The 144,179-nt window shown below is 34.1% G+C and overlaps 1 protein-coding gene across 1 annotated transcript; it reads right to left on the bottom strand.

Moving 5' to 3' along the window:
* Positions 1-51,689: 51,689 nt before the first annotated feature.
* Positions 51,690-140,659, bottom strand: LOC142317768 (pickpocket protein 28-like). The gene is made up of 11 exons (XM_075354318.1): positions 140,548-140,659; positions 107,914-108,042; positions 101,279-101,515; positions 98,575-98,674; positions 92,860-93,011; positions 74,372-74,570; positions 73,022-73,292; positions 67,540-67,599; positions 66,986-67,169; positions 59,371-59,462; positions 51,690-52,004 (listed from the first exon to the last, which is right to left on the bottom strand). Exons 1-11 carry the CDS (start codon positions 140,559-140,561, stop codon positions 51,850-51,852), a joined length of 1,593 nt encoding a protein of 530 aa, XP_075210433.1. The 5' UTR covers positions 140,562-140,659; the 3' UTR covers positions 51,690-51,849.
* Between the last annotated feature and the right edge of the window lie 3,520 nt (positions 140,660-144,179).

Below are 144,179 nucleotides of genomic sequence, written 5' to 3'. Positions count from 1 at the left end.
CAGAGACGAGCTGAAAAGGGACTCACAAGGAAATAAGATGCTGTTTGGTACCATTAGAAGTAAAAGAAAAGGGAGAGAAGACGCCAAGTTTCTTAAGAACAATCTAGGATATGTGATAGTAAGGAAGGAAGAAATACTCTATAGATGGAAAGAATATTTTAGTGAACTTCTAAACCCAAATTGATTGGGAGAAAACAGGAAGAAAGAGGACAGGATAATGGTGAGGGAAATGGGGACAGAAGAGGGATGTTATAGTAACCATCACGTAACAGCGAGCTTGATCAGCCCACACATCACTGCTATACTATTGTTCTCTAAAACTTTGGCACACCATGAATCTCTTAGTAGTATAAACATGTTACAACTGTTGTTTACGAAGCAATGTGTTTATAGGATCAAGAATGTGACATGTTTCAAACACAAAACAAGTATTTTGTTTTTCCATGTCAGTCCAACCAAATTACACTTACAGAAAAAAATTGTTACCTGGACTCTTATAAGTGGAAATGGTAAAGGGGATTATAATGAACGTAAAAAAAATATACGTGTGAGCGGAGGTGATTTCTTTCTTTTTTTTTTTTTTTTGTTTGGGGGCAAAAAAACGCCTGTGCGTTATCATTGACTGGAATTTTCTTTCATAAAAAGGTAAAATAACTCTAAAATAATAAAACTTATAAGGTTTAAAATGAATAAATGAATATAAATCATATAATAACAATTTACTAAAACAAAAGTCAAAAAAGTGAAATAAACCCAAAACTAATATCGCAGACAGAGTCTTTAAAATATAACAGCTAAAATAATAGAAAAAAAAAACTAAATAAAACTTACCTAATTCCGATAGGTTGTGCAAAAGGCTCCCTTCTCGGATAATAAAATTAAATACATAGAACCAAAATAATCAAAATTGAGTCAAAAAAGTCAAGGAAAAAATTATCAAAAACTCTTCTAGCATAAAAATATATATGATATAAATTTTTTGCAGTAACCTAGTACTACGCAAAAACAGAAACATCCAGTTCAAAATTTCATTATTATTGTACAAGATACCACGGATGTTTCTGGGTAGATTAAATTTACGAAGCAAAGCCGCATAACATATGCAGTCTATGAGAATGTGGTGCACAGTCAAGCGGCAGTTGCATCATGTGCATAGGGGTGGTGCATGTCCTCCTGACATTAGGTACTCGTGTGTGATCCTCATATGTCCTATCTGTGATTGGCAGAGAACTACTTCCTCACAACAAGTTTTTCTGCAAGAAGAGTCCCATGGCAACACTGAATCTTTAATCAGTCGGAGTTTATTATCGACGGTAGTCGCCCAGTCACTTTGCCACCTTGCTCTCAGTGATTGTTTTACACGATTAATAAAATCAAAGGTAGTAACTCAGATGGTGAAAGGAGGTTGCTTCTTTGGCAGCATAATCTGCTTGTTTATTACCTGGAATCCCTACGTGGCTAGGGACCCAGCAAAAATTTACTTCTGTGTTGCAATTATTCAACTTAGTGATTGTATTGTAAATTTCAATAACGACACAGGATGTTTGGAATAAAAGTTTTCTAACACCTGGAGAGCACTACACAAGTCACTGCGAATAAGAATGTTTCTATAATTAAGGTTAATGGTATTAAAAGCCTTATTTATAGTGAGTAGTTCAGCGCTGAACACACTCGTAATACCGGGTAGGCCAAACATCAAACATATAAGTTCTTTCATTGACAACAAAAGCACAACCAACGGTATCATCCTGTTACGATCCATCAGTGTATATCACCACGTCTGGGTTCATCTTGGTGAGAATGCACTGAAACATTTGCCAGAAAACAGTAGGTGGTGTTGATTGTTTATTGTATGTCATAAGGTCAAACGTAAAATTGACAAGGTTTATTTTCCGCGGAGGATATGGCACGGACATGATGGAAAGAACGACGGAGTGTCAACATTTATATACTGCAGCAGACGTCAGGTACGAACATCTACAGGTGCAGTACAGCGTGGACAGTCGAGCTGAGGTGATGGCAGGTTGATTTGGGGGGGTTGAAAATGGTATTACTGCGATTTCTGATGAACATTTATGTCAAAAAAAGTATCCAATACAACTTTTGTACAGGTCACTTTTTAACATAACCTTAAAATTTCTGAGAAAAACATTTTTTTTTGTTTTTTATTTTTCATTTCCACAAAAATAACTTATTTGATGAAACTTTGTGAAAGTTTACCTTTCTGTCTTAAATAAACACAAGTTTTTAAAAAAAAATAGTTTCAGGTCAAACAATGGAATACATTTTGTTTTGTATTTTTTCCGTATAATTGAATGGTGTAATCAGTTTTGAATTATTTAAAAAATTTAAACAAATTATCAAAAATTACTGAAAAATTCATTGTCGCAAGTATTTTTTTTTTTTGCATTTTTAAGCATGTTTTTGAATTGTGATTGTAGATTTTTTTTTATTTTGTCAAAAAGTATATGTAAAACAAAAAAAAATGAGCACTGGCAGTACTGTGTACATACGATGATTTTTCTAAGTAGAACTTTTTTTTAAAAGAAAGTGTTTCGATCAAGAAAAATTAATATCTCTGAAACTTCTTGATTTTTTTATCTCAAAAAACTTTTGGTTATTTAAGAATTTAAGACACAGAAAGGTATACTTTCAGCAACTGTTGTCAAAATTAAATTATTTTTGCGGAAATGAAAAGTAAAAAATGAAAAATAAACCACTTTACGCATTTTTCTCAGAAGTTTTGAGGTTATGTTAAAAACTGACTAAAAAAGTTGTAGATTTTTGCACGATCTACAACTTTTGTATTGGATACTTTTTTTGACATCAAATTTGGCCAGAAATCACAATAATACCATTTTTCAATCCCCCAAATCTACCCCGCTCATGCTTTTATTTTTTTTTACGTTTATTATAAGCCCCTTTACAATTTCCTCTTATAAAGGTCCAGGTAACAAATTTTTTCCTCCTCTACATGAGTTATTTCAAACTGTCGATGTATACAAAGTTCTGTCTCTCGGTGTGGTTTTTTGGCATGTGCCATGTGTTTTGTTAGACAGTCAATTAATGTACAATATAATATTTTGTAAAAGGTTTTTCTCGTGGTTTAGAGTACAAACTTTTTAAAGTAGTTGTTTATGTGCAAATAATTATGCCTGAATTTTATTTTTTTTTTGTGAAAGGTAAAAAACTTTGAAGACAAGCATGTGAAATTGTAAACAATGAGTATTATTTCATGAAGAAAGAATCTTTAGCTGTAGGAAAAAATGACAAGCATTTAAATTCTATACAGAAGTGCAAAGAGAGAACTGCAGCTGACTGTGATATTTCCAGGACTCAGATTCAAAGCCTAAGAAAAAAAAAATAAAACTTCTTCGATTTGAGGGGCCAGAACATTTATTCATCACCTCGAAAAAGAAATGTTCTAAACCACTTACCGGATTAGATGATTTCAATAAGCTGTGGTTAGGTGAACTGTGAATGAATTTCACTCAAAGATAGGGGAGGGAGCTGCCAAAAGTTAACAAACTCTGTAAAGAACTGAAAATTAACATTAATTTTAACGGCAGTGAAACTAGTTCAAGAAGAATTTTGAAAGAATTAGGTTTTAAGTGGCACAAAATAGAAAACTAAAGGAAAATTTTAGTTGAAAAATATGAATTAAGCAAAAAGCATATCATATTTGAAGGCAATCAATGATTTTAGAAAATGTAACTCCAGTTTTCTCTAACTTCATGATTGTTCTAAGAAATTGTATACTTAGATGAATCCTATGTTTTATCATCCCATTCAATGGCAAAATCATAGGCAAATGAAAGCAGTGCAGGATTTCATTTACCAATAAATAAAGGTGAACACTTAATTATAATTCATACCAGAGGTGAAATGGGCTTTATTCCAAATACAATTTTGACTTACACAGCCAAATCAAAAATGGTGATTACCATCATAGCATGAATATTAAAAATTAATTGAAATGGACGGAAGAAAAATTAGTTCCTAATCTTCCTCCTGAGTCTGTCGTAGTTTGTAGTTGACAATGCTCCATAGCATAATACCCTTTCTGAAAAACTTTCAGCGTCATAACGCCAGAAACAAAACATAACAACTGTTAGGCTGCAGAAACATATTCCATTTTTATCTCAAATGCTTAAACCACAATTGTATACTGTATTGTATTGTATTACCACAAATGTATATTGTATTGTAGTAACAGAATGTGATACCAATTTGATGAATTGTTGGGAAGAAGTGGGAATCAAGTTGTGAAGCTTCCACCTTACCATCATGATTAACATCCAGTTGAGATGGTAGTCAAAGGTAAAATGACATATTGTGAGCCACAACAAAATGTTCAAGATGTCAGAAGTGCAGAAACTGTGTGAAGATAAAATGAATTTGACATACTACAAACACTGGAAACCTTACTTTGAAAAGGTTAATAAAATCAAAGGTGAATATTGGAGCCAAGAATTGTTAATAGATTATCTGACAGAATCTTTCATTGACACTTTAGATGGTGAAGGCTGCAAGGATTTTTTGTTTACAGTACCTGTACACTGTTCAGAAGTACAAAGAAAATGAACGTGATTACAGAAAACTGGAAAAAGGAAATAATAATCCCCATATTTAAAAAATTGAACAAGGTGTTATTGAAGGTTAATTGAACAAGGGGTAGTAATTACAGATATGTGACTTCCACAGATGGCAAAGCTGTTTGAAAGGGTATAGAAAAACCACATCATAAGGATGACTAAGGGGGGGTTGGAAAAGGAACAGATTGTATTCAGAAATGGTAGATCCACTTTGGATGCAATACTTGCGCTGAGGCAAGTGAGACAGAAGTGGAATTGTAATAAGAAATTAGTAATGGCATTCCTGGACATAGTAAAGAAAAATGTACTGGACAAAGTAAAGGAAATTAGCGTAAAATAGGGAAATTGTGTGGCAGATGCTAGAAGAAAGAAATGTGGATAAAGTGGAGATCCAGATGGTTAAAGTTGTGTGTGAGGGGAGCAACAGTTGTGTCAGAAGGCTGAGAAGGTCGGATTAGTTTGAGACAGAGAACGTACTCAGACAAGAAAATGTGATATTTCCACTTTTGTTTATAATATCTATGGATGGAATCTTCAAGAGAGTTAAAAAGGAAATAGCAGAAAGAATGAGCAGCTTGTTATTTACAGATGACTGGTTATATGACAGGAGTCTGAAAGGGATGTAAAGTGTGCGATAATGTGTGTTGTAAAGAAATTTAGAAATGTGGTATGCGGTTTAGTGTTGAGAAGAGTAAAGTGATTGTGCAATAGTGAAAAAAGGAAAATTCAATGGATATAACTATGGACAATCTGAGGATGGGAGAATGGTGAAAGAAATAAGTACTAGAAAATAGAAAGAAAGTGGATTTTATCAGAGTGTAAGAAGTCTGATTTGGAACAAGGAGTTACACCTATGCAATGTAAGAGAGTTGTGTATAAAGCATACTTTGTGCCAACCTAAACAGCAGAAACCTGTACAGGTAGCAGAAGATGAAGAGTCAACTAAAAGCAGCAGAAATGAAATTAAAGAGAAGTATGCTAGGGTAAACAAAAAGGGTAGGGGGTAAGGAGCAGTATGATAAGAGAGGTTCGGTCCATAAAAAATTGGGAATCCTTGTCAAGTCAATTGGAAGATCAAAGCTCAAGTGGTTTGGACATATTGAAAGGATGGATGAGGAATGATTACCAAACAGGATGATGCATGCAGAGGAAACAGGTAGAAGACCAAGGGGTAGACCAAGAATGAAATGGATGAATACGGTGATGGAAGAAGTGTTCAAGAGAAGGAATATGGTGAGAGTAATGGAAGAGAGATGGTTCATGGATTGAGGCAGATGGAGAAATTTTGTTGAAGGCCCAACCTTGGATTAAAGGGAACTGAAAATGATGATGAATTTTGACAAAGTTTTACTGTTTATAAAATCCTATTTTAATTGGCTATACAATTTTATATCGATTAGTAGAAATAAGCTGTCCAATTACAATTAGTTATGAAAGAAAAATTTTGTTGAATATGAAAAATTCAAAGCTTAACAAGGATTCAAACCCAGAGCCTTCTGGATAAAAGATAAAAGCACTAATCCACCACAGAGGATAGTAGAGTAAGGATCTCTGTGGTTCATTCCAAATGAACATATAAATTAAATTAATAATGCAACAATATATTTATGTAGTATCAAAATAGAAATTTAAAAAAAGGTCCTTAGAAAAGCAAAAAAAAATGCTCATAGACAAAATATAATGAATAAAATAACAGGAAAACTACAAATATTAATAAATAAAATGTATTCCAAGTTTTAAAATGATATTTAAAAAAAAGGCAATTCGTATAAAAACTACAAAATATCGAAACATTTTTCAAAAAATAATACTATCCAAAAGAAAGTAATAAATAACCTATTGCCATTTTAAAATAATAATAATAATGTAGATACAATTAGAGAATCAGATATAAACATACTAAACAAAATTAAAACAAATTTCCTGCAGAAAAATGTCAAATAAAATGTTTTCATGAAAGTGAATCATGATGATTAAACAATCTGCTATAAAAAGATAATGGATAATTGGCTATTTGCAAGTAAGTATTCTTTGGCTTTCCAAAGAATGAGTTACAATTATACAATTTTGGCTTTTTCATGTATAAAATACTGCGTGAAGAATTTATAGCTGACAGTTTATTCCTTCTTAAACTTTCAATTGCTTTGCTCTTCTATAGTAAGGACTTACAAGTTCTCATAAGTCGAAGTTCAAATAGAATGTGTAACAGGATAATCAATATAAACCAGCCTTTTTTTTAACATTTATTGGCACAAAATAAAAATATAAGACATATTTATTGCTAGAGCCCTTGAGGTTCTACATATTTTTCCCAATTGTGGGGAACCCGTAAATTTCTTTTACACAAAAAATTAGAGGGTGTGTTAAAATTTGAGGGGTTATTGTCAATCAATGTCCTCCCAGTAGCTTTTTTAACAGTAAACCAATCAAAAAGAAATCGCAAGTGGATACATCTGAACTCTAAGGTTTCTCAATAAATTACATTCAGTTAATCCCACGTGCAAATGGCAGTGTGAGGCCTAGCCTTGTTGTGAAGGGGAATCATATTTCCTATAATTACATTTACCTATTGAGTTGTTTGAAGAATTGACATTACGTTGTAATAGGCATTTTTACAGACATTTTTGCAGATGTATGTCTGTTATTTACAGTCACTTGTTTGTTGCCTAATGAAAATTTAAGGTTTCATCTTCATTGATTCTATATTGATAAAAATTCCTTGAAAGGATTATCATTTTATATACAACCTGTAATCCTATGAACCGCGGTAAACATTCTTTTGAAGATTATTTTTTGTTCTGACAGTAATTATTTAATTATTTTATAGTATTTTCTGCTACAAATTTTGTGTTTAGCAGAGCAAAAAACTTTCTAACTAAAATTTTATGAATAAGTAAAAAAAAAAGTTTTAATAGCTGCATTAATGTCAGTAATAACAAATTATAAGCAATAGCTTTTTCACAAATATGTGAATATTATAAATTTTTTATATAATCTTTATTCAGTGTATTTCAACAGTTGGCAACACTGAAAATTTATTCCTATTGTACACTCATAACATTATATCCAGGGTATAATAACAATAATCATTATAATCAATCTACTACTACTATGATTTTATTTTTTTGTAAATTACTCTTGTGGTCTAATTTTATGTTTTTCCCAGATAAATTAATGGAAAAGTTATTACAAAATTCTACTGTCTACATAGGCAATTTGAAAGTTCTTTTTTTTCTTTTTGTCGCCACCAATGTCTGAATTTTTGATATTTAGGAATTTTCATGGAAAAATCAAGAAAATTAGTGTAAAAAAAATAACTGAAACTTTGTGTAAAAAATCTGATTCCTATATTTCATAAAATTTAAGCTGACTTTTGGAAGTCTCATTACACTTCTGTTTATTTTTCTCATTTTTACCGAACACAGGTTTTTCACCTTTGCAGTTCTTATGAACATTTTTTCACATGGGTAGCATTTTCAGTAGACCTACCCATGTTTAAAATAAAAAACTGAATTAAAAAAATAATGTAAAATAAAGTAAAAAAAATTAAATAAATCCCTAAAAATATTACATAAAAATGTTAACTTTTCAGTTCTGAAATTAGTGTGAAATATGGTTTAATCTTTCAGAAGTTGGCAATAGAATTACCATGTTTTGGTGGTGACAAATTTGTAAAAAAATGTACATAATAGTAGTCAGATGTTGAGTACCAGCAAAGATACTCTATAGTCAATAACAAACACATTTTTTCATATATTCAAGATTATTACTAAAACTCTGAGTGACATACTTACACTTAAAATCATGCAAGGAAACAAATAAATCATGTTTAAGAATCTTTACTAAATAAAGCATTGGTAACCACTTTCTCAATGTATACGACTTCACAAAATAAAATAAGTATTATAAAGTAAAATATATTCAACACCTTGGGCAAATGAAGATGGTTGAAAATATTAAGACAAACGATATGATGATTGATAGTAGATAATTGCTAATGCACTTACTGGAATGTGACTGTTAATAACTGTAACACATGACATTCTAACAGATCTAACTGAATTCACTAAGAGAGATCCATAATTACTACTAGTTTTCTTTCCAAAGTGGTTATTGAGCAGTAGAATTTGTTAATACAGACTCTACAGGTTGTACAAAAAAGAGTATTGGGGTATTTAATAACTCTTAAATAACCTATTTAATAACTCTTAACTTTCTTATCATAATTAATCACAAAATAAAATGAAACGTTAACTTTTTAATTTTTTCCCTGCAAGTGTTCAATGTGATCAACTCTCACTAGGCAGTAGATATCTAATCAATAGAGGAGACCTCAACCCATACTTTAATTAGCATGTCTGGAATAATGGTAGCGACATCTGCTTCAATAATGTGTCTCTTGGTCAGATAGATAAGTAGGTAACAGAGGCACATACACAAGATCTTTTATAAAAGCCCGAAGGAAAAAATTACATAGGGTCAGACTGGGTGACCATGGAGGTCACCGCAAGCAAGATGTATCAGGCCAATGTCGATTGATCCAGCAAACAGGAAAATATTATTTTGGCAATGCTATGCGAGTTATGCCATGATGAGGAACACCATCTTGTTGCCTAATAAAATTTTCTGGTCCATCTTGCAGTTGAGGAAAGAACCATGTACGCAGTATTGACTTCCAATGTTAATATTTCAACTTTGGTTTCTAGACTCATACACCTAAGATTCATCACTAGTTATCATTAAGGAAATTAGGATCATCATTCATACAGTGTAAAGTCAAAACAAATCACTTTCAAGTAAAAGCAGCTTTGGCACCAAATTTTGCAACAATTCTTTCCAAGCTGAAATCATCTGTACAGAACTATCTGATATCATTTGCAATACCCTGAATGGTCAACAATCAATTTCCCACAATCAAACTGTGCACATTGTTAATAACAATCGGATTTTAGCTTGTTGACAGCCTTTTGGTACATAGGTCACAACTAAAATCAACCATTTTAATAACAGTTATACTGCTCTTTAATTTGCATATTCCCAGAGCTTTGTTACAGAAGACTACTTGATATTATAAATTATCTCACTTTAGGTATCACCAGATTCTGACAAAACCTGATGCACTAATGATGTTGTTCAATGAGTTCTTTCATTACGCACAACATAAAAATGTAAAAAGATTTACACTAACATAGACAATGCTGCTGGACGAACAGCTTATGTTCTTCTATGAGGTCACAAAAAACACACATACACCCTAGTTACTACAGATCTGCTCTACCAATCTTTACTCCTCACATTCAAACAGTTTTCAAGTAAACCAATGCTATCAGATACATTTTGAGTACATTTTATATGTTTTTAAAATGAAAAATTCCCTCAGCAATCAGATTTTACAATATCAATTAAAATTATTCATTGGAAATCTAACCTGACATATCAAACTTTCAGTCAAGATGTGCAAAGTCTGCAGTTGTTGATTAAAAAATACAGAATATGATAAACTAATTACAGAAAAAATAACTCTTTCAGATAAATTAATATGTAACCTTCTTAAGTCACTGAATGGTGCATTATCAAAGACCAGAGAATAATCATGATCACCTAAAACAAACAAACAAACAAAATAAACTAGAGTCTACTGCAAAAAAATATATATATAATAATATTATTTTAACGGTTTATAAGGAAAAAATGACAGGTTTGAGATTTATATTTAATACAAAACGATATACATAATAAATAAATAATAATAAATTAACCTCAAAAAATGGATTAAAAAGTGATTTATACCCTAACTTTCAACAGTGATAATTTATTAAATGATTACGTTGCAATTCATAGATCATGATGTGACATGGCCGAGAAGAGAGTGGAGCACAGTTCTACTTCTTGGCCGCATTCACTAGAGTGTAATCTATTTTCCTCCCTCACTATTGTAATATTTTCTTTTCTGCCAGTTCTCTTGACAACAGGTCTGGTAGTTCATTTTCCCACCCAGGACAGTGCTCTTCTAATGTAAACTTGACCCTGAACCAATAAGGCTCAGTGAGCATATTTTGTTTTCTGCCTGGTAGCCTGCTTTAGCCATGTCAAAGCCTTGTTGTCTGTTCTGAGAATGAAAGTTCAGTCTTTGAGGTACAGTCGATAACATTTGATTGCCCAAACCAGGGTGAAACATTCAAGCTCACTGGAATTAAATTTCTTCACTGCCTCTGAGAGTTTCGTGCTGGCATATGAGATGACTCTTAGCTCCCTGATTTTAGAATGCTGGTAAAGCATGGTTCCCAGTCCTTGCTGGCCAGCATCAATTTACAAGACTGTAGGAAGCTCTGGATCTGGCCAAAATAACTTCAATGGTTGGTGAAGGCCTGTCAAACAGCTTCAAAGGCTTGCTTTGCAGTGTCTGTCCATTTCCAGCATTCCCACACAGGTCAGTCAACAGCACAGAACGTTCTGAGAATATTGTGATATATTATCGCTGCCAGTTGCAAGTGTCAAGGAATTTCTGCAGCTCTTTTCTTAACGCGGGAGTCTTGTGTTCAATGATAGCCCATACATGTTGCTGCTGCAAAATATTTCCTGTGGATGTGATTTCATAACACAAAAATGACACCTCATCTTGGCCAAACTGGCATTTCTCCTAAGAGCACGTTAAGTGGTGAAGTTGTAGGCATTCGAGCACCAAGTCTAGATGGCATAACTGTTCTTCCCAGCTGCTGTGTAAACAATGATGTTGTCCAGGTAGATCGGGCAGCACTGGCGAAGGAGATCAGTGAGTATGTCCTGAATTTAGATGCTGGAATATGCTAGATGAATTTTTCAAGCTGAATGGCATGACTCTGAACTGCTGTCAGTCACTATCTGGAACTGAAATAATTGTAAACCATTTGGCTGATTCCTCCAGGGGTATCTACCAACTGCCATTTTTACGGTTGATTGCCAAGAAGACACGGCCGTTTCCCAGGTCTTTCATAGATCAGTGGCAGCGGTCAATTCACATCTTCGTGATGTCACTCAGGTGCTGAAGTCCACTCAAAAACTAGGTGAAGAGTCTTTCTTTTTAACAATAACACTGAAGAGTTACAGGGTGATGTCAATGGCTTTATCACCTACTGCCTCAGCATCTCTTCCACTTCTTTTATAATCCATTACTTTTCTTCACTGTACCAGTACTCGGTAAGCAAATGGCGGCTTCCTTCCTGAAGTTATCTTATTTACTGCTGACCAAGTTTCTTGCAAGGGATGTTGGAAAATACTTCCTGGTGCCACTTCAACACAGTTTCCAATCTTGTCTTCACCTCAGGGGGTATTGTACTTTTCACTGCCGACCAGTCCAGTTTTGATGCTGCAAGTTCGGGTCGATCATACAAAAAAACAGTTTTGCATGTTTCCCTACCAAAATGTAGGCAGCCATGACTATAATCAAACACGGCTTTTTGCTCCTTCAGCCAGTTGTGTCTTACAATGATTTCTCCCCAAAGTCGCAGAACTAGCAGAAGTGTACTGGGTATTTTCGTGTCACTCCTGAGAAGCTCTGATTGCACCACTCCTGTGGTACAGCCAGAAGTAGAATTCAATGCCAAATCTATCTGGATGTCTGTGTTGGAGTTGGCTGGCCATAGTTACAGCTCAGCTGTTCCAAAGTGGAAGCAGAATCTATGACTGACTTCATCAATTTTACTACTTTGACGATAATTCTAGGGATATCCGAGCCTAGTTGATTGAGGGCCCCAGTTGGCTCTACAGTCAGGACCCTTATTCGTTTCTCTGCTGTGAATTCTTTATTGTGCAGTCCCTATGGAGTGGCGCTCCAGGCAGTAAAGACACCCTTGAACCAGCTGCTTCTATGTCAAATTGCCTTGTCATCTGTTCTAACCACGGAAGGATCTAGTTGAACTCACCTACTCTGTCTAGCGAGCTCCACCCAGAAATACCACAGCTAACATGAGTACTCTTCAATTTCATTGCTGCTTAGATCTCTTGCTCATCCACTTCAATTATGATGGCCCGATGCAGCATGTTGTCAATGTCATGATTGTTGCCGCTTGTAGAGAAAGTTGAATCTGGGATCTGAGTTGCTCCAGCATTATTGGTAAGAAGGCAACTTCACTTCAAAGACCTAGTTGGCAAGCAAGTTCCCTCTTCTGCAACAGGATAAGTTCTGCTGGTTTTGTTTCATTCGTCATAAAGTTGGGACCACAGCAGGCAGTAGTCTGTAGGTAATTATATTAATGTCGAATAACTCAGGCCAATTGAGTTGTGGGTCTTTATATTGCTTGGCCCAGGACGGAGTATCTCCTTTCAACTGCCCTTCGATATACTCAACCAAATACTCAACAGGCACTCTTCAACCTTGTAGCTGAGTTTATAGATGAGAGAGGAACAATTCTAGGTCCTCATGTGGCAGGCTGCTGAAGGTTGCTGTTATCACTGGCGGATATGCTGCATGAATGCCTGCAACCAGAAAGTCAATGTTGTAGGGCACCTTGTGTGTTAGTCTGTCTGCTAAGATGTGGTTAGCAGAAGCATGGCTGGGTCCAATCTTCTCATCCATACAATCTTCACCCATGTTGAGAGCCACTTGTCCCCCAACGATTTCAACAGCACATGGCACTTTAAAACCTTCTTGTTGCCCTGAAAAGAGCTGTTTAAGGTTTGTGAAGTGATGGCCCTGAAAAGGGCCATTTACGTTTTGTGAGGTAGTCCTGAGAAGGGCTGTTGCATCTGGAAACTGGTCTCTGGCAATGTCGGCTCTGCTGTAGTTGGGCAGTTGCAGCTTGTCTGTTGGAATCGAACTAAGCTTCCCCTCAGCGGCTGTTGGATCCCCACTACAGTGTGGCAGTGGTGGTCCCCAGAGCCCAGCAGTGTCGAGTCGGTGTCAGTAGTCTCCCATCGGCGCAGCAAAGGAGATTCTTCCCGAGCAATCCCATGCTAGGCTGGCGCTTGAAGCCCGGCAAGCTGGGGAAGAAGTTAGCATCCACACCCAACAGCTCCCTGGGCGAGCCGGCCAGGCCTGCTGCTCTGGCAGGGATGTTGACATCCCTGGGAGGTCCCATGTTGGGCCAGGGAGTGAGCCTCTTCTTTCTTCTTCCATCATCTTCTTCTTCTTCTTCTTCTTCTTCTTCTTCTTCTTCTCCAAGTGATGGTTGGCAACAAACTGAAAATTCATTCTGCTGTTCACTCTATTATGGGTACTGCGAGTGGTGGGGTCGCAGCACCGCTGTGGTGGGAGAGTTGCGCAGTCACCTAGCCTGGTGAAGAGTAGCGCTTGAGCAGGCACATAGGTATACGTACTCCTGTTGACATCTAAACGGCTAGGGTTGTGCTCACCAATATGAAGCTTGGCACATATGTGACAACAAAAGCAATAATGTTTGTGATGTTAAAATTATTTGCAACAGATAAGTAAAGAGCAAAAAACTTTGTCCTAAAAACCCCCTCAAATAATAGTTACAAGGCACTAAGTCTGGACTTCATGGTCAACACATCAAAGCCATCTGTTGCAAGGCCAATCCAGATCTTTTTAGGAATTCAACCATATAATTTTGAACCTTTGTGTGAAGCTCCATTTTATACAAGTTCTCAGTGTCTTCCTCAAGTTGAAGTATTAATTGTTTCACGTAAAATGTCATTATAAATTCCTCCATTTACTATGTGTGAATAAAATAAACAACCCATGTACATTTTCACAGAAAACAGCAAAAAACATGTTCACTTTAGCCAATCACCACATATATGTTGCACAATTTTATCGGAGTTTTGTGTTCTCTACATTCTTACATTGTATTCAATGACCTTATTACTAATGTGAAACATACTTGTCAGAAAAAAGTAAGTAATCAAAAATAATTAGGTAATGAAAGGTTACAATCTCTTTGTCATCAATCTTTGTCTATGTCTCACAGAAACCTTTATGTAAGACCTACCATCATCACTTAAACTTTGTACTAACTGTAGTTTGTAAAACGTCAATTTCAACTACTTCCATAAAATTTCCAAACATTCAGTTATGGAATTTGTAATTCTAAACTTGTTGATCTAGTTGATTTACTTGGAATATGTTAGTATATAGTGCAAATGCATCTTCTACAGATACTGAAGGTCTTCCAGAACTTTTCGTTTTACATAGACACCCCCTCTGTTTTTTAATTGCATTTTCAAGTCATAGATGAATTATTTTGTTCATAGACATTTATTACACTTGGATCTGAAATTTTTCCGCACAATAGTAACTAAGTTTGTTTTGGCTAATTCAAGTATACAAAAAGCTTTCCCCACAGGAGTAGAGGCCATCTTGGCAGACTGAATACATAACTCAGTAATCATTATTAACAACAGTTGATATCAACTGTTGTTTGATATTAATATTGATATCAAAATAATGTCAGTTTGATGTTAATATTAACATCAAACTGACATGTGCTATCAGATTTAGAGGGTCTAAAAGACAATCTCCAGTAAAGTCTATCAGGGCTAAGAATATGGGGGGGGGGGGTCTGGCAACCAGGATTATCACAAGGTGGGTGTCTTTCCCTACAGAGGTCAGGATCAACAACGGAAGTTGTAGCAATTTAAAATCATTGGCAGTAAAAACCATGTAAATGTCTTTACACATAAAAATACAATTTTTTATAAACCAAAAAAAGTGTCAATTTCATTTCTAATTAACCTGTATTTCAACTTGTTTAAATACATAAACATAGTGCCAAAAAGAAAAATTACTTCTAAAATAAGAATTATAAATAATTTTGAAGCTTTCTCATAACAAGCATTGTTCTTTTTTATGACGACACCTATTAGCCTTATTTACATTATTTCATTATTTTCAACTACAAAAAACACTCTCCTAATCAATTTAATAAAGCCAAGTTATTAAAAAATAATTCAGAATAAGAAACTTGTTCTTCAAGTAACACATTTGTTAATTAAGTCTTGCATTGCAACAATACTTTGTTCAGATTAGGTTTATGCAGAATAAGTTTTTATACATAGATATGCATAGAAAAATTACTTTTAATATACTAATACTGAAAATCTCAATCATATTTTCTAATGCAAAAAACATATATCATGGATTAATATATATCTCATACTGTGGAACACCGATTATCTGAACACTGATTTTCCAATGTCAAACTATCCAGACTGCTTTCATATGCAGTAAGATTAGAATATAAACTATTTTTTTTTTTTTTTTTTTTTAAATAATACACTATTTAAAAATGCTAAAATATTATTCAAATAAAGCTCTGCTTTAGCAGGGAATGTATTTTTATCAATTTTAATTTTTTTTAAAGGATTTTTTAATTGTTTTTTTTTTCAATTTGTGTAGCACAAGCATATGTAAATTTAGGTCTGTATTAAACTAATTGTAAAATTAGCTTTTGAAAAGATTGATGGAAATACTTTAATTGCTCAAGCATGAACTATGGAATTACGATTTAATGACAATTGTTTTTCTGATGACCAGAAACAGTAGGTCAAAATAATATCATAATCGTTGCCTTCTTTGCATAACTTTATGCAGGATAGATTGCCTAATTCTTATATGACACTATGATAAAATTACACAGCTTTATTCAATGTGATATTCTAAATACCATTAAACCTCTATAAATTCACTGATCTTAGGAGTCCCATACGGATAATTAAACTCTAGTTCAGCTATCATGCATACTGATATTGTTAGGATTCATTAACATCATGTCTGTATTAAAATAAAAACAAGTTGTTTTATCAATGAAAGAAAAAATAAAAACCTCTTTAAAACATTGAAAAATGATCCATTAAGTAAATTATTAGCTGATAAATATGGGGTAGGAACGCTGTATATATATGTATTAAAAACATCAACTATTTCAGACATTATGAAAAATGAAGATAACATTACGAATTGAGTCAGAATTTGAAAAAGAACAAACATTTTCTAGGAAGACAATGAAGAAAATATAAAACAAAAACATGGGTAAATTTTTTTTTTCTGATGGTTTGTTCAAAGTCAATTTTTGGATCAATTCTAGTACTGATAGCAGCTATTTTTAATGATGAACTAAATGGAAATGAAAATTTTAAAGAAAGTACAGGGTGGCTTCAAAATTCTAAATTGTATCACGGAATTCAGCAACATGAAATTCAAGGAAAATAACTCAGCAAATGAATTTATTCAATAATGAGATGATTTTTCTTTAAAGATTATGTTGAATACTCTGTTAATAATGTTAACAAAATGGGTTTTGAATGAAAAATTGCTTAAGCCTAATTAAGTTCTGTTTCTAGCTTCAAATGTTACATCCTTTTTACAATCCATGGATTGAGAGATTATCATTTGCCAAAATGCCTTTACTGCATTGACAAGAATTAACAAAAAAAATTCCTTTAGCTAATAATAAAGATGTAAATAGCATGTTTAAGTTGATCACAGACATTAATTTGAAAGATTGCTGTTATCTGGAGGCTGATGCATGGAATATGTCAAAACCATGACAAAATTTTAAACAATGAAATTGTACAGGCTGTAAGAGAAGATGATCAGCTAACAACTGAAAAATAGAGGATTGGCATCTCACAAAAAAAACAAATGAATTTTTGATATCAAAATAGATTGCATAGAATGACAAAAAGAATCTGATATTACACAATTCTCTGCTTAAACGATTACAAGATCTTCCACTTCATAAAAAAAGATCAACATTAAAGCAATTTTTTTTTTTTTCATTAAATGTAATTCCCAATGAATAGTCAAATACATAAATTAATTTTTTTTTTTTAATTTTCCAATTATTCTGACTTGGCCTTGCAAGGGCAATTTGTATAATCAGCATTCCATTGTACAAGTTTTACATTGAAATTAGTTTATGTTACACATCAAATAGGATAGCCTCAATGAAAACAATGGCATTATATTTTAATGATAACAGCTACATAAAAAAATAAAGTTAAATTTTATCTTATATATAGCATCCCCATCACGGCTTTGCCCACACTATAAGGTTTTCTTGCATTTCCTGTCACGGTCAGGAGATATTTAGCCAGTCATGGCTTGCTTGCTCATCTTTCACATATAGCAAGGAGGTTCTACCCCCTGGACTCACCTATGTTCATTAAACTCTTGTTTGTGACAATAATAATGATAAATAAAACTTTCAATTCATAAAAACTATCAATGTATTGTAATTTCTACAGAACAACAGTTTGGTCATCAGCACAGGACTCTTTAATTGGCTTTTAGATTTACCATCACGGCTTCGCTCACAAAATACATAATTGGAATTGCAAACATAATCATAATGTTACCAAATCTAATAAAAATTTATTTCAATAGCTGTAGCATAAAATGGCAAATATAAAAAATAGGCTTTTTTACCTCTTAAAAATATTAAAATTTAAAAACCAGAAAATAGTTTTTAGATTTATCTGAAGATTTGCAATCCCAACTTGAGTGAATGTCTCATTTAGTATAGTTGGAAATGGGGAAAATTTGCAATCATTGTTTGAAATTTGTTTATCTTTCTTCATCCCTTTCAAAGTTGAACTTCAAAAAATCTAGAAATTGGTTTTTAGATACTCACATAAAGATTATACACACCAAAAGTGATATCTTCATTTATCTTATCTTCATTTATCAGAGTAATTAAAAAATAGTAAATTCCATTGTAAATCCATTTTAACCCTTTAAACTTTAAGAATTTCAAAAAAATTCTTTCTTATATATTTACAAGAAAGTGTAAACAAATTTTCATCAATCTACCTTCACTAGTTTTTGCTCAGCACTGATTATCAGTCAGTCAGGACATTTGATATATGTATATGCACACATCAAATAAATAAATACTTCAAAATTCAATATTTGATTCAGACTCTTCATAAAGTATTAAAATTTACTTCATGAAGTTTTATTTCAATTGAATATCAAATTTTTGTAATGCAAAAAGTAATGTATAACTAGTTGAAGTAATCAATATTCGAGTAGGCAAAGAGAGGAAAAGTGTAACTTTCAATTGCCAATTGATTTGAAAAAAAAAATTAGGTAAATATGAATACTGAATTAGGTATTAATATTTTTCGATGTAAATATTAAATTAAAAAATGTTTCACCCTCCCCACAAAAATTGCCAGCCTTATCATCAACTGCACCACAAACTACTCTAGGATTTTTTTTTAAATATGTGAAAATGAAAATTTATGCCAATTTTTATTACTCCCTTACATTTATCCTTTTATTATAAAAATAAGTAAATTTGTAATTCTAAAGCAAAACTTTTACCTTAAGAAAAGTACCCCTCAGATGCAATTGTTTGAACCCGGGAGAGTGAGTGGATGGAAGAAAAGCTTTTATTAAAATAGATTGAAATAGAAGGTCAGGCTCTCTTAAAAAATAAACTTAGTTTCTGGCAGTTTCAAAGTACACTTGTTGACTGAATAAAAGAAAGGCTTAAATAAATAGCTATGATAGTGCTTCCTCGTAGTTTAACATCTGTAATTGAGTTCTAGATGTGTTTCTAAATAAATATATCATAGACACTTTTAGAAAACAGGATGCACAATAAATTTGCAATGATGAACAAAATACACATCATCTCAAAATCTGAAATAATCACCAGTTTCACTTGTATAAAACAGATTATAAATACCTAGAAATTAGTAAAATCTGAAGCAGTTACAAACACCTTCAAGAAATGTGGTATTTTAAATAACTTAAATGAACCAAATACTGAACACACTTTAGGATGACAGTACATCAAAGGAATCATAAGAGTGAAAAGGTATGATACTGTTTTCATCAGAAACAGGTTTAAGGATAAGAGTTAGCCAATTCACATGATTAAAAAAATACCTCAAATACTACATGAATAAGGAAAATTTACGTTGCTTTAAGTTATAGAATAAATATAATAGGTAGTTTTTGTGTTTCCAAATAATAGCATTTGTTTGGTAAAATATGCTTATTTCATTATAATTTTATAAAACATTTTTCTAAAAAATCTGCTAAATATTCACTCTATAAATTTTCCTACATTTATACAAAATTTTTTCAACTATTCCATATCAAAAGATACTTCTAATTTGTTCATTTTTTGCTATTAAATATTCAAAAAAAAAACTGACAACACAGTTGCAGGACTTCCCAGTCGCGCAGATTTTTTCTGATGCATGACTTACACACACAACTTAACTTAAAATATTTATAGTTTTATTTAAATAGAATCATTGAATGAAATAAAAAATATTGTAACTAAAGAGCGCGCATATACAGTATTTCATTCATGCAGGTGTGTTGGTACTAGCGGCCACTTTAAATAAAAATAAATTTTTACACTTTAAATATTATTCATTTATCTAATTATACCGAGTGGTATAATTCACCGAGTGGTCACAGTGGTATACCGAGTGGTCACAGGCGAGTACCTGAGACTTCACAACATAGCAGACAACTACAACAGTAGTCTGGCCACTAAGTGGGATGTGGGGACTGTAAGTGGAAGTGGCTGGGTTAAGACCCCACTTTGATGGGGAACAAATTTGTGGATCCGAGATGCTAATAAAAAAAACAACAAAAAAGACCCACTGTACTGACTTCTACAATGTTTCAAAATTATTACTACAAGGGTTATTTTTTTTCAAGGTCCGATCGGTCGTGAAATAAAAACCCGCGCAAAAATCGGATGAACCTTTGCGCAGCATCTCTCGTATGGCCTTCAATCATGCTGCGTCACTTCGTTTAGTTCTGAACATGCAGCTAGCACGTAAAAATGTCTACAACAATAGCATCCCGCCAAGTGTGAAGTGCGTGCGGTAATTCAATTTCTTCAGGCTGAGGGGTGTAATGCAGCTGAAATTCATCGACGAACAAGTAATGTGAACAGTGAAACTTCAATGAGTGACAGCAAAGTGCAGAAATGGTGCAGGAACTTTAAAGCAGGACGTACAGATGTTCATGATTCAGGCGGTCAAGGAAGGAAGCGAGCGTCAACCGATGATCTCGTTGAGCAAGATCACTGCAGCCTATGAGCCATCACTGCAGCCTCATACTGCGTGACTCTTCAACGTCTACGAAGGGCAATTCAGAATAAGCGGAGAGGAATGTTGTCATCAGGCATTGTCTTTCTCCATGACAATGCTTGGCTGCACACTGCAGCTGTAACAAAGAAGCTCCTGCAGCGTTTTCGTTGGGAACTATTTGATCACTCACCGTACAGCCTGGACTTGGCTCCATCCGATTTTCATCTCATTGCTCACATGAAACGCTGGCTAGGAGGACAACATTTTGGCGCAGACATCAAGCTGCAGATCAGCATAGAAACATGGCTGAAAACACAGGCAGTTCCGTTCTATGACGAGGGTATTTGAAAGTTGGTACCATGCTATGACAAATGTCTAAATCGGAATGGCGACTATGCAGAGAAATAGCGTAACTATGTAACTTGTTACAAATAAAAAAATTTTTTTTTTTTTTTTGAAGTAAGGATGCAATTTAGCAAAAATGTTTTTACACAAAAGATGTTTTTTTTAAATTGTTCACAAAAATATTTTAAAAAAAAACAATGAAAATCACCCCTTGAACTGACTTTTATAACAATTTAAAATTAAAACCATTTTTAACGGTGGGGATGAAATTTAGCAAAAAATATTTTTTACAAAAGTTGTTTATTAGTATTCAAAAAATTATTTAAAAAAAAATGTAGCTTTAATTATGCAAAATCTGCAGATGATTTCGTTTTCCTCCCTGTATCCTCCACCCTGGCCTTTTGAATTGAATTTAATAGCATCAATGCCCCTACTATAGAAATATTATAGCATAGATTAGTGAAAATCAGTCAAGTAGTTGTTCTGGAGATATAAGGCGATTTACACGCCAACATGCATGCATACATACATACCTACACACATACGCATATTTTGTCACAGAAATTTTGATGCCATTTTTCATTTTCTGGGGTCCTTAGGGGTCAATTTGTCAAGATTTGGTAAAACCGGATGTATGCCCAATTTTGACCAATCATCGTATTTTCCCTTCTATATAGCTAGCTTCACTACATAAATAGAAAATTAATACAGATATTCATCATACATGAATGCATATTACACATGAAAATAAAGTAAATAAATCTACATTGTAAACCTTTCAATATAATTCATATAGTTATATACACAACAAAATATTTAATTCATAACAGTGATTAATATTATATGAAGATGCATCTTCATATTTTTAATATTTTAACTACATTTTTAATTTAATTTCCATAAATGTTCTAACAAACAAAATTTGTGCATTCATATAAAATGGAGGAAAAATAAACAGAAAGTGGAAAAATTTATTTTTGTAAACACTCCTTATTTTTGTTTAATAAAATACCTTATTACAGCACCCCAAGATGGAAGGTATCACACTATTAAGTTTCAGAAATTGGAAACTTCGTGCACATGCCTGAATATAGTGGAATATAGTTATTTCTTATTATAAATCTGAGTGATTTGCAACTTTTTAAACAATATATAATATAATATAATATATATATATATATATATAATATATATACATACATATAATATAATATAATACAATATAATAATACATATAATACAATATAATAATATATATATATACATATCTATAATAATATATAATATATTATTATAGATATATTTTTTTTCTGTTAAAACCTTTCAAGAAACTTTTTTAGGATGAATTTATTGTTAAGTAATTTACTACTTAATTAATTAATTAACATTCTTTGTAATTTTTATTTTTGAACAGCGCTTCTACACACACCTCCATAATTATCCTATAGCAGTAATTAACTTTTGTATAAAGCATTTCATTTTTATTTTAAACTCTATTTATATTTCATTAATTAACTAACAAACAAATAATAATACATAAAGCAATAATAAAGATTATAACACCTAAAACTAATATCTTCTATAAAACATACTAGCCAGTAAGTGCTCGCTTGACTAACCCGACTAGACTATCAAGCCACCATGGATAGATCAGCAGAGGCAAGTCCAGGGCTAGCCCTGGGCTCCTAGAGCCAAGGGCTAACCTCAAAGCCACAGAGCTCACCTTGCTCTCACCATTAATCTGTCCAGGGGTCTCTGCTCCCTGGACCTCCCACAGGAGGATATAGAGTAAGGAATATAAAACATTATACTACTTATGCTTATTCCAATAAAAATATTATTTTCAATAGTTAAAACTATTTACAAAAATAGTAAGAAAAGTAAGTGAAATGAAGTTGTAAGTACGTACCAAAATGGTTTTTATTTTGCAAAACCCAAAGTAAGTTATTTGCAAAATTTATAATAATTTCTAAATCTTCATTATAGTTTTTCTGAGTAACAGGACAGCAAATGATGAATTGAAATAGGCTCATTATTACTTCACATGTTATTTTTGGATAAGGTGGTATGTAATCTTCTTCAACCTACAAAACATATATTTATTAATTAACAAAAGACTAGTGTTAAAATGTATTTAGAAAGAAAAATTTACAACCTTAATGTCAAGACTTATAATAATATTATTAATGATAAATGAAGACTGTTAAGCAGCCATCAGTGAAGTTGTCAGTATAACTACTGAGTATTCAATATATTCAAAATTTGAAATTGGAACAATAGTCATTCTATATAACATTTAAACAGCTCGATGAAATGAGAAAAATGATATAACTAAAACTAAATTATTATCACCTAATCCAAAATGGCAGTCAACAATATGTTTGTTTCAGATAGCTAGTACTACGATTGTATGGCTGCTCCCCTTTATTTTACTTGAGGTATCCGATTCTCTCTTTGGAAATCTTCTCCATTCAGAGGGGCTAACTCAGTAAGCCTTAAATAGAGTATTCAGATGTTTTAAAGATTTTTTGAAATAAGTAAAATGGTATAAAAAAATGCAATTCTGGCTATTTAAACAAAAATGGTGACTACAGATGTCATTGCATTAATTAAAAATTGAAAAAATAAATTAACTTTTCAAATACTTCTTTTAATTAAATGTATAGTATTGAATTTAAAAATAATTAATTTACTCATTTTTTAACTTTAAAGTTTTTCATAAAAAATTATTAGGAAAATAATTTGTATTTCATACACTGGCTAACAGCCAATCAATAATTAAACAGAGGTGAGTCACATTTTTCAAAATTTATATTCATTGTTAATTTTGTGATAAGTAGCTCACAGATGGAGTGTAACGATTAGTGTTATTTTTGGTTGAAGTTTTGTGTTTTTTTTTTATTAGTAAGCATAAAAAATTTTTAATTTCAAAGTTCAAAAAAGAATTAAAAAAATTAAAGAAATCAAAATTGTAAAAGAGCATAATTTTAATAAAAAAAAGAAGAAGTTTATCACAACTTAGAAACCTGATTTTGTTTTTTAACTTTACTAAAAACCAATAACCTACAAAAAATTCTTGGGTAAAATTTTTTTTTTCAATTCAAAAACGAGTAAAATAGTATTTTTATTTGGAGAATTAAAAACATACAAAGGAACAGCTAATGCACTTAATGCAAGACATCCTAATCACAATTTCCAGGATGGCAGTCACAAATTTAAATGAAAAATTTCAATGTACTGATAGCATTTTAGATAAAAAACCTGGTCGACCAAATACAGATGAAGTTATTGAAGAAATATTAGCAGAAATTTCTGTTAATAATAAAAAAATCAGCAAGAGCGATTGCATGAAATAATTTATCACGGTGGTCAGTGCATAAAGTATTAAAAATCAAATACATCCATTCAAGATTCAATTAGTACAAGAACTTAAATGAATATGATTTTGATAGGAGGGTTGAATTCAGTGAAATTTTAACTTAAAGATTAACAGCAAGAACTATTTCTTGCTTCAACATATTGTTCACTGACAAAGTCTCATTTACTTTATACGGGGTTGTTAATAACGTAACAGTAGGTAATGTCCCAAGAAAACCCTCATTGGTATAGTGAAAGTCATACCTAGCATCCAGAGCAGTTAAACGTATGATTGGTATAACAGGTGACATACTTCTTGGGCAAGCTGTAAATATATACTATGGGTAGCTGAGATGATAATATATACACTTTGCTAAACATGCAAATAACTCTACCTCTCAGCAATTTGATTGAGATAGCTAGTAGATCAAATGGACAACCTTTATTCATGACAGATGTTTTTTCAGTAAGATGGAGCTCCTCCACACTACGTTCACAACATGAGAAATGCATCAAACCAGCAGTTTCCAAATTATTGGATAGGTCAACATGGTACTATGGAGCCATGTTACCTGACCTGAATCTCCTTGATTTCTTTCTGCAGGGGGCATTTAAAATCAACTCACAGCTCAAATCAGTTTACAGCTCATAACCAACTTCTCTTCAAGAATTAAGGAAACACATTGAGACAAAATGTATGAGGATTTTACCAAAAACTTCTCACAATATGGTAAAAGCTTTCGTGCAGCATCTGTATTACTACATAGAGGAACAGCAAGGGCAGTTTGAACATTTCATATGAGATGACAAGCAACATTTTTTAACTGAAATAATAATTTTACTAGGCATTATTTTTAATTCATGAAATAGAAGTTTATTTCTTAAAGATAGAATTTATTATAAAGGAAAAGTAATTAAATTGCACACAGTTATTTACTTAAATTTTTCAAGACTGTAAGTTTAATTAAAAGAAGTATTTGAAAAATTTTAATAATTATTTTTTTCATTTTTAATTAACGTAATGACATTTGTGGTCAGCATTTTTATCTATATAAACAGAATTTAATTATCTTTGATGCTGTTTTCCTTATCTTGCAAAGACCTTCAAAACAAGGTGTCAGATTATCATATGTCCCATTTAAAATTTTTGAGCTACCCCTGCCTGCCACCACCTAAAGGCCAAATATTCTAAATTGGAGATGAATGAGTTAGCCTCTCTTATTAGAGAAGATATCTAAAGTGAAAATCAGGATATCTCAAATAACAAGAAAAAATTAAAGTAGAGCTCACAACTGCATTTCTAGCTATCTAAAACAAACACATTGTTGGCAACATTTTGGATTGGGCAATCAAAATTTAGTTTTAATTGTATCATTTATCTCATCTCTTTAAACTCTTTAAAATGACATATCAAAAGACCAATGATCCCTTTTCAAATTGTTGGTTGCCTCCTGTCCCCCTGCAGCCTAAAAATTAAAAAAAGTGAAATATACATTCACTGAAGTAGCCACTCCGTACAAGGAAGAATGCCACAAACTGCATCCAGTTATCTCAATTATAAAAAGTGTTATAAAAACATTAAGGGTGTAAGTTGCTTTTCAGCCACCCAGTGTATGTAAATATACGTACCTGGTGCTTCTAGTGACACAGAAGACATGATGATTGTGGAGACCATAGAACCTCAAGATGCAAGGTCACGAATCACTAAGAGAAAACCTTGAGTTTATCTCAGACAGCAGTGATGGCAACGTTACTGATGGATCCTACATGGATCACTTACAAGAGGAGTTGCACGTCCTGGAGAAGCTTATTCGGCAGAACATCAACACTAAGAAGGAAATTAAAGAGAGTGCTGCCAGGGCAATAGAGAAAGCCTTGAACTTAAGAGGCTGTAGTGACCTCTCTCTATGAGAAGTCCTTTTCACTGCTGGGCTCCTCTACAGAGGCATCTACGCAGACAGAAAGACCGTGGGAACATGGTATACGCAATGTTCTTGCAGAACCCATTTCGGATGAAGAGTTATGTAGTTGAGAAAAGATGGCCCACTGATATAATGCAGAAGGCTGAAACGTTGACATCCCTCCCAGCTGAAGGAGATTTATGTTACTATAAGGATGTTGCCGGTGCTTTAGATAGATCAGAGCAAATGGCTCGACGGCCGAGTGCTAGAGCTGAGAGATTTTAGTTGTCATATAAAATAAAAACTTTAATGAACATGTATAAATTTTTTTATTTATTTTTTAGCAGAAACTTACATATGATTTTTTTTAAAGATTTCATACAAGAAAATTAAACACCAAATTTAAAAAAATATTAATAGCTATATCTACATGGCAAATATTTACATATATTAAGCTAATATAGCTTAACTATTATCTCAAACTATGTAGGAACTTTTCTGAGAACCAGATGAAAGTACATTATTAAAATGAGTACTCATGCACCTCATACACTCAACAGAAATAAACATTTATATGCAAATTTTTATCTATTTAGCTTTTAGCAGCATACAAAAAATTAAAATCATAAATTATAATAAAGATTCAGCAAAATGAGTTAAATAAAAGAGAATAGAAATTAAACTTTCTCATTTTCGAACCAAAAAGCATTACAAAAGTGATTATTTCTGAAATACAACAAATATTAATGCTACTTCACAAAATGGTGAACTGGTGAAAATCTTGAAAATATGGACTCATATTTATGCAGTTTTGCAGTAAAATCTAATCAGATCAATACAATTTTTAACAATTAATGAATAAAGATATTTTTTAACTCTACAGTACAATGTGAATTACAGTATAAAGTGAGAAAAATCAGCTTACAAAGAGCTGATCAGCTCTTTGTAAGCTGATTTTTCTCATTATATCAAAAAGATTATTACAACAATGAAAAACTATTTTAATGAGCAAGGCAAATTACTTTAATCATAATCTGTTCCAAAGATATCTCCTCTGTGAGTAGGTAATATATATTCTATTTACATCGGTAGGATCTCATGAATTAAGTCCACCATCAATATGGCTTCATACTAGCACACTCCACAGAAATAGCAAATCCAATTCTAACACTGAATTAAATGTCGTCAACAAAAGTTATACAAATTTTACAACTGAAAAATGTTATTAGTTAATCAATACAAAGACTACATTCTATAGAAATACGGTTTACCATTTTCATTTGAAGTTTTTTGATATACTGAACAACTCTCTTCACTAAGAGACTTAGATCTTCAATGAGAAAACTGTTCAAACTGGCATTCTGATGATTACTGATCTGTTCACAAATTTTTCTCAAATCTTCTACTTTTATTTTTTTAAAGGCGTTTCCTGAAACAAATTCATACATGCACCTTTTTCTTTAATTATCAAAACAAAATAACTGCTTACCAATGATTTCAAATCTGAATTATGACAGAAAATTCAGAGCATTCCCAAAAGGATTTTCCTAATGTATAATTCTATTCGTTTACATTTAATTTACATTCCTTACATATGTTTTCCTTTATTTCCAATAATATTTTTAAAACTAAACTTTCATATTCTTATTCTCTGGAATACCTAGAACAATATTAATGCTCTAGTTTTTGAATTATTAATATAATTACTTACTTCATAATCTACTCTAATTTTACTAATCTAATGATTATCTTATCGAGCCTAGTTCTGTATTTTAAATTCTATACACATGTAGCATAGGATGTTGTAAAGCGTTGAATTAGCCTAATAGCATAACATTTTGAATTTAATTTTTCTTTTGACATTGATTTGTCTTCGTTTAATTGATTTATTCTAATTTAGAAAATATAGTGCTAATATCTTGAATATCAGCAAACCATTTCTTCAGTTTCTTAATGAATTTACTTTCAATAAGTATTTTTATTATTTTTTTTCTTTATTATTATTTATATACTTTAGGTCCTATGTAAACTAAGGATTTTTAAATAACTCTAAATACTGCCAGGATTTGCACATTTTCTGTTTCTATACTTCTTGTATTATATATTATTTACTTTGTGATTTTCACAACCACTGAAAAATAACCATAATACTTTATATATATAAATAAATATTTTATGGGTTGAATATTTCGTTTTTTAGATATTTCATGAGATGTGTCAAACTTACTTTTAAAATCTATGATTCTGAATAATCTTTTTTGCACTAATTCTACGCCTGTTAAGTAAGTTTTGCAATTACTAGCTCAACATATTATTCCATATCAAAGTCTAGATTTAATAAGTGCATTATACACTCATAACCATTTTTGATTACAATACTGTCCAGAATTTATGTATACAACATTAATTCTTTCCTTAATTTTCATATATGTGGTTTTAGCTTAATTCAGAATCGATAACTAAACTTAAATATTTGATAGAATCAATTACACAAACAATCCCTATTGCTCAAACTAGAGTGCGTATGATACTTTACAGTGGAAGTTGTTTCAGACTTAACCAAAAATGTCACAAAATTTGTTTTATTAGTCTACTATTCTAGAACCAGTTTCTAATGATAACTAGATCTTTTTAGATTTGCACACTATATCTCCCCAATCTCTGCGCTTTTTGTTTTAACTGAAGAAATTGTTTTAACTGAGAAAACTAACTAGTCTTTCCTTCTCAATTCGTTCTATTATTTTTGATAGTGTGGACCAATGATATTGGTCTGTAATTTTCGACCTTTCTCGCATCTCCTTTTTTTAAATAATGGAATTTAACATTAGCGGGAATTTACATGTTTTGAAGCTTTTATTAATTATAAAAACTCTAGCTATGTGTAAAATGTTTTCATAGTCTTTAATAGCAGTATCATCCACAAAGAAACATCTCCCTAAAGATATTTTGTTACAGACATCATTGATGAAATCAAGAACAGAATAACAAAAATAGGGTAGTACCTTGTGGAGTACCACACTTTATTTTAGTACAGTTGCTTAAGCAGTCTCGTATATTATTACAGTGTAGCGATTTGTCAAATAAGATTCAAACCAGCTCAGTGCGGTGTCCCTTAATCCTACTCTCTCTATCTTGCTCAAAGGAATGCCATACTGGACTGAATCAAATATTTTTTTTAAATCTAGGAATAAGATATTTCAGTCCTAAATTTATCTTACTGTATATTCTACTAAACAACTCATTTAACACCATTTTCGTACTTTTTGTTGTAAATCCAAATTAATTTTTACTAAAGAAATTGTTTTAACTGAGAAAACTAACTAGTCTTTCCTTCTCAATTCGTTCTATTATTTTTGATAGTGTGGACCAATGATATTGGTCTGTAATTTTCGACCTTTCTCGCATCTCCTTTTTTTAAATAATGGAATTTAACATTAGCGGGAATTTACATGTTTTGAAGCTTTTATTAATTATAAAAACTCTAGCTATGTGTAAAATGTTTTCAGTAAATTTTTTATAAAATTCAATAGTTATAAAGTCATGAACCCTAGATCTTTTATTTCGTAGAGGAAATAACTTTTTCAATCTCTTCCTTTTTACTCGAATACAAAAAAAAAATCTACGAACTGTTTTTACTTTATCACTAATCTTATATATTTTTACTTATGTTGCCATTAAGTTTCAATTATTAATTTTTCTGCTATTTCTGAAAAATGGTGACTAAAGTCACTGGCTATTTCAGCTGTTTGTAATTTCCTTTTTATCCTTATTTACGATACTTGTGTATTTGTTTTTTTTTTTTTTTTTTTTGAAGTAGAAATAAAATAATCAAAGATCACATCTATAAATATTATACATAATTGTATAATATTTATAATTAATATTATACATAAAACTGCAGTAAGATTCACTCAACTCCTTATTGACTATTATAATCTATATACTCTAGGTAGTTTTTTTTTGTCCATGTTATTAACAAAATTTGTTTTTTTTATATTTGTAGCACACAGACAGTGATCAGTAACATCAAAATAAAATACTCCCACTTTGTATAATCTTTCTTGATTTGTTTTGACAAATATGTTGTTTATATATGACCCTGACTCCTTAAATATTCTTGTATATTTATCAATAAAACTACAGAAACCCACGTTAGCTAATGATATTGGGTAATCATATGATTCATTGGTTGTTTCTAAGAAATCTATGTTTATATCCTCTAAAATAATAACATTGTTCTTATCTTTAAAATTTGTAGCAATATAGCTTATTAACTCGTTTTTAAATTCGCTTTTCCTGTGAAACATGTACATTCTCAACAGAAAGAATTAACATTTGTTATTTTAAATTTTATTAATATTACACCAACTACAGTAAAACTTACTACTTTCTCAGCATAGTCAAATAATATATCTTTTTTAAAATACATAATTAATTTACCAGACATTTGTTCATTATTAAACTTACTAAAACTATTATAGTCATCTAATGCTCACAAACCAGAATAAATTTCATCACTATACAACCATGTTTCACTTAACAGTATAATATCAGGTTTTATAGATAAAAGGTGTAGTGTACTTACAAACTTGTTGAAATTTTTTCTTAAGCTTCTAATATTTTGGTGAACGACAAAAAAACCAATTTTCATTTCAACCAAAAAATGTACACTTATAAAAAGTCATATATTCACACATTTGACCCATTTTTTACATTTTTTCCTACATGAGACCGACTTCCAATTTGTTTCTATATGCTTTATTATCATCATCCTTCCTGATGAAGATTTTTCAGTCTTGTCCAAACATATTTAAAGCAAATTGCTTTATTTTAACAAGTAGTTTCTTCAGATAGATAAATGGTCATTTATAACTACATCAGTCAGTAGTAGATTCATGTTAATATCATAAGCTTTGATTTTATGTCTCTTCAAAGCAGCTTCCATCGACTTTTTCAACTTTTTTTTTTATAAATTTTACAATTATTAGATTAATCCTTGTTTGGTTAAATGTTGATACTCTGAGGATATTATATTTCCTTGCTTACATTCAATTCAGATTATTTTTGATATGTCCACAATAATTTATCACAATTTTTCTCTTCTAGTTTCCATAATTACATTTATCTCAATGTTTTGTTCTCTAAAGTATTACACAAGATCATTTAATTGGTCTTTAATCATGGTCAATTCATTTCTAATTACAGAATTCTCAGTTTTTAATAACTCATTTACTTCTTAAGATTGCTTTAAAGATTCTATTACAGATACTTATTTGAGACTTCAATTCATTGATTATTTTGGAGAAGGAATCCACACCTGTTACAAAATCCTACAAATTTTTTTTGTTTTTCTTTATTATTTCATCTTTAAGCTTCTTCAAGGGACCTAATAGAAACTGTTTTATTAATTCTGAACTCACTGCTTAGAGTCATTGCAGTTTCACTTGGCTTATCTACCTGCTGAAAATTTTTTGAAGTTTTGTATCAATTTAATTCTTGAGCACTGCAAGTGGATATATTTTTTACCATTATTATGCTTTTATCTTCCTCATTTCTACATACAATGCATTTAACATTCCTTAGAACATAATATAATAAAAATCTGAAAATATTATATAACTTTCCTTTATTTAATTAAGCTATTATCACTTTACTCGGTTTGGTTGTACAAGTGTACGCATGTCAAGCATTGCTATGCAGCATGTCTACCTCAATCAACGATTCAGAATAGACTTTATTAATATTATTAATTAAAACTGAGCTATGACTTAAGCAACAATCATTCAATTTCCTTTATTGTTAATTAGAAGTGAGCTACAATTGAAATAATGATTCAAGTTCTGCATGTAATATCACTACGCAGTAACTTTTTCACAGCAGAAGACACATCATAGATGTAGAAGAGAAACTGACTCACAGTATTAAGCACAATTATTAGAGGAAACTACTGGATGATTCAAAAAAGACTTCACAAATATAAAAGCTTATAAAAATTTATCAAGATAACATAGAAATTCACTTGAGGCCTCATTTCATAGAAAAACACATCAAGTTTGTCAATCAACATTCACTTTGGTTTGATATGGCTTCCATTTATAATGCGACATATATCCCACCTGAAGTCGATTTCATTCCAGACAGTAATCAGCAAGTCACACATTACCTCTACAGCTGCAGCATTTATTCAAAGTCTTACCTCAACAAGACCAGCTGCCAAAAGTAGTAGTACATAAATCCGATCTTTAATGAATCCCTTTCATGACCAATACACCAACCTAGGAATCGAGAAAATTTTGGACTTCTAGGCAGTAGTGAGGTGGTGACCCGTCTTTCTGGTAGTAATAGCCTCCATCTTGGTCATCATTGTCTATCTGAGGAATTAAAAAATGTTGAATGTCCATATAAATGATACTATTTACAAACGCCTCCTGCAAGAAGAACAGACCACACAGTCTTTAGATTGCTTAGGGTACAAAAGAAATTGTCCTTAGGACTATCATAAATGTGCTTCAAAGTTTCATCAGGGTTTTTGCTATCCCATATTCGGCAGTTATGGCTGTTAACCTTGCGGCTGATGTGAAAAGCCGACTCATCATTAAAAATTACATTGTCTAAAAATGTATCACTGTCTGATACATACATAAGCGGCAGCCGAGCAACTTTATCATTATTTGTACAACATGGTTAGTTTATACAGTTTCAAGTGCAATTGTTTAAGTAATACACGCCAAACAGTTGTTTGTGGAAGTCAGTCTCACATGATGCACGTAGAGTTAATTTCTTCAGACTACATGCAAAGCTTTCTCTGAATTGTTCCACAGCAATTTCAAGAACACATGGGCATCCTGGTGTTTGTATGTTTAACAGAACAAGCTGTCTCAATAAAGGTTTGTGCCACGAGTAAATTGTACGCCTCCTAGGAGGCTTCCTATCATATTATCTACAAAAATACGTTGAAGTGCAGTTGATTACTGAAAATCAAGAAATCAAAACACACAGCAAGCACATTCTGCACCAGTAAATGTATACATTTTTAATAACACTGGTGGCTGAATTCGGTACTAATGAACTTCATGAGTCAAAACTTTATGTTTTGCTATGAGATGAGATCTCAACCAAATCTGTAAATTATCTAAATAAATTTCTATATGCTTTAAAAGTTGTGAAGCCTTTTTGAATCGCCCAATATTCCATAGATCTATGTATCATTTAAAATATATAAGTAACAAAAATTTTGCAGCTTGAGAGAACCTTCACTGTTAATGAATATGTTAAAAACATGGGTGAATGTATTTTTAAATCAGTGATTACTTACTTAATTACTGATACCAATCAGTTAAATATGAGTTCAAGTCAATAATATTTAAAAATAAATTACATCCTTCTACAATGAAATGCAAAAGTTACCAGAAAACATGGCAATTTTAAATCAGAATGACAACTTATAATGATTTCTGTAAAAAGGAGACAGAAATAAAATCTGAAAACATGACAATAAAGGCTTGAAATATAGTTACTAACACCTACTGTAAATAAGCCAATGAAACTTCAAAACAAATGTAAGAAATATAAAACTGCTCGTTGTATGTGGTAAAAAACTTTTAATCTACAAAATTCAATTTTTTCTAATTATATTATTTAAATTCCTAACAAAATACAAACACTTAATTTAAATAAATATTTAAGCCAAAAGTTAAAAATCACATATGGCTCCACACGCATGAATACACTAAGAACTACTCCTTCATACATCCACTTTTTTGGATGGCAAGCTTGCTTGCTATGTTTGTGTCCTTGACAATCAATGATAACTTTAATTTTAAATTCAAAGTTTTATAACATAAATGTTGTTAAAAAAGTTTTGTTAAGTTGCTAACATTTATTAAACTTATGATTCATTATTAAGAATCTCCAGACTTGATATCAAAAGATATCAATAATACACAGTGTAATTTTGATGAGACAGACTCAGAAGGTATATCACAGGTGCCAATAATAACACTAGAGAACAAAAAAGAGTTTTTTTTGTCTCAGGGAGAAAAATATGTGATTCTGATAGCACTTATTCTCCTGAATTCAAATATGATATCGGTTTTTTCCCACCACGCAAGGTTTCCAAGAAACAAGCATTTATATTTTCAAACATTTTAATACTTGCTGCATTCTTAACTACACAATATTCAAACATTTGACTCACCTAGAAAGTAAAAAATGACGATTTTCTGCTATATTTCACCTGCTTCTTGATGGCCCAACAATAATCGAACCACATATTAGGATTCCATTTGCCTTGATACCTCTTTTCCATAGCTGAAATCTCCAGATGAAAGTGTTCCCCATCTCATCGCTCACTGCACCAAGATTTTCTGGGAAGAAATCTAGGTGTGAGTGCACCTAGATTGTGTACTTTTAAGGACATATTACAACCCTAAATTTTTATAAGATGTTATATGATCGTTAACAATATCATGGTAATTTTCTGCCTTACGATTTCCCAAAAACATTTTTGTATGCTTGCCAAACTGTTTTCTCCAGTGGGTTCAATAATTCCTTAAAATTTTCATCATGCATTAGTGGTCATATTTGAGGACCCACAAATATTCCTTCTTTAATGTTTGCATCAGGAAACTTCTGATCTAAGTACTTTAAACCAGGAGTATTGTCTGTGGCTTTGATGAAATTCTTCATTAATCCTAGTTTGATATGTAACGGAGGTAGATACACATTTTTAGGATTACACAATGGGTCATGGTCATGATTCACATTTTTGTTCAGGAATGAGTGATTCGCATTTAGGCCATTCTTTTCTAATGAAATCGTTTTTTCTGTCTCTATTATCCCATTCACACAAAAACAAGAGTACTTTGTTTAACCAAGCTGCAAACAAAGAATAAATGCAATTAACTTCAAATCACTACAAATATTCCATTCATGCACTGCATATTAAAGTTTTTCCAACGTAAATTTAAAGTTTTCATATGTTTCTTTCATACTAGCAGAGTGAGCCAGGTACTGATGGGAATTTATTGCCATTACGCAGAGGCACAGCTTTTAAACTAAATTTGGAGGAATCAATGAACAAGCGCCATTCTGTTGGGTTATGTTTATCACAAAGTGTTTTCATAAGAGAAGAAATGTCATTACAAAATACTAAGCCATTTTTTCCAAATGATGATTACAATAAGTATCTTTGTATTCTTTTGAAGAAGATTCCATCCTTTTAGTCCGAAAGCAAGCATTTCAAACTGTTTTTTGGATAATTTTAAATCTCGTATGAGATTGTTAAGATTTTGAGTCAGTAAATGAGGCTCAGATGAACTGCTGTGTTCAAAAGTTGTATCATCAGAATCTGTTTCTTTTTCTTCCATATTTCCATCAGACTCAGAGCTCTCTTCATCTAATGTCACATGTTCTGAAGGCTTTGGTATGGGCAATTCTTCACAGTGTGGAACTGCTTTCATTGCAGATTGGAGGTTGGGTACATCACTGTATGCTTTGATTTTATGTAAGCCCTTTAATGTTAGTTAAGCAAAAATAACAGTCAGAAGAGTGATCTTTGGGTTCCCTCCAAATCATAGGGAGAGCAAATAATATGTGGTATGTGCCACTTTTCTATGCAGTGAGAAGCCTAGAACACAATAAACAGATATGTGGGGGCCCAGGTCCTTGTTTGATTGCCAACTTTACACCGAAAATAAAAATCATAACACTATTTTATTAATGGAGTAAGGTTTCACCATTCAGACTTGAGTGAGCGTCACTTCATCACATACATTACAAAAATTGTTAGGAATATTTAAACATACTCTAGGCATTTTGTAACTAACAACTAATTAAAAGAAAGAATGTTATAAATATGTAATACACAATAATTCAGACACACAAATCACTCACAATGATGTGTTTAAAGGTTCATACTATTTCACAACCGACATTGATCTGATGAATGTGTACTACACTAGATCACAATTGTAAATATCTATATACATCTGAACCTGCACAATAGTAGCAACACTACCCTTTCAGTTAGCTCATTTGGTTAAATCATATTTAATGCTCTAGGAGCTTTTACTTGGCAATGGACAAAAGGATGAAAAATGTTTTAAAATATTTAGAAAAATTAAAACAACAAAAAAACTGTGGGTGGAGAAATTCCAAATACATATTTGAAAACAGGATTAAAAATCACATTAAGTACACCTATTGTTACTCATGAGACAAAAATCATGTTGACCAGTCTAATTAGATACTAAGAACATATATAACATTATGATAATGTCAAAATTAGCAACATGAAAATTGCCAACTACAGAAAAATGTTTGTTTTGTATTTTTGGATTAAATGATATTTATTAACATACTGTAATGTTTATGTAAGAGATGATAGATAGTACAAGAAGGTAGTATAAAACTAACTATTCACTATGTCAGACTACAATCAGTGAAGCAAGAAGAAAAGGATTTCTGAGATTTATTAGTTCCAAGTATGACTTCATAATTCAATAAATAGTTACAAAAGCAATCATAGTAATAAATAATGAGCCACTAACAATTATAAAAAACAAGATTGTTAAGTTTAAAATAGATAAATTAAAATGTCCATTTTCACTAATTGTAGTGTGGTAACTACAGTGTTCATAGTTCTAATTACTACGGAACATGAAAACCATGTAGGAGTGCTACTTAACAAAAATACAACACTTACTGCTGTATGTTGAATGTGAAAATCATTAAATACAAAATAAATTTTCATTTCACCAGTTGAAAAATACAATCACATAATCTAACAACGAAACACCTGTATAAAACAACAGTATCAAGATAACTTTAAATAACTATAAATAATCCTTCAACTGTACACAAACAAAAAAAAATTATTTCCATCTATTTTGGGCAAATAACTAATTAATATGTAAAATGCACCAGTATAACACAACAGCACATGTAGAAAAAACAAAACAGCATTTTATGAAACAAAACGGCTGAAACTTTATAACATTTTATAATTAAAATAGGTAGAAAATGCTAATTATTGTTTTCTTGTTTACCAATTTTTTCCAAAAACTTTGGTGTACACTCTTTCTTTGAATAAAATAAAAAATGATTTTGTACATAAAATATTAATTATGATTTTTATAAAAATTCTGACTAATTTTATATTGTGACAAAACAAAATTAAAAATTTCATATTAAAAGTTTTTAACTCGGTGAAATAATTTTAATTAAGGGTGAAAACATATCAATCTTTATTGTTGGCGAGGCCTGACAATTCTCTTCCAGATTTGTAATTATAATCACCCTTGCTTTAAGGAAGATTAGATGTAAACTAAAAATACTCTGCCATAGATAAAAAAGGTTTTACTATATTTTAAATTTAGATCAATTTTCAAATCCAATAAAATCATTGCAAGGATATGATTGTATTTTGTTTCTTACAACAAAATTATCAATTTAGAAAAATAATTAAAAAATAGATTATTGCATAGTAAAGAAATTTACTCATTTGAATGTACATAAGTTAAAATTTATAAAGATGATATAAATAAATCTAGAATGGCGGGTACATTATTAGCAAATACAATGTTGTGAAACAGAAAGTGTGAGGAAGGAGGCAATGACATTGTACCATATAAATAACGATTAAATCTTTATACCGAAAAGCAAACAATACGTACAGAATTCAATCTGTCACTCAATAAAACTTTGTGTTATCAAAAATGTAATCTAGTAAAAACACTTCATGCATACTACTTGATAAAGAATTAAAAGTTCTCTAGGAAATCATTTCAAAACATACATAAAGCTTATGGTAAAGTTTCGTTTCTTTTAACTTAACTAAACAATGTATTCCACCTTCGATTTATACAGTGACCTCTTAATTAACTTTCAAAATACCAACAGAATAAGTGTCATACTTGAATGGGTAAGGTAAGAAGACGAAAATAAATAACTAAAAGATTTACACCAAAGATTACAATAAAAAAGATTGTAGTTCTTTACAATTTCTTGAAGATCACCTTTATCAGCTATTATACGAAATTTCAAATAATACTCACCAGACAGAAATGTTTTTCTACCCGGCATCTTTTTCCAAAGGAATCTCTCAAGTGTAAATTGTACAACTAAATAAACTACGTATATGAACCGCTAAACTACTCCTTTAATAATCCGAAAGACAAATTGCAGAGGAAGAATATATATCCCACAGAAGAATTCCTACACGACCAAAATTTCAGCATCAGTCAACATTCACAGTTAAATAATACAGAAGTAACACGTTTTGCGCACTCTTACGAGGAACAATTTAAACACCAATCGTTTTCAAATTCATATATATATATATATATATAATGTTATTTATATAATGTTAACATTATATATATATATATATATAATGTTATTTTAGTTTAACCGCTAATTTATTATTTTAATTAATAAAATACATGCCATTACGTTTTTTTTTTTTTTTTTGTAACTCACAGAAATTGCACCCACCTTTGGACGATGGGAATGTAGTACGTAAAGCTAACCCTAGGCGCGCAATATCGTGAAATTGTTTAATAATCTGACTAATACAAGGCACAAGCTGTCATATTACAAAATATTCGAAGGCGAATAGCTTAATTCCATCTACATAAATTCAGAACAGATAATCTGAGTTTTTAAATTATGTATGTATGTACGTAGTATATATGTACATACATGTCGCATTGTACAATTGTACATATATACTACGTACATACATATCGCACGTATTTCTAAGTAGATGAAATTTGGTAAATTTTACATTTTTTCTATTAAGCGTTTCCTTTCTAACTAAATCCCTTATGCTGCCTTAACTATTTATTTTGTAAAATGATCCATTAGTTTTCAACTAAATACTTTTTTATAGGAGCTTCTTACTCTTCCTACAACTGTAAATTTTAATCACATCTAAAACATACTCATAAATATAAACCAAGAGTTATTCTTGTACGTTGCCATTTAGTGATTACTTTGAAATAGTAAAATTTCATGACAAATCATTACACATATGTTGATCAAATACCAAAAAAATCCTTTCATAAGAATTAGAAGAAATGTATTTGGGTGAAATTTGCATATAAACAGAGAAATGCCAAAAAGTTGTGCTAAAACAGAACCTCACTTCTCTCAGTCAATCAAGTATCACAAGGAGTGCCATATCTGGAGAGTAAGGTATGTGTTTAGTCATGGACTAGATGAGAGTATGCATGGGAAGATTGTCATGATGGTTTCTCCAGGAGCATAATTTCCATAAAACTACACATTTCTAAATAAACAGATAATTCTATTATAAGGACAGGTTGAATAAAATTAGAATATAGCATCATATTACTATGATTCCTACAAATTTTGCTATCAGCAGCTTATATATAGCTAAATTTTAAGTGTTTTAAACAAAACAGATATGTGTTGATAAAGGAAGTCATTTAAAAAAAGGAGAGGAAGGAATCAGAAATGGGTAAATGAAACAAAAATAGTCATACTGTGAGCTTTGAGTGCAATTTGAAACAATATTTTTAAAACCTTAAATAGAAAATAAAATTTGAATTGTATATAATTATATTTTGAACTATATAAACAGAAAATTACTTTATAAAACACAGTGGCAGCTTGTAGCTAAGTTTAGTAGAGGTGCTGTTCCAAAAACATTTTTTCTGAATCTTTTCAATTCCATGGTTAAAGTTTTCTGTAGAATAAAATAAAAGAACTAAAAAAAAATTAATCAAATAGAATAGCTGGAAACAGGATAATAATCTAATTCTACACTTTTTCACATTCAAGAATATTGCACATTATTATTTGAGTATCATTGGTCATGTTTTTTATATCATCTGAATTTATTATTGGGCCTGCTGTATATGTATTGTTAAAAGTGTTTGATCTTAAATATAATAAATTTAAAGCTAGTTTGTGGTTCAACTGCTGATAATGTCTGACAAGTATTCACCTACATTTTTGACTCATGTTTCTTGTTAAAATATATGTGGAAATGTATATCTGCATTGTAATTATGGAAATAAAACAAAAAAATATTATTTTGGTTAAATATGAAATAAATGGAATGAATAATTAAAAAATTGATTAATAAGTGAAATAATTATAATATGGAAGGTAAATTGGTTATATTACACGATCAGATTTTATTCATATTCAAACTGATAACTTCATTCACATATATGAATTTTTACTTTGGTCTTGTAAATTAATAAACGTGTATAACACATTCTAGTGAAACATACAATTTTTGAATAAGTTATTGATCTTTATTATTAAAATTTCTAACCTTCTATTTTTATTTTTTAACCCTTAAGTGCTATCATTGATCTGTCAGACCCCACGTCTCAGGAATATGGTTGTGACACAAATTCCCTTTGGTCTCTCTTTTCTTTTTCCTGTTTAGCCTCCAGGAACTACCGTTCAGGTACTACTTCAGAGGATGAATGAGGATGATATGTATGAGAGTAAATGATGTGTAGTCTTGTAAATTAACCATTCCTGAGATATGTGGTTAATTGAACCCCAACCACCAAGGAACAACGGTATCCACGATCTAGTATTCAAATCCGTATAAAAGTAACTGGCTTTACTAGGACTTGAATGCTGGAACTCTCAACTTCAAAATCAGCTGATTAGGGAACACACATTCACCACTAGATCAACGCTGTGGGTCATTCCCTTTCGCCTAGGCTGCTCTCCCCTACAATACCTTTTATCCACAAAACAGACTTTAATATCGTGGAAGGTCATTTCTGTTGTGCATACCAGTGAGTCAACATCTTTAATTGAATTTGTCTAGCCCTCCCACAGACTGACGACAGTGATTACGTAACTTTTTTTATGTATTGTGACTGAATTGATTATTTTGTAATTCATCTAATTTTAACTTTTGAAGATGTTCTTTCAATTATTATTTTCGTAGAAGCTACTATAATTATTACTTTCTTTTACGCCATGGACGAAGCGACAGCAGGTACGAGTACGAGTAAATTATTGATTCCTTTTATCTTTTTTTCTTCTACTTGTTGTTGTTATATTAGACATCAAATGAGTCTTTGTTATTTTAGATCACGTCAAAACAGAAAGAAGAATCACTGGTGGGTCCATCTACACAGGCTCCTTCCACGTTATATGCCAATGACCCCAAATGTGATACTTATGCTGAACAGATATTGGGTGAAAATTATGAAATGTTAGATCCCCCTACAGACAGTGACAATGACACTGACTTTGAAATCCAAAGTGATCTGATAGTTTAGTTCACGATGAAGGTGAACTCATTGATGACAGAAGCTGAACGAGACTTTGGGGAGGAAGGAGGTGAGCCTTCAAATTTATTTTATTTCGGAAAAAATTATTACTTCAAATGGAAGAAAAAGCAGCCTCCAAGAAATGTGAGGGCCAGGCAAAATATAATAACAGTATAATAGTACAGTTACCAGGGCCATGGCCTCCATCAAAAATATTTGGAGACTCTTCCAATATTGAAAAAATATGGTTCCTTTATTTTACTGAGAACATTTTGGAGGAGATTTTGAAATGGACCAATGTGAAAATTGAAAATGCTCGATCATTTTACTCAAGGAAAACATTGAACTGGTTACAAGACCTGGATATCATTGAACTAAAGGCATTAATTGGTTTCCTTATTTTCACATCTGCTTTCATATCAGAAAATGAGTTCACAGTTTATATGCAATGGATGGAACTGGAAGGGGCATTTTCAGATGTACCATGTCAAAACAAAAATTTTTGTTTATTTTGATATGCTTATTGTTTGATAATTTCTGTGATCATGAAGAAAGGAAAATGCAAGACCCAACCGCACCGATTTCCAATATTTTTTCAATGTTCATAAAAAAACAGCTAACGTTTATATTCTACGGGTGCCTATGTCTGGAAACGTTGGTTCCATTCCGAGGGCGGTGCCAGTTTCGAATGTGCATGCCGGCCAAATACAGCATAAAAGTGCAACGCCTCACAGATGCAAGGATGAATTATCTGTATAATCCTAACAAAAACGCCGGAAAGGGTAGTGACGGGATTACCTTCGAAGAGAAAGAAAGAAAAAAAAATTTAATACCCACTCAGTCCGTTTTACGATTGATCCCGCCTATTGAGAATACACCACGAAACCGATCTGCCGACAATCAGTTCACAGAAGACATGACGCTGTTGTCATTTGTTCCAGATAGGAATAAAGCGGTTGTGCTAATATCTTCAATGCACCACGAGATTTCTACAGATCCATCAACTAGAAAACAGAGATAGGGGTGTTTTATAATGTCACGAAAGGTGGGGTTGACAATCCAGACTAAAAATACTCCAACTACTCATCAAGCCGGAGAACACGAAAGTGGCCAATGGCTATTTTTTTTATGTTGCTTGACGCAATGAGTGGGACCAACTCTTATATTTTGTACAGTCAGTTTCCAAATACCCAAAACTGTAGTCGTTTTGAATTTTTAAAAGAATCTGGGAAGATGTCTTATAACGCCACTGATGGAAAAAAGATATTTGTCTGATAGTCTGCCTCGAGAATTGAGGTTCAGCATAAAAAGATCTGTGCCGGATTTCAAACTTACAAGTCCCGAGCAAAACAAACCCGACACTTTTGAAAATATAAAATCATGTTCTACGTGTCCACCAAAATTAACAAGAAAAACTAAATACCCTTGTACGAAGTACCAGTCTCCAATATGCTTGGAGTGTAAAAAAAAATGGTAAAAATTGCTTTGATGCCTAAAACGTTTTCTAAAACTTATATTTGTAATAAATATATTATTACGATATGAAATATTGATGACTATTAAAAAAATACAATTTTAAACTAATTTGTTTTATATTATTAGTAGTAATAAATTTTGTGAATAAAATTACTTTCTTTTAAGATCGCTTAAACTTGATTTTTTCATATGAGATGTATATTTTTTATTCATTGCGTGAAAACTATGTGTTCCTATAACAGTTTTCTGCGTAATCTAACATAATTCACAAACTTAAATTTTCAAATTACTTCATTTTCAAATTAAGACATACCTACGAAATCATAACAAAATTGTATTTTTTATAACATAAAATTTCATGGCTTTAAAATACTTATTAAATCACGTTTAAAATCAGTAAAATACTCATCTGTTTATAATAGAAGAACAGAAATAAAAAAATACCAGCACAGTAAGTGACCAGCGGCGTAAATAAATGGAAGTCTGGCAGACCGACGATAGTACTTTCGTCATTCCGAGACATCATAGTACTTAGGGTTAAAAGTACAAATGAAATACTTTAAAATTTACAAAGAACTATTTATAAAGTATGTATTTATAATTATTTTATAAAAAATTTATTATAGTTTTTGTCTCATAATACTGCTTTTTTTAACTTTCAAGAATACTATGTTAATTTTGTAAATCAAAAGTATACAAATTAAAGTAGATTTTAATGGATAAATAAATAGATTCTTTATTAAAATCATGACAATTATACTAATTATGTTATAAAAGGTAGATTTGCTATTCCACAGGTAACAAAAAGTTCCAATATTAATTTGGTGTCAAAGATCAAGGGAACTACAAAAAAACTTGATTAAAGCAGCATTACAAAATCTAAAAATTAAAAAAAACTGATTTAATTCATATTAATGTATTAAAAATTATAATTAATCATATCTATATGATTAGTAATAAAATTAATAAAAATAAAATACCTTTTTTGAAAGTGAAAAAGTAGTGTTATTTAAACGTTTCTATAACGTATAGAAGTAACATTGTTTCTGTAAAGGAAGATCTTAATTTAATTTGGAATAAGTTTTAAATTGGAAAAACTTTTAAATTAACTGATAAATTATTTAAAATAGAAATTGTGGGATAATAAATCCTTTCTTATAGGACAAGATGTTGTCTTGTGTAATGTACGAAAGATTATCTCTAATGTAAAGACCGTTTCATTGTAAGTAAATTTATTCTGAAAACTTTATATATATATATATATATATATAATTATATATTTTTTATTTATTGTATATTATATATACATTTATTTTTATTTATATATATATTTTTTATTTCTCTTAAACTACATACCTTATAATCTATACAATCGCTACATGAATTAAGACATTTATCGTAACGACACACCAGCTTCGATATCACCTCGACGTATTCTTCTGTCGCCATTCCATTTAGCCGCTGATTAACAGCGTTTTTAAGTTCGTCACTCGCGAATTGCTTACCTCTCAGAAATTCTTTCAATTTCCCACACAAATAGTAATCAGAAGGAGCTAAGTCCAGAATATATGGTGGGTGGGTGATTGTAAATTTCCCACCCAAATATTCTCAGTAAATCAGGTGTCGGACCCGCAACAGGTGGACGTGCATAAACGTGCAGCAGGATGATGCCGTCGGTCAGCCGCCCATGTTGCCGATTTTGAATGGCGCGCCATAACTTACGTAGAGTTTTGCGGTAGGCTTCTGCATTTATAGTCGTTCCATGTGGCATGAAATCAATCAGCAGTATGCCAAACCGATCCCAAAAGACTGTGATCATCTGCCTCCAAATGGCTGTGGTTTGACCTTTTTTGATCTGGTTGGTGATTGAATGACACTATTCACTTCACTGCTGTTTTCTCTCTGGCGTGTAACGTCCACGTTTCATCGCCGGTAACAATCGAATTAAGGAACTCAACACCTTTTTCTGTGTAGCGCATCAAAAATTCCAAAACATACCCCCTCTGATTTTGTGACGTTCCGTTAAGACGTGCTGAAACCTTTCTGAAGCCTAAATGGTCATGAAAAATCCGACCAATAATAGCTCTTGAAACATCAGGAAAAGGAAGAACCAGGTCGGAAATCGTTGAGTGACTTTTTTTTTGATCTCATCATTGACGCGTTTCAAGTCCTCGATGATTATCGAAGGGCTCCCAGAACATTTTTCATCATGCACATTAATTCTGTTATTTCTAAACCTTTCACACCATTTTCGGACGTTTGTTTCATTCATTACATTATCACCGTACACAGCAACCAACTGCCTATGAATTTCTGCCGGCTTAACGTTCTGATGGTTTAAAAAACATATGACTCCACGTATTTCATAGTCGGCGGCAACATCGATTTTACTATTCATTTTATTACGCAATAAAAGATACTACAACGTGACAACTTACAGACAAAAATGTACACACAGGCAACAAAGTTGTGTGTATAATACTAGCGTGGTTATGAACGACACAGGTTCGCCACCCTCAAGGAGAGAAATTTCCCAGCGATCTTTACGTTACTAGATATCTCTTGTAATAATATTATATTTATATAAAATGCTGAATAGCACAGGCAAAAGAGTCTTCAGTCAGAAATATAATTTGTTTACATCAAAAATTAATTTAAATGTCAAGAAAACATCTTTGAAAGTATATGTTTAGAGCGTAGCTTTGTATGCAAGTGAAACTTGGACGATTGGAGTACCTGAGAAGAAAAGATTAGAAAAAAAAAATGTGGTGCTATCGGAGAATGTTAAAAATCAAATGGCTGGATAAAATGACAAATGATTGTTTTATAAGTAGGAGATGCAGGTGTTATGAGGTTTAGAATACTTTTCTTTTATTATATTAAAATTAACAAAAACAATGATGTATTTCTGCTAGAGAAATAAACAAAAGCTTTAATCTGTAAAATAAATAAAAGTTTTACATTATTCAGTGGAATGTTTAGACAAATTAATCCAATAGATTAATCAGCATAAGCAAACAAATTATAGATCAATTTTTCAATCATTATTCCAGCTGTGAAAAAATGTAAATTATAAAACTCAATAAGTGCATAGAAATAAGTGCATGTATACAATTATACACTTATATACACACACATAAGACGGCTTTTCTGAAACATTTGTAATATTAATTTTTCAAATAGAATTATATACAATATTATCTGGCTCAGAATAATTGTTACAGAATTTGAAAATATAAATTTAGATTCATTTATTATTTATTTATTTTAAGATAGTATTTATGTTTACTTTTAACAGTTATATCCACTTAGTGTCATATAAAAAAATGCATTTCTCTAGATAATTTATCTCATGTAATCTTTACTCTGCTATACATAAGATTCCAAGGCCGTTCTGTACAGAGGTGTTTGAATAACATTCATGATTACCAATTTTTATCTCTGTAAATGGTTTATCCAAAATTAAACCAAAACACTACAGCTCATGATAATGTGGCTACTGTCAGTCACAATAACATAGTAATACAATTATGCAGACATGGTCATCTATAATATGTTAAGAAGTTAAACTTGTCTTTGAAAACACAAATTTCATCAGTGAGTATTTGCAAAAACTATATTCATAGCTTGCTTTAAATCACATTTTTCCTTTATTAATTTATATGCAATATCCATAAAAAAAGCAATCAACTCACATTCCACATTCCAGATTAATAAAGAAAATGGTTGCTAGAATTATTACTAACTTCACTTTGAAACCATATAACTAATGCAGTAATAATTAACAATTTTTTTTTTTGAGCTATGAGGCATTGAGATAACCAAAAAAAGGTCCAGTAAGCACTTTTATAAGTAATGCCAGTAGAGTATGAAAATTAAATATAGTGATAGAAGAAGTTTTGAAATGGCATAGGAGGAAAAAAACTAAAGGGCAGATTTGGTATCTCTGAAAGTTATCACATGAAACTGAGAAGGATTTACAGTGGAATCCCCAGAATATACCACATTTACTCTTGTAAATCACACTTAAACTTTTAACCAATATTTTAAAAAAATACTCAATAAAATATTCAGTAAAATAAATATCATCTTATCACTGACTATCTCATTTTAGTGTCCATATAAACGTATGTAAAATTATTTCCTCACACAAATCATCACCTACTTTTAGATAAAAAATGCTGGTCAAAAAAGTGCAAGATTACATGAATAAATACGGTAAGAGCCACAGGTAAGCTGCATGTTATATGGAAAATAAGAATATAAGAAGGATGTATATACGTAAGGACAGCAAATTGTGGAGTCAATTGAAACAGACACTGAGACCAAGTAGCACTCTTTCATGAAGGTTTCATATTTAAATAGGAGTCAATACAAAATTAGTCCGTTAAGATGAATCTGTGTAATATGAAATTCCTTATTATGGAGAAATGATAAGTAATAAAAATTTTACTTCATGTTAAAGTAATATTAATCACTACGGATTAACTACAAATTTAATTTATAAAAGGTTCCTGTTATCAATTAGTGTTTGCTTATTTTGTAAGCAATTAACTATAATTATGTAGTATAAATAATGTACTGTATTATGTTAATCTGCATTTAAACAGAATTTTTGTATATTTTCCTTTATTTAATTTATGCAATTTTTAAATTCAAACTTGTATTGTGAACATCCATAACACCATAATATAAACAGCCATCATATATAATTTCAAAACAAATCGCATAAATGACCTAATGGGATAATAACTGTATTTTAGCAATTAAATTACAGGCTACTTTTCTTTCTTTATTTCTGAATTCTCCTGTTGTTACTGAATTTGTTAATTGTTAGCAGATGTATTCATAATAGTTATTTCAATCTAATGTACATTTCAGCATAATGAAGAGATGTTACTTTGAGTGGAATTAGAATTACAATTTTCTGCAAAGGATATGCAAACTTCCATGTGATAAATAAGTAATAATAAATTATAAATACTTCTGGAATAAAGAAAATTTTGTTATAACTGATAGTCTCCTAGTTTTTTCAGTCTCCTAGTTTGTACACTTTAGAAATAGCAATTATTAATGTAGACCCTCAACACATTTTTTTGTTTCTAGTTGACTTTAAAAGAAAAGAGAATAGCTAATAATTGGTATTTATTATAAAAATTGTTTGATAGAAAATAGACATACATGATACAATCTCTGAAATATATGTCCTAGGATATAGAATTTTTAACAGATTACACATGCATTATGTGGAGAAGTATAGCAGATATATACTTGCTGTAGTTCATTTAATCACAGCAGATACCTGGTATGGGAACTATAACTATATTATCATTACTTGTAGAACATTTTGCACATCTATACTTTTTCCATAAATTAAATTGAAGTTTACTATATTATAAGCTGTAAGGACTTACAAGGATTACAATTTATGTAAATAGTATCTTCCTATAAACAATTGTGATTAACCTACACACTTTTGTTATGGATTAGTGTTTGTAACTACTGATTCATTTATATTTTACTTAAACCACTCATTATTAATATGAAAAAAGTGTTATTTATAGGTTAAACAGTAAGGCTACTACTGACTGTACTTAATTATTATTGGACTGAAGGCACACTGTTATGGGGCAGTAGACCGTAAATTCAGGACTAAAATAAAATTGTGTGTTCTGAATGTCTTACAATTTTTATAGATGCTTTATATTTAATAAAGAGATATAATTGCAAAATTTATACTGAAATGCATTACTTAATAAATAAAAAGAAAAGAATACAGAGATATGAGTAAGGAAAGCAGATTTTTTTTTTAAAGAAAAACAAATTTAACAAAAAATATTTTGTATTCTGCAAAATTGTGATTTCAGTAAATGGGAGATGAAAATTTAATAATAGTTGGAGATTGGAATGCAAGCATTGGAAAAGGCAAGGAAGGAAATATAGTGGGTGAATACGGGCTGGGCAAAAGGAATGAAAGAGGGGACCGACTTATAGAGTTTTGCACGAAGTATAATTTAGTAATTGCCAACACCCAATTTAAAAATCATAATAGAAGAATATACACTTGGAAAAAGCCAGGCGATACTGCAAGGTATCAGATAGATTATATCATGGTTAAGAAAAGATTTAGAAATCAACTCAATGACTGCAAAACTTACCCTGGAGCAGACATTGATAGCGACCATAATTTGGTGATAATGAAATGTAGATTGGGGTTTAAAAACCTGAAGAAAAGGTGTCAGATGAATCGGTGGAATTTAGAGAACCTTGAGGAAGAGGAGGTAAAGAAGATTTTTGAGGAGGACATCGCAAGAGGTCTGAGTAAAAAAGATAAGGTAGTAAATGTAGAAGAAAAATGGGAGAATGTTAAAAAGGAAATTCTTAAATCAGCAGAAGCAAACTTACGCGGAATAAAGAGAACTGGTAGAAAACCTTGGGTTTCAGATGATATATTGCAGCTGATGGATGAACGTAGAAAATATAAGAATGCTAGTGATGAAGAAAGTAAAAGGAACTATCGGCAATTAAGAAATGCTATAAACAGGAAGTGCAAACTGGCGAAAGAAGAGTGGATTAAAGAAAAGTGTTCAGAAGTAGAAAGAGAAATGAACATTGGTAAAATAGACACAGATACAGGAAAGTTAAGGAAAATTTTGGGCTATATAAATTAAAATCTAATAATGTGTTAAACAAAGATGGTACACCAATATATAATACGAAAGGTAAAGTTGATAGATGGGTGGAATATATTGAAGAGTTATACGGAGGAAATGAATTAGAAAATGGTGTTATAGAGGAAGAAGAGGAAGTTGAGGAGGATGAAATGGGAGAAACAATACTGAGATCTGAATTTAAGAGAGCATTAAAAGAGTTAAATGGTAGAAAGGCTCCTGGAATAGACGGAATACCTGTAGAATTACTGCGCAGTGCAGGTGAGGAAGCGATTGATAGATTATACAAACTGGTGTGTAATATTTATGAAAAAGGGGAATTTCCGCCAGACTTCAAAAAAGTGTTATAGTAATGATACCAAAGAAAGCAGGGGCAGATAAATGTGAAGAATACAAAACAATTAGTTTAACTAGTCATGCATCAAAAATCTTAACTAGAATTCTATACAGAAGAATTGAGAGGAGAGTGGAGGAAGTGTTAGGAGAAGACCAATTTGGTTTCGAAAAGTATAGGGACAAGGGAAGCAATTTTAGGCCTCAGATTAATAGTAGAAGGAAGATTAAAGAAAAACAAACCAACATACTTGGCGTTTATAGACCTAGAAAAGGCATTCGATAACGTAGATTGGAATAAAATGTTCAGCATTTTAAAAAAATTAGGGTTCAAATACAGAGATAGAAAAACAATTGCTAACATGTACAGGAACCAAACAGCAACAGTAACAATTGAAGAACATAAGAAAGAAGCCGTAATAAGAAAGGGAGTCCGACAAGGATGTTCCCTATCTCCGTTACTTTTTAATCTTTACATGGAACTAGCAGTTAATGATGTTAAAGAACAATTTAGATTCAGAGTAACAGTACAAGGTGAAAAGATAAAGATGCTACGATTTGCTGATGATATAGTAATTCTAGCCGAGAGTAAAAAGGATTTAGAAGAAACAATGAACGGCATAGATGAAGTCCTACACAAGAACTATCGCATGAAAATAAACAAGAACAAAACAAAAGTAATGAAATGTAGTAGAAATAACAAAGATGGACCACTGAATGTGAAAATAGGAGGAGAAAAGATTATGGAGGTAGAAGAATTTTGTTATTTGGGAGGTAGAATTACTAAAGATGGACGAAGCAGGAGCGATATAAAATGCCGAATAGCACAAGCTAAACAAGCCTTCAGTAACAAATATAATTTGTTTACATCAAAAATGAATTTAAATGTCAGGAAAAGATTTTTTGAAAGTGTATGTTCGGAGTGTCGCTTTATATGGAAGTGAAACTTGGACAATCGGAGTATCTGAGAAGAAAAGATTAGACGCTTTTGAAATGTGGTGCTATAGCAGAATGTTAAAAATCAGATGGGTGGATAAAGTGACAAATGAAGAGGTATTTCGGCAAATAGATGAAGAAAGAAGCATTTGGAAAAATATAGTTAAAAGAAGAGACAGACTTATAGGCCACATACTAAGGCATCCTGGAATAGTCGCTTTAATATTGGAAGGACAGGTAGAAGGAAAAAATTGTGTAGGCAGGCCATGTTTGGAATATGTAAAACAAATTGTTAGGGATGTCGGATGTAGAGGGTATACTGAAATGAAACGACTAGCACTAGATAGGGAATCTTGGAGAGCTGCATCAAACCAGTCAAATGACTGAAGACAAAAAAAAAAGTAAATGGGATCTTTAAATGTGGCTGGTGGTCATTAGTGTTAGTACACTAATTAGAAAATTCATAGCTGTTTTAATTTAATTTAAAAAATCATAGTAGTTAGTACTACTGGTAAATAATGGATAAAATGGATAGACAAATAATGAGATTAGTATAATAATTTTAACAGTAAACAAAACATCACCTCCATAGCTGCTATTGATATTGTCTGTAACAAAAGAGTCAGAATTTCATTGCCAGTATTAATTTTGTGATTGGTCGCTAAGTGTGGTCAAGATAAGTGAAAACATTTTGAAATACCATAAGTTTTTTAAAAATGTTCTTTATAATTTTTGGCCAACTGTTTATTTCAAAACTTTTAAATTTAGAATTTTTATCAGTTCTGGCCTCATGGACAAGGACATATTAATAGCAGATGCCCTAGTATTTTTGTATGAGCAAAATTCATATGGAAAGTTATATTCTGTATGAATGCCACATGTGTACTAATATTTTACTTTTATAGAAGGTATATTTATAATAGTGTTATGAATGCATATTTAAAAACAAGTTGAACAGTGAATATTACACTGCAGCTTTGACTTTTACTTTGCTAGGAGTCCCATATAATTTATTATTTTTAATATTGTTATACAGTCGTATAGTAGCATAATAAATTATTTCAATCAAGCTCAAGATGCTAAATCCACAACAAAATCCCATAAGGCCACCGCAGGTACCTAAAAAGAAAAAAAAATTCATTTAATAAATAAATGAACAATAATGAATTAAATCAAAGTTAGAAATTTACACTGTATTATTGTACAATAAATTTTATTACATTCTAATATACAATTCCATAATGTTTCATATCCTTTATGATAACCTCTTACCTTACATCATAACCTCACCAGGATCCCCAGGCTTTGGCTACTTTGGTGAAATCGGGCCAGATTAGTGTACAAGCCCATTGCTGGGTTACTTGCAGGGGATTCAGTGGATGTTAGGCATCAGACCTTTGTTGTCTTTGTTGCACAATCCATCAATGAGCTAAAGAGGCAAGTCACCATAATCTTTGATTCATTGTGCATGGCTAGATTAGGAGTAAGTGTCCCAACTAACAAGACCGGGCTCTACGTTTAACACACTGTTGAGTACTTCGCGAGTCGATTACGGCAATGTTCGTGATCATTGCCAAGGAGATAAGTATCGACAAACCCAAAAATTCAGGAGCATTTGCTGTAGTAGATGACTCTGAGGGAGTGGTTATGATGGCCAGCCCTAGCGTTTTTGCTGTTGTAGGCAAACCCGAAAAATGCTGCACCCCAAGCTTCAGAAAAACTTTAAATTTTTCAAAAAACACAGAAATATAAAAGAACCATGTTAACCAGAAAAATGGCATATGATTGAATTAAGACAATAATACTAACACAGATTTACAGGAAATTGTTTTATTGAAAAACAAACTTTACATTTTTAACTAGCTAACGACGACGAACTCACAAACTACAACTAGTGCCTACTATTTTCAGAGATAATTTAAATATATTTTTAAAACCATAAACAAAACTAATACAATAATATTAATATTGTAATAATAAATGGTAAATAATATTATTTTCTAAATTCTAGTAATCGAAATATATTTTTGTGGGTTGTGTATATTTTTTGCGCTCTAGTTCAGGCGGTTTTGCCGCCGTAGGCAGTTTCCTATTTTGCCTACCACCTAAGGCCAGCCATGTGGTCATGAAGTCTAGTGGGAAGTTCTTCACCGACTTCCCTTAATCGGACCGAGAAGAGATACCTGACAAGGAAACAAAGAAAATTTTGTAATTCGTAAGAGAGGAAATGAAGAGATAAAAATCCGCGTGAAAGGCGCAGGCAATGCCGGTAAGGACCTACGGGAGATGATTAAGAAGAAAGTTGTTGGGATGGACGTGATATTCCGAGGGAAGTCTGAAAGGAAAACGTCTCTTTGACTGGCCTTCGGCAATTCTCAGAAAGTGATTACAACATTGCCCTTGGATGCTGGTCGCAACCTCCACGACATGGGCAGGATCTGTATTGTGTCGATGAGCTTTGTCACTAGAAAGAAGAAAGAAGCAAACTGCTCTAGGTGGTGAAATTCGGACATCTGCCTCCAAATTTAAAGGCCCGGACTGCTCGGCCCTTTGCTTCAATTGTGGCAAGGCCGGCCACAAGAGATCTGAATGTAAGAGGGTCAACAATCAGCGGTCTGTGAAGTTACCAGCCATAGAACTAGCAGCAAAGTGCTTCAAGAAAGAAGAATAAGGCTTATTCAAATAAATACAAATAGGAGCAGCAGGGTTAACAATTTTGTTCACGAGATCACAAGGCGGAAAAAGGCCGATTTCATATTGTGCAGTGAGCCAAATATAAATATAGCATTGGCTGCTGAGAGTCAGTGGGTCTGTGATGCTGCCAGCAGCACCATTGTAATCGATTCTCTAATGTTCTACCGGTAATTCGCCTTGGCAACGGTTCAGGCTATGCCTGGCTAGAGACGACGCTGTTGTCTAGCTGTTTTATTTCGCCGTACTGTCCATTCGATGCTTTCGAGTATTACCTGGACAGTTTAAGAAGGAGGTAAGCAGAGAAGTGACCGCCGCAGCCGCGCTCTCTATGAGGCAATGGTCGGGGTGAGATACACCTGCTTGAATCAAGGCGATGTCCCTCATTTAAATAGGGACGAGTTTGCTTCCTACATTGCTTGTAAAAAATAGCTCTGTGGAGAGTGGTTGTTGATTTTAACTATATCATCACTTGGGAATGGATTCTACAGTCCTAGAAGTCAAACCGGCTTGCGGTCCTTTGGAAGGAGGGGAGGCAAGACAGCAACTCAGCATCCTTTAGATCAATCAGCTTGCTCAATTATTTGAGTAAGCTATTCAAGAAGTTGCAGGTTAACAGACTTAATGATGAGCTTGAGGCAATGAGCAGTCAACAAAGCAGGTCAACTGTTGGTAATACTGATAAACATAATTTTTGTTTCCTAATATGCGATACATGATTTTAATCTGGTTCTTTTTATGCTGAAAACAAATATGAACTCAGAATCTTTCTATCACCCTCCATTTTTGAAAAATTTTTAAATTGTAATTAAAGGATTTTTTTCATTTTTCAACGTGTAGTTGGCATTTTAAGCTCCTATATTGTATTTTGTTACCTGAGCTAAGGATAAACATTTTGTTACCAAAGAGTGGAAGAAACAAGACAACTTAACTCCAAATGGAAATAATATTATTCATGAAGCCTTAGTGGAACCCAAAAAAATATTTTTACCCCCTCTCTAAATCAAGCTAAAACTAACAAAAAATTTTGTAAAAGCAATGAAGAAGGATAATCCTGGATTTTTCTACATCAAGCAAAAATTTCCGAATGTAAGTGAAGGAAAAATTAAAGAAGGAATATTTGTTGGTCCTTAAATAAGAGAGTCGATCAAAGATGATGTATTTAACTCAATGTTAAATAATGTAGAAAATGCAGCTTGGCTTCATTTAAAGAAGCCAAGCTAAGCCAGGGCAAAGTTTTGCAAACAATGCAAAACTTTGCTCTGCAAACAAAAATCCACCTATGACGATATTGTTAATCAAATTCTTACTTCATACAGAACTATGGGATGTAATATGTCTTTGAAAATACATATCCTTCACCCACATCTGGATTTTTTCCCAGAAAACGTCTTATTAATTAATAAATTAATAAAAAAATTAATTATTAATAAATCAATACATTTAAAAAAAAAAGGAGATGAAGTCGGATTCAAACCGATGTGCCTTCCCCTTAAAAGATCCAAATATTTCATTAATTAAAATTCTATATGGCTATAACTCTGGAACCAATGAAAATAATTACCACTATGATAAATTGTTGAAAAGCTCTCAATTAGAGCTTATTACTGCAGTTAAGAAAAAGCCCAAAATCCAAATTTTTTTGGATTTTGGGCTTTTTTGGACACTTCTGGTCCAGTCGATTGCAATCAAAAGGGGAGGGGCACAACTAGATGTTACAACAGTCTTATATCAAAAATGTTCAACACCCTACGGCTAATCGTTTTTGAGCAAGATAAATTCGTACGAACAGACTTTGTGCCGAAACTAGTCAAAATGGAATTCAGGGATGGTCAAAATGGATATTTCTGTTGAAATGTAAAAACAAAAATTTTTCGTGATCACAATATTTCCTTTACTTCATTCAAGGAAGTAATTAGAAATTAAGAACAAATAAACATTTTTGAGTTAAAATAAAAACATCAGCTTAACCTACATAATGATAAATACTTTTGTGATAAAATGCTTTTCATCTCTTTTACAGTTTAAAAATGTAGTATAAAATTGAGAAATTAATTATTGTTAATCATTTTGCATGTTATAGAAAACAGTCATCTCATTAAAGACCTCAATTTACACATATTTTGAGGTGAAATACATTTTCGCAGTCATTGAAAAGCAAATTATTTACTATTTGGATATGGAAATAGTAAAAAAGGGAAATAATTAGTAAAGTTATAAAGCCACACTAAGTTAATTTTAGCCAATGTAAATAAATAATTATAGAGCTACTATATCTAATTTTTTGTGCAACCTATCACCTACAGTACCAGGTGGTTATGTTATTTAATATTTGTGGAGTCAAGTTCTGCTGCAAAAGGATCAATGATATTGCATGAGGCTGACTTTTGAAAGGCATGTTTGGAAGTTTTAGTATATTACAGATAATAAAGAGAAAGAAGTACTATACCTCAAATGGTCCCATCATACCAGCAGATTTTTATATTATGTCAGTTGCTGATGTCTATTCTAACAATGAACTAAACCATTTTGGGTGGTTTTATTTCAGTTTTGTCCCTAAATTCTCTACTTTTGAATCAATGTTGTCAGTCAATAATTCAAATGTTTTATAGACCTAGCACAGGTTTTTCAGAATAGTAATTTTTTGCTCTGTATTAAGATTACCATCTTCCATTTTTAAAAGTAGTTCAGAAAAACTTTCGTTAACATGCTAATTCTTAAATGGAATATCTCAATATCTGCTTAAAAACAATGAAAATAAGAACAAGCTCATCCTCAGTGGTGCTAAAAAGTTATCATCAAATGGGCCTCAAGTCATCCTGAGGTATAGATTATCCTCATTTGATGTACAGAATCAGATTTGTCCTAGAAAGCAATATTATCAGCCCTTCTTTGGTATGCTGCAACACGAAATATCTTTAGAGAATTCAAAAATAAAATTGGTAATTTTTTATTTAATAGGGGAATTTATTATCATATACTGATTACTACTACTGAATATTAGACAAATTTCTTTAATAATCTTTTAAGTTTATTTCAATTTTAATAATCATTTGGTGAAAGTGAACAAAATTATAAATTTATTGAAAATATTTATCATACTAACTGCAGGCTTATAAATTTATAAAATTCAACATTTTTAAAACTCAAAAGTCAATTCAGAGTAAATTTTTTTGCACTTTGAACTCATATTATGTTTGGTTCATTTGCCTATTTTTAATTCTAAAATAAAAGTTTGAAATCCTAAACGAGCAGAACAAAATAAACCTCATGGCTGATGTCTGCATATGAAGGTGTACTAGATAAATTTTTTTGAGTACATGTGTTGTAATCACAAACACAAAATCCACCCACCATTTGTTTAACAGATAGTAGGTAATTATTTGGAACTAATGTTATAAATTTTTGTTAACACTTTCAACGCTGCCAAAAAAATAAAATTTATATTAGTTAACTAAATTTTTTTTCAATAAAGTGATACCTAAATTTAAATAAAGCCCATTTTTATTGTTGTTTGTAATTTTTTCTATTTTTATTTTTTTTTATTTCAAAATAATGGACTACGATGGTCATCTGTAGTCACTGGTATTTGTAACTTAGCCATTGATGATGGATGATTATCGTAGTCCATATTAACACATTGTTAACATGGTCCCTTTCTACCATTATTTTGTGATATTTCTATGTTGTTATGACTAACTATATTGATGTTTATATAAAAAATTAGACTATTTATTGATTTCACCCACAAGTTATTCAATGTGCAAATGCCATCAGCCTTAAAGTGCTCAATATATGTATTTCATTTTTTTTTTGACGTCTTTTTTTTAGATAAAATTATTGATTTTTCTGTTACATATGTTATGTAAATAAGCGTGATATGTTTGTATTTAAATAAAGGGTTAGCAATAATTAACAATGAAGAGTTTGGTATATATTTTCTTTAATTTATGTTTTTTAAAAATACTTCCGTAATACTATTAAAAAGTTTTATTCTGGATATTTGTCTATTTGTAAAACACAATATACAAAAACTGTAAATTTTTAATGAAAAAATTTTTAAATTAATGAACGTAATTATTCATTAAAAACAATCAACAATAATATTTCTTTAAAAGTAAATGACAGAAATAGTTCCATTAGAATTATTTATTATTCACATAATACAAAAGCACATACAAATGTACATTATATTTATAAAAAAAAATGTTTTGAAAAAGTTTAAAAATAACAATATCAAAACTGATATATATATCAGTTTAATATATAATATAATAATAAGGTATATAAAAAATAACATTATAAAAAAGTGTAAATACAAATAAAATTTAATTTTATGGTTACATATTGAAAAGAAAGAAGGCAGAAAACAGGTATAATGTTTATAGCGTAGTTTTGTGATATTCTTCAAAACATTTATTATTAACCTAACGGATACAGGGCTGATAACACATGACAAACTGGGTAGTGATACATCATGTCTTTACGGATCTTTTTGCATGCACATACCCAACATTTTTTTGGGTTACCCTCCTCTGTCCTTCTGGTGGGTGTGCTAGTGTTACCTGAAAGAGGTTGTTGCAGGTCTTCAAGAGCTTCCTCATCATCATCATCACCTTTCATCACCATCACCATTCATCCAATGACAGAGAAAATATTATTGTCAATTTCTTGAAGAGCTCGTAGTGCTTTAGTGCTTCAAGCTATATTTCTCTCTATCCAATCTCCTTTTTTAGTCGTTGAGGTTGAAGTTGTATCTCCTGATGTCAGTGGACTTTGCAGTTTGGAATTCAATCTCTTTAACTCTCCTCATACATGGCGTATCCTAAAAAAATAAAAATAATTATTTATAAAAGTAATAACCATTGAAAAGTATTATTTTTCATATTATATGGTAATATAAGTTTTTGTTTTTACTCTCAGTAAGCATAAAAGCAAACAAAGGTTTGGATTTCAATTTTCTAAACTATATATATATGAATATATTTACACAAATAATACTAATTATACATCAACAAATTCATTGAATTTAAAAGTAATGAACAGTGTTTTTTTATTTGAAAAATGACAATAGTTAAAACAAATTGAAAAATTGTAGCATTTCAAAAGAAAAAAGAGGTAATACAGTACAAAAAAAATCAAGAGTAAAATAGTGTAGCAATATAGTTTGATTTTTAAATATAAAATTATGGCAAAACTAATTAAAAGCAAGTAATTATATCAGAAAATAATACAGAAATAATGAGGAGAGTAATACTACACACTGTCAATAAAATGAATTATAATAATTGACTTACCTGATAAGTTAACTTCTATTTAAATCTTGTCGTGTCTTGAAATTAGATTAAATTAAAATATTCTTGAGTAGTTTTCTCTACACTTAAAAAACACATTTAAAATTAAAAATGCACAAAAAATGAAAAAAAAATTGACTAAACATTTGTTTAAAAAACATAGCAAAATTGTAAAATTCTATGTGTAAATAAAACCTTACTCAGTGACTGAAAGTAAGTGCCAACCTTATAAAAGTGACGGCAAGTGAACAAAAACAAATATAATATGCGTATAAAAAGGATAATGATGGTAGTCCACAGTGCACAACATGTTAATACATTTTCATAGAAAAACAAACTTTTATACTTTTCAGTTATATCTATTAATTAATATAAAATAAAAATGTAGCTTGTCGTCAATAGATAATTATTATAATTACTGTAAGAAAACAGAATAATATTTTTATAGAATAAAAAATATCTATATGTTTATAACTTTAGGATGAAAAATGAACACTTACCAAGAAAATCTGCATAACCATAGAGTTCACTGCGATAACTAGTTACGAATTGACTTTCCTTGTAATAAATAATAATCTTTGCCAAATTCAAACTGGAATGAAAAAAAAATAGCTTTCCAATCATAAATATTTTAAGTTATTCAAATTTCCTAAATTCTGAACAACGACATCGATACTTACTAGGTGTCTTGAAAGTAGGGTTTATTCAATGGGTATGTGAAGTTAGTGTCTTGGCACATAAACATGTGAATGTGGGTGCAACTGCTGTTGAAATAATATAAATATGCATGTAACTTAAATATATCATTTAATATTACTTAAGCAATATCACTTAAGTAATATCATTTCTACTGGTTAAGTAGACGTTAGTTTTAGAATATCTCTTATACATTATAATTGAGTTGAGGAAGTTTTAGAATAAGTACTTTAAATTGTTTCCTTTTCTTATTTGACTATATGCAGAAATCAATGGTAATGTCAAAGCTGCTAACTTCACAAATTGGTATAACTTGGTCTATGTGTATAACGATGCATAATTTTAATTTCTACTTTATTCCATCAATGGAACTCTTTTCTGAACCTCAGTTCAAAATAAGAAATTTAAAAGAGTTAAAAGAAAAGGGTGTGAACTTATTACTTCCAAGATATTAATATTTTTCACCTCAAAAAATATTATTTTTAACTCTGATTACATAATATTCATTTATGAAAATTATTCTTTAATTAAAATACTCATTATAATATAAGTCCACAGTTCTCTGATAGTGACAATAATATTAGTCTTGGAGTTTGTTTTTCATTTAACTTTTAAAGACCTACATTTTTTTAGAATCTGAGAATCATCTTTTATGGGTATGGCAATTTAGTTTTTTGGTTTTTTATCAACACAAGGATAACATGAAAGAATTTTATCATGCACATTTAAACTAAATCTTGAGAAACATTAATTGATAAAATCCGGGAACCAATAAAAAGATTCAAGAAAGAAATTCAGCAAAATCAACATTAGCCAAATAATACAATGTATTCTACAGCTCTACCATGAGAAAAAAAAAATTGTTATGGATGTATAATTTGGCAAAGAAGATGATTATTCCTTATGCCTTATTCAAGATTCTTTCAAGACAGATGACCATCTGTCATCTTTTGTGATAAATGTTCATGCAGTATTTTAGTTTTTACCATTTTAGCACTATAAATTACTTTTCCTTAAAAATATTAATAAAAATTCTAGTTACTTCTTGATGAGTTAGCTAAGTTATAAAGATGAGTTTGGTTGATCCAAGTTTTTATTATAGTAGTTCTGAGTACTACTTGAAATGAAAATAAAAATTTTATACTCTTTAAAACTTAATTGTATAAAAATTATATACTCTTTAAAACTCCTGACCACAGTGTAGGAAATCAACTCCACGGTCAAACGCGTTATGTCGTAAATGACTGAGGCTCTGTCAAACAGCTCTATGGAGAAGACCACCAGCCTATCCTTAATAATCTCCCACCTCACATCTCAGACGCCATTACACAGAAGCGCCAACTGAGGAGGAGATATCGAATCATCCTGTCCCCTGATGACAAAAGGGCTTTTTATATCCAAACAGACAGGATGAAACAGCTGCTGGGAAAACATCGAGAGGATTTGTGGAACGAATACCTTGTCACGATTTCAGATGACAACTTCTCAATGTTCAGGTTAAACAAAAGACTAAGAGAAGGAAAGAAGCCTCGCCACCTGGTTGTGGAGCAACAAGGCCACCTGGCATATTCGTAAGTAGACAGGGTGGAGGTTTTTGAGGACACCCTGGAGAAACAATTTACTCCAAACCTCCCCTCTGCCCTGAACAACGACCACACAACCAAGGTTGAGTCCTTCCTTGTAGATTATTTCGCACAGGTGGAGGATGCCTCACTAGAAATAGACCAGGTCATTGAGGCGGAAGTTTCCACAGTAACCAAAGTCACAAGCCCTGACAAGGCTCTGAGTATCGATGGGATAGGTGCCAACGCATTCTGGAACGTTCCACTTGCTTACAGCGACCATAATGGTAATATTCATGTCAATTTTGTACAATGAATATTTTCTGAATTGTTGGAAAACAGCAAAGGTGGTATGTCTACCCAAACCTGGGAAAAGTTTGCTTTTTCCCCATAATTACAGGCCAATCTCCTTATTACCAGTGTTGTTAAACTATTCAAAAGGATTTTCCTGGAGAGACTTAGGCGATACATGGGGGGGGGGGATGTGCGGCCTGAGCAATTTGGGTTCAGGGAGGGCCACTTGACGACCATATAACTGGTTAAAACCAGTTAACTGGTTATGAACCAGTTATAACTGGTTAAAACCAGTTACATGGTCAACGACCATATAACTATATAAACTATATATAAACGACCATATAACTGGTTATTGAGTCGCCACTTGACGACCAATAACTGATTAAAATAATCGACAGTCTTGCCGGAGACGTGAATAAAAAAGGGTAACTGAAGCCGTATTTCTAGATGTAACTAAAGCCTTTGACAAAGTTTGACATATTGGCTTGCTATATAATCTCGCGCATTCGACGACTCCCTGTCGCTATGCAAACTGATACGGTCTTAGACCGATGATTTGTTGTACGCGTAAGAAGAACAATTTCCTCCACCAGAGACATTGCCGCTGGAGTCCCCCAAGGAGCAGTGCTTTCGCCGTTCTTGTACAAGGCCTACATCAACGATGGCATATTATTATGAATCCAGAAATGTAGATTATGCAGTCAAGAGACTCCAGAGGGCATTAGATCTTGCTGAGACGTTGCTCGAAATGGAAAAACCAGGGTCAACGGTGAAAAATCAGTGGCCGTGATGTTCACATATAAAACACGTACTCCAGCAAGGCAGCTGGGAATCTCAAGAGAGAAAATTCCCTTTGGGAAAACAGTCCAGTTCCTGGGAGTAGTCCTGGATAAACGGTTTACCTTAGGGGAACATGTTAAATATGTGACCCAAACGATAAAGGCTGTCAGGGCTTAACTATGCCCAGTACTGAACAGTGCCAGCCCATATCCTCTAGCGACTAAACTGCTCATTTTTCGCCTGTACATCCTGCCGATGCTTACCCGGTATGGGAAACATTGTTGAACTCCACGCGTCAAAATAAATTAGAAGCCGTCCAAAACATAGCGATACGGACGATATTTGGAGCAGCGTGGTTCGGCAGAAACGCTACTCTTCGCAACGATGCGGGACTACTAACCGTATCCGCGGTGGGGGTGGCGCAGGCGCGCCGACTGTTCGGGAGAGCGGCCATGTCCGAACACGACCATTTTCGGAACATCTGCCGAGAGGACCCTAAACCACACAGTGTAAGAAAACGGCTTCATGCCGTGTTAGACGAACCACCATCAAGAGGCGGTACGGTGGTCGAAAAATGACAAACAGGCTTAGGAGCCCCTACATCGCGTAACCTATCTGGAAACCGCGCTAAAACTTCGGCCCTGCAAACGAACGTATTCATAATTAAATTAAATTTTGACAGAAATTAAAAAATAAATCTGTACAACACTCCAAATCGACCCATGAAGAGGCGATAAACCGTACGTTTTTTTTGTTGTATGTTTCTGTTTCTTTTGCTCCAGATTTCACAGCCACACAGCGAACACAACACAGGCAATTGACTGCGCCACGCGGTCCCCTCAACCTCTTCCCAGACACACGTGGGTCTGGATGATTTGTTAATTATGTTTATGTAACTGCTCTACTTCTTACTACTTCAAACATCAAGGCGATCGCCGTTCCCAAACCGCGAACGCGAAATCAAACTCTATTGTAAGTTCCCCACTTCCTATTACTTTTCAAGAAAGAAGAGCATGCAGAGGGAACTAGCCAAGCAGTCACCAGCCGAAACCGCACATTGAAGAAAGAAGAAACCTGCACTTTCTCCCGTTCCGCCCTTCAGGGCCACGGGACTTTATTACGGTTAGTGGCGTGTATTTCGATTACTGCCAACTCTCGAAAAGTGCAGATCAAAGAAGAAAGAAGAAGTCAACAGAAGAATAAAAAGAAGAAAGAAGACCCACAATGCGACTCACTGCTACGGACTGGAGTCAGGTAGAAGAGCTCAGCAGAAAAGCAGCACGAAAGGCAGCCACAAAAGTAGAAGAAGATCTACAATCTTCCTTTCTACCTACCCACCATCCTTAAAACCTACAATTTACTTCAGGTAGCTCATGCGACTCCCTCCGAAGAAAGGGGCGCATTGCTTCCTCTAAATAACTAGGGCTCCGATAGGAGTATTCCTGCTAGCCCACAAAGTGCTAGTACCAAAAGGACTTCAGTGGACTGACTGAAGGGGAATAACACCGGGAGCACTAGGCTCAAAAGCTTAGTGTCCCACGGTTAGACCCAGTAAATAATTTTCACGGTGGTCCATACGGATAGGAACGCAAATCACCAAATCCGTCCATAAATAAAACTTAAAATTTATGATCGCCACTAAATAAACCATACCCCCCCCCACGATAACAGAAAGATACAGCAGCAAGGAACATTGTCCAGGCTCTGTGATCTGTGGGGAGAAATATTGAAACTTCCACCATTTCTTGCGTTCTGCTCCGTTCCGACCTCCGTGGCACAAGTGGAAGCGTCTCGGCCTTTCATCCGGAGATCCCGGATTCAAATCCCGGTTAGGCATGGCATTTTCACATGCTACAAAAAGTGTCATTCATGTCACTCTCTGAAGTAACACCTAATGGTGGTCCCGGAGGTTAAAAAAAAAAAAAGGCAGGCCTGTAGGTTATGTTACTGTCATTTTTTGTGAACAGAAATGTAATTTACAATGGTGAGTTTGTCGTCAGTGCCAATTTATTTCGTGAGTGTCGTTTTAGTTAAAATTTTTAATTTTACAGTGATTGTTCTAACAAAATATCTAGTGCAAAAGTATCATCAAATAAAAATTAATTTTCATGGTAATATACATAAAAATTTTGTTTCTATGCCTACATTCACACTTGCTAACCTAACCAATCCGGCAAACTGGATTTTGCCACCAGTTTTTCTAAAAAAAACTTTCTTTTATCAAATATGATAACTATGGAACCTCAGATACAGGAAATTGCATATTTTATGCAAGTTTATCAAATGATATGATCCAAAAATTTGTTGAATGTAAGTTTTACAATAATGAAGGTTGTATTGAACTATGTACTTTGGATGAAGGCAAGCAAGGATTGGCAGTGAAAACTGTATTGAAGTGTGATGTTTGTTTTGTATCTATAGAATTTTACAATTCTACTTTATGTAACACAAAAAAGTATGATATAAATTTAAAATTGTTTGTGCAATGAGGGCTACTGAAAAATATTTGAGTGCAGCGAATGTTTTTTGCGCACTGATTGATTTGTCCTCACCTCTTCAAAAGTTTGAAATATGTAATAAGATATTAGCTGAGGCAGTACAAGACTGTGCTAAAAAATCGATGAAACTAGCCACTCAGAAAGTTGTAAATAAAAACCTGCACTTCTGAAAAAATTCTTACATGGAAATAAACAAAATATGAATTAAAGTTTTAACAGTGTGATGTGGTCAAAAAATACCAAAAAATGTTTTTGTGAGACTGAATACTCTAAAATTAGGTGTGTATGATTCAATGCTTTCTTTCAGATCTAAATTAGGTATTTATAAAAGATTGGACCTTTAATTGTGTAGAAAGTCAGTTCATGTGCTACAAGAAATTGACAGAGTGCATTTGAGAAATCAGACAAAGCAGCCCAAAATATGACCAAAGAAGCTAGGACAGCAGAAGATTGAGAAGAAAAGAAGTAGAAGATAAGTATATAAGTTACTCTTAAAATGCATTTTGTGAACTTCATTGCTCATTTTTTTGAAAAATCAAGTTTTTTAGACAAAGGTACACTTTTCTCCAAAACTATTATAGACAGAGGGCTGAAATTTCATGGTGTATTACAATATTCTTCAGCTTTGGTATGACAGGTTCTGTAACTGATAAAAATTGAAAAAAAAAGATTTTTTAAGTACTTTTCCAAAAAAAATTCCATGAACAGAAATTTGCAATACATTTTATTGATTTTGCTACCAGTTGCTCATAATTGTACATGTGAAGGCTTGGAAAAATTTCAGCTTCATAGCTTTAATGGTTTCTGATAAAAATGTACCAAAATTTGCTTAATTTAACATGGGAAGTGTAGGCCCTTCCTGCCCTTTTAAATCTGCTTTAGCCCCACTTCTTTTCTTAATTTCTTAAATTTTTGATCAATATTTTATCATAATTAAATAATGATCACTTCTTCATCTACTCCTGAATATATTTAATAGTTCATAATTAAATTTTTAGATGCTTGCATCTCAAATTACCTATCATAATACTTAATACCAATCTCCATTTTTTTTGTGTCACTGTGTACCATCTTTATTAATGACTTTTAAAAGGGGTGTTCAATTATTGTTTCTGGCTCTTTTATTGTTAATATTTTATGCAGAATAATGTTTTTCGTTAACCTCTTTTATTTCTGTGAATACATCCACAGATATTTCCCTTTCTTTTTTCTCAAACTATAACATTCCTGTTTTCTATTATTATTTAGTTCTCATCACTTCATACATGGTTATTTGACCATTTGCCTTTTTCCACATATAATTAAAAACTTCCTTTCAATATTATTCTATATATGCTTTCATAAGAAATATTAATATTACTGAATTAGAAGTGTTAAATATTTATTGACAATATATCTCTCACAGCAGGTTGTAGTTTAATTTAAGCTTTTTTGCCAAAAGTTATGAAGATCTTTAAGATGAAAATTGTGCTGGGAATAATTAGGAGCAGTAGTAATCGAAATGATGTACAATAATTTGTACCATTTACCCCCAAACACATAATCAACATCAAGATGAAAGCATAAGCGAAATAAATCAGTATGTACAAGAGTTTAGAGCTATTCACTGAACAACCTAGAAATACAATAAGGTTTGACTTGGTAAAGATTTATTGCAGAGTAAATGAAGATCAAATTGGGCAGAATATGGAAATTAAAAAGCACTTTTGCCAGATTTAGTGTGTTAAATGTTTCATTTCTCTAGCTCAAAAACAAAATAAAAATAAAATGGTTAGAAGAGAATAAGACAGAAGGATATTAAGTTTTCAGAAATAAAGTAAAAAGAAATATAAATCAATGGTTGATACTGATTAAATCTTATTCTAATGATTATTTTAATGATCAAACATGAATCAACTCACTTTGAATAACCTAAGAAAATGTTTTCTAGGCAATTTTTAATTCAGCTGTTTTCTTAAAACAAATATTACATGTTATTGCCTTTGTCCATAAGCAATTATTAAAATTCTTCATCACAGCCGATAGTTCTAGCAGTATTATCAGTGGTAAATGAAGATACTCATAATAATTAGAAGTTTAATACAGACAAAAAAAAAAAAATATGTAACATAATAACTAATTAATTTAAATTGTTTTTTTTTTTTAATAACTAAATTTATTGTTTATTTTTTTAAACAAATTACAAACTTTTGTTACAGGTTACTAGTAATTTATCTGCTAGTAATTGTAATATTATTTATCTAAAAATAACATTGTGATTATCATGTAATTTCTATATTTACCCTTCCAAATCTAGGTTTGATGTGTTTGATTTGTATGCCATCATCAGTTTTTGCCATCTGAAATCAGCTTGAGACGTTTCAGCGTCATACTGTATGGATGAGCAGCTAGTTAAACAATTGCAGCTTGATGTTAACTTTTCATTTTTACTATTTAGAGATGTTATTTCATTCTCCACCATTTTTTCTGTTAATGAAGAAATAAACAAAAAAATATACAAAATCAAATAAATTACACAATACATAAGAACATAAAAAATTACAAATCATAATTTTCAAATAACTGATTTGGTAAAGTTTAAGAGTCTTGAGAGGTGCTAATTGTGACAGTTATATACATAAACAAAATTAATTTAAAAAAAATTGCTATTGTTTTTTTGTGATGACAATAAGTAATGTTGAGAAGTTGTGAATAAAGCAAGTTGAGCCAGATTTGACCAAGAGATTTGAAAATTTAAATTGATTAAGAAGGAATGGTGTACCTGGTGAAGATTGTCGGTTAACTACAAACCTTCAAATCTGTACAAAGTATACAAAAGGAAAATAAATACACTTACCAATAACAGTCTCAACACAAGATTTCTTCTCAGCCCCACAAATACGAGTATCATTAGAACCTGAAAATAAAAGAATATGTCACAAACACAAGTATACCAAATACTTGTGTAAACAACTTGATAAACGCACTACATAAAAATGTTGTATCTAGAAATAATTTACACTAAGAGTTGAATTAAAACTAAGAGTTGCCTACTTGATATCTAGCCTGTTGAGACACAGAAGACAAATGAAACCATAAAAAAAAAACTTAAAGCTTTGCATTTTGGGTTGTGCCTAAGGTAAAATTTTTGTCATGAATGTTAAATCATGATTTTCTTGATTACTTATTGATGCCATTACTATATGAGGCTGGTTTTGTCTAGTCCTCTTTATTATAAATATTTTGTATCTTCGAGTTCAGAACATAATGAAAACACAATTTTATTGTTATGACTATTTACTAGCATAACCTTTATCTAGTATAAAAAATATGAAACTTTACTGTTTAATTTTAAAACCAAAACAGCATAGATTTAGTAGATGATTAATTTAACAAAGAATCTTGAAGCTTTAGCAAGGGAGTACAATATGGAAAGACTTGTTTGGAGTATTCAAATTGGAATTTCTAGAAAAAAAGCCTTAGGTATGACTTCTTCACACCATCTGGTCAATTATAAATTAAGATAATCTGAAATTTTATATTGTGAAAAACAGAAAATATACTATGTAATATAGTGAACTTACAGTGGTGTTTGTCTCATTTCAAAAGTTATATTCTTGTTACTAAATGGCTTAGCAAATTGCATCTTATCATCATAATATAATAATTTTGTTAAAACAAAAAGATTTTTTGTAGGTGAGAAGAAAGAAACTAAATTAAATTCTTTACCAACATCACAAAAGAAATGTACAAGGACATTTTTTTTTTTTAGCTTTTCTAAAATATTTATTAAGAATTTGTAAGTAGTTGTGACAAAAGACAAATTTTTCCTGAATCTATCTATTGTTGTATTATGTTTTTCAAGAAAATTTAAAAGTCTTTTGCTGCTATTTTCAAATAATTAAAAATTATGATAGTGATAAAATCAGGTTACATTTTTTATAAAATAAATACAGAACCTTTTTGATGGAGAGGTATAAAGAAAGATTAAACCAGCTATTATACTGAGTGGGTATTTATGAAAAGACCAAACTAATGAATTATTCCTGCTGGTGTTCAACAGTAAGGCAGAATGAAGAAAATCTGCATAAGTGCAATCCAATGAGAGAATTAGTATGCTCAAGAAGATTTAACAATTCTACAGCAACTAGAAAATATTTCATTTATGAAAGATATGTTGATATTAAATTTGAAGAGGGGGAGTAATATTACAAATTTAAAAAAATGTTTCAGGAACTTTTTATTATCAGTTATACATTTACTCTTTATATTTAACACAAAATGTTTTATTTAATGCACAAAATGAAGTAAATTACTTATTCTTAAAATTAGGAGCCCTTATAGTTGGTGGGGAAGCTTGTAAGCTTTTGAGAACTAGATAGCTTACGTTTTAAATGCTAGCATCTATGTTGTAGGTACTATCTACAACATAGAAAGGATAAAGCAGTAAGAAGGCAGGGCAAAGAATATGTGTTCTAGTGTACAGTGAGAGGATTATTATATTCAGGGAGATTTAAAAATCTATACGAATAGCAATATTTCAGATTTATTATACCAAACTAATAAGCAAAAGATGAATTAAACAATATATATAAAGAAATAAATAATTTAGTTAAAATTGAAAAATAATGAAACTCTTATAATAATTGGAGAGAGAAGGGTAAGGAAAAGAAAAAAGAATAGCCAGGGATTGGCTTATAAACTTAATGGCAGAACCTTTTACCAAATATAAACCAATAATTGGAAATATAGGTTTTGAAAATTATAAAATATAGCCTACAATTGAATGAATTTATGGAATCTTAGGGATAATGTGATAGACAATAATATATAAAATGTAGTTCTAGCTTAAAGACAAGAATATGTGACATCATACAAAATGGTCGTGCAGTTAATCTTGGCTTGAGTTTAATTTGATTGTATTGTGTGTTGATTTTCCTGGTTATTTTTGCAATCAACTAGAGGTGGGACTTTAAATGTAAGTTGATATACATATTAGAAATTGATGTTAATACAGATTTTACCTCCTTGATCACCATTACTGCTAATACGACTCCCTTTCAAGGTCATTCAGAAGTGTCTGATCAATTGTAGCATAGTAAAGGTCATGTGTCATCATCTATCAAACATGGAATAGCACATTGTAATCCCCATGTGATCGTAGAGTTTTTGCCACTTTGAAAAACTTTCTTTTAGTTTCCAACATCTACATTTTATATGCCGATCTTTTGCTGTTTTCTTAGACCAAAGTTTTCTTCCATCCAATTCGAGTGCAAGGTCTTTTAACCAGACTGAATCACAGTGAAGTGTACTCATCTATTCAGTACTACAGGTAAACGGGCTACCTGTTGGTGGTAAGGATTCAAAGCATTGTGATAGCATTGGTTTTCCATCCCACAGCACTGGGAATGGTTAATCTGTTTTCCCTGAAGTTTCCAACAGGCGTGAACTTCGACTCCGGCTGCAGGATCTGAGATTCAAATGTTAGATAACAACATCAGTTGCAGTAGGCTGAGCAGGAAACACACATGAATGAGATTCAGACACATGTGTCTGAATCTTTCAGTTCATTTACTAGTGTCAACATATGATGGCGTTTAATCTTGATGAGACACACTACAACCACAGCAACATTTTGCAACAGGAAAATTAATTTGGCGTGATTTTTTGGTAAGATGATGGATATGCCTACCAGGTTGGGATCATTTTAATGTTGCACTGCACTATATGGAGGATGCTACTGAAAGTCTAGTTGTGTTATATCATATGGTCACGCAACTTCCAAAGTGGTGACCATAGGATTTATGTATGGCTGTAACAGTAACTGTAGTCTTGCTTGCAGCAAGTGTACTAGCGAATGAGTAAGTTTGAATTAAAAGTTGAACCGGTGTCTTTGCCCTGAACATCCCACAGATATAATGGTAATGATTGTAGGATTTACTACTTTTTGTCAGTTCTGATGGTAATATGTGGTAGTCTGGCGCCTTGAATACAGCATGGTAGGTCTTCATATCACATTTGTAAAATTTATCTATTGGTTTTAAGTTTGGATGTTTGTAGATCACAGCTGCATGACTCCTGGTGAGAAATGAAAATTTTTATTGTGTATCTAAACACTATCTTTGTTGAAAGTGATTGGTCTTTCTCCCATGTGTCATTGACTGTCCATCTTCTTGATTCCAAACACATGATTCATTTTTTTTTTGCAGGAACTAGGTTTGTTTTAAGTGCAACAACATATTATATACTAACTGAGGTTTACTGATCTTGTCAACCACCATCACACATCATTGGTTTCATCATCTAAATTTTAATTTACTATTTCATTTTGCATAATTAGTTTTCAGTACCAACCAAATTGTTTGTTATTCCATACTTCAGTTATTGAATAACTCTTTTCAAATTGAATTATTTGATGTTTTTTCATACAGAGACAATAACCCACATCCTCTTTTCCTTCACCCCATCACTCATAATGATTGTCTCATATTGCTTACTCCTTTTACGGCTGCCCTTGCCACTGCTCTCTTCATCACTGTCATTGAAACCTATCTTTTGTGAGATTTACTGGAGAACTTCTTTCATTTGAATTCTTTTTTTAGTTTTGAATGGCTATTTGATTTTCTTTAGCGTTTAGGCTAAGAGCTTACACAACGTTTCATCGAGCTTGGTCATATACATATAAGCCGCCATCTTTGCGCGTTTTTTTCTATACTTGCAGCTTTGCCACTTCCAACTTTAAGTTCATTCATCATTTTATTTTTTTTTCATTTTCTTCACCATAATAGTCACTATCTTATATCCAGTAAAATATGACTTACAAAGAAGATATTACTGTTAATGGAACAACAGACTAACATAACAATTAATATCACTGATGTGCTCTCATTATGTCATCACATGTCCTTGATTTTGTGCTAGAACTGTCATTATATATACCATTACATTTTTCTGAATTCAAGGTGCAATTGGATATAAAATTATGTGTATATTCATAACTCTTCAAGCTTTAGCTGTATTTCTTTCAGGATGTTATCACATGACTGACTTTGTGCAAAAAATGATATTTTATACACTACTATACAGCATTAATTGTTAAGTAGAATTTTTTAAACTAAATTATGGACTCTAAAACACATCCAGTTGCAGACATTTATACTGATTTAGTTGTGATATAGTTAAAAATTCAAAGAAGTAAACATAAACAAAAATATGAGATTCATACAATTAAAAAATAATGATATGAAATTAAATTTTAACCAAAACAAAAGAAAAAAGTTGCATAATGAAAACGTTAATAAATTAGAGAAAATAAAAAAACAAAAAAATAATTAAGGCGAGAGATAAGACGTTAGATAGGAAAGATGTTAGAAATTTGAATATGAATATATATGTTAGAAATGAATAACACAAATAATATAAAAATAAAAAAGGCCATGGAGATAGAAACGTACAAAAACATTTAAGAAATAAAGGTAATAGAGTCTAAAACAGCAATATACATTTGATTGAAATCATAGGTAGATATCAGTAAGAAATCATAGACATGAATCTGAAATCATAATATAGGATACTTCTTAAATTATCATCAGCATTTATTCTTCCTCTATCCTTCATTAGATTTGTCCTTATGTATTCATCAGTATACTCTTGCCACATGTTGTCTCTCCTTCTTTACCTAACAGCAGCCTTCTGTTTAAATACAATTCTGTTTGCTGCCTACATTACTTATTTTAGTACAGTTTGGATATTTTTCAACAAAGTTTTTTCCAATTTTTTGTAGTTTCATCGAAAAACTATCTAAAAGATAGTTTGGGGTGTTTGTCCTTTGTTATGGTAATTAGTTTTCTACCAAATCTCTTGAAACACTTCAGAATGTAATATCCTGAAATTCATAAGGAAGTGAAAATTAGGTACAATAATAGTCACAGAAATTGTATGTAATGAGTTAGTTCTAATAATTAATAAGAGAACTCCAATTACATTAGCGTTATTTTGTTTCTATGAGCAAAAACCCAATCTTTTTATTGAATACTGTTGGCATTTAATGAATTGAGTCCAGTGTTCTCAACTTTTGTGAACTAAGGAAGTTTTCAGCCTTATTTTGCAATGGCCTAGTTGAAAATTGAATGAGCCTTTGTCTTAGCATTGTCATTTTACCTTACTTCATGCCCTTAAAATTTTCAAGAAGCTACTTCCTGAGATGTTCCAGGTGTTGCAGAACCATCAGGTCTACTATTTACCTAATTATTTTTGTTTAGCAGTTTTTATTTTTTCTCTTTTGATCCCTAATGAAAAGTGGATGACTAATAAGTATATTGAAATCATTTGTAACTTACGAGGCATATAATAGGAAACACATCCACATTCCTTCAAAGTGAAATGAGTTAAACACTCAAGTTCACAATTACGTTGGGTGTACACTTTGAAATATTTCAGTTGTTTTTCATGTTGAAAAAAACATTGTCGTTCATAAGGAGAGTAACCAGATAATGTTTTACTTGCTGTCATTATATCAGGCTTAACAGCTAGCTGAACTACTTGATTTAGTGGTACTCTGAAATATCTTTCTCCCACTCTAGGTATCTCAGCAGGATTATGAAGTAACACCTATGAAAAATAAATAAGATTTATTTATCACAAAAACTATAAACTTACCAATAAAAATTTCAATCAAATTGTTAAACAGATTCCTTGCTTACAACAGATTTAATAATATAACATTTGCACCTTAAAGTGATATGCAAACAGCAGGAAAAAAGAACGTAATAAAATTTTGTTTCTTTATCAAAAAAAAAAAAAACATAAGTGCGCAAAGCTCATTGTGTGAGTGTACTTATCAGAAAAATTTATTAGTATTAAAAATCTCCAGTTTTGTCTTGAAAATTATTTACATTCATTTTCACTGCCATCAATGATTAATGGTTAATCATTGGTTTCATCATCAAAATTTTAACCATTTCATTTTGAATAATTTGTCTAATGTTAGCCAAATTATTTGTTATGTCATACTTCTTAAAACAGTTATTGAATAACTCTTTACATATTTAATTATATGATATTTTTTCATACGGAACCAATAAACAAACTGAAAAGAAGTTTTATAATTATTCCTGATGGAGTTAAGTTGTGATTATTATTTAACATCCAGTTACTATAATTTTAAATCAAATTTAAAGGATCAGTTAAATTACACATCTAGTGGTTATAACATAAGCACCATTCCTTCTGATACAATTCCATTGTTCACCTTCTCTGGAAAATGCCCTAGATCAATAAACTTGTCATACTTGAGCTTACAAAAAATCCCTAAACTTAGAAATAGGCATATAAAATTCAGATTCTGAAATATAAGATAACATAATACATAAAATAAAAAATCACAACCATATCAATTAACATCTAACTTTAAAAACCATGCTACTAAAAAATTAAACAAAAACCATGTCACTCTATCTCACTCAGAGGCTCTCAACTTTTGAGATTAGTAGTAAGGAATAGTATGAAGGGGACAGTAGTAGTAGGATCTTGAGCTAGTCATACTTAAAAAACAGCCTATAGCAACACTAGTGTTGTTATAGGCTGTTTTTTGTAAAACAGCCTATAACAACAGGGGCATGTAAATTAACTCATTTACAGCGAAGAAAAATAAAACTTTTTTAAAAATATGTGTGATTGTTTTAACAAACCTTAAAACCCTGAACTGCCCCACGACATGAATAATCCAAATCTTTGTTATACGCCATCATCACTATATTTAATGAAGACTTCTTTCCTGCATGTAAAACTCTTTGAGGATAAGTTTCAAATTTTGAGTTATCTAAGTAGCCATTGTCTAAATCCCAGTTTAGTGATTTTGGTAATGTTTTCAGATGTTTTGAGTTGAGGCTGGAATAAATAACATTTATTACAAATATTTATTTTTTGTGACCTAAAAACACGAACAAATGTTAAATAGACTGTAAGTTAGGAGAAAGAGTTAGGAATTAAATTTTCATTTCAGAAATTCAACCTAGTGACACATTCATTAAACTGTATTTTTGATACTATTTTTATTTTGCATCTTTAACCATTACAGTTTTTATAAATATCAACTTAGCAATCCACAGATATATCAGTGTCTTTGTCATAGATATAAATACAAAGATTATGTTTTAAACATGACAAATATTTGCAAATGTGTAAATAAATCAATTTATTATTGTTATTCGTCCAATGATGAGATAAATAAATACAATGTGTTTTTTAAATTATAAATTGAATCTTAAGCAAAACTGTAAGAAAGGATGTTTCAAATTAGAATTTTCTACTTAATGAATGCCACTTACTAGCCTTTTGGGTAATAAACTATTAACCTTTTTGTAATTCCAAGAAAAATATTAATGACAAAACCCATTTCATAATAGAATATCTTTCAGTATTAATACGATTATTAAATTTATATAAAACACAAAATAATACAATTTAATCTAATTTAGTTTCTACACTTAAACGAATTAATATCATATGTCACTGATTTCTACAATGTTTAAGTTTTTCTTTGTGACTAATATATATTTGTAAGGAATGTAGCTTTTATACTGACAAAAAAGTATTAAATAATAAAAACAATTATAAAAATTAAAAAACATGACTGCCGAAAAATAAATAACTTGGAACTAAAATAAAGAACACAAGGTATGGAAATAAAGGACTGAATATCATACAGTATTTAATTAAATAAAATAATGGATGACTAATCAACTTTCAAACAGTTTTAATTTGTTACATATATTTTTCATGTTGTACAAATAGAAGGCATTTAAGGTTGTGTAATGTTTAAGTTCTCACCAGGTCTTACATCGATAAGAAAATGTTGTCCTCCAATGAAAATATTTAAATGCAATTGGGAGGCTGTTTAATACAGAATAATTGCTATTCAGAGCTCCTTAATATAGAACAATTAGTACTATTCAGAGCCCCCCCCACTACATTTATTTATTTTCATTGAAGGACAAAATTTTCTTATCAATGTTAAGACCTGGTGAGAATTTAATCATTAGACAACCTTAAATGCCCGCTATTTCTACAACATGAAAAATATATGTAAACAAATTAAAACTGTCTGAAAGCTGATCGGTCACCTATTATTTTATCTAATTAAATACTGTGTAACGATGTTTAGTCCTTTATAAACATACCTTGTTTTCTTTTTTTTTTAATTCAGTTTATTTATTTTTTGGTAGTTGAGGTTTTGTATTTTTGTAACTGATTTTATTATTTAATACTTTCTAGTAATCGTCGAGAAAAATTCACAATTCGAAAACTTATGTTTATAACGTATCTAATGTACTGAACCAGATGAAGAAACTGTAAACAACTGAATTTATTTATTTAACCAATCTAAACTTACTGATTTCTCAATCGGTTGAGTTCCTTGAGAGACTTTTTATCGTTTGGATCATACTGCAATTTTCTTGGATCCAAACAACTAATGACTAAATTGTCTCACACGACTCAATGCAACGAAGGCCTGGCCCTTGGCAAAGATATGAGTGCTCAGATCTACAACAAGCTCTAGGGTAGTTCCCTGCAGTTTATGCTCTGTCACAGTCCAGCGAATTTTAATAGCAGCATATGCCATTCCATTTTGCCCTGTCCCCCTGAAGAATCAAATTCGACAATAGTGAGCTCGATGCTCAATCCAATGCCAACAACATTACTTCTGATCGTACAGTCATCAAACTCTACAAAGACCGTTTGTGGGTGCTCACTGGGCTCAAGGTGGTCTCGGTGTAACACAGGCCATTTGATTTTTCTGAGTATATCAGTTAATTTTTTTCTTGTTTGGTTCCAACATGATTTTGTGTTATACTAGCAAATATCCCCTTTTGAATTTTTAAAATCAGAAGACTAGTTTGAAGATATAATAACATTTACCAATCGAGAGTGTACCTGACTTAGATAAACCCCATTTTACCCTGTTTGTTACCAGTTGATGGTGTTACTGGTCTAGCCTTTTGCTTACATAATTGAATGTACTGCCTGACAAAATATCATATGACTTTTTTCTTAAATATTTGTAAATGGTCAATAAGAAGAAGCAACACTAACAAATAAGAGCAAGAAGAAAAAGGACATGCTTGCTTACATGATCAAACATACTGCCCGTCAAAAAATCATAAGACTTTTTTCTTAAATATTTATAAACAATAAATAACAACAGTAACAACAATTATAAAATAAATTAATAGATTTTACTACCATAATTCATTCATTGTAACTCATTTCACCATAATTAATTTTATCGTAGCAGTTCTTAAACACAACTCTTTTAAATAGTTAATGAAAATACTATCGATTTAGAATCATACATATAATTTTTTGTGACCTTTTAGTTACAATTAAACATATGTATATACATATTTATATAGTTATAAATATTTGCGTAACTTTCCATAATGTAAAACTGCTACAGTGGAACAAATATATATACATACATACACCTTAAAAACATTATACTCCTTTTTGGGCAGTCATGTACAACACCTGAAAAAAAAAAAAACATTGCCCTTTTTGTTCTGGTTTGGCTCCATCATTATTTTGTATTATACTAGCGAATACCCCATTTGAGTTTTGAAAATCGGAAGATTGGTTGCAAAGATATAACATTTCTGAATAACCGTTAATTGTTAGATAGAGAGTGTACCTGTGTATGCAAAAGTTAGCCTACAACTTACCAACAAATACTCCATTTGAATTTTGAAAATCAGACAATTGTTTGCAGAGATATTATAAGAACACCCTATTGCACCCCCCAAAACATCACCCCAGGGTCACCCTGTTTGTTACCAATTGATGGTAATGATTTTTCTAGCCTCCCACAAGTGTTTGCATCACCTCACCACACTCTATCCTCACAAGCAGTCCCCCATGGAAAGTCCATTCTTATTAACCAGAGATCTTTATTAAACAGAAATTTTTTTAAATTTATTAAATTTTATTTTAATTAACATATATTTAATTTTATTATTTATGTAGTATTATTCATTCGAATCATTCAGTTTAAACCCAGCTTACACAGTGATAGAGATTCACGGTTCATTAATTCAATTCATTAAAGTTTGGGCAATGCTTAATAATCTCCACTACTACATATATATTTATATAAATATATATAATATTTATATAGTCTATGACAATCGTGTTAACATAAGGATTCCAATGTAGGGCCATAAATTTAAATCGGTTTGGCCATTAAGCTGCTACAGTGGAACAAAATACACCCTAAATACAATACACTGCTTTTTGGGGAGTCAGATAAAAATACTGATATCAAAATTTGAGTGTTATGTTGACAGACAGCAAAGAAGATCCTAGAATTCTATTTTATGTAAGATAATATAAAACCAAATAGAATTAGATGTAGACATATATATATATATATATATATATAGAATGGCGTAAACTTGATATCTCAAATTAAGTTTTGGTTCCACCTCACGTATCTCTTGATAAAAATAAGCAGTAGTGTTTTTTGAAAATGAAAATGAAAGTTTGAGAAAGTAAAGGACTCTGAAGTTCCTGGATTAATTTCAACATCCTGTGAAAAAATTACACTTCTCAAGTTTTAGGCTAGCAAGTAAAATAGTACTTACTATTGACAAGTAAAACGTTTTATTTATTCGGATTGATAAAAACCAAAATAAAGTCAGTAGAGTGTGAAAAAAGTTTGAAGAAGTAAATGTAGTATTGTATAAATAATGGTTTTTATAAAATTTATTTTATGAATTAATATAAATACAGTTCTGAAAACATAGGTCAACAAAAAAAAAAAATAATAATAATTTCAAACTGAGATAAAAGTAGGTGAATTAGAATGTATTTTTTATGCTGAATCTTAAAATGAAATCAGTTTTTCTTTATCACCCTCAGTTTTTAGGTATGACCATTTAAAATATTGAGAAACTTCTTAAATAATAGAATACAAAAATAATATTTACAATTAAAATTACTACTTTTATTTTGCAGACATTTACATATAAATTTTAATTTCTTTTTTCTTATTTTCCTTTTGTGTTGAGTGAAGTCTTCTCTTTTTATCATTCAGCAGTAGTCACTCATCATAGATTCATCACAGTTGCCTTCATAACATTGTTCTATCTGCAATATATCTTGGTGGAATCTTTCTCCTGTTCGTTGCTGATGGTCACCTAAGTTTAAAGAGAAAACGTCTAAATGGGAATGTAAAAAAGAATTTTCAATGATATTTTGCTGCCTAAATTTTTGTAGTTCACTAAGAGTTCATTTATGAGCTGATCATGGTTTTCAGTGTTTTTGTTTGCAAGAAATTCATTAACAACATGTTTGAATGACTTCCATGCTGCTAGTTCTGTAGGGTTCAGTTGGCTGTCATATATTTTCACGAATTAATTTTCTTATTTGTGGCCCAATGAATATTCCTTCTTTTAATTTGGCTTCACCTAATTGTGAAAAATCCTCAGCTAAATATTTAAAGCCCTCTCCATCTTTGTCTAATGCTTTTACAAAATTGTTCATCAGGCCTAGTTTTATATGTAGAGGTTGTAAAATAATACGATTTGCTTTGACAAGCAGAATATTGACAACATTTTCCTTTTTGGGGTAAACTGATTTCTTTTTGGCCAGTCTTGATCTGGCATTGTGTTGATCTGTATTCCAACTATCCCACAAACACATGAAACCCATATATTTTATAAAGCCACTCTGGATACTGAGAAGAAGCACTTTCAGGTCAGCAATGATTCACAATCAGTGTTCATCATACTTAATAGCCTTTAAAATTGTTGACACTTTCATATATTTCTTTCATTCCTACACATCATGTACTACCAGTATAGAAAAAAAACTTATTCAAGTTATGTAACAACACTGCCTTTAAGCTTTTTTGATGAGTCTATAAGTAAATGCCAAACATGATTGACATATTCAATGTCCAGTTCAAACATTAGCCCTCTAACATCATGGCAGGAAAAAATTAAACCATTTCTTCTAAAGTATTTCAATAAATTTTCATTTTGATTTCTATATACTGAAATTTTAGTACCCTTAACAAATTCCATTCTCTAAGACGTGAACCTAGGAGTTCTGCATGTTGTTTCGACAACATGCAGTCGTGAATTAGGTTACTCAGTTCAGGTGAGGTTCAGTATCTGATTTTTCTATCTATTGAAGTTGAGGATTCATTGATTAAGCCTTCTGGGGATTCAGAAATTTCTTTCTAAAAAGTTGGATCAATTGGAATCAGTGAATCAACACCATGAAGTATTGGTGTCATAGCTTAATGAACATTTGAGTATGCAAATTGTATTTTTATTGTTTGAATTAAAATAATTAACATTTGTTAAGAAAAAATAGCAGTCATCATAATGGTTAGTAGGCTCTCGTCCAATCATAGGTACACAAAAAGGCAAATGGTCTTTTTTTCTTTTAACCACTGGGTTGGTTTAACATAGCACTTGATGCTACAAGAAGCCCAGGACTTACCTTGGTCTCCCAAAGGACAGTAAAAATAATTTTTCAAGCAGTTTCAGCAGATTTGATGCTGGGTTTCACTGGTGACTTTTCATGAAAGAATTCTCGACAAATGTAACAAAAAATATTTGGAGAATTTTTATTCATTGTAAAATGAATAAAAATTATATTATTCATTGTAAAATGAATAAAAATTATATTATTCATTGTAAAATGTTTTAATGAATAAAAGTAAATTGAAATATTACAGAAATACTTAGTTAATTATAAAAATAATTAAGTTTTAATTTATAAATATTATTTACTTAAAATACTTCATAAAATTGTTTCACCCTGGAGTGCAATAAAACACACGCATACACAACTTAACAAATCTTGACGTTCATTAAAATAATACCAAAGGTTGTTCTGTCATAAAAATATTTCACTAAATTTATGGCATCACTATGAAACAATATATAATACGTATACGATTAAACCATTACCAGAACTAAAGAACACAGCATACCAAGAGCTGAACTCATACTGAAGAAAATTTCATGTTGAATACTAATTACTTGACTCACTGGCATGTCTATACATGTCTGGTTTGGCATGAAATGACATCAACTGTTGTGTATCAAGTATAGGTCTACAGCATGCATCACAATATAAATCAGATGTGAATAAGAAAGCATATAGATGTACTAACGTATCTGTATTATTTGTTACACGAATTATAAAACGAATAAATTTAAGAGGTTGTAACTTAAGAATGTTCTTTGATGGGTTGTTTTGAAGTATGTATTCAGATTCAGCATATAAAATACTATATAGAACAACTACTCTCTTTTCAGTTCCAAATTTTATCTTGACCAGTGTAATTTACAGAACTATAAGCAATGTTAGCTTGAACAGTCATGTAAATGATTTTTAAAAATTGAATATTTTCACAGAAGATGTTAGGGATATTATTTCTCATCAGATTTCTTCAATAGCTTGTCATAGTATCCTAAAATGCTTCTGTGTAATTATAACAATCTCAAAACTACATTTACAAACAATTTATCTCTGTTGGTCACAGAATTCCATTCTAAATTGCCGACAGAATTTAGTTATAACTTCCACATATGTTACACATGATTTATGGATGTATGCCCATTGTTCCCTCCCCACCCCACCAGGAAGCGGGACTCGGTCTATACTCTTACTGCCTGACAGCACTTGTGCAGTATAGATAACCTCACCATACTTCTTATTGCACCACGTTTCTAGGTTCGGGATTACCTTCCTCGTCCACGCTGCCTTTCCTCCAGTCTTCCACCTGTTACACCAAATGCACAGCATATACGCCAACATCTCTGCTCTGTCAGTACCACCTTGTCTTTCGATCCTCTCTTGTATCAACAAACCCACCGAGGGGACGGATGCCAGCACACACACACACACACACACACACACCTCCTCATAGGAAACGGTCCTGTAGGCCAAGACCACACCCCAACAAAGCCTTACGGTGATTGCTTTGCAGTCGCTGAAGATTTCTCCGTCGTTCCACCGTCATTCTTCAAACTGGTGCCGCGAATAATAAGGTGGACATCATAGCCACTATAATCACCTTGCGCTTAGACGCCTTCGGAACAACTTGCGACGACATCAGCCTTCTCAAAGATAACACGGTCTTCGCCTTATCACAATTACACAATTATCTAGGGCATGTTTGCTAAATCGACTCGCCTTGTCGATGGTGACACCTAGGTATTTGACTGTGATCCGAGATTGCAAACAGTACTCGCCTATCCTTAAGGCAATATGGCCAACCCTTCTCCTACCCGTCAGGATGATAAATTCACTCTTCCCTGCTGCAATGGCGAAGCATGTCTCTTCATCCATGTGTCAATCACCGCCAGCCCATCATTGCCTTTCTCCTGCAGTTCTAACTGTTTTCCCGCTGACCAACACAGTCAGATCGTCCGCATAGAAAATAGTTTTCGTATCCTCTGGTAGAGGAAGATGAAGTACACCATCGTAAAAGATTTTCCAAACGAGGAGCCCCTGGACTGATCCTTGCGGGATCCCTATACATCTTAAACCGCAGACACCCACGTTTCGGCGGTCACAAACCTGTCTTGCAAATATTCCTTTATTTGCTGTTGAAGGTACCTATTGATGCCTTTCTCAGTCAAAGCCGCCATGATTACATTCCAGGGATGGATCCGAACATCTACTACAATCAACATCAGCAACCGCCGAGTCCGCCACGTGCTCTGTCTGACTGTTGCAGCCCAATTTATCACTTATTGCACCACCTGTACGGTAGACCGGCCTTTCCTGAAGCCGTTCTGGTTCAGGTTAATGCTCTCTCCAACATCCAACTCAGCGACAATCCGATCCGCCTGTACTCGCTCAACCATCTTTCCTCAAGGGAACCAGGGTGATCCGGGAGTTGCGTCGGAAAGAAGCCTCAAAGAGCCACTGGGTAACTGAGACCTTGTCTAAGATCCGGCAGGTCTTGGTGGCCGGTGATCGGCTGTTCTTTGGATGGACCTCTCTCAGGGTCGTCGATTATACAGAAGTACTTCAGTGCTTCAAATGTCAAGGCTTTGGTCACACCTCTCTCTGTTATAGAGTGCAGTCGGAGATGTGTGGTCATTGCGCCCTTGCTGGGCACAGAGCAGTTAACTGCCCTGATATGTCCGCGCCAGCAAAGTGCGCTTCTTGTGCCTTGGTGAAAGGCTATGATGCTGGACACCGGATAGGGGGGAAAAAATGCAGCTCATACAACATAGGCCGGGCGAAGTTCTTATATAATACGGCGTATAGCGGCGCCTGAATTGGGGGAAGCTTTCGAGTACGGTCGTCACCATATCGAACGCTTGCGCCTGGGGTAGGTAAACCTGCATCATTCCCGGGCGGCCACCAATGAAGCCATGAGGATTCTTAAAGAGTACGACCTCGAGGTCCTCTTGGTCCAGGAGCCGTCCACGGTCGGGGATGGGGTGGTCGGCTTCCGCGGGGCAGATGTTATTCATCTCGTAGGGAACGGCCGCTCTCTGCAATCGTATTCGGCTCGGTCTCGTTGGGTGTCTTCTGGATGCCTTAGTTTTATGATGAGTAATTCACCGTCGGGCGAGTCACGAGGGGTATGCTTGATGTTGTACTGGTTTCGGGATACTTCTAGCTTGGATGAACTATTGATGACTTGTTGGCGAAGTAGGGGCGGATTCTGGACGGTCTCCCGGGCATCAGAGTGCTGGTTGCTCGGAACGCTAACGCCAAGTCTTCCGCTTGGGGTTCGCCACTCTTCGGTTCTTTGTGGTTTGCTTGGGACTCCAGAGGCGCTAGTCTCGTACAGTTCGTTGAAGTCAGGAACCTCTACTTGCTTAACGAGGCAGAACAACCGCCAACTTTCTCTTCTGAACTGCGTTAAAGTTACATCGACGTCACCTTGGTGACGGGAGATCTGCTTAAGTGTACAAGTAGTTGGACTGTCTGGCCCGAGGCCAGTGTGAGCGATCATAGGTTTATAATCTATGAGATCGCGTACGGAGGTGGTCTAAGAGTTCCAGATCCGGATCGCTATAACCTAAGGAACCTTTCTTTTTCCTGTTTAGCCTCCGGTAACTACCGTTTAGATAATTCTTCAGAGGATGAATGAGGATGATATGTATGAGTGTAAATGAAGTGTAGTCTTGTACATTCTCAGTTCGACCATTCCTGAGATGTGTGGTTAATTGAAACCCAACCACCAAAGAACACCGGTATCCACGATCTAGTATTCAAATCCGTGTAAAAATAACTGGCTTTACTAGGACTTGAACGCTGTAACTCTCGACTTCCAAATCAGCTTATTTGGGAAGACGCGTTAACCACTAGACCAACCCGGTGGAACCTAAGGAACCTGGATCGGGACAGACTCCGGCGCGAGTTCGCGCTGCCTTACAGGAGTTGGAATAGCGCATGGAGCACAGTGAGGAGGTGGAATTAATGGCTGAAAAATTCGGTCGGGCCATCAAGATTGACAGCGATAGGGTCCTACGGCGGCTACTCCCAATGGACGGACCCTTGAGTAGTGGTCAGTTAAGAGAGTGCCTGGAGCTGTCATGACCTCCTTATTCGGGAGGCCGTCTGTTGATCGCAGGTGGCGGCCCGAGAAAAGGTGGTGGTGATTCTCTGACCTGAGTGTGCTGCGCGCAAAGGTGAGATTTGCGCGTAGAAGGTACCAGCGTCGCCCCCTAACAGGGAATATCGTTGATGACGTGCGTGCTGAGGGCCTGTGTGTCTACCGATGCTTCTGTAGTTAATACGTTCATGCCATCCAGGAAGCCAAACTCAAGTTTTGGCATGGCTCGATGCGCGAGTTGCAGCGCAGCCCCTGGCAGCTCGCAAAGTCATGTTACCGGCCAAAGTCATTGCACTTGCTGTCCTGTGTTCAATGCGAGTTTGTTGGTCGGGATTACACGTTAACATCTCTGGTGACTTGTCAGGCGTTTCTGGATACTCTGTTTCCAGATGCTCCAGACGGTAAAGCAGAAGTCGGCGTCAGGGCAGGTGAGACACCATACCCTGGCGTGTGGGCTGTGGATCCCGTGGATATAGACCGAGTGGTTTATCGAATGGCACTAAGAAAGGCATCGGGTATTGACCAACTTGAGCCGGATATTTTCTATCATCTACTGCCTGTCGTAAGAGAGCCGCTTGGCAGGCTGTTCTCGAGGTGTCATAACTGAGGTTACTTTTCGAATTTTGAAAGCTGGCTTTGGTGAGGGTGCTCTTAAAATCAGAAAAGGATCCGAGTGAGGACGGCTGTTATCGACCCATCAGCCTCTTGCCAGTTATCGGCTTGTTGCTTGAGAGGCTGGTTGTGGAACAGCTCTGGGATTGCATCGATATGAACTGTCTTCTAAATCGAGGCCAATATGGTATCATGCAGAGGTTGGCACCGCTTCATGTCCTTGCCGGGGTGGAAAGCGCTGACTGTAAATAAGTTTTGGCAATTTTTGTAGACTTTTAGAGGCAGCATTTCCTTCCTTCAGTTGAATTCTGTCCTCTATGAGTTGGAACGTCGCGATTTTCCCGTAGCCCTGCAGGCCGTAATGCGTGACTGTTTGTCTAACCGTACGGCTGTGTTTAGAGATGCGCATCTGGCTGTGGAAACATCCATCACCAGGGGAAGCCCGTAGGGTTCCGTTCTCGGTCCCTTGCTGTGGAATATGATATTTGACGGATTTCTGGAACTGACATTCCCAGAAGGGGTCACGGCCCAGGCTTTCGCCGATGACTGTCTCCTCTTAGTTCATGGTAATTCACAACCACAGCTAGAAGACCGAGCGCAGGCGGCTTTGTCGACCGCGGAAGGCTGGATGGACATGCAAATTTTAAAAATTTCTTTGCCAAAGACGAAGTATATGCTTCTCAAGGGTGCAGACAAATTATCGTACAGTCGTAACCCCCACATTAAGTATACAGGCTGTATGATCAGCCGAACTGAAGTTCATAAGTATCTAGGTGTTTTGTTTGATGAGAAGTTGCTGTTAAGCAACCACATTAGGCAAGTAGTGGCGGATGCCGTCTCTGTGATGCAAAAGCTTAGGAGGATTGCTCAGAAGGATTACGGGCTGTCGGGCTGTCATTTGTAAATGGTGTACCGAGGTTTCTTCAAAAGTATGGCCTCTTATGCTGCGTCTGTTTGGGCGCATAGGTTGGACAGAAATAGAGTACTTATTCAGAATTTAAGGAGTGCCCAGCGCAGAGCCTTAATAGTATACACTGGTGTTTTTAAAACAACTCCTACGAGAGTACCATCATATTGGAAAAGGCTCTTCCAATCGATTTAGTGGTAAAAGTTCGGGCGGCCATGTGGAAGTTGCGAAGAGGCAGGGAAGCCGAGGTATTTGGGATGCGGTTCGAGCCGGGCCTATACCAGAGCCGAACGGTGATCACAATGCACCGGTTCTAAATTTCGTTCATTTGCCCCTCTCTCGCCTGCGAAGCATGACTCGCGATGGATGCATGACAGCAAGAATGACATACCACTAAGGGAAGGTCCTTGTATAGATTTATACAGGATTTGGAAGGATGGTATGCGTCTGTTTCGCTTTTATTGGCAACGCGTGCCCAGTTGCTCTCCAACCACGCGAAATTGAACCAATATTTGTGTCGGTTCCGCCTGGCTGCTGATGAGCTGTGCATCTGCGGGGAAGTCCAGTCGAACGAACATATGATGTTTAACTGTCCAGCTCTTGGGAGGGGCCAAAACTCATGCAACCCTGGAACTTAGAGGTCAAGGGGAAAGTTGGCCACTCATAAGCTGTGAGTCAATGTGGCGTGAGCCGCGATGTCGGACCGTGTGGGTATTTTTTGATGCCGTCGCTTTGTTCAACCGGCATCAGTAGTTTATTTAAGGGAAAGACTCCTAACATCGCTGTTGTGGGAAGCTTCTCGAAAGTTATGGCTGGCGATCAGCCAATTAAAGATACAAGCACTTTAATATTAATGTACAGTTACTTGCTAGCATTCAGCAACTTGGGCGTGGTAGTGAATTGCTCTCTTTACTAGATAAATTTAATTTACTGAATGTCATATGTATTTTAGTAGTTGACAGGGTGCGCTTATTCATTTTAGAATTTATGACAAATGAGCGGTGAAACACGAAGCAAGTAATGTGTGGCATCATGCTTAGTTCAGTCACGCAATTAGGTTAGCTCTAGGAGCTAGTTAGGACACTGGTCGCTAAGTTGTTTCGAGGATTAGTAGCCGTTTGTCGCACAGACATTCGATTTTATGCTTTAGGGCGACCGAATGGTGTGGTGGCGGGAGAAATGCCATGCAAATCAATCCCTGCTACTCTTTGGCAAAACAACTAACCGGGCCTCTTTCCAACAAATTGGAAAGGACCCGCTCTCCATTCCCTCATTCACCATCTCCACAATGTACCATCCCAACCCCGAAGGAGGAAGACACCTTGTGACGTTACCGGTCTCCACACCACCCCCTCAGATCCGTGCCCTGAGGGACTTTACCGGAAGTCATCTTTAGACCCTCTAACTGATTATATCTCAGTCATCAGCCAGGCCTCGGTCGGAATGCCACCGATGTAAATGCCTCGGCAGACATTTGCATCCGAAAAATACAAATCAAAATTTGCCTTCACGTAGGCCTCAACGGAAATCTTCACATCCAACCTGACATGATTCTCTCAAACCTAATCCGCGGAAGCGCGGACCCCACGCCTAGTCCTAATTTGATAGCACCGTTCGTGACTATGAATGCCTCAGAAAAAAAACGAGTTGAAAGTTAAATCAGTGCTTCACTCATACCGATCAAAATTATGTTTTACGCAACATAGAAATCCAGACGTACACCCAAATAATTCGACCAAATTAAGTCACCTAATAAGAGGAACTTAACTTAATTCCGGTCCGTGTAGGAGCCGGGGATAATCCCCTCACCCCTACACCGTCCAATCATGGAGTATCGCGCGGCATTACCAACTCACAATCAGAATTGCCACCGGCGGAACGAAGCTACGCCCCTGGTCCCAGGCTACCCATACTCCGGCAGCGCGGCCACCCCCGCCAGCGGGAGCCCCAAATCGAATCATACACAATACCAATGGCGTGGACGATGCCACTGCGCCTGCCTCCAACCAATCCAATGCCTAGGCTGGAACCCTAGCCTCCCAGAATTCTGCCACGAACAAATACCTCGACCAATTCCCTCTGCAGACCTACACACCGCAAGGTGCGAAGAAAACAGGCCGCTATAGACCATTCCTCGCGGATCATCCAGTTAAAACGGAGATCCAGAAAGTAATGTATTCTCTCAAGTTCCCTAAAAGCTCGTGAACGTTCGATCTCATATCGGGGACAGATATAGAGGACGTGGTCCACTCTATCATCAGTCCCACAATCCGGCGATTGACTCGAATCCACCTAACGAAAACTAGCCAAACTTGCTCGAAAGGCACCATTCACGGAGAGAAGCTTGTGATATCCCGATTGGGGGAAACCCATCTAATCGCACCTACATCAAACACTATAGCAAATATAACATGCGTTAGCGATCTGGGGAATTCGTCTCACCTGACCTGCCAAGACGCAAGACCCCGGTCTTCAATCTCCTGCTTTGGTTCTGACGTCAATAGGTTATTTACCTTGGAATTGTACCGTTACATACGCTCATTAGTGAAAATATCTATTGGTTTGACTCCGGCTATAACACACAGACTGCCTCCCACGAGGAGACGCTGGGCCGGTAGGAAAATGTTCACGTAACACCTAAATGTCAAGCGGTAAGCCCAGACAGGTGCAGCATATACCATAATAGCCTTACTGCCACCTTTGTAAAGGATACTTATAGTCCGGTAATTCAACCCCCAATCGGGATTGACTACGGATTCCATAAAAAGCATCAGCGGCCTTTTTTGCTGCATACTGTAGATGTTCCTTGAGCCGAAAATTCTTATCAAGGATAATACCCAGGTATTTTTAAGTCGTAACGTACCAAATAGGGATATTAGTCATCCGAACCCGGATTCGTCGGGAAGCAGCCAATCAGCCCTTAAGCAACATCATTTCCACAATGTCCCAGGGAATCTGTTGCAACAGGCTCTTGAAGACCCTGGTGGGCACAACATCAGGACCTGGACTCTTGTTATCCTGCACACTATTAACCGCCGACGAGACCTCTGAAGCATAAGGCGTGTCAAACGCACACGGCCCGATCGTCTCCTGTTCAACACAGGTGTAAAGTCTCGCTACCTTTCTCCTAGCTATTTCATCCGTCAGGACAGACAGGCGTCTCCCAAACCACTTGGTAACGATGCGATACGCCTGTTCTCAGGGATCCCTGTCCATATCCGTACACAACTCAAGCCACTTCTACCACTTCGCTTGCTTCATCTTGAAATAAAGAGTCCTCCTGTAGTTGATATATTGCTGAGCGGTCGTTTCATAACCCGGCCGGGTGTCACGTCCGAAGCTCTGCTTGATTCTTCTCATCGCTTCGACGAGAAGAATCAAGTGTCGATTCGTCACGGCGAAGCCGCGCGACATGCGGCGTTCACCAATAGGAGGGCCTGTGTCCCTTATGGTGAACCGGGAAGGCAGACACCTTACGACGTATCTAGTCGCTTTGTTCAACCGGCATCAGTAGTTTATTTAAGGGAAAGACTCCTAACATCGCTGTTGTGGGAAGCTTCTCGAGAGTTATGGCTGGCGATCAGCCAATTAAATACGGCTCGGGCTCCGATTATCGCCGGAGGTTTGAAGAACCTCGGAGCCCTTCTCTAACCTTTGCTGCCACATTCAAGACCACTTTCTCTACCTGTCGTCGGGTAAGATTGTAAGCCATCACCCACTCCGTTACCCAAAACATGGGGTTTAAAGCTCTAGGAGCGTCGCTAAATGGTCACTTGCTGTTTCATCATCCAAGACTCGCCAGGCACATAGATCCTGATTTCAGCCAGCATCCAACAATGAAAGGTCCAGCACCGAGCTGTGACCCCGAGCCTCATGTGTAGGTGTCCCATCATTGACGCAATACAGTCCCGTTAGCTGCATCATATTCGTCAGAATTTGACCCCGCCAATTAGTATGCGAGCTTCTAGCCTCAATGGGCTTACAATTGAAATCGTAATCGTCCTGCACTATAACCTTCCTAGTGGCCCTGACGATCACATCCTGCAGCTGGCTCATGAAGAGATTGTAATTAGCAAGCTCACATTTGGTAGATGTATAAACATCCACCACCACGCCCGTTGCCAACTCAATCGTCACTATGCCGGACTTCCATTTAAGCAACCACCAGCAATGTCTGTTGCTGACACTTCGAATAACGACGTCCCCGTTCAAATCGGCACACCAGCCACTCCTGACTGCCTTTCTCCGGTTGGGTTCAGTCACTACTAGCAAGTCAACATCATATATCTTCGCCATTTCCCCGAGCGGATTATGAGAGAGTACACTCCTGTTAGCGTTCAATAACATGAGTTTAAGAATTATGCAATTTCTTACATAGCACTTCTCCCGTGCGATGCTCCCTGCTGCCGCGTTCCAAGCACATCTGTGGTTCCCTGCAGGTACTCGCCTTATGATTCCTGCCACCGCAATTGTAGCACAGATCTGCTCTGTTCGGTCCTCTACACTCAGAACTTCGGTGGCCTATGTGCCAGCACTTGTAGCAGCGATCCTCGTCCTCCCGTATATAGAACCTGCAGAGAAACCATCCTATACGTATGCTTTCCTCAACCAATTTCTTTGCTGCCCTGTAGTTAGTGATCACCGTGATGTTCTTTGTCTCTCCACAGGCGGGCTTCACAGATGTAATACGGAATTCATTAGTATCACCAAGGATCCGGGCGATAGCTTCTTTAACCTGAAGCTCTGTAGTATCTGCGTCCACATCCTTGATGTGGATCACCGCCCGTGCTCCACCGCGAGACTTGAGATCAACTTGCAAGTCTGCAACCCTGTCTCTCAACACCGAGGTGAAGCACTCTGTATTCTCAAAACTTTTACTTTAACATGTACCTCTTCCTGATTACCCTTTCCCAAAGATAAGACATTCCGACCTCATCCTGTGTAACAGCTGCCTTCACTGTTCTAAGCAGGTCCACATACGAACTGCCCGCAGCTACAACCACTAGAATCCTACTGTTGCTCACCACCTTCACCCTGTTCCTGTCAGGTCTCGTGTCAGGTACACTAGTCAGTATCTTCTTATTTGACACATTAATTTCCCCTCCCGGTAAAATAAAGATCGGTACGTTTGTACTTCCAAGGACCCTCTTCACTGCCAGCACTATAGCAATCAGGGAATCTCGATCCCCCTTCCTGGAATCATAATAAATCCCAAAACAACTTTTCAAGGCCGCCTCCGGGAACTTGCCCATAATGATCGTGACGTCTCTGACTACATTGCCAAGTTTGATGTGCCATCAGCCCAGCCTGCGTCTGGAACATATCTCTAAAATAACATCTGCCCCCCCTTCTTCCAGGAACAGGTCCTTAATCACACTGACCTTCTGAATAATATCCGCAGGCCATCTGTGAGGAATTACATCAATCAACTCATCATCAGAAAGGGTCTGTGACAGAATATCTTCCATGCTAACTTCTTTGGGCCCTACTGTCTGTGTAGCTTGTAAGCACCAGCAGGCCTTTTTAAATCTTGACTAGATCCTTTTCCTGCTGGGTAATATGTTTACTTAGCCCTGAACCCAGATGCTGCTGCAGTGTATAAATCACAAGGTTTAACTGATTCATCAAGTCCTTCAATCGTCTAGGAACAGGGTCTTCCTCTTCAGACGACACCAGTTGAACCCTTTTCATCCCCTTAGAGTCCTGTCGCTTCAAATGTGCTTCCAGGTCCCAGGAATACATTCTCTGTTGATCCCGCAGACGGGAGTGAACTATGATGCTGCATCTTGTCACTACTGTTATCAGGACCGAATTCCAATTCACAATAACACAGTAACACAGCGAGTCAATGTTATCAAGATATAATCACTAGCTAAATTAAAATTAATTCTGATAACCAAATAATATTATTTGCCTGTACTATCAGAAGATAATCTCTGCTGTTATTGTACCAAAACTTGATAACTGATAAAATTGTTTACCACTTTTAACTGCTAGGGGCAGACTAAATTGAACTTTATTAATACACTGTTTGAAATTTAGTACATAAAAAACTCCAAAAGAAAATAATACTAAATACCACACACATGCAAAAGTTTCCCAAATCCACATTAGTATCTAAATCAACACATTCATACAAAAGTAGATCTTAAAAAAAATCAAGGAAACTTCTAAAGAAACAATAGGCTATAGAGCCAACCAAAAACACCCATTTGCTCTGACTACCAGCTAGACACTAGGTGTGCCTATACCTTCTTCTTTTCTTCTTTTTCTTGTTTAGCCTGCAGGAAGGGTGAATTGCCATTCAAGTATTACTTCAGAGGATGAATGAGGATGCTACGTATAAGTGTAGACTTGTACAGTCTCAGTCGACCATTCCTGAGATGTGTGGTTAACTGGTGTGCCTATACCTCCGTTCATTTGACTTCACATATAGATTTTGAAGAGAAATAAAAGATGTAGAATGTGCAGGTGTTTGATATTAATGTCAAATGACACCATATTGCTCTGTTGATGGTTAACCTGAATAGCAAGTTCCTAATACATCTGTTCAAACATACTACGTGACATCAGATTAAACTATCAGTTCATGAAATTATAGAATGTTGCATATTCTACATCATAACTTTTATCATTTATTAATAGGAGGAGAAAGCTTACTGGATCATGTATATATATCAATAGTTGGCTAAAATAAAAAAAATTGTATACAAATATAACCTTATGCTACTAGTTATCTCTAGAGTGAAGGATTAGCAGGTGTTTTTGTAAGTGTTACTTGGTGAGTTTTCTACTTATGAATCATGAAACCCTTTCCATGATTCCTGAAAGGAGGAAACAAAGTAATATTAAATAATTTAGTTATAAATAAATAAAAAGTACCAAAATTCTTACAGTGCCTGGCCTTTTTTAACATTAATATTACCCTGAATAAAGAATTTTTATTTGTATATAATTTTTTAAATTCTTCAAAAATATATTTCTTTTAAAAGAATAGTAATTTAAAAGTAACCACTGTAACATATTTAGCAAAATCAAAGTTCTAAAATTTTTACAACATTTACCCATATCCGGCATAAAGATCATCATGGTTTAGAGTATTTGAAGTTATACACAGACCATCATCAGTCATTATTGGTGTGAATAAATTTTCGCAAGGTACAAGCCTTTGTTTCCAGTTGCAAATCCATGCCAGTTCATCAAATGGTGATGCTACCTGAAAAATCACGTATAAAATATAAACAGTAGCAACATAAAACCTTTTAAGTAATTACTATCAAAAATATCTTAAATTCAATAAAAAACAATAAAGTGATGTGATTCAAAGCTTTGCCTAATAATACAATAAAATTATTTAAATGCATAATTTTGGTGAATGTACTAGGATTTCAACTTACAAAAATTCCAAAAATTCAAGAATCACTTTCTCAAAACACATAGTCCCTGCAGGTATTTTTTGAAAATTAGCAGGAGGCCTCGGAGTAAAACACTGTAAGAGTAGTTTGTTGTCAAACATGACTAGCTATCCTCAAAACTATTATTTAAATTGAGCTGTCCTTTCCCCTGGAGTGCTTACCCTCAACAAATCATTTTGTTTAATATATGACTATATTACACACAAGTACCCTGCTAAAGATAACGCCATAAAATAATCTGTGGGTGAAAAGGAAAGACAGTACTACACAGTTATGTTCACAATCACAGAAATTATTTAATCTTTTATGAAATAACAAAGAGTGTTTTGATTTTTTTGAGAGTTGCAAAAAATATATATATATATATTTCTTTTTTTCATAATATATATATATTCAAGATTTAATTTTCATAGAGGGATGACAGTTTCAAAAAGCCATTCTGAAAATAATGTAGAATACAAACAAATTGCAACATATGAAGAGGACTTACAGGTAATCAATGATAGGGCTCTTTCTTATATTTAGCCTCCGGAACCATGGTGTAAGGTATTACTTCAGAGGATGAATGAGGATGACATATATGAATGTAAATGAAGTGTAATCTTGTACAGTCTCAGATCAACCATTTCTGAAATGTGTGGTTAATTGAAACCCAACCACCAAAGAACACCAATATCTATGATCTAGTATTCAAATCCATATAAAAGTATATGCCTTTCCTAGGATTTGAACCTTAGACTTGACTTTGAAATCAGCTGATTTTCGATGACGAGTTTACCACTAGACCAACCTGATGGGTTGGGATCTTTCTTCTATCCTGTCATTCAAAATTGATGGGAAAATTCACTAATTTATTTTTTCATGGAAGAGACATAGTCAGTACAAGAATATTTTTGTCACCAACAAGAAGACATTGTAACATAAAACAGAAGAGTCCTACGGTTTTACTTGACTTAAAATTAATGGAACTGTTAAAGAATTGGATTTACACTCCTACCCAGCCGTCCTAGCACTAATTCAAAAAACAGAAAAATTGTTATCCATACTTATCTAGGAGGGGTAGGAAAGAAATAATAAAAAATTAAAGGGGAGTGCAGAACTTGGAGAGAGCAGCCCAAATTGGGATGCACCCTCCAAATGAAGACTTTTAACAGTTTTTCTCTATAAAATTATTATGATTTTATTTTTGTTGTAAAAAATTGTAGCACAGCATTATTTACTCCACTGAGTAGAGGAAAGATAATAAACTATTATGATCACAATCACAGTTGTGTACTACCATAATCTTTCAGAGGTAGTCCTCATAATATTTATATAATAAAAAGAAGACCTTGGATCATGAAACTGATAAAAACTTAGTTAAATGTGACAGGAAAAAGTAAAATCTCTGGATTTTTCTCTTGAAGTGTAGGAATCAGTAGAAAAAAACATGGTAAAATAAAGTATACTGGGTGACCTTAAAAGGTGAGGCCAATCTAACGGAAGTGATTCTATTTAAACATACTGAAGAAAAAATGTCCAAGTGAACATAGGTCCGAAAACGCTTATTTCTCTGTCCGTCTGCCATTTTGTTTTTTAAGGAAAAAATTATTTTTCAGGAACAGTTGGTGATAACGCAATAAAATTTTGTACTTTATTCTGAACTAATATCCTTTAATAGGAAAAAAATAAGGAAACTCTGCGTTGAAAAATGTAAAAATGGCGGTCGTTTCAATTTATCAATCTTAATTTTTTTTTTTATCCTGTTTAGCCTCCGGGAATCACCGTCATTTATTACTTCTGAGAATGAATGGTGATGTGTATAAGTGAAGTGTAGTCCTGTACAGTCTCAGGTCGACCATTTCTGAGATGTGTGGTTAATTGAAACCCAACCACCAAAGAACACCGGTATCCACGATCTAGTATTCAATCTTAACCCACCGGGTTGGTCTAGTGGTTAACGCGTCTTCCCAAATCAGCTGATTTGGAAGTCGAAAGTTACAGCGTTCAAGTCCTAGTAAAGCCAGTTATTTTTACATGGATTTGAATACTAGATCGTGGATACCCGTGTTCTTTGGTGGTCGGGTTTCAATTAACCACACATCTCAGGAATGGTCGAATTGAGAATGTACAAGACTACACTTCATTTACACTCATACATATCATCCTCATTCATCCTCTGAAGAATTATCTAAAACGGTAGTTACCGGAGGCTAAACAGGAAAAAAGAAAAGAGTATTCAATCTTAAATATCTTAGGAATTATTAAATGTCTCAAATTGTGCTGTATTATAAAAATTATGAAGCATTTTTTTGTGAACAGAACGACCTCTTATTCGTAAAAATCCGACGGCAAACAACAGAGTTATTGTAAAAAGTATTTATCGTGCAGAAGAGTTGCTATCCAAGAAAATATATCTTGTAATACAGTATGGAATATTTTATACTCGCAATTATTGTACCCGTAGCATCTGCAACGGGTACAACCTCTTCTACCAGGTGATAACCAATCAAGTTAATTGATGGTTTATTAACAAGTGTGCCGCAGTAGATAGATAACATTTTTTTCACAGACGAGGCATCTTTCACTAAGGATGGTATAAACAACTCCCAAAACCGACATGTTTGGTGTGAGAAAAATCCTCATGTAGTATTTCATGCAGGAAGTCAACACAGGTTGTCTCTGAATGTTCATGGATAAGCTAATCGGACCTTTCTTTTTGCCACATAGATTGACAAGTGACTCATATTTGGAATTCATAACAAATGACCTACCTGAACTTTTAGAGGACGTTCTTTTGTAAAGCAAAATGAACATGTGGTTCATGCATGATGGTGCGCCTGCCCACTTTGTAATTGGCGTAGAGAAAAATTAAGTGATCGATTTCAAGAAAGGTGAATTGGTTGGGGCGGTCCTATTTGTTTGCCTACACGCTCCCCAGATCTGTACCCATAAGACTATATTTTCTATGGGGGCATGTAAAGTCTCTTGTTTATTCAATACCAGTTGTCGATATTCATCGATAGATAATAGAATTGTCCGCCTCTTTTCAAACAATCAGGGAGCAGCCAGGAAGTTTTGAGCGTGTACGTCAGTCACTAAACGTGTGGATTGTTGTGTTGAAATGAATGGAGGTCACATTGAATATTTATTGTGATTTTCATCAGAAAACAAAAAAAAATTCACATGCTCTCATAATAATTATTCTTAAATGTTCATAATGTTGAATTTTTAGTAATTTTAATCAGAAAATTTGATTTAGTTAACAAGTGAGTCACGATAATAAAAAAATCAAGATTGCCGCCATATCGGTAAAAGCCTACTTTTTGCAATAACTCTGTTGTTTGTCGTCGAATTTTTTCGACAAAGGTGTCGTTTTGTCACAAAAAAAATGCTTCATAAATTTTATAATACAACACGATTTGGTAAATCTAATAATTCCTAAGATATTTAAGATAGAAAAATTGAAACGACCGCCTTTATGAAATTTGTCAACGAAGGGTATCGTTACTTTTTTCCTATTAAAACATTTTAGTTTAAAATAAAGTACGAAATTTTATTGTTCTTGAAAAATATTTTTTTTCTTAAAAAACACAAAATGGTGGACAGACAGAAAAATATGCGTTTTCAGACCAACGTTTACGGGACATTGTTTCTTCAGTATGTAAAGTAGAATCACTTCCTATCTTTTAAGGACACTCTGTATAATAAACAAAACTTCTATTACGTAGTTTTTTATTGTTAAAAAAAAACAAAAAAAAAACATTGAATACATACAGAGGCCTCACTATAAAAAAGTTGTAGTCTGTTCTTTTTCCATAAACTCAAAACTGACACAAAAACTCATGACATGATCACCTTGGGGTGGCACAAAGAAAGAAATTTGTTTGACAAGCAGAAGAAAATAAAGAAGTTTAAATTAGCGTGAGTTCTTTCGATTAGATTTATCTCAAAATTAATAGAACATAAATATATTTAACTTCCCTTAGAAGCTTATTTGGGGCCTAGCCGCTAAAATCTGATTATAGTTAATTAAACCAGAACCTAGGGAAAATGTTTTTACCTCATATTTTATGCAATGATGTAAAATGAGAGATAAAATCTAAGAGTTACGAATGCATCTTGGGAGGCAACCCGTCTTATCTATTTAATCCTTTAACCTGTTAATTATGTTGATGATTAATACCCACTAACTGCGAGGATTATTTTATTAATTGACAGTCAATCGTGCTCTTGAACTGCATGTATTTCACTTTATATTCACGATGCCATTAAAAAAAAATTAATATAATTACATAACTGAATAGCGTAATATTACGGCAAAACATGTTAAAGGGTTTATAATAAATAACTATTTTATAACCTTAAACTAAAGCAAGAAAATAATTCACATATTACGCCAATACCTGGTGTAAACGGAAACAAAACTAAGCTCTATTACCACTTTTTTCTTCCGAAAAAACTAAACTGAAATAGACATACAACACGAACTCCGCAAATAGAAACAGATAGAAAATCACTAAAACGTTCGTATACAAAAATATAAACAAGAAATTACAAACCAAATGCATATGAAAGTCAAACTACGGAACAGGAGATCGGGAGAAACACGGAACGAATAAGACAAATTTTGTTCCCTTTAGACTTGACTATTATTCATTGTATAATAGTAATTATAGATAAAAAACATTTTAAACCGTACTACATTAAGTCTAAGACCTTTTACTACATATTGCAGTTGCTAGAGTGTAGAATCTGATGGCGTGACAGAATTCGTAATATTACGGCAAAACGCATTGGGGTACAATACTTGACCGTAATATTACGGCAAAACGCGTTAAACGGTTTTAAGTAGTAAGGATGAGGTTAATTAATATTTTAATAGTTGCTTATTCATCAGACAAAATTCTAATTATAAAAGTATGTACAAGAATAATAGGGAAAACATAATGTACAAACAGAAAGAATGAAAGCTTTTTAAATGTGATGATGGTTGAAAATTAGATCAGATGCTAAAGTTTAAATGAAGAAATGTAAAGAGGAAAAGTATTAAAAATTTCATGTCAGAATCTTGTAGAGACAAAGTAGTTTAGCCAGTCATAATCTAAGTTATGTAAGTCTAGCTAATTTGTTACGAGGGGTTGTGTAGAAAACAAGTAATGAGCTAAAATATTAACACAGAATGGAAGGAATGGTGAAAGTCATTAAACCAGTCAAATGATCGTTAAGAATTATCGTGAGACACGTACGTAAATATCACTTCAATCTTTTACTTGCATAATAATTGCATTTTTTGAATTGCTAAAAAATAATAAATTTCTATATATAGGATCTTTTTTTATGTTGAAAGATGTTATAAAAACCCAGCAATGCTAGTCAACTCACATTTTCCATGAAATCAATAGAAAATTGGTCTAAATAATCATTTCCTTTATTGTATATGTGCGGGTCACAAGTCATAACAACTGCTTCTCTCTTCTTTATTCTAAAAATGAAAATACAGAATTACTGATCAATGAAATACCAATATGTGGTTTAAAATTAATTTTTTTTTAGCAATAACAAAGCAGAGGGAATGAAAAAATCGTCATTGGGAGTGTGATGTTACTTCATAAAATATGTCAGTCCTCTATGAAACTTCAGACAACATAAGAGGGAGAAAGTCATACATAATACCTACTTTTTCTGGTTTATATGCAGTTAATTATATTTGATTTCAGTTTAAAACTGTTGATTATTATGATCGCTCATTTATTTTGGTCACAAATGATTTTTTTAGGATTTTTTTGATATCCCAATCGGAATCTCACAAATTTTGTTGAATTGGCAGTAAAGTTCCAGGTTTTATTTTAAAGACTAAAGTTTCACAATTTTCATGTTTTATAAATTCTGGATTTTTAGTCCCAGATTTAGTGTCTTGAAAAATTTTAAATGTTATAAGGAAAATAAATAACCTAACACTGTTAGATTTTGATTTTTTCTCAAATTTATTACATGTTTATTTATCATGTAGTGAAATAATGAAGCTGTTACTTTTTTAACAAAATCATTTCGCTGAAGAGCTTGGCATAGATAAAAAGCTTATTATTCATGGAAACAGATTCATTATTTTCTTAAGAGACTGGTCTCTTTGGTTAGGCTCCTACAACAATTAGGTTGTAACATTGAACACAATTTATGGAGTATCAATTGTCTCTAATTAACTCCTGATCTATGACATTTAGATTTGATATTTATGGCTAGTTAATAATAAGTGAAATGGTTAATCAAGTGCTTACATTTCTTCTTTATTTATTTTGAATCAAATGTAGGTTAATGATGTAATATTTGTTTTGAATATTGTGGAAACTATCCTTTATTAGACAAGAAATTCAAGAAATACAATCAGTCAATCATTTTCTTTAATGATCTGTAACATATTAGATTGCATAGCATGCTTTGTGGGAGCACAATAGAATTTGTTTTAAACAATATGATAGGACATGCCTGTAGGAACCTTCTGGTGTAGTCACTGTTTGATAATAACTATAGTATAATGTAAGAATGAGATGTTTTCGTATTAATTTTATCCTCTTACCAATCAATGTAAATTGGGTATAATGGTGATTATTTAAAAATTTTGATTATCCTAATTAAAAAGGGTAATGAAGATTCACTTGCCCCAAATATAAAAGTAAAAAAAAAAATGATTGTAGTTAAAAATGGTGGTAATGTATTCATTGAAAACTTTACTATGGTATGGAAAAATAGAGATAAAAAACAGTGAATATGTTAAAGAAAATGCTTTATATAGCTTTAGCTTGTAGAATAAATTAATTCTACATAGCTTCAAGAGAAGAGGAGAAAGAGAATTTTGTCATTATTTTGGGACACTACACATCAATCATAACTACAACTTCCAGGTAAAATGATGATGTTTATTGTTTTGTCATATTGATTTACTTGGATTTATTATTTCTTTTGACATTTCATCTAACAGTGCTGTAACTGCAACAACAATGTTCTTTCTATTCATAGTTTTTCTTTTTTTTATTGTAAGAATAATTCTCATGATAGTGCAGCAAAATAAGTAATATAAAAAGCATTACAAGATGAGGTCGGTATAATATTTTTTTTAACAATAAATTAAAAATTGTTTAGCACTACTTAATTTTATAATCAGTCTATTAATTTCAAAAAAAAAATTAACTTATTACATTTTTAACTTATTAAAAATAAGTTAAAGTAACTATTAGTTTATTATTTATAAGTAATAAAGTAACTTTAAATGAGGTATGTATTATACTCATTTACATTACAGTATTTCTTGAGTATACAAAATTATTTTTCCCTATTTTTAATAATCTCCCGAAAGAATAAAAATGAGCATTAAAAAAAGACACTACAACTTTTATCATTAATCCATTTCTATGTAAATTATAATTTATTTATAAACACCTTATTTTGTCATGAAACATTTAAGTGGTCATACATAACAACTGCTTTCCTCAATGAGTAGAAAAGTTTCTTTACAACATAAAAATATTTAATATTAAATATTTATTTTTTTAAATGTTTTCTATTTTGTACTTTTTTTGTATTCTGGATGAAAAGTTAAGTTTTACTTTTATATCTGAGTTTTTATTCCTTTAAGAAGGCTTGAAGGAATTTTTATTGTTTCATTGTGAGATGAAAAGAATGTGATAGTTCCAGATAAATATTTATTCTTATGGAGGAAGCAATATATTACAGATTCATTAATTTTAACAGTCTGATGTAGGATTTAAAATTATCTTAAGACAGGCTTTATCTGTTTATCTACTTTGATGTTGATGAATATGTTTTAAGCTTTTATTTTATTAATTTATTTACTACCCAGATTTTACAGTGGGTTTTATTATAAAATTATTTAAGTGATAAACTAAATCATAATGTAAACTCATAAATTTCATAATGCAATAGATATTTGCAGAGGAAAAGAAAACAATTTTTTTTAAGTAAAAATATAAACTGTTGATGTCTTTGTCCAATAAGTTTTTATTTCACAAATGAACAGTGTTATGATTTAAATCTACTAAAAAAAATAGTATAATAGCAGAATACTACTCACTCCTCGTCACTTAGATCAGAATCATTCATATGATGATACATAGTAAAGTTAAATACGGACTGACGAGATTTTGTTTCACTGCAGATGGTAACAGAAGGAAAGGGTATTTTCCAAACAGGTGTTGTAGTTTCAGAAAACGAAACGATTACTGGAGAATTATTCCATTTGTTCCAAACACGATTGATAAAATACAAACTTGCTGCAAAACTAAGTACTGTTGCAAAAATCCAAAAGCATCTGAAAAATATTTTGTTTATGAGTTAGATGATATAGGTATGAATGAGCATTATTAGTTATAATTTATTAGCATACAACAAACTGTAACATATAAAGTTCATTATATTTAAAAATATTTATATACGTATGTAGACTACTATTTTGGATACTTGCATCTATATATCCAACAAAATAATGAAAATCATGCCAATCGCATAGTTGTTGACCATTATTTATGTATAAAGTATTTGTTATGTAAAAGCAGAATTAAAGGGAGAATTCTTCTTCAGTAATTATAGCATATCATAATTACCATTATTTGCAACAGTAACCGTGATACTCTAGAGCAGGATTTCTTGACCTCACTTTTTTCTGTTAAGCCTCCGGAACTACCATAAGGTATTACTTCAGAGGATGAGTGAGGATGATATGTATGAATGTAAATGAAGTGTAATCTTTTACAGTCTCAGGTCGACTGTTTCTGAAGTGTGTGGTTAATTGAAACCCAACCACCAAAGAACGCCAGTATCTAAAATCTGGTATTCAAATCTCTATAAAAGTAACTGCCTTTGCTAGGATTTGAACCTTAGAATTCTTGATTTTGAAATCAGCTGATTTGCGAGGATGAGTTTAACCACTAGACCAACCCAGTGGGTTAGGATTTCTTAACCTGGGGATCAAGACCGCCACGGGGTCGCGGTCATATTTAAGGGAGGTTGTGAAATTAACATGCAACTTTATATATAAACAATAACGAAATCATTTTATGAGAAAAAAAATCGTTTATTATAAAAATTTTACTTACATCAACTTTTTACATTTTTTTCTTTTCCTTTACTTGTGTACAAGTACACAAATAAAGAAAATAAATTAATGAGATGGTTACGTTTGTTTTTCATTTAAAAGTCTCTCCATGTTTGGATCTATGTTAGAAACACACAAAAGCAAATTTTTTTTAAGTAATAAAATATGATTCCTATATTCAGTTTTTAGCAAAACCATAGACGAAAAATCCTTTTCACAGAGATAAATCATGGCGAAAGGGACTAATATTCAATGCTTCTGTGAATAAATTTCCATATTAACTTCGACGAGCAAGCCAAAACATATCTAAGTCTTCAGATAAGAGTTGTAGTAGTAACGTTTGATCGGCAAACATTTCGATGAACTGGTGGTGAATCTCAACTGGTAACTTAGCAGTTGCAACAACGTTTTCACTAATTAAATTCAGTATCCATCTCTTCGAGAAATAATTTTTATCTTCTGGGAAAGACTGCATCAACTGAATTTTTAGCTCAAGCAAATGCATCTTCATGCCATCCAAACGTGCTGAATAACAGTGTCTTCTTCACCGGAATCTTTCTAAATATAATAGGAAATGAGTGGAAACACATAAAAATTTTTGCTTCGAAGGCGAATAATCAAGAATAAAGCTTCTATGAACCTTGCCTGTCATTAATAAAATGTTTTATAACGTCCTTGTAAATACACATTCAAGTAATTCAAATGCGGAAATACGTCAGCTAAGTAAGCCAACAGTAACATATACTCATTATTCTTTAAAAACATTGAAAATGGCATTTTTTTATCCTGGAAAAATATTATTAACTCATTTCGCAATTCCGATAACAGGGACAACCACCTGAATTCTGAATGGGAGAGACCTTTTTTCGCCCGTTTTATCGCATAGTTTAATATCCTATTCTGTAATGGTGGACTTGTAATAAAATTAACCATTTTTATAGCTTTACAAAGAATTTGTTTACAAAATTTAAGATTTTCCGGCACATTTTTTGTGGCAAGAGAATGTCTGTGAAGAAAGCAGTGCGTCCATTCCGCCCTTGATATAACACGATCTTCTAATTTTTTCAGAAATCTACCGTTCTTTCCTGTTATCGCCTTTGTACCATCAAAACACACTGCAATATATTTTGTCCAATCTGTGTTATTTTTTAGTAGGATCATTCAAAAAAATCGAAAAGACATTGTCCTGTTGCATGACTAGGTATTGATTCGCAAAACAACATATTTTCTTTGTTTAGTTTCCAAGTGTCAAATTTATTTTAATGTCTCATGCTTTCATTGGAAAGGACTTAAAGCAAACAACGCAGTGTGGCTTTCCATCCAATGAGGTAAAAACTATACATACGCCGGCCTTCGTGGGGCGAATGGTAGCGTCTCGGCCTTTCAGCCGGAGGTCCCGGGTTCGAATCCCGGTCAGGTATAGCATTTTCATACGCTACATTTTCATCCTTTTCATCTTCTGAAGCAATACCTAACGGTGGTTCCGGAAGCTAAAAAAAACAAAAAAAAATTTAAATAACTGTCATTGTACAATCTTGACTTTTTACCAATCGATTTACTGGTTATAGATGGCTCACTTCGTTTTTTCACAAATTTATCCATTTTAAATAAGAATCTAATAGAAAAAAATACCGTTACATTCTTTGACTGCGCAGTTAAATAATATTACAAAAAATTTTAAAAACCTACTTTATACTTTTTAATCATACTTTAATCAAATTATTATCGTACATTGCATCAGTTTAATTAGTAGGTTAATTTTGATTTCAAAAGATAACATCATATATTCGAAATCTCTAATTTATTTATAAAATATCAAACAAATTTTCAATCAAAAATTTACTATACAAAGTAACGAAACAGTGAAGTTTTTATTTCATTTACTTAAATCAGGAGCTTATTAATATTAGGAACTTATTTTAAGTATCTCAACATAATCAACCCGCCAAAGATTATCTGTATATATATATATATATATATATATATATATATATATATATATATAAGTTTTTGTCATTTTTTTATGTCAAACGGCTATCGGGTTTGTCATCTACGACCCCAAAAACCCCGCATATTACTTACCAACCTCAATTATTATTATTTTCAATAAAATTATGCTTTTAGAAAATTAAATAAAGGCACCAGACGCATGCTTTTGCATGCGTCTAAACTAAACTGACTTTCTGCACTCCCTTACGCCTCTTTTATACGGCTGAGAACACAATGTTCAAATGTATCATATGCATGTTCAAACATTACTCTCTCTCAGCGAATATTATGCAAACAGACCAAGTTACAAAGAGCACGTACACATCAAGTTCTAACCTGTAAAAATTGCTCATGTTTGTACACTTCATACATGCATATTCATACCTGTTACTATCAACGCAGCTAAATAGTTTTAACAGGGTTTCATTGGGTTATAGTTGGGTGGTCGCGAAATATTCATTATACGTTTTTTTTTAATTTTTGGGAATATGAAGCTAAAAAGGTTGAGAATCAATGCTGAAGAGGAATGTCATCTGTAATTGTAATTCTATTTTCATTTAATTTTATTTGTGTATATTATATGTTTTAATACATTAGAAAAATTTTCTAATGTATAAAGCTTCTTAGTTTTAGATTGTAACTTCGTAGCTTTAGAAGATTGTAACTTTTTTTACAATCTTCTACTTTGATAAGAATTTAAATTAATTTCCTATCGAACTGACACTGTATCCAACTACCTACAAATGCGATTTTTCTTTTTTTGAAAGCAAAAAACGCTTTCGCGTTAACGCGGAACAAACATCTTATAACAAATAAAACTAAAAACCTAAACATTAAAGCTCGATTAAAATAAAAATATTAAAAAAGAAATAAACCTAATAATATAAAAAATATCATTGAAACACTTAAAACTAATATCAGAAAAAACTTACAACTAACATCAGATTATCACACTATCAACTTAATATGTTAAGATATTAACGACTTCTACGCATTTTTATAATTAGAAGTAGCCAGAAAGGCGTGGCAGATACATAACAGAAAATGATGGTTTGCCAAATTAAAAACTGCCTTAACAAGAGTATGCAGAAACTCCATGTACTTGACATTCAAGCTGTTGTTTAAATTAAGAGTATATGTACTGTTATAAGATTTCTTCATCCCATGAAAATAAAACCAAAGAATTTCAATATTTGTGAACACAGTTACTAAAAATACATCAAACAATTTGGTAGTTTAGAAGAGCAGAAGATTAAAAAAAGCTGCTTTCTTTCATCATTTAAAATGATGCTGTTATCATGAATATGTTCCACTGCCCAGATAAATTACAACCTAAAAGTACTGAGTTATCTGTAAAAATTTTATGTTCTCTAGTATCTCCTTATTTTGCAGTAAAACTGATGGGTTAAACATGAGGATGGTAATGACCAAGAATATGACAGTGACTAAGAGATCAGAGTCTACTGTGCTTTGATTGGTAGAACTTAAATTTAAGGTAGTACTGGTATTATATACAAAAAAAAAAAAAAAAAATGGGACTGAATGAGATCTAAATTAAACAATTCATATTTCGAAAATATAAAATAAATGTTGAAATTAGTATAGCATTTAAGAATTTTAAACTACTACAGTACCATAGTACTAAACCTTCAAACAGTGTTTCTTTTAATTTCAGGAAGATATTAAGAATATAGAAAAAATACTTAACTGAAAAGCACTTGTAATGTTGTGCAGTTGTCAACTATTACTATTATCTTATGTAACTATCATCAATTACTATTGTTTTATTATTTTAATATAAACTTTTACTAATAAGTGATATATTTTATTCACAAATTTCTCAAAATAAATTATATTTTGTTATTCTAAAATAATATAATATTTTACCATCAAATTTTCTTTCCTTGCCCATCTCCTGTAAATTTATCACATACATTTTTTTCTTCATTGTAATTTTTTCTTACTCAGTTGCCTTAGATTTACTATTCTTATTTTCTCACAGCAATATTACCTCAAGTGTTAAATCCTACCAATTCTTTAAAGGATATTATTACACTTAAGGATATCGTTTGTTGAAAGCCCTGATATAAACAACTTTTATGCATAAGTATTTTTACTTCCTTGTACGAAGTAAAGGAAATATTATGATCGCGAAAAATTTAGATTTTCTGATTTCAACGGAAATATCCATTTTGACTAGTTTTGGCGTGATGTCTGTACGTACATACGTATTTCGCGTAACTCAAAAACGATTAGCCGTAGGATGTTGAAATTTTTGATTTAGGACTGTTATAATATCTAATTGTTGACCTCCCCTTTTGATTGTAATCGACTGCACTAAAAGTGTCTAAGAAAGCAAAAATCCAAAAGGTTTAGATTTTGAACTATTTATTAACTGCATTAATAAGCCCTCATTGAGATCTTTTTTTGGTTCCTGAGTTATAGATCAAGAGGAAGGCAAATCGATTAGAATCTGACTCCACATACATGTAATTCTTTTTAACTATTTTTGTTTAAGTATATTGATTTATTAATAAATTAACCTATGTAAAAAAAATTCCAGTAAATAATAATTCAATAACAATAAAAAAGTGAAAAAAAGTGAATTAGTGAAATATAATTTTATGCACTTTTCATTTTATTCATAAATCTTTACAGAGGTTAATAATTATTAATAAATCAATAGACTTTAAAAAAAAGTTACGTTACAATTAAAAAAAAAACAATTAAAAAAATATATTAAATATAAAGTTAAAAATACACATATATTTTTTTAACTTTTTTTTTTAATCGATGTGTGCATGGTTACGTATCCGACACGTTCTCACTTACACCACACACTACTTGAGCGACATGAAACATAATTAATACATAAACCAATATAAAATGCTGATACGGACACCACAAAAAAAAGTGATGCAATATGGTGTGCATCACAATGTAATTGTGTAACTGTCCAGTTTATTAAAGAATTGGAGGACTGTATCTCACTTTCAAATGAAATAAGTTTAAATGAAGTGCGGCCAAAAATGTATCTATGTAATTTAATAGGCGTACAAGGAAGTCATGTGGACTCCACACCAGATTATTCCTGGTGAAATTGAAGAATTTTGTGAAATATAGTGTTTCTTTGAAAATGCCTGTGTTAACTGAACATTCAGTTTAACCTGATATGTTACTGTTCTAAAAGGACTGAACGATACAAAAATATACTTTTGTTGCTGTTTTGTTATAAAAAGTCACTTATTGTTAGATTTTAAGCATAAACACGACAATTCATAAAAGTGATGACAATTTTGTGGCAATCACCACCGTTTTGTTACAAGTGTAGCAATAGCCTTGAACCGATTCGCAATAAAACTACATTACCGAACTACCAGAATAGGAACACTTCATCGAGAAAGCAACTGACCGACTGCTTGTTTAAAATTTTGGAATATTCAAAGACTGTGAGGAAGGACTTCCAGTGAATTACGAGCATCATTGATCAGTCGCTGTGTTAGATCCGCTACGTGAAAGATTTAATGGGCGCATTCATAAATTGCAATACCACAACTTAACATACATCTTACATTTAAGGCAATAATCCAGCTTGTGCTACATTTTTTAAAGTAATTTTATATTACCTTTCAATCCATGGCCGATCTTTGGCCACCAAATATTTTACGCCATGCAAACTTGAACCTTCACAGTAATCATTAAAGTTATTTTTCAAGAAACGCCTTCGTGTACTAGGCAGTGAATTGTTTATTTCACTGTAAAAAAAAAAAAACATATATCTTGTATTTTACCTTCAAAATATTGTCAAATTAATTAGTTGTATTTCTTATTTACTAATAACTACAATTGGTAAATGATACATCTATTTATAATTAAAGATGAAAAATAAATTTCAGTCGTCTATAGTTAAACCCATAAGATAAGTAAACACAATTTGCTGTCTAGTATCAAAGATACACTAATGACACTTGTGAATTACTCAGGATAATTAATTAAAATAAACAGTAAAATTAACATGAGTAATAATTATGAAGAAAATTCACATCTAATATATATACTTTATAATATATTTATATATATGTTAAAATTTCAATTATACTGTATTTTTTTGTTTTGTTTTTTTTATAAATAAAACAGAACTTCGTAATGTATGAATACCTATCGTTTGTACTAATTGATTTTTTTTTATCTACCAAATATTACATGATCTGCTTAATCAGCAATCGAATCGTGACTTCAAACGACTGCAGCATAGAAAAGTCGTAATGGATATTAACTTGACTGTATCTTCTTACACTTTAACTAACCCTGACTATAAGTAAAATGTTATTGTCAATCTGTTAAAATTTTATTGTAAAATGTTATTGTAAGATTTTCAAAATATATATAGAGAATAAGAATATTTATGATGATTGAAATGAAATACGGAGAATTCTATTATCTACGAAACGATATATTTAACCATTAAGTAGCTGTGGATTGATTTCCCTATTTCTACTTTGCAATAATAACCGGTTTTATGTACTTTAATTTTAATTAATCAAAAAGTATAATCTTTAATTTAATCAATTTAAAAAAATAAAACATCTTTTAATTGTGAGTAGAAAATTGTCGACTTTAAGATAGTGAGATATTACAACCCTACTATCTTTGTTACTTTTTATATTGAAAATTATATTCGGCTGATTTTTAAACTATTTGATCTTCAATTCATTTCATCTCGTACCAAAAAAAAAACGATCATGTTAAAATAACTTTTCGAAGAATTAAAATAATGTCATGTAAATAACTTGATGTCACTATCAACGTATCAATCGGAAAAAAATCCGTCATTTTTATAAAAGCGTAAAATTATACAACTGAACTTAATACGTTGTAGGCCGAAGTAAACAATTTTTAAGTAACGATCTAAAAAAGTAATTAGTCGTTTCGTAATCTTCTCAATTACAAATTAATTATGCTGAACATGCGCGCTTAACTGTTCTCTGCATGTCTTCTGACTTCTCACATGCTGTTTTTTAGGTATAAAGACGACACAGATAACCCTCTATTATAGTGGAAGAACTTTATTCTACTTCTCTGTATCAGCAATTTCTTTAAATGTTAAGTAAAATTTCTGTTCTCTTGCTTAGCTGCAACATTCACTCGTTTCTAATCCGTAACCTACTCAAAACTTATTACTGAACGACTTAGAGTCACTTGATAAATTGTACATTTAAACATAATATTACTATGTTTATTTCACATTATTCCAAAACATAAACCAAATAAGTACAATACTTTGTAAAGTGACAATAATTACAAAAAAAGCCAATACAAAAACATCAAAAGCAAAAAGATCATAGAATGAAATTTAATTCTATTAAACAATGATTAAAATATAAGTAAAGTACGTCCTAATATATTTACAGTAACGTATTTACTAGACAAAAATAAATATTTTATTCAGATCACACTTAACTATGGATTAAAAAGATCATGTTAGGAAAGGGTAGGAAGAATTTGTCTCAAAATTAAAAATTAATAATAAAAAATATGTCCATAATAATACTTAAAAATATTAATTACATACAATAAGAGTGAAGAAAATACGTTCAGATACTAAACATAAAACAAATTTAGAAGGCGTTAATTTAAATTAAATAACTATTATTTCTTAAATGAAGATGCAGAAAATTCAGGGATCTTTTAAAAAATTAGTTTCATTTAAAAACTTATCGACATATTAATCAATATAAAAATTTATATAAGTTCTGCAAAAGAAAAAAATTATAAATATATGGGAAGATCTTTTAAATGAATATATAAGTTATTAAAAATGACGGCGGAAGCGCTGTCATTTTTAAATGCGCTGACCTTTATTCGTTCATAAATTGTTTCGTGTTTGGTGATATAGTAAGATTCTCAATTTTACACCTTTGTAAGTCATCAATGTTTACAGGTTTTGCTTGTATTCATTTAGTTTTAAGTAACCCAAAAGATAATAATCTAGTGGAGACAGATCTGTAGACCTGGAAAACCATTATCTTATCTTCTTTATGACTTCTTACCACATATATGCCTAATTTAATATCGGCAGGTGATAACGGTAGCAACGATGTGAGTGGGACGTACCGTATACGGACGCGCTGATACAAGCATCACTCCCACCGCGCAGTTCTCCCACTATAGCAGCGCTGCAGCCCCACCACTCTCAGGCTCCAATAAAAGAGCGTGCACGAGAGTGAATTTCCAACCGCGAGTGAATGGTTTTCGAGTGTAAACTGTACAAGTCAACGAGTTATACGGTCTCAGAGCAATAACATGCGGTAAGTTCTTTTTTTTTTTTCGTGCATGTGGTTTGTTTCTCTTGTTTCAGAAACGTGAGAGACGTGGGTGTGGAGTGACTCGTCGTGCCGTCTTGGTCTTTGGCTAAGCACTCAACGAAATAGAGAGGGAAACGGCCTTCCTTTAATCCCGCCATCCCAAAATAAAAATAAAATATAAATTCCTTTTTTTTTTTGCCGTCCCAAAACCGCGATCGTAAATAGCTATCACTAAATTTGTAAGTTCCCTATCCCCTTTCCTTTCAAGAAAGAAGAATGAGGGAACGAGCCCAGCAGTCACCTGCCCAGCAGCCACTGACAGCATGGAAGAAAGAAGAAACCTGTACTTTCCCCCGTTCAGCCCTTCGGGGCCACGGGAATACTAAGGTTAATGGTATGTAACTTCGGTTACTGCCAATTCTCGGAAAGTGCAGGCCAAAGAAGAGTGAAGAGGTCATCGGAAGAAGAAGGAAGACCCTCTACTCGACCCAACATCACGGACAGGAGTCTGGAAAAGAGACCAGCAGAGATGCGTCCCAACAGGCAGCCATGACAGAAGTGGATGAAGAGCTTCTACTCAACCTTTCCTTTTAAAACTTACATTTAAATTAACTTAAATCAGCAATTGCGACTCCTCCGGAGAAGGGGGGGCGCATTGCTCCCTCCATACAGTTAGTGCCCCGTTGTGGCGTATTCCTGCTAGCCTATTAACCGTTAGCACCGAAAGGACTTCAGTGGACGGTCTGAAGGGGAATTACGTCGGGAGGACAGGTTTCATAAGCCTAGCCTTCCGCGGTCTGCCCATAAAATGGGTTTGATAATGCTGGTTTAACAACGGATTGGAATGCAATTAAACCCGACCTTAAAAAAAAACAAAAAATATTAAATTGATTAAATTGAATATTAAATTAGACAAAAACTGAAAAATTAGACCCGTCACGTAAAATAAACCTTTTAAAACACGCCCGATAGAATCATCCAGCAGCAAGGGACACTGTCCAGGTTCTGCGATCCGTAGGGAGAATCTATAAACTCCCGCCAACTTTGCATTCCATTCCATTCCGAATTTCCAACTCATCGTCGACCACCACCTGGAGAAGACCAAGAAGAAGAAGATGGAAGAAACCAGAAGTTCCCTGGCCGGCTCAACGTGGGACCTCCCGGCGGATGCCAACTTCCCCGACGGAGCAGCAGGCCTAGTCGGCCCGCCGAGGAAGTCGCTGGATGTGAACGCCACTTTCCCGCTCCAGCTCCAGCTCGACGGGCGTCAATCGCCCTGGCCGGCGGACTCAGCCGCAGGAGCCGATCTAGCGTGGGATCGCTCGGGGAGAACTGCCTCGGCCGCGCCGGCAAAGGACGACCGACGCCGACCCGACACTGCGGGGCTCTGGGGGCCAGCACTGCCACGCTATAGTGGGGACTCAACTGTCGCTGAGAGAAAGCCCGGTCGGACTTCAATGTACGAGCCGCAACTCCCCGACTTCGCCGGAGACCAGCTTCCGGACCCAACAGCTCTTCTCGGAGGTAACGCAAAAAACAGCCCTTTTCAGGGCTATCACAAGGTTATGAAGTACGAACAGTCGAAGCCATTCGACAACAACCCTTCTCAGGGCTACCATAAGGTTAGAATTTACAACGAGCTGTCGAAGCCAATCGACAACAAAAACGGTCCTTTTCAGGGCTACCATAAGGGTAGTAAGTGCCACGTGCCATCGAAGCTATTCGGCGACAGTCTTAACCAATGATCTGGAAATATTTCATTTAAAATACGCCGCATCCTTAGATAATAATGAGTTGGCGCCCCATCTTGCTAAAACCATAAGTTATCTAATTGTCCACAGTTTTCCTGGATATTTGGTAAAATCCTACTGGCTAACAAGTTACAATAAGCATCTCCTATAAGATTTCCTTCTAAAATAAAAGGTCCTACAACACGATTCCTGCTCAAAAATTTCCTTTCTCAGAGTACTGCGTGTATCGCCCTAATATCTATCTGGAATTATCATTGATCATTGGCAGATATGCCTATTCTTATGTCCACTTAACCGTCTGTAAATATTATTCAATTCGAAAAATTTGCTTTCAAGTCTATTTTTTACATGATATTATCACAAAACAGAGGATCAAAATCTTCTCTGAAATTTTTTGCACAAGACGTAGCTTATAAGCGAGAAAATTATTTTTAAGAATTTTTTTAACTAAAAAATAACTAATGTCATGTTGGATAACAGTTTTCTGAATCCTTAATGAGCGTCCTAAACAAACGTCTGCAAAACATCTAATGACTTTGCATCATTAGTGGCAGTTTTTGCTCTCCCGGTGCAAGGACAATTTCTTACAGTAGCGATTTCTTCAAGTCATTGTGCTGTCTTGGTCACAGTCAATTTACTTATTGGTTCTCTGTTTTGAAACCTATTATTAAATAAATCACATACCTCTTGTAAAGACCGTACTCTACTACCGTACCCGTACATCATCAACACAGTTATTCTTTTGGTATCGCTTAAAAAATCCATTATTATTTTATAAAACCAAACGAATAAATGAAGGTAATAATAAAAAGACTTGCACTAGAGGCCAAAGATTGAACCACTACGACTTAATTCTTAAATAGGTACGTAATTTAGAGACAATCAAAAACCTTATTTGTATGTTAAAATAAGAAACCAGAATAAGAAGTTAATAACTTGTATTTTTTGTAAAGTAACAACAGATTTGCTACTCTAAATTTGTAATAAATGTTTTAAAATTTAAAAGAAAAAATATTTCTAAAGTAATTTAAAAACGAAAACATTTAACGAAATTTTTAAATTAAACATTTTGATAAAAAGTAAATAATATCAGATAACCTAGTCATTTAATTTGTATTGGTGTTGCAAATTATTAGTTATTGTGTATTATTATTATTAATATTATTATGTACTATTTATTATTGTGAAGGCTATTGTTATTAATGTTTTAGCCATTAATTCCAACATTAAATATTTAAATTTTGTTGATGGATGTTTGTACTTAAGATAATACAAATAAAAAAGGTACTACGGAGAGTTTTACCTCGTTTTATTACTGCCTGGTTTTTCTGTTTTTACAACTTAGCTTATAATTAAAAAACTAAGGCATTTAGCAAGAAAAGGTTTTCGTCATCGTTTTTCCCATAAATTTTTCATTAAATTTGGGTATCACATATCTTTCTTTCTATTTAAATAAAAAAAAAAAATTGTTTGGTTCAATATGACGGACAAAGACACCATTAAGTAATAATTTTCTAACTATGTGATCTGCACTTTTTTATCACTAGTTATGAAATATGAAGCCGTTTCCATACTTTAATATCGTTCTGTATATACACAATATTACACAGTAATATACAGAGTGTATCACGAATTTCTCCCGGAACTTTCATGACCTATTCTACTCGTGAAAGTAATGGAAAAAGTTCATATAAACATATGTTTTAAAATGCTTCGTTTGCGAGTTACGGCTAGTGAAAATTTTCACTCGCATTTTAGCTCCTCGTGAAATGAAGTTGTACTGAAAATTTTAGGAAGTTAATCAATTAATTAGGTACAAAACCCTGTTTTTTTTTTATGTTTGACATACAATAATTTTGTTAAATGGGTTATAAACACAAAAAATGTTTAAACATAACTTGAAGAATATTTAATTTTGAAAAAATAAATGGCGTAAGTTAAGTGAAACAAAGAAAATTTAAAAAAATTGGAATTTTATTTAGAAGCAGTACACTAGACCAAAGTGTACCGGTTTATAACAAATGTCAAAAAATGAGCCCCCCATTTTCAACTCATTTCATGTTACGCTGATGTATTACTTTTGTTGCTCTTTTAAGTTCTTCAGGGCTGTCCTTAAGTTGCTCAGCCGCATCCATAATGCGGATAATTAATTCCTCACAAGAATTTATTTTTGTTTTATATAAAATATTTTTCATTCATCTCCAAACGCAAAACTCTAAAGGGGTTAGATCAGGTGATTTTGGAGGCCAGGAATGTGGACCTTCACGACCTTCATTTCTCAGGGAAATGATTTAAATGAGTGGAAACGTCACAAAAGAAGTGGGGAAGTGTGCCATCGTGACGCTTTTAAGAAATGTCCGAATTAGAAAACCTAATAATTTCTAATTAAAGCAATTAGAAAACCTAATTGGTTTTAAGAAATACAGAGTGTATGCAAAAAGATTTATGATAGATGCTAATAAACAATCCTAGCAGAAATACGTGTAATCCAATAACAGAAATACAAACGCTTTTTTCGTTCTTTTAACAGTTTCACTTATTTCATCGTTCCACCACGGAACTGGTCGCTTCTTGAGTTTTAGGAATATATCATGATGCCGAATCAAGTATGGTATTAGTTATAGTGTCGACATCGGCTTTCATAACTCCAGTTGTTTTTTTCTTTTCCCGTTTAGTCTCCGGTAATTACCTTTCACATACTTCAGAGGATGAATGAGGATGATATGTATGAGTGTAAATGAAGTGTAGTCTTGTACAGTCTCTGTTCGACCATTTCTGGGATGTGTGGTTAATTGAAACCCAGCCACCAAAGAACAACGGTATCCACGCTCTAATATTCAAATCAGTGTAAAAATAATTGACTTTATAGGACTTGAACGCTGGAACTCTGGACTTCCAAATCAGCTGATTTGGGAAGATGCGTTCACCACTAGACCAAGCCGGTGGGTTAACTCCAGTTGTTTCAGGGAGTATCGTCCTAACTGTGAATCTCGTCCAATCTGCCTTATCAAACAGCCATCTTTTGGAGATGGGTATTTTTCTTGTAACATCAGTTACAATTTGCACCGGAAATTGATCGCTTCCATGTAGATCCTCTAAAACATAGAAAGTGTACCTCGGTGCTATCGATCCACTTATAAGTGCTAGATCTACACAGGACGTCGATCTTCTCTGGGATTTAAATAAATTCCTGAACCATCATTTAAGATAATGAAATCAGAATTCAGTAGGAACTTTTCCAATACTCTTCCTCGAGGATCTACTTGATCCGACCCCCAAAGAGAATTATGTGCATTAAGTTCACCCACTGACGGAGCTGTTCACTGGGTGACGGAGCTGAGCAATTAATCGTGTTATGTTATCCTCCTTCCAATCAAAATTCGGCAAATATATGAGTATGCTGGAGATAGTGATCTGCAGCGGTTGCAGATTTGTGTTTATTTCAACCGCTTCGGTGGAAGCTCTAGTCGATGTTAATATAGCTACTCCACCTCTAACTCTTAATCTCTTGGTTTGCCTCTCGGCCATCGTTTTTCTCTTCTTTTCCATTTTACAAATACCTTCGTGTTTGTTAAGAATGTCCGTATAGCTCCCGGACTCTGAATTGGAGACCACCGAAGCAGCGGACATGGATCGGCGGTTGGTTTAGGCGCCAATTAAGAGGCGGGAAACTGGGAGACCCTGGCAACAGGATCCGCACCATTCACCCCCTCAGGCAGTGGATAATCAGGCCCCCCTGTATGGTTTTTGGTGATCTCTGTGGTTTGGAGACCAGCTCAGTTGAAGGAGGCTTGGGAGCATCTTAGAAGACTCCAAAGCAACCACTATTTTCACACCATCATCTAAAATGTTGTGCAGACTCACTGGAACCTTGTACGGTTTAGCAAGCTGTCTGCTTCTGTTCAGATGCGCTTTTACTTATATTCGATGTATTAGCTGCGGGCTGTATCTTTATCACAGACTTTATAAATTCCTTATGAGTGAGAAACTTCATTCTATTGTGAATTAATCTCTCAACTATAGTGGTCAGTGTGGGCGCAAGTTTGCCGAGAAGCTGGTCTGTATCAAAGCCGCAGCCTGAGCATAAGTTGTTGCTCTAGGCTTGCGTGCACTTACAATCTTCTTTGCTTTGAGGTAGCTGATCTTCTGCAGAATTTTGACTTCTTGCACAGCCACCTCGTCTCTGTAAGCAGGACAGTTTCTTGATCTACATAAATGTTGTCCTTTGCAGTTTCACAAGAAGGAGGATCCTTGAATGGTTCTCCCTCATGAATTTCCTCACCAAACATGCATATTTGTGGCCTTTCGCACCGAGCAGCGGTGTAGCCAAAACGTTGACACGTAAAACTTCTAATTTGTTGCCGCACAAAAGCCCGCATATTCAATCTGTGTATACCTGCACGCGCTTTCTCCGACAGGGTTGGTTTTTTAAAAGTAAGGACATGAGAGGCAGACGAAAGAACTTCGCCGTTCCTTCTCATGTTCAGCCTTCAGCATTCAATGATTCCTTGAGGTGTCAACTTTTCTACAATCTCCTGCTCCGTGCAATTGAGTAGATCCCGAAAACAACCACAACACTCCTTGGGCATTGAGGGTGCTTTGAGGATCGACCCGTACAGCAACCTCACCTATCTTCTTTAGCCCAAGGATCTTCTGCGACTAGTTGTCATCAGTCGTCTCTACATGGAGTCCGTTTTAAGATTTATGAATTTCCTTTACTGGGCCTTCAGCACAATTATTTATCTCTCGAGCGATAAGGAAAGACCTTATCCTCGAAAAATTTCCATCCTCTTTACTAATAACCAGATATTTTGGTTTACAAAAACTACTCTTATACAAAGCTTTCTGGATACTCTACGCCTCTTTCCCTAAGCTTGGGGTCTCAAAACTCTTCCTCCGTTTTGCTTCAGGCAAAACGGGTGATTCAAGTCGAGGGTGTTTACGTGAATCCTCTGTCACGTTTGGAGATTGTTCAACTTGCATTATTTTCTGTCCCTTCTGTAGCAAGGCTAGCCGCCGGGATACACCAGGGCTATCAACCCCGGAGGTCCGGTCCAGTACTCCGGTGGAACCGGCATACGTCCTGGCAGGGAGCGGATGCGCAGTCCCTGCACTGACTCCAGGCCCTTACACACCGAAGTTTTCAGAGCTCCCATGCACCGACATACATAGGAGCCTAACTACATGCTTGCCCTCGCCGGGGGCATGTGGACAGCAGAAGGACCTCCGTTATACCTGTAATCACTTTGACCCTGGCCGCCACATCGCCAACTCTAAATATAGTGTAAATCCATTTCCTTAATCATTAAAGTTCTTCATATCTGCAGGTGGCCAAAATTCCAGTCCTTGTATTACGGCCGTAGGTAGAATCGGGCCGAAGAAAATTCCATCTCCGAGGGAAAACATTCGGAGCCCCGTTAGCCAACATTATGAATAGTACATATGTACAGCTGTTTCCACCTGGACGTGGAACGTAGATGTTATGTTCTGGATGTGGAGATTATCTACCTCAGGGCGTTATTAATATTAGTGTTGTTGTTGAGGTTATTTATTTTTATTTTTTTTATTTTTTTTTATTTCTACAATAAGGTCGATGCCCGACCTTAGTAGTCGGGCATCGACTACTAAGGTCATTAGCCCTCGTCACTTTCTTAGAAAGAAATTAGTATCACCATTAGGATCGTCATATGTAAGGGTGTAAAGGGCCCTTACATTTTATTTAAAAACACAAACTACACAGAACATTAAAACACAAATAACAAAGACAAGCACAACACTTACGGGATGTAAAGGGCCCCGATATTAAAATTTGAGATAACGTTCTCAAAAAAACCATGAAATTAAAAATACAAGTTATCAATACCATTATCTTCTTCTACCTGTCTCGATTATTTGTTAATTTTAGCACCCTCGGGGCAACCAGAACCACCGTTAAGCAGAATATCAGTCGCGCCAGGATGCCGTGGCAGTTGACTCTCCATATAAACAGGCTACAGGCATGCATTGCGCCCACCCACAGCCTCGCGCCCTCAGACCACCCGTGACGGTCCCCCATGCCATCATTGGACACACCCCGACTCACTGCTCTTGAATGCAGACAAGCCAGGGTGGCCTAGGCAAGAGGGCTACCTCCCGTCACGCTTCAAGACTCCCATATATGGATGAAACTACCTCTTAGAGACTCTTTAACACAGCTTTAAAATTTCCATTTTTATAGACTTTTAAGAAGTCCACTGGCGTGTAAATATGCAACTATTTTTCTTTCATTTCCATTAGCTAAATCAGCAGTAATATCATTTCTTAGACGGAACCTCTTTCTGAGGTCCTCATATATTGTACACTCTTCTATTAGATGCTTAATTGTAAGTGTTTTATTGCAAACACCGCACATTGGTCTCTCATCGCCGGTTAACGAAAATGAATTTATTATTCGCGTGTGACCGATTCTAAGTCTGGTCACAGCTACTTGTTCTCGGCGAGTCAACTTCACGTCGCTTTTCCATTTATATGGAGAAGTTTTTACTGAGTTTAATTTTGTATTTAAACTCCTTCATTCAGTATTCCACTTGTTTTTTACTACGTTAGTTAGACAATTTTTAACATCTGCCACTCTTACAGGAAATGCAGCCAAATCATCGCAGACTGTTGCCTTTCTGGCTGCTTCGCCTGCGCTCTCATTATCTGTAATACCAGCATACCCTGGAGTCCATACAAATATGCATCGCTGTCCTCGTTGATTTAAAACGTATAAAATGAACAAGATGTTTGAAATTAGACATCCTTAATGTTTTTGTTCCGAATTGCAACAAGTGCACTTAGAGAATCGGAACAAATTAGCACTCTCTCTTCGCAATAATGTTCTGTGAAGCGAAGAGCTTGCTGAATGGCAGTAAGTTCTGCCGTATAAACACTGGCCATATCTGGCAGTTTCCAACAATGGGCTTCTCCATTTGCATATATGGAGCATCCAACACCATGTTCAGTTTTAGAGCCGTCAGTATAAATTCTGATATGTTCTTCATAGTTACTGACGGTGGCTAAAAATTCCTGTTGGATGATCACTGCTGGCTTCTTTTTTATTTCTCCCTGAAAGAGATCCAACCTTGTATTTACCACCGGCAAGAGTCATGGTGGTATTTCTCTCGTGGAAATTGCTAGTGTCTCAGGAATAGCAATTTCGTGTTTTCTTCTTAATTCGTGGTACTTAATTTCGGCTGGTCTGGAATAGGTAGCACGACGTTCGTATAATGCAGCCATCGAATGATTCGTAAAAAGTTTGTGATTTATATGGGCAGGAAAAGCCCATACGTTTGTTGCATATCTTAGTAAAACGATCTCTCTTCTATAATGTAGTGGCATTATTCCGGCTTCGGACATTAGACTAGTCGCCGGACTTGTGCGGAAAGCGCCTGACGCATATCTTATTCCGCTATTATGAATAACGTCTAACTTTCTTAGATGCGACTTCCTAGCGGATGAATATACAATACATCCGTAGTCTAGTTTTGATTGAACCAATGCCTTATATAATCTCAATAAAATCTCTTTATGTGAGCCCCAATTAGTGTTCGATAAACATTTGATAATGTTTAGGGCTTTTTTGCATCTAACACTCAAGTCCTGTATGTGTAATCCCCACGTAAGGGATTTATCCAATACTAGTCCTAAAAATCTCACATTATCCTTAAATTGTATTGGATTATTGCCGATTGTCAACGTAGGACTTTGATGAGGAATCCTCTTCCTACAGAAGTGTACACAGCACGTTTTTTTGTGGTGAAAATTGGAATCCATTATTCCTTGCAACTTCATTTAGAGCGTTAATCGCTCGTTGCAATTTGTATTTCACCATAGCAGTCTTGTTGCTGTCATACACAATTGCCAAATCATCATCATAGACGCATTTGCTGATTTCTACTGGAATGGCTAATATCAATTTATTAATGGCGATCATAAACAAGGTACCGCTCAACTGCGAACCTTGTTGTATGCCACTTTCCAAGATTTTTACAGATGAATATTCATTGTTGACACGTACTTGGAAAGTAGGGTCATTAATATAGTTGCTTAGTAAGACTGACAGATTGCCACGAATGCCCCATTCATGTATCTGGAACATTATACCATGACGCCAGGTCATATCTAAGCCTTCTGAAGATCAAAGAAGACTCCGGCACAATGTTTCCTTGTAATAAAGCTGTTGTATATAATGTTCTCTAAGTTGATCATTTGATCGGCGGTAGAATGGTATTGTCGAAAACCTGCTTGATATGGTGATATCAGGTTTTCTTTTTCTAAAACCCAAACGAGTCGATTAGTAATCATTTTTTCGAGAATTTTATCCATAGCGCACGTCAAGGAAATGGGACGATAGCTATTGGGATCTGTTAAATTTTTATTTTTATTTGGGACTGGAACAACATGAGCTTTTTTCCACTGCTGCGGGTAAATTCCATCCCGCCATATTTGATTATAGAGTTCTAATAATCTGCGTTTTGCAGTGGTATTCAGCTGCCTGATCATATTATAATGGATTTCATCCGGATCAGCAGCTGTGTTGCCTGCTTTCTCCAACGCTTTCATGAATTCTTCCATTTTAAATGGTACATTATATGAGTAATTATACTCAGTTGCGAAGTTTAGTAGACCTTCAAGTTCTTTTTTTGTTCGAAAATCTTCTTCGTAGTTGGCCGTTTTGCTGGCTTTTTCGAAGTGATTGGATAATAGCTCTGCTATTATTATTATGCTTTCATTTGAATTGTCTTTTTCATCTTCAATTTGAAGGCTTGTTATGGGAGAAAAATTTTTACCCCCACAAATCGCCTTCTCTTTCCTCCAAACATCTGATGCATTAGTGGTTCTGCCGATGGATGACACGTATCGTAATCTGCCAGGATCGTTTCTTAGAATCTATCATGAGACGTTTTGCATTCGCCCTGTATTTCTTAAAGTCAATAAGATTTTCTGTGGTAGGACGTTTCTTAAAGGCGTTATACGCTCTTTTCTTTCTTTTTATAGCTTCATTTATTTCATCGTTCCACCATGGAACGGGTTTCTTCATAAGTTTCCCAGATGTTTTGGGAATGAATCTCGATGCCGACTCAATTATTGCATTTGTTATAGCGTCGACATCGTCCTCGATAACTCCAGTTGTTTCATGGAGTAACGTTCTAGCTGTGAAGCTCGTCCAATCCGCCTTTTCAAACAGCCATCTTTTAGAGATGGGATATATTTTTCTTGTAACATCAGTTACAATTTGCACCGGGAAATGATCGCTTCCATGCAAATCGTCTAAAACAAAACGCTTATGAGTGCAAGATCTATACAGGACGTCGATCCATCTCTGGCATTGAAAAAGGTTCCTGACCCGTCGTTTAAAATAATAAGTTCAGAATTCATCAGGAACCCTTCCAATACTCTTCCGCGGGGATCTACTCGATCCGATCCCCAAAGAGAATTATGAGCATTAAAATCACCCATCAGTAAGACAGGTGGGGAAAGCTCAGAAATGAATCCTCCTATGTCATCCTCCTTCCAATCAAAATACGGCAGGTATATGCTGCAAACTGTGACCTCTAGCGGACGCTTCATTTTAATGGCGACCGCTTGTAGATTTGCTCTGGTCGATGTTAGTATCACTACTCCACCTCTAACTCTAACATTTGGCGGTTGATCTCGCCGAAATATACCATATCCTTTTAATTTAAAATTTTCATTTCGGCTGAGATGTGTTTCTTGCAGACATATACAAATCGGGTCTACATCATGTACCAAGCGTTGGAGCTCATGGATGTTTGAAAAACATCCATTGATGTTCCATTGTACTATCGACTTGCTGATTTTAAATTAAATTATAGCCTAGGTTTTTCCTTCGGCCATCCTTTTTTTCTTTTCTTCTCCATGCTGCGAACAGCTTCGTGTTCGCGGAGAACGTCGTCGCCCGTGTAGCTTCCGGTCTCCGAATCGGAGACCATCGAAGCCGCCGACGACGACGGGCTTGGATCGGCGCCGATTGAGAGGGGGCAACCTGGCCGACCCCCGACACGGGAGCCACACCGGTCACCGCCTGTGGAAGAGGGGACACTTGCCCCCTTGCGTGGATATTTGTGGCCACTGTGGTTTAGAGGTGACCTCAGTTGCAGGAGGCTTGGCAGCCTCCATGACACTCTTTCTTCTTATCCTGAAGGATCTCGCTGATACGGACTTGACCTTCTGGTTTGGCGTCCGTTTTCTTTTCTACAGGAGCAACTTTCATTTTTACAGATTTATCTTCAGCAGGCTGTACCACTATCTTTGGCTTAACAAATTCTTTACTGCTGAAAGATTTCATCTTGTTTTTGATGATCCTTTCAATCATGCTAGCCAAAGTAGGCGCAAGTTTGTTTATAATTTGAGTCTCATCTACAGCAATTGGAGCAGAAGCAGGAACAGCAGCCACAGCCTGAGCATAAGTTGTTGTTGCTCTAGGTCTGCGGGCATTTACAATCTTCTTTGCTTCGAAGTAGCTGACCTTTTGCAGGGTTTTTACTTCCTGCACAGCTACCTCGTCTTTGTAGACAGGACAATTCCTGGATCTACATGAATGCTGTCCTTACAATTGATGCATGTAGGAGGCTCTTTACACGGCTCTCCCTCATGCACCTCATCGCCGCACACGCATATTTGCGGTCTCTCACATCTTACAGCGGTATGGCTAAAACATTGACATTTGAAGCATCTCATTGGCTGTGGGACAAATGCTCGCACATCCAATCGATGTATTCCCGCTCTAACTTTCTCCGGCAAAGTAGGCCGGTTAAATGTGAGAACATGAGATGCTGAAGGAAGGACTTCGCCATTCCTCCTCATGTTCAATCGGCGACACTCTATTACTCCTTGTGCTGCTAGTTCTTCAACAATTTCTTGCTCTGAACAGTTTAAGAGATCCCGACAGACCACAACACCCCTTGAGGTGTTGAGTGTACCATGGGGATCAACACTTACAGCCAATTCTCCTATTTTTTTTAGCCCTAGGATCTTCTTAGACTGTGTATCATTTACAGTCTCTACATGAAGTCCCGTGAACGTTTTTCTGATTTCCTTAACAGGGCCTCCAGCACATTTATTTATTTCTCGAGCGATGAGGAACGGACTCACCCTCGAGAAATTACCGTCTTCCTTTGTAATTATTAAATATTTCGGCTTCAGAACGTTGTTCTTGAAGAAAGCTTTTTGCAAGCTTTTCCTAGCCTCAACTTCAATTTTCCTTGATTCCACGCTCTTTCTCCGTTTTGCCTCAGACGAAACGGCTAGTTCTAGAGAAGGGTGTTTACGTGAACGCTCTGCCACGTTTGGTTGTTCAACTTGCATGTTAGAACGATCCCTTCTGAAGTAAGGCTAGCCGCCGGGGTACACCCCCACTCCAGGGCTACCAACCCTGGAGGTCAGTTCCGGTACTCCGGTGGAACCGGCATATGTCTTAGCAGAGAGCGGATGCGCAGTCTCTGCACTGACTCCAGGCCCTTACACACCGAGGTTTTCAGGGCTCCCATGCCCCGAAAAACATGGGCACCTTAAGTACATGCTTGCCATCGCGGGGAGCATGTGGACAGCGAAAGGCCTCCGTTACACCTTCAAATAACTTCGACCTAACCGCCACATCGCCAGCTCTAATGGTGGTATGAATCCATGTCCTTAATCGTTAGAAAAATTCGTACCTGCAGGTGACCGCGAAACCCAGTCCTTAAAATCAGCCTGTAGATGTAGTTCGGCTGAAAATGAACATTACCAAGAACAATACTCGGAGCCCTGTTAGCCACCTATATGTAATGTGCGTAAGTACAGTTGTTGCCGCCCTGGACGTGGAACGTAGATGTGTTCCGAACGTGGGGATAACCTACCTCAGGGCATTGTGGTTATTATTACTATGATTATTATTTGTTTATTATTGTCGTTTTTTATTTTTATTACTTTTATTATTTTTTTTTTTTTTGAGGTTTTTAGGGGCATCGACTACTTTGGTCATTAGCCCCATCCCACTTCAAAAACAATTTTAAAAAACGGTTCGATAATTCATATTTTCATGAAAAAATGTTCAATATTTCACATTCTTCTAATTTCAAATCCAACAAATTACCGCCTAGGCTTTCCTTTCGGCCATTCTTTCTTGCGTTTTTCCATTCTGCGAACGGCCTCAAATTCCGATGACAGTGTGTCTGAGGCTTCGGACATGGCATCGTCTTCTCTTTCTGATGCCAATGACGTTCGCCGGCTTACATCAGGTGATGGAAGCTTCAATGGTGCTGTGAGCATCGTTGCAATTGAATCTAAACTCGCAAGCGATGCACTTTCAGCGGCAGATGAACTTGATTCAATGTCTAAGGCTGTGCTTAGGCCGGCTGATACAGATGCTCTCGCCACAGTTGTTCTCTGAGCTTTTGGAGCTTCTGTACGTACAGTCTTATTATCGTCTGTGTCTGGTGCTTTTTCGATAATTACTTTCACCTCCATTTTGGTTGACTCAGATTTTTCCTGTACTCTTGTCTCAGTATCTTTAGATTTATGACTCGTCGTCGGAGTTATCTTTTGGTCTTTGTCAGATAAATCAAGACTTTTATTCATTACGTCTATTGATGACGTTATAATAGAAGGTTTTGCTGGTTTTTTAAACTGCGCTGGCACGGGTCTTATGTCAACGACGTCAGTCCGGGAATGAGCCTTCTCATGTTTAGTTAGTTGTGTCTGATGAATCGACTCGATCTTGGAATCAATGATTCTTTCTATCATTGTCGCGAGACTTAGTGCCATCGTATTAAGCAACTTTTTTTAGATTTTAGATGTGGGGGGAGCAGCAGCTGCTTCTGCGTATGTAGTCGATGGTCTAGGTGTACGTAGATTAACAATATTCTTCGCTTCAGGGTAGCTAACTTTTTGAAGCGTTTTAACTTCCTGAATGGCTGTTTCTGATTTGTATACTGGGCAGTTCCTAGATCGACAGTTGTGTGACCCTTTACAATTAATGCAGACTGGAGGGTCTTTACATGGATCACTCTCATATATCTTCATTCCGCATATGCAAATTTCCTGCGCTTCACATCTAGCTGTAGTGTGTCTGAAACGTTGACACTTAAAACATCTCTTCGGCTGCGGAATAAATGCCCGTAAATCAAGCCGATGGATACCAGCTCGTACCTTTTCAGGAAGATTTGGCCTATTGAATGCCATAACATGCGAGGCCGAAGGAAGAATCTCACCATTTCGTCACATAGTAAGTCTGCGACAATGTGTCACTCCCTGACTAGACATTTCCTGCACTATTTCTTCTTCAGTACAGTTAAGAAGATCACGGCAAACAACAACTCCTCTGGATGTATTAAGTGTACTATGCGGTTGAACAGTAACCGCAAATTCACCGATATTCTTCAACGCCTGGACTTTCTGGTTTTGCATGTCGTTGATAGTTTCGACATGTAATCCAATAAACGTCTTACGGATTTCCTTGACAGGACCACTGGTACAATTAGTAATCTCTCTAGCAATTAAGAATGGACTTACCTTTTGGAAGTTACCATTCTGTTTCGTAATGACCAAAAATCTTGGTTTGGGAACATTGTTTCCAAACAAAGCTCTTCTTAAATCTTTACTGATTTTATCAGCATCTTTTCTCATCTTATCACTCTCCTTACTTTTTTCCTCTTCGCTTGTGGCGAATCGGCGGTTTCTAAACGAGGGTGTTTACGTGCACCCTCTGCCACGTTAGTTTGTTCAGGAATATTCATTAACATTTATCGCTTCTGTAGCAAGGCTAGCCGCCGGGGTACACCCCCACTCCAGTGCTACTAACCTTGGAGGTACGATCCGGTACTCCGGTGGAACCGGCATATGTCTTGGCAGAGAGCGGATGCGCAGTCTCTGCACTGACTCCAGGCTCCTACTCACCGAAGCTTTCAGAGCTCCCATGCACCGACATACATGGGCACCATTGCTACATGCTTGCCATCGCAGGGGGCATGTTACCGGAAGGGTCTCTGTTACACCTGCAATAACATTGACCCTGGCCGCCACATCGCCAGCTCTAAGTTTGGTTTGTGTCCACTTCCTAATCAATAAATTGTTCATATCCTGCAGGTAGGCGAAAAATCCAATCCATGTGAGGACCGGAAGGTGGAAACAGGTCAAAAGAAAAGCATATCCGAGGAATTTACTCGGAGCCCCGTTAGCCAGCTATATGTATTGTATATAAGTACAGCTGTTACCGCTCCGAACGTAGATGTTGTGTTCCGGACGTGGGGATTACCTACCTCAGGGCATTATTATTATTATTATTATTGATTTGTCTTATTGTTTATGTTCTTAAAGTAATAAATTATAATTACATAAACATTTTTAATTGTTGATCTCTCAATATCCTGATCGAACTGCGAATATGCGAAAATATTATATTGCAGCAGCTGCAATATAATCGGACGTATTGTTGTGCGCTCTGTCTTATACTGTTTTTTTTCGGATCAACGGTTTTATATCTGATTTTTGGAATTGGGAATTGACGGTGGAAAATTTTCGGAAGTGTTTTAATATAATTTGGTGATTTTTGGTTGCGGACTGACCTTTTTATTGAATTTTTTATATGAGTAGCCTTATTGAGATTGGCAATAAGGTTCATAGTTGACTGCTGGTCGCAGTGGTTAGTGTGAGTTAGTAGTGGTGTACCTTGTGTTGTTTTCAATTCGGGTGTAGCTTATCTGTAGTGGATGGCATAGACAATTGTAACTGGCATCGACTGATAATATTGTTTATTATTATTCAAGTGATAAACTTTTGATATTGGAATTAATTTAATTAATTTCGGTTGTTCAGAGACAAATTTTGCAAGTCAAGCGACAAGCTCTGACTTGTTCGTGACGTCATTGAAATACAAGTAAACAAGGACTTGTAAAATTTTCAGAAGTTTTACTGTGTACTAGTAGAAATTTTGCAAAGTGTTTGCGATACTTTACACGGGCAAACTCCTATCCTCCATATCTCCTATAGTTTTTACCATAGAACCAAAATTCCCAAATATCTATCCGAAACCAAAGATTTCTGACCTTCTGACCCCCCCTCATATTTTGACCCCCCCCCAATTTTTGACCCCGGATTTGGACACATACATTTTACTTCCCCCCCAAAAATGTTTTGGGGGGCACCCGCCCGTGTGGGGTATCATAGGACTCGGAATCAACCCCTGATTCCGAATCCGAGTCATGAGAAGACGAAGATCGCTTCCAATAGAAGATAAGGCCTCTCCAGAGGCTGGGCCCTCGAGGGGAACTGCCGGAAGGAGGGATGGTGTTTCTGAAGTCTCAGAAGACATGGACATTACAGGATTAAATTAAGGAAAAGCAAAGTGGAAGACAGTAGAGGGGAGAACCGCCAAGCGGCCGAGAGCAGGCTCATCAGAAGAAGAGGAGGCCCCCCTTAATTTGAAGGAGGTTACGTACAGGGTGGGTAATGCACTATTACAGCTTAGGCAACTAACTGGCAAGGCCAGTGTAACGGCAATCAAGGCTCATGAGAGGGAGCTGACAGAAATTTATAAAGATTTACAACGAATAAATGATGAGACTCCAGACACAGTTGACCAAAGTACGCAAACCGAAAGTCATGGCAGGAACGAGATGTCAGATATTCTAGATGTAGAGCTGACAGATGAACAACTAATAGACAGATTACCCACACAATGGTCAACCTGGGTAATGAACAGGCTGACCCAGGAGAAAGATCTAAGACCAGGAGATGACAGCTGTTTTTTCATCGATTTGAATGGATTAAAGCCATCCAGCCGGTATGCTGGGACGGCACCTGGGGCAATGATCCTACAAGACTCCACCATCCTCGAAGATGGAAAGATCACAAATACCGGAACTAGGTACACGGTAATTTATGACTCTAGAGAAGGAGATAAGATAATGGCCTCTCATATTATAAAGACCTTACGAAGAGCTGTAGGTAAGCTGGAGTCAGCTGTCTTTGTGGTTCCCAGTGGTCCAGCGGGCATCATAGTGAGAAAAATAGTAATATACATGATGAGGAAGGGTAAGACCTTGCCGAGGATGTTACTCCCCAGCCTGAGCGAACAAGGGAGGGCAAGGTCGAGGTCGGCATCAACAAGAAGGGGAACCCCCCCGGTCGTTGAAAGTAAAACGGTCGTAGTAAGGGCCCCCGGTAAATCTTTTGCCGATCTGTTGAAAACCATGAAAGAAAAGGTTAAGGTTGAGGAGGCCGGCGAAATACTGTCAATTAAACAGGGAAGGGATTAACAACTAGAGGTCCGAATTAGTGGGGCGCAGAAGGCGGGGGAGTTTTCTTCCCTGCTGAAGAACAGAGCAGAGGATCTCCAGGTGGATATAAGAACAAGAGGAGACCGCAGAACAGTCGTTCATGTAAAAGACATGCTAGGCGACACTACTGAGCGAGAGATCAGGGAAGCGGTAGAGAAGGTACTAGGACAAGGAGAAAACTTTTAGGTCATATCACTAAGGGAGGCATTTGGAAACACAAAAAATGCCACGGTGGTCACAAGTCAAAGGAATGCAACGAAATTAATTGCAGCAAGGCTGAGAGTAGGGTGGGTGAGTTGCAGGGCCTACATCCGGACGGATATAGAGAAATGTCATCGATGTTGGGATGTCGGTCACAGCAGAAGAGAGTGCAGAGGCCAGGACCGTTCAAACCTCTGCTTCAACTGTGGTAAACCCGGTCATGTAATTAAAGATTGCAAGGAGGCGACCATATGCCTGGACTGTGGAGCCACTTCACATAGGACCGGGAACCCGTGCTGTAACAAAGGTCATGACTAAAGTAATACTAGTTAATAATAACAGGAGCCGACTCTAGTGATTTGAGCATAGAAATAGCAGCTAGATACGAAGCGGACTTCCTGGTGGCCACCGAACCTAATGTGTATTTGGCGGCCAGAGAACAGTGGCTGACCGATGGGAATGGTGATGTGGCAATTAGAAAGATCGTTGGAAATGTGGATTATGATCTGTATGGTAGAGGTGACGGACTCATTGCTGTTGAGGTAAGCGATAAGATTATAATAGGTGTATATATCAGCCCTAACTGCAGCAGGGAATCTCTTAAGAACAGACTCCTTGACCTCCAACAAGTCATTATACGAGCTCGGAAGAGAATTGTAGTCCTTGGAGACTTTAACTGCAGGACTGTTCTAGCTGGAGCGGTCTCCTCGAACGCTAGAGGAAAACTCCTGGAGGAATTGCTGGCAGCGACAGGAATGACATGTATTAATGACGGAACAGCCACCTACCAAGCAGGGCATCAATCGGTCCTGGATTTAGTTATAATTGATGGAAGGATGCGCACTGATGCAGCTGATTTCATGGTTCTTAATGACGAAACAGCCAGCGATCAGAGAGCCATCTTTGTTAACTTCAGAGAGCAACGGCCAGAAATAAGACAGATAAATAACAATATCAGACTGTCTGATCAACAGATGTATAGAGTGGCTAATAATGCGGCAAATAGAATTAGAAATAGTACTCAGATAACACCTGAAATATTCCAAAATATAGTTAAAGAAGAGATGGCGAACATACCGAGGAGAAATAATATTAAACATAATATGGTCTACTGGTGGTCCAGGGAGATAGAGGAACAGCGTAGAATTATGCAAAGACACAAGAGGACGGCCCAGAGGTTGCGAGCTAGAGTTGGTTCGGAAATAGGATGTAACATTGCGACAGAGCAATATAGGCAAGCGAGAAAGACGCTTAACTTCCTCATAAAGCAGGCCAAAAGAAGGAAATGGTTAGAACTATGCGAGGAGTTGAATGCTGATCCGTGGGGAAGGGCTTTCAAAATAGTAACCAAGCGGCTTGGGAGACAAGCTCCGACACTGAATGAAGAAACGGCTGCGTTGCAGATCAGAAAGTTATTCCCCAGAACGGAGGAGCAATATAATAGAGAGGTGATAGAATGCCAGGGAGGAAGATTTACACGAAAAGAGGTATAAAATAAATAATAATAAATAATAATAATAAATAATGGAAGCTATAAATAAATTAAAAAATAAGAAAAGCCCCGGCCCAGATGGCATCCCAGCGGCCATCATTAAGATAATAGCTAGGATCGTACCTTGGGAAATAGTCGATGTAGCCAGCTACGGCCTACAAAATAGAAGCTTCCCTGAATGCTGGAAGGAAGCAAGAACAGTCTTCCACCCAAAGGCAGGACAAATTCAAGAGAACACAGCATATAGACCGATTACGCTCATAAATAATATGGGAAAAGTAGTTGAAAGGTTGTTAGAAAATAGACTTAGAGAGGAAATAGAGGAAAAACAATGTCTACATCCGGAACAATACGGATTTAGAAAGGGACGGTCCACGGTGACCGCAATCGAGAAGGTAAAATCTGGGCATTAAATTGCAGAAGCGGTACATGGAGGACTAGAAAAACCTTATGGAATGTTTTCTATGATAAAATCTTCAGGCTGAACTACCCCGAAGGGGTATCGATAGTAGGATACGCGGATGATATCGCAATATTAGTAGAAGACAGAGATATTAATGAACTGGAGAACAAGGCAAACCAAGCGCTTAGAACAATAGATGAACGGATGGAGGATAACAAATTAGAAATAGCTCCTAATAACAAATTAGAAATAGCTCCTGGAGGACCAGGCTCCTGTTGCCTGGTCCTCTCGGGTAGAAGACCATTAAGAAGTGTGAATCTAAATATCAGAGGACAGAGAATTGATGAAGTAAAAGAAACAAAATACTTGGGGGTACTTCTGGACAAAAGTTTAAGGTTCAGCAAGCATATTGATATGATTTTTTGGAGAGTTACTCCTGCTGTAAAGGGATTAAGAGGATTATTTCAAAACCACGGCACACCTAAAATGGTTATTCGAAGATTGATAACCGCGGCTATCACTTCGACGGTACTGTATGCGGCTCCCATATGGGGGGCAGCAATGAACATACAGCGAAATAAAAAGAAGTTGAGAAGTGTCCATAGACTGGCATTGCTGCGTGTAGCTGCTAGTTACTGTACGGTATCGTATTACGCGCTGTGCGTACTGACCGGGGTCCTACCCATAGACCTTCAGATAAAAGCCAGAACCCTCGGACACAGCGGTATGTCGAAAGAAGAGATGGAAGGGATTATAGAACAAGAATGGCAAGAAGAGTGGACAGGGTCCAGAGTGGGAGAATGGACCAGACGCCTAATCCCTAATATTAAAACCTGGAATAACAATAGACTCGGAGATGTCAATTTTTACATGACACAATTACTGACGGGGCACGGCTCTTTCGGTCAGTATCTGTATAGGATCGGGAAGAAAGCCACCCCGCAGTGCATCTATTGTCCAGAGAACGACAATGCCGAACATACGTTGTTCGTATGTCCAAGATGGGCCGTTAACAGAGGTCAAATAGTAATTAATGGTCTTACACCAGAAAATCTCATGAACTGGTTGGGGTGCAACAATGAGAACTGGGAATGGTTCCGCAGGTTCGCCGGGGAGGTCCTGCGGGCCAAAGAGGATGAAGACAGAAGAATGGGAGTATAAACAGTAGGGTAGGGCGGACAGTCACTCCATGGAGGGCCTGTACGCCTTGGTGTGTGGGTACCTGAGAAGGGGGTGAACTCCAGGGGAGTTTGAGTTTGGGTTAAAATAAAAGACCAAGTCCCGGTCGGCGGGGTCGTCCCTGTGGGAGCCTAGGCTCTTTGTGGGGTCGGCGCTGTCGATTAGAGGCCAAAGGCGCAAAGACCGAGTCCCGGTTCCCTGCTGAGGCGCTGGGGGACGGCATAGCCGGACCTTGGCTCTAAAGCGGGGGATTAGAGGCAGGCAATGTAAAACAAAAGATCCGAGACCGGGGAGGCCAACCTGCCGTGCCGGACGTATAGCCGGCGGGTGGGGGACGCCTCCTTTGAGAGTAAAAGGACACTCTCCCCGACTGAGTATACTTAATTGGATATCCGGTCGGGGAAAAAAAAAAAAAAAGAAGGGCATTATTATTGATTTGTCTTATTGTTTATGTTCTTAAAGTAATAAATTATAATTACATTAAAAAATTTTTAAATTTTTAATTGTTTATCTCTCAATATCCTGATCGAACTGCGAATATGCGAAAATATTATATTGCAGCAGCTGCAATATACTATTACAAACAGCAAAAATGAATACCATACCAGGGTATTCTTCTGTTGTAAATAAGTACAGCATTACTTCATTGTCAGACCGATAACGTTCAAACTAAAATTCACAGAAAACCTTTGCTAACGACAGCATAGTTTACAGTAATCGATATACTTAATGTAACTTACAGAATTATTTAAACATTAATATTGTGTTCCTCATTGTTGATCAGCTGTTGTTACTTTATTGCTAAATTTGAAATAATAATTCTTTCAAATATTTTACTGTATTCTGTTATTAAAACAATTATGATCTAGTAATTTTTATTTATTTATTTTTATTTTACAATTGTGTAATTTCTAGTTTTTATTTTTATTTTTTAACAGTAAATTTTGTTGTTACAAAATTTTTACGTCACAAAAAAAGAATTTTATTTTTGTCTAAATAAGTACTTTTCTGACGAATGTAATAATGTACCGTTTCTAAACAAAATTCAAATTTTTCAAACTTTTCTTTGTTTTATTCAACTTATCTTACACCATTTTGTTCAGAATTAAATTCTCTACATGTGTTTTTTTTTTTAAGTTTTATGTGTTTTTACTTATTTAACAACGTTATTTTATGTCAAATATTAAAAAACAGGGGTTTTTACTCTAATTTCTTGATTTTTACACTAGATTTCTCAAAATATACTGTAGTTACGGTTCTGGGACCTATCTTATTCGATTTTTCAGGTTAAAAACCATAAGAAATCACTAATTCTGCTCCTTAATTTCAGTACGAGCTGATTTTACCGGGCTAGTAAAATATTTCATTAGCCGTAACTCGCAAACGAAGTATTTTAGAACATGTTAAATGAGATGTTTCATTATTTTCACGAGTGTAGTAGGTTATGAAAGTCCAGGAAAAACTTCGAGAGGAAACCGACATACTTCACAGACGTAGTCCCCTCATCAAAATAATTAAAAACGTTTACATAAATATAGGTCTGGAAACGCTTCGTTAGTAAGTTACGGTTAGCGAAATATTTGGCCCGGAATTCAGCTCCCCCGGTGAAACGAGATCATATTGAAATTTTTGTAACGTTAATTGAATGATTTTGAATGTTAAATGAATGGTTTGCTACAGTTTTTGATTTGTAAAATTGAATAAAATATGTTCCAGAACTATATTTTTAGTAGTTTTTATGATATCCGAAGTAAAACTGAAAAATTTGTTGTCTGAAACCCATTTTTTTAGATTTGCAACACAATAAGTTTGTTAAATGACAAATGAATGCGTAAAATGTATTAACAAAACTTGCAGAAAATCAAATTCTGAAAATAGTAATCTAAATAAGTCCAGCAAAAATCAAATTTTACTAAAGAAGGAAGAGAAAAAAAATGAAATGACTTATTCTGGAAATATTTGCAATCATTTATTGGTTTGTTTAAAAAAGACATTAATAATAAACAAATACAGTGTAGTATTTAGTTACGGTAATTAAATTCTTATAAAAATTTTTTAAAACATTCTACAATAACTAGATTTCAAGAAAACTGAATTAATTGAAGTTCTTTAAGTTAATTGAAAACCTAATGTTGGCAACACTGTTCTTTTCAGAAACAAAATTTGAGTCGAAATTATTGTATAGTTGTTCAACAATTAACTTATTATTAATCATAAATAGTCTCTTAACTGTGATTTGGGCAGTGTACCTGCGCTTTTTATGATCTGTATACTATAGCCGGCTTCCGTGGAGCGAGTGGTAGCGTCTCCGCCTTCCATCCGGAGGTCCCGGGTTTGAATCCCGGTCAGGCATGATATTTTCACACACGCTACAAATCATTCATCTCATCTTCTGAAACAATACCTAACGGTTGTCCCGGAGATTAAAAAAAAAGTATATAAGTATAAATTATTTGTGCTTTTTTAAAAAGGTAAGATGTCATTCAAATTTCAATTCAAGAAGACTCAGATACTGTTTTCGTTTACGGTTTTAGAAATGGAAATAACATTTCTCCAAAACGTGAATATGAACGAAGATTTCCGAATAGAAGAATATCCACTCACGAAACATTTTCTTTAGTTTTCAATAACTTACAAACTAATGAATCTTTTCCAACGGTTGCTTGTTTCATTGAACGTTTTGTAAAACAGCCTGTACTTGAACAAGAAAATATCATTCCAGTGATGCAGCGCAGTCCTCAACTCAGCACTCCGAATTTCAAATCGAACAGGCATATTTCCTAGTACAGTTTGAAGAACACTGAAGAAAGAGAACTTTTATCCTCATCATTTGCAAACTGTTCAAACTCTTCAACCGGGTGACAATGAATTAAGATTCAATTTTTGTCGATGAGTACAAGAAAATCGAAATATTACTCATTACATTTTATTCACCGATGAATCTCTACTTTTACAAGAAACAGAATACAAAATTTGAAGAATAGTCACAGATGGTCAACTGAAAATCCGAATGCATTTAAAGAGTCAAACTTTCAAACTCGATTTTCAATAAATGTATGGTGTGGTATAACTGGAGATCAGTTAATTGGACCATTTATTTTTCAAATCTTCTTTCTGGTGTTGTGTAGAAAGATTTTTTTACAAAAGTAACTGTCAGTTCTGCTAGAAGATTTATCTCCTGAAAAGGGCAGCAAATGTTATTCCTTTATGACATTGCACCACCTCATTATTCACAAGAAGTTAGATAGCATTTAAACTTAAGTTTTCCGAACAGATGAATCGGTAGAGGTGGGCCAATTAACTGGCCTCCTTGGTTCCCCAACTTAAAGCCCTTGGACTATTACCTGTGGGGTCATTTAAAGGAACTTGTTAACGCAGAAAAAGTTAATCCCAAAGAAGAATTATTGAACTTAATTTTAAACGCTTGGACATCTTAAGAACGAGCGTGATACTATTAGAAAAGCTTCCATTAGTATTATACATCGCACTAGATTTTGCATAAACTATCAAGGAGTTCATTTTGAACAGTATCTGTAAGGTATTAAAATTAAATTTAAAAAAAAAATAAAGCAAAATTAAATTCAATAATCTTTTTGTGCAAGTCGCTGTTTCTTCTTCACTAAATTTTTTTTTTTTAAATGTTTATTTGATTTTTATTGAAATTATTCAGATCACCATTCTATAATTAAATTCTCTACAAGCTTTGTTTATAAATTTTACGCATTTGTCATTTAACAAAGTTATTGTATTGCAAACCAAAAAAAGAAAAACAGTTTTCAGACAACATATTTCAGCTTTACTTCGGATATCATGAAAACTACTGGAAATACAGTACTGAAACTTATTTTATTCACTTTTGCAGGTTAAAAAACAAAGGAAACCGTAAATTTTGTTCATCAATTAACGTCCTAAAATTTTCAGTACGACCTCATTTGAAATCTTTCGCTAGCCATAACTCGCTAACGAAGCGTTTCCAGACCTATGTTTATGGGAACGTTTTTCATTATTTTGATGAGGGGAATACACCTGTGAACTATATCAGTTTCCTCGACGGACCCCCTGTATATTAGGAAAACAGCGTATAAAACATTCTAAAACAATATCGATGACATTTTCTCCAAAGTTGCTATATTTATTCTTTTTGATTAATTTATACAGAGGAATAACAAAGTTAATTTTAAATTGTTTACTATTGCAAAGATCAACAAAGCAGGTCAACTGTATATAACACTGATAAACATAATTTTTGTTTCCTAACATGCGATTCATGAATTTAATCTGTTTTTGATGCTGAAACCGAATATGAACTCAGAAACATTCTATCATCCACCATTTTTGAAAACTTTTTAAATTTTAATTAAAGGATTTTTTCATTTTCAACGTGTAGTTGGCATTTTAAGCCCCTATATTGTATTTTATTAGCTCATTTTTAGCTAATTTTGTTAACTTTGTTAAAAATATTTGTAAGCTATAAATAAACAATATTATACAAAGAATTAAATTTTATCATAGTCACATATTATGACATCATATATAATATTGAACAGTGAACCTTCATGGACAAGATTATTCATCTCTGTGCAGTTCAAAACATGAAGCTGAAAATACAACTGTGTTGTTTGTATTAAGTACTGGATTTAGGAATGAATTAGTTTTGTTCAGTCTTATTGCTGCCTTAAGTTTGTTAACAGTGCAGTGTTGTAATGCCTCGAAATTTTGTAAATGATGTGAATGTCTTTTGTTACGTACGTGGTGAGTTTACCGTAAAATCAAATAGAAAAAACATTACACCTTTAAATAAAAATGCATATCGTTTGTACTTTCAGTGTAAAATTGGTGATCAGATAAGACGTGGGCATCTCATATAGTATGCACTAATTGTTCTATTTATTCAAGAGGACGGCTTAAAGGTACACGGAATGGTTTGCCATTTGGTGTAACTGTGGTTTGGCGTGAACCAAAAGATCATGTAACCAATTGTTACTTTTGTTTAACGAGTTTGTCTGGAATTTCTAAAAAATCTAAACATAGATGTAAAACATCCTTCACTGCAATCTGCAATCAGGCCTGTACCTCACAGTGAAATTATTCCAGTTCCTGAGCTACCTGTGAATGTATATTTTGAAAGCAACGATGAAGAATCATCAGGCAGTACTGAAGAAGACAACTATGATTTTGATTTTGAATTATCTTTCAATAAGCCACAAGGTGAATTAAATGACTTGCTTAGGGATTTAAACTTATTAAAAAATCAAGCTGAACTGTTAGGATCAAGACTTCAAGGTTGAAATTTACTTCAAATAAATACAAAAATTTCGGGCTTTCGAAACCGAAAAAAAAATTATAAAAACATATCTGAAACATATGTGGTGATTTAAAAGTTATAGCTATTCTATTAGGCATTCAGTTAAGCTGTACTAAGTTTTCTTTGCGAATGGGACAGCCAAGCTAGGGATAAACATTATGTTACCAAAGAGTGGAAGAAAGGAGACAACTTAACTCGAAATCGGAGAAATATTATTCATGAGCCCTTAGTTGAACCCAAAAAAATATTTTTACCCCATCTCCATATCAAGCTAGGACTAATGAAAAGTTTTGTAAAAGCAATGAAGAAGGATAATCCCGAATTTTTGTACATCAAGCAGAAATTTCCGAATGTAAGTGAAGGAAAGGTTAAAGGAGGAATATTTGTTGGTCCTCAAGTAAGAGAGTTGGTCAAAGATGATGTATTTAACTGAATGTTAAATAATGTAGAAAGTGTAGCTTGGGCTTCATTTAAAGATGTTTGCAAAAGTTTTTTCGGCAAACAAAATTCCGATAAATACCACTATATTGTTAATCAACTTCTTACTTCATACAGAGCTATGGGATGTAATATGTTTTCGAAAATAAATTTCTTCCACTCATTTCTGGATTTTTTCCCGGACAACCTCAGAGACGTAAGTGACGAACACGGTGAATGTTGCCACCAAGTCGTTTCGTTGATGGAAAGCCGCTATAAAGGGAATTGGAATACTAATATGCTAGCCGATACTATTGTACATTAATTCGGGATGTGCCTGAGGCTATTGTGCCTGGCCATACACAGGTATGGCCATGCAAAATTATAAATTTACTGACTTTAACTACATTTCAGTTAATTTTTTTTTGAACGTAATTTATTTAAAACTAAGGATAATAGAAAAATTGTATTTACAGATCTGTAATGTACGAAAAACGCAATTCAAGAAATTTTATCACACTAAGAGAAACATTAAAAAGTTTTTTTTGTCTATCAGTGTTATTATTTTTAACGAAAACTGATAGGTTTATACAATAAGGCTCGAACTTAAAAATTAACTTTTATAGCATTTGCTTTTTACGTAGAATTATTGAAGAATTTTAATAGTTAAAAAAAACGGATTTTAAAGGAAAATAATGTAATGGAAGATGTAAGTAAATGGCAAAAATAAATGAAAGAGAAAGTGAGTAGGAAAGAAATCAGACTTTCCAGACTTTTTTCATTGAGGAAGCTATTATTAGGCGTCATCCACATCAGCTTCAATCTGAGGTTTTATTTATCTAAATAACTGTACGTATGAACATTTGTCTATTTTTTTCTAAAGTTTCAAAAGTTTTACCGGTAGCATTAAGGAAGAAGACTTCGAAATCAGTTTTAAATGTGATTAACGATGATGTTTTTCAAATATTTATTTTTGAAATTCTGATGTTATTAATTTCTAAAAAACGATTTTTCTGACTGTGTGTGAAACGTGGAAAAATAGTAGCTAGGTGCATGCTACCTAGCAGTAGCATACTCTACTGATCCAGAAAAAATAGTATGCTAAAATGATTTAATTGAATTTTGTTTTAACATTTTGAAAAAACAAATTAAGCACATTATTCTATAGCGGTTGCTTTATTAAATAATAATGATTTAGTTTTCGAAAAATATGTATTATGTACTCCTACTAATATACGACGGATAATAACCGACACTTAAGAAAAGTACCCGTTTAAACAAAAACCTGTTTTTGAAAATTTCCTTTTAAAGTCAATTTGAATTGACGCCCGAACGATAAGTTCATAATAATTTTAAAAATGTGACCTATTAACTACGAACAACTAATCTTTTCTCATTCGTCACCGATGACAAAGTGAGATTTAATAGGTCTTTTAACAATAGACGACATGCAGTAATTTACAAGAAAATAATTTGGCAAAGCCAAATTGTCTTAGGAGAAATTATCCGCGATACCATCATCCTGATTGTCTAAGGGAAGACACCCTCCAACCACCCTCTCCATAACTAGCCCTGATGGGCTTTACCGGAGGTAATCTTTTAAGCTTCGGCATGATACCTTTCAGTCGCCTCGGCCCAGAATGCCACCGATGCGAATGCCACAAGCGATATTCCCATCTGTGTTGTTATTACTAAAAATAACAAAACACATTTCTAAACATCTCTAGTGTCAAGCAAGACTGAAAACTATAGTCGTAGAAGGAACTGAATCACTACCTACCGGAAAGGTAAAGCGAGTTCACATGCGACACAAACGCGGAAAAACACGAAAATAAAACTAATAACAAAACAACCGAAACAATATAACTAACAAAACAAAAATAACAATAACAAGAAACCGTTACAAAACAAAGTACGCTAGAACAAATCCAAATAGCACTCTAGACTCCCTCCGCAATCCGTTCCCTAGTCAAATAGTGCAGAAATTTTGCAACCACTGACCATTCAGCTCGGTCCTTCTAGTTTTGATTGATGTCAAACGCGACTGGTACCCAGTTGACAAATTACTGCGGTGCGCTCCAGATCGTATTTGGCGCACTCATACAACAGATGGAAGGCATCGTCCTGCACCCTATACTAAGAGCACAGACCTGAATCCACCAGGCTGAACCCAGCCAGTCTACCCCTGAAAGCCCCGTGACCGGTCAGTGTAGAATATTTTTTTTAAAAATTATTACAGATTTTTTCCACTCTACAGAGGACTTAATGATGCTGTTATTTAACTTTGTTTTACCGCTATTATGATGCAATAATAATCACTTTTAATTAATGAACTCAGTTTCCCGATCAGCTTATCAAAATAAATTCACCGGTTTCCTTTTGACTTAAAACGCGACCATTCGAAACAGTATAGCCGTGTCATCCACGGAGTAGTTTTTTGCTTTAACATGGCTTTGTTTTCATGGTCTGTGTTCGGCCGTTGTTTATCTGATAATTATAAAAAAATAAATAAATAAGACTGTCAATTTCAAAGTTAAGTTTTTAATTTTTGAACAATATGATAGTATTTAGGGGTTAAAATTTATACATATTTATAGCGTATTAAAATTCTACAAAACATTTAAATGAAATGCATATGTAACAACCGATTTGTAAGGTACAATAGAGAGTTTTATAGATAGTGCGGTTCATTTTTAGTTTTACTTCTTGCATTTTACCCCTAGTCAGGCTATAATTCAATTACAATAATGTAGATTTGTGCAGCTTTAAGAGCCGACACTCAATTAGCAGAGTCCCCTAAGATTATCAACACAATCATTCTAAATAACTTCTTTCGTCTAAAACGAATCCCTTTTTTTGGAAAACTTTAAAGAATATATTTTAATAACAAATAAATAATTCATACTTACCCGCTACCGTTCATCTTTACGTCTGTAATACAAATAACAAATAATGATACTTCAAACGTAATAGTTCACATGCTACTTTTGATCGCACGTTATGTTTCGTGACCGATCAGAAAATAAACCTATCATTTAGGTAATAATAAGCAAAAGAACTTTTTCATAAACCATTTTTTTACCCTTTGTTTTTTTTTATTAAATTAAAAATTTAATTATATTTGTCAATATAAACTTATAGAATTTTCAAGGTTAATGACAGTACTTTCATCAACACTCATGACAAAATGCTAATACGCAAATAGGGTCATTATTTATTTAAGGTCTGTAATGTAATTTTTAAATGAAACATGCAGTTGTAAATGAAGCGACCTCATACGTTTTAATGTGTTTTTAATTTCGGTATGTGATTGTTATCATGAAATGATATAATAAAAAATTAAATTAGGATATTTTTAATTAAGTATAAATAATATTATGGATTGGAAGTACAATAATAGTACTAAAGGAGAAATATGTTGGAAAACTAAATGGGGAAGGGGTTATATTGACAGAACTACCTCTAGAAAAAAAAATATATGCAGAAAAATAATTTTTTAGTAAACTTTAATTCTTTCACCTAATATAAAATAATGTAAGCAAGTGTCTAACTACCGGGTTCGAATTCCCGTCAGGCATGGCATTTTCACACACGCTACAAATCATTCATCTTATCCTCTGCAGCAGTGCCTAACGGTTGTTCCGGAGATTAAACAAAAACAAAAAAAATGTCTAAATACAACAAAATAATAATAATTAGAGATTTTTCTTTTACAATTTGATCTTAGTATTAAAATGAACAAAATACCATGGAAGTAAGAGCATGACAATATCACATTGTACAAAAAATGATTTTATGGCGCGTTCAATAATAAACTTAAACGCTTAGCAGCTTACAACACAATGTTACTGCATCATTGCATTATGAATATTATATTATGTAGACTGTGGCAACTGGAATCGCCACAAGGTGGGTTTCCTACAGAGTTGGGAAGCATAAAATTGAATTTGGTTTATTTCTCAGAACAAATTTTTCCTTTCTTTGCTTCTCACACGAGACACAAATTTGATTAGATCTGTTTTTTTTTTTGTTTTTTTTTATAAAGTACTTGATTGAGTGATAGAGCCTACTTCAAAGAAAGCTGCTGGATGAATTCATCTTAATCCTGATTTTAATCTAGGTGATATCTGGAAATTAATGTACATATTCACAAGGAGAAGGATAATTTTTATAGAAAAGGTTAATAAGACAATATTAAACTACATAAATTTGCCTACGATTTAGGAAAATATTTATATATAGTTGTATGAGCTTGTATTAAAATTTACATGTAGGTAATATGTAAACGGTAATATTTAATTTAACTATTATTTTTAAATAGATTCTGAAATAATACTTTTTATAAATAATGCACATGACTGACTAAGTTAGTTATAAGTTAAACCTAATTGTTGTTTGATAGGAATTAGCTTAATATTAAATCAATAGATCGGATACGCAGTCATAAATTATTATTTTCAATTTAAACTTAGTCAACAGAGTTACCCAAGAAAGAAGTATTAACGAAAATCAGAATAACAGTAAATTTTATCAATAATGATTTTCGATAACGTTAATAAATACTGAGGTTTATTTCACAGCGGCAATTCTTTTGAATTACTATTCCGTTAAACAGTTAAACTTGCTACTTAATGCCGTTAGAGGGTTAAAAAGATTCAAACTAAGAAGGTTTTAAAGAGATTAAGAAAAACTAATGTTTTTAATATTAATAAAAATATTTAATTTTTTAATATTTAATCTAAAACTAACGTTTTTAAGGAACGGAACGCAAGAATGACGGGAGTTTCAATATTTCTCCCTACACATCGCAGAGCTGGACAATGTCCCTTGCTGCTGTTCGTTTAATATGGCATGAGGCCGTTTTCTTATACCCTGTGGAGTACGGTCCTCTCGGCAGATGTCCCGGAGATGGACGAGTTCGGACACGGCCGCTCTCCCGAACAGTCTGCGTGCCTGCGCCACTCCCACCTCGGATATGGTGTGTACTCCCGCATCGTAGCAAAGAGTGACGTTTCTGACGAACCACGGTGCTCCAAATATCGTCCCCAACGCTATATTTTGGACGGCTTTTAATTTCTTTTGAAGCCTGGAGTTCAATAAAGCTCCCCATACCGGGTAAGCATATGTTAGAATCGGCAGGACGTATAGCCGAAAAATGAGCAATTTGGTCGCCAGTAGATATGGGCTGGCACTATTCAGTACTGGGTATAGTGAGGCCCTGACGGCCTTTGCCCTTTGGATCACATATTTAACATGTTCTCCTAAGGTAAGCCGTTTGTCCAGGACTACTCCCAGGTACTTGACTGTTTTCCCAAAGGGGATTTTCTCTCTTGAGATTTCCAGCTGCCTGGCTGGAGCACGTGTTTTGTATGTGAACATCACTGCCACCGATTTTTCACCGCTGTAGTAAATAAGACCGTATCAATCTGACATAGCGACAGGGAATCGTTGTACGTGCGAGTTTATACAGCAAGCCGCTATGCCAAACTTTGTCAAAGGCTTTAGCCACATCTAGAAAAACGGTTGCAGTTGCCGCTTTTCTATTTAGGCCTCCGACAAGACTGTCGATTATTTTAACCAGTTGGAGGGGCGTCGAGTGGCCCTCCCTGAACCAAATTGCTCAGGCCGTACTCCTTTTCCCAAATGTCGCCTAAGTCTCTCCAGGAAAATCCTTTCGAATAGCTTTGACAGCACTGGTAATAAGGAAATCGGCCTGTAATTCTGGGGAAAGAGCAGACGACTTTTCCCAGGTTTGGATAGGCATACCACCTTTGCAGTTTTCCAGGAATTCAGAAAATATCTACAAAATTGACTTGAGTGTTGTGGTTATGGTCGCTATCAGAGCGGGTGGAACATCCCGGAATGCGCGGGCACCGATCTCGTCAAGACCCGGAGCCTTAAAGTTTTTAATATTTAACAGGTATAAGGTTCCTAATTTTATACTTCAGTATAGTATTATTTCTTTAATATCTGGAGACTTCTAAAGCATCATACGAATAAATCAAACAATTCATCAAAACTCTATTTTGTTAGTTTCTTAGAAGATAATTCATGCTATTCTCTAAGTTATTCAGTTATTTTTCTGTTAAACTCCAGATTATACTGAATTACTAATTACAAGGTGTCGAACAGAAGTTATTAGTTACATGATATTTGATAGAGTTCTGAAAAGACTGTAGCAATAAATATCATTGAGATCATAAGATAAAATCTTATTACGATTAAATAAATGAGATTTGGTAAAAAAATATTTATCATCACTGCAGTTTAAAGTCTATGAATTGAGTCAGTAAAAATTAAATGTGATATAGGTTAATAAGTGGATGGAAAAATTTTTAATATGTACTACCAATAGTTGTTTTCGATAAAAATCAATTTTCATATAAACAAGTAGGAAGATAGTTGCAGCACTATCTTAAGTAAAAAGAAACTATATAGAAAATAAGCATATATGGAGATAATTGCAGCATTATCTTCCTAGTTGTTATAGTTTTCTCTCATATCTCTCATATCTCTTAATTTACAAATGTTTTCTCTGCTG

Source organism: Lycorma delicatula, chromosome 1 (genome assembly GCF_047948215.1).
Source record: "Lycorma delicatula isolate Av1 chromosome 1, ASM4794821v1, whole genome shotgun sequence".
Lineage (NCBI taxonomy): Eukaryota > Metazoa > Arthropoda > Insecta > Hemiptera > Fulgoridae > Lycorma > Lycorma delicatula.
Note: the sequence above shows the minus strand (reverse complement) of the source record. Positions and strands in the feature narration are given on the sequence as shown.

Coding starts and splice junctions, on each gene's coding strand:
- LOC142317768 (XM_075354318.1), bottom strand. Junction 93,012..98,574: donor CTATTGATTTCATGGAAAAT/GTGAGTTGACTA, acceptor GTGATTTTTCAG/GTAGCATCACCATTTGATGA. Junction 59,463..66,985: donor TCAAACCTAGATTTGGAAGG/GTAAATATAGAA, acceptor TTTTCATTCCAG/TTTGAATTTGGCAAAGATTA.